Source organism: Antedon mediterranea, chromosome 4 (genome assembly GCF_964355755.1).
Source record: "Antedon mediterranea chromosome 4, ecAntMedi1.1, whole genome shotgun sequence".
In the NCBI taxonomy this organism is placed as follows: domain Eukaryota; kingdom Metazoa; phylum Echinodermata; class Crinoidea; order Comatulida; family Antedonidae; genus Antedon; species Antedon mediterranea.
Genome location: NC_092673.1, coordinates 32,536,203 through 32,680,381, shown reverse-complemented (window position 1 = coordinate 32,680,381; position 144,179 = coordinate 32,536,203). Strand labels below are relative to the sequence as shown.

Below are 144,179 nucleotides of genomic sequence, written 5' to 3'. Positions count from 1 at the left end.
TTCTTATGTTTGCTGACGATATTAAATTATTTAAGTCTATACAAACCTTAAATGATATGTTGTTGTTGTTACAAGAAGACGTTGACAGACTCATTCACTGGTGCGACACTTGGAATATGTCAGTCAATGCCTCTAAATGCAAATCAATGCCTTTTACCCATCTATTTTGACTTTTATATTAAGAATATTATACTTGAAAGAGTCTCTGTTCACAAAGACCTTGGTATTGTTTTAGATAGTTCATTAACCTTGTGTAAACATATTGATTTTATAGTCTCTAAATGCAATAGACTTTTGGGTTTTCTTTGGAGACATTGCAGACATATTAACGATAAAAAGGCATTAGTTATTTTATACAAATCTTTAGTTAGGTCGAATCTGCAGTGTTATTTTTAACTCTATTTCTATTGCCCAGTCTTCTAGATTACAAAGTGTACAGAACAAGTTTTGTCGATTTTATGTGCGTAAATTTGGTTCTATTAGCAAAGACGTTCTTATTAATTTAGCGGATAGGCGTAAGTTATTTGATTTAATTTTTCTTTTTAAGGCTGTGAACTCAATTTTTCATGGTAATTTTGAACTGTACTTTCCTATTTCTGTTCCACAATATCAATTGCGTAATCCTGCTTTATTTTCTATATCAAGAGGGAGGGTAAATATTACTAAAAATGGTTTTGTTAATCGTTTGCCTAAGTTATACCACTCACTATGTAAAATTGATGGATCTGTTGATATTTTTTTTGATTCACTTGCTTGTTTCCGTCACAAGTTTTTGTCTAATGTCAGTAATATTTAAATGTTGTCTTGTTATCTGTTGATTTTTGCTTGTATATAATATGTTATATTTTACGACTTTCAACCCTGTTAATGGTGGTGTTTGGTCACTGTAGGGTGGTGATGAAATTAAAAAAAATAAAAAAAAAAAAAAAAAATTGTATAATTGTGTTATTATAAATATGTGGATGGACGTTTATTAGATAGTTGGGTTGGGGGAAGGTGGGGGGAAGGGGGGGTTTATTATTCAAAGTGATGTTTTATTGGATAGGCGTTTATTCAAATGAATACCATCCTAATAATTATTTAATTTAATCATCTTTTGAAACTAACTGCCGTGACAGAGTGGGCCCAAGAAAGAAGACATTACGGCTTGCAACATGAGCAGACATCTCGGTCCTAACGGGACACAGGAAGATAGCCTACAGTTATTCCTGCAAGCTTACTCAATATACAGCTATCGGGATTTCACTCGAAAAATGTCTTATCATCAAATCTCCCTATGTAATTTTATAATACTATTCCCCACAATATATTCTGATTCTTTTAATATTTAATTTGATCTTTATTAATTTGCAGTATAATTTCTAATATTTAACTACTGTACCTTCACACACGCGCGGTATGTTTTAAAATAAACAAAAAACTGAAATGGCTATGACTAATGGCCAACTTAAGCTCCAATCCTACTATCTGATTTTTTTTCGTCTTCCAAAGGGACACTGTATTGATTGATGGAAAGTGCCTGTTTCCAGTCACCTTTAGGGTCAAATCTATTATTTTAACTGCTCCCTTGTGTATAAAAGAGAGAAAATATTTGAAACCAGGTTGTTGCAAGGTGAACTTATCTTAAACCCGGAAATTACTTTGACCGGGCTAATGTTATCAAATCTACGTTTCGCGGTACATCTCGGATAGATAAGGTAGGTATCCAAGGCGGAGATTTGTACCGAAGTTTTTGCATTGTGCTCGCCTATGTCAGAATTAACCATAATTTATATATAGACTAGATGGTACGCTCGCTTCGCTCGCGTACCATCTAGGTCGTGCCCACAGATGGTTCTCGAATACACAGTAATTTCAGCGTAACAAAACTGGCGATTTCAAATGTACGTACCGCAGGACTATAATACATTGTCGTTTACAGAAACGAATAAATAGACACGATGATTTATGTAGTCAACTAAAATTAGCACCCTGGGAATTACTTCCGAAGGAAAAACTTATCACAAAATGAGTCCAAATTTTTGAGTTGGACTCATTTAAAGAAACCCAATTTGTGTTTTGTATGTAACATTAGGGTTGAGGGATGGGAAAGCGGATAGGTACAAAGAGGAATAATTTTTAAATATATTCTTTATCCACTCAGTAACGAAATATTTTTTTCATGTTTTATAGGCCTATAAATAATATACCTCTAAATAAAGTAAAACATTTGCGATTTAATACTTTGTTAAAACTGTCACTGTCATAATCGATTGAAATATCAAAGTACATGTCACGATACACCACTACGACGTTTATATTATTGGTAATTATTAATTAATACAAACGTTGAGAAGGAACTCTCAGTATAAAGTTTATTTGTATATAATAATGTGTTTATATATCAGTAGAGCCTAACCACAATCTCAGTAATAAAGTTTATTTGTATATATTGTTATATTACATATAACAGTATGAACATTCTCAGTAAGAAATGTTCGATTCAAATGACGACCAAAAATAGTTAATAGGTATTTACAGTATTGTCAAAGTATTGCAAGTTTATTCTCAAAGGGCCCATATATTTACCTACCGTATGTGTTAAACCAAGGGCTCATAAATTTACCTACTTGTGTTAAACCAAACTCTGGGATGTTCCATTCATCGCAAATCAATACATTTGTATAATCGTATATTAAATCTATCAAAATAGTATTTTTTTAAGAAAATCGGCCTGTCTTCAACATTATGATGCTGTACTCTAGCTGTTCAGCCAGTTTTCAGCTATTAAAAACAATTATCGTAGGAGGAGATAGGAAAATGCGAAGCCTCCTCGCATTTTTGTGGCGGGTATTTTTCAAGATGAACATCCATTAGACAGTGTATACCACGATCGGAAAACACCCCTATTTGGGGCAAATCGTTGAACCTAAATTCGTTTTAATCGTCAATAACTAATTACCTAACTCAATTTAATTAGTAAACAGGGTTATGTCAGATGGTTAAAATCAGTACCAAAAGTATGAACCAACTTTATATACCATCGAGTAAAAATTCTATAAATTAACCGAGACTTATCGAATTTTGCCCTTACGTAAATTTATATATAGATATATACCCGATCAGCGTGGCTGTCGATACGTAGGTGGGATTTATAAATACATTTACTCAACACTGCGCGTGCGTATTCTCATGTGTAAGTCTTTAAAAAGGTATAATTTGGAACAATGGCTGTCAAGCTGGAATTTCCAGTAAAACTAAAAATAATAGAAAATTATAATACAATCAAATTACACATAATTTATCCAACTTTGAATGTTTTGTTATAGCAGGGATATAATCCTTATTATTATTGTTTATTATTTCGGTTTTACAACTACGTCTTTCCTATGCAAACATCTCTTGCATTTTCTTACTATACCCTATTCAATAGTAGGCCTACGCTAATGCATATGGTGTACCTTATAAAAAAAAACACATATACAGATTTCTACCTACATTTTTAGTCGCGTTCAGCGCGACTCTATAGCTCACTATGTCGGTCGGTCGGTTGGTCGGTCGGTAAACACTAACTCAAATTTGCGCACGCGACTACAGCCATGTATATGGTGTTGTTCTTTTAGCAGTAACACATATTTTTGTACAATTATAAAACTGAGATGGTAAAACTGATTAATACGAAATATCAGTGTGAAAACGAGAAAATTAAAGTTAAAGTTCCCGTAAATATAATTTTACCTATTTTCCTATAAATTGTTGTTAACTTAATGTATAACTAAACGCAACTCAATGTTAACTGAAAAAAAAACAACTTGTAAATAATAATAATGCACTCACTAATTTGTTATTCCTTTTAAAAGACAAAATAAAGTCAAATTTAGAATCTGAAAATACAAATAAAACTGTAGGCTATACATGGGAAGCCCAAAAACCATTTCAAAGTGTGACAGTCCAATTTTGGTTATACACATTTTGCATTTATCCTAACTTTGTGTTGGCCTATAGGCCTACTTTGACGTTTACACATATCTATGTAGAATAAAAAAAAATAAATAAGGAACACTATTTTATAGAAGACCTACTTGAAATGAATCGAAAATATTTAGAATCTTGTGTTGATTATGCTGTCTAAATATGGCACTTGAGCATTTAAAATATGATTTTAAAAGGGCACGTATTGTGTGTACAGAACTAACATGAAAACACTGTTTTGAAAAGCTTTCCTTCTCTACCAATTTTGTTTGCAGTCGATAGGTAGATAAATACAGATATTCCTATGTTTGCAAAGTAAGAAACCTAATGGCGGATTGAGGACAATGACTATCGATTATATTTATGCAATACATTTTTTTAATTTTTTGTTGTTGCTTAGTAACTCATTGAAATGTATGTGTAGAATAATCTAAATCAATATTTAAAGAAGTTTTTTTAAGAAAATGACTGTAGAATAATACTATCGATTACATTAATGCCACGAAAACATGTTTGTAGGTTGCTTAGCAACGGATGAAACCTTTAAGTGTATGTGACTTCAGACAGTAGAACTTTTTGGTTATGCAAATTATTAAAAATATCCTTTGTAGTATTAACCAATTGCTGCAAGGTGGAATTTGCCAACATTGAGATTAAACGAACAAACCAACCGTCATATTGCGATTATGTTTCGCTCAGACAACTGACGCATTTTTACGACTTCCGTAGTTGTGTAATTTCTGACAAAAATTAAAGGATCATTTATTAAACTACTATTTGAGAAATTTGCTCATCCTCAAATTGTCTGTCAGACAGTGGGGTTTTTGTGTTAAATTTAACCGTCTTTAAGCTAAATCATTTTTTTGTTCGTATTTTTCTATGGAAGTGAATAACTTTATTAAACTGCATAATGGCATAATTCATTGTCTAATTTTAGTAATCTTCATTTTGCATGGGTTTTTTTGGGAGGTGGGGGGGGGGGGGGAGGATACATCTTTATTCATTTCTTACATCAGCTCGATGGTGAATGTGACTAGAAGTATATTTTATTCAATCATATCCAATCACAATTCTTAGATGTACATGGGTGTGTCATTTATTTAAAATATAGGCCTATAAATACATTTATTTTACACTGCGAACGCGTGTTGTCATGTACAATAGAGCCAATGATTGTCTAGGCACAATTTGTCTAAACAGTGGAGCCGTTAAGCTGTCTATGGTCTATTTACTATACAACTACCAATCTAATAATACCTCGATGGGTCCTGTCTAATTTGAAAAGAATGCAACTTTTATCTTTAAGCTCTGTCTACACTATCTAAAAAATGCAATGTGCCCATATATGGACATGATGATGTCATATCACTACCATATTTGGCCATATCACTATAATTTGGGCACATCACACGTTTTAATCAAACTAGTTTGATAGTGTAGACAGAGCTTTAGGACTTTTCCGGAACAATTATACAAATTCAAATATAAAGATCAACATTCCAGATTTTAAAAATATTCTCAAATACTAACTAATGGTCGTCCGATTTTGATGAGGTCTTGATTTCATTAAGGTCTTGATTGTTATTTATCTTAACAATCTTTTACATAAGAACCTTGAATCATAGCGCTGATTATTATTTTTGAAGAATGCGATTTAAAGTAAATCTTTTTATAATAATATACCCGATCAGCATGGCTGTTGATACGTAGGTGGGATTTATAAATAAATGTATTCAATACTGCGCGTGCGTATTCTCATGTAGATCTAATAAAAAGGTATATAATTTGGACCAATGGCTGTCAAGCTGGAATTTCCAGTAAAACTAAAAATAATTGAAAATGTAAATGAGTATGTACATAAAATGTACAGTTACTAAAAAAATGTATGTGTTACTTACGTATCATGCAAAGCTATACTAATGGAATTCCGTCGTGACTGTGGATTTAGATGGTTATTCCACCATAATACAATCGTACTCCAATCAAAGTTACACACAATTTATCACACTTTGAATATTTTAATTTGTATTAATATATCAGGGTATAATCATTATAATCAAAGTTTTATCATTTCGGTTTTTATAACAACGCCCTTTCTATGTAAATACTTCTTGATTCACACCTGTAGTCGAGGAAACTATTTTGTTTGTTTGTTTGTTTTATCTTTATACTGGGTGACCTCTTCAGTCAAAGACTGATCTCCCAAAGGGCCCAGTTGGTGATCAGTGGCTGTGATGTACTAATACACCGGGGTAACCCCCTACTCGTCTCGAAAGATGTACTAGGTTCTTTAAAGTGCACACGAGCAAGTTGTGTACACTGGACCTACGGTTTATAGTCCTTATCCGAGAAGACTCGTTCTACCACCAGAACCATGGAGTGAGTGAGCCTCGAACCCCTGCCGATGTTATGGCTACGTGATTACGGTTCCACTGTCTTAACCGCTCGGCCACATTTCTCTATTCAATAGAGGCCTACGCTATGTGAACCATAAAATAAATATTCCTTTTTCTACAGCACACATTCACATTGAGACCTATTATTTTTAGTCGCGTGCAACGCGACTCTACAGCTCACTATGTCGGTCGGTCGGTTGGTTGGTTGGTTGGTCGTCGGTTGGTCTGTAAACACTAACTTGAGCACGCGACTGCAGCCATGTATAGGGCCTTGTTCTTTAACAGTAAGCTATATTTGTATTCATGATATTGCATACATTTTAGAATACTATTATAAACTGAGACGATAATACTGATGATGTTAAAAGAATACTAGGGAAAAATTATAGCGACAACAAAATTTATCCGCAGTATAAATCTTTTGCCTCTTTTCCTATAAATCGTTGTTAATGTATAGTTCGACGGAACTCAAGATTAGCTTTAAATAATACCTGTAATAATAATAATCAGGGGGTAGTTTTCCTAAAACCACTCCAAAGTTTGAGAGTTTTGTTTTGAAAATGTTGTATATTTCCTACGTTTTTGTAAGCCTATATTTTGACGAGTTTAATATTTTAGTTAGCAGCCTGTATTACTTTTAATTTCTTCATTTTTTTCAAAACTAAACTCCTAGATAAAAAAGTGTTTAACTTTTGTTATTATCGTTTAGTAAAACAATTTTTTTCGCGGACAAATCAATATTTATTGATAATAAGTTGTTGTTCAAAATGTTGTTTTGAAACTCACGACATTTGTTAGGTTAATGTTTCCGAGAAGAATCGAACATTAAAATCAATAACTTTGTTGTTATCAGTATTTGGAAGGTGATCTATATTCTACCTGGAGTTCGGTATTGATCAATGGCATTGTTTTGTTTTTTTGCATCTCCATCCACAGTTTTGTTACAATCGATGTGTAGCAGATGCATGCTGCTGCAGGTTACAAAGAACTTTTAATCCATGATGGTACTTTCTCACCAAATGGATGGTGAAACAAAAGTAATATCAAATTTATCTATAATGTTAAAGTTCAAATTGTGCTTGATATAGAAACCAAAAACCGCCAAATCCAAATTTTTAGTGGGATTTTTATTTTATATTTTCTGTGGAAGTTACTGGAATAATGAATCCAGAAAAACCTTAAATATTCTCGGAAGTTTAAAGAAATTGTTATCTAAGCCTAAAAAACACTAAGAAGACCTAGTTTAGGTCGTGTATCGATATAGTTACACACTCTTGTGTTGATTATGGTTTTCCAACATAGCATTTACGCATTCCTTTATATAAAGTAATATCATGGCTTAATATATTAAATACGTCCAATAAGAGCACGTATTGTGTGTACATACATACGTAGGCCTTACATGAAAACACTGCTGTTTTGAAAAGCCTTTCCTATAATTAGATAATTATGATTGCAGTCGCAGGCAGAGAAATACATACATTCCTATGTTTAATTCTTTTCTGTATACATTATACTTTTCCAGTAAAGTACACAAAAAATGAATGCCAGTTTGAAAGATATAAAAAGAATGCGATTAAGACTTTAAATTACTAGTATAGCAGTTAAATCAAGGGCAGCGCAAACCATAGCCACAAGGCTCTCATTGTATTGGTTCTAGTTACAAAGTCTTCTCGGACAAGGAAGTTAAAACTGGATGTCCAGTATACACGTGTACCTTTCGGAAGAGTAGGAATAATAATTATCATAATGAAATTATTTATTTTTCACTAATTTGCACTATAATTATCATATTTTATATTATTATAAAGAACAACGTATGTTTCTTGAGATGTTTAACACTAATCACTAGTATTTTGTATAATAATCTAAATTATAGGTTATACAATCAATATTTAAGAATTCAGGAAAATGACTGTAGAATAATACTATCGATTACATTCATGTCATGAAAACATTTTTTTTTTGGTTGCCATTGAAACATAAAGTGCATGTTACGTAGGACAGTACAATAAATGGTTATGCAAATTATTAAAAAATACCCTTTTGTTGTATTAACCAATTGCTGCAAAGTTAGAATTTCCCAAAATTAAACGAACAATAACGAACCGTCACATTGCGATACGTTTCGCTCAGACAACATGACGTACTTTTGTAGTTGTGTAAGTTCGGACAAAAATTAAAGGTTCGTATATTCATTAAACTTCTGTTTGCATACATACTTTTTAAAACGCAGTAGGCAATTTTGATAATGTAGACATACAGTTATAATAAGTTAGGTAGAATATCGATTTCAAATGTGCGAAGATTATGTTGGTAGTATCTAGACTGAAAGTATAACACCATAAATTATGTTAAAACACTTAAAGGGGGGTTCCGGGTTTAAAATGAATAGTAAAAAATGTAAAATATATTTGTTTGTCTCTTGAACGGTAAAAGTTTCAATTTATATAAGCGTCCAGTGAAGCATTACGAAGGCTGTGAAATGAGGCCAGATTACAAGTGCAGCTACGGCAAAATCACACTGTGGTTACAGAATACGAAATTCGTGAAATGGTCAATCTTCCGACGACTCGTTATCATTAACCATATCAATTACTTTTGTAAAATTATACTTATCTTATGTAATTTTAGTCGGTCTTCCCATTTATAAAATCAATTTTCTATGAAAATCCATCAAAACAGTGAAAAATTAGATAAGTTTGCACTTTACGTTTGCCGATTTTCGCACTGACTTAGGGAAAGCCTTCAAAATCAATGAAGCGTAACGTATACAATCCTGCACCACCTGCTGAGCGAGGAGAGCGAGACGACGATACACGTGCTCTCTCTGCCCATGCCTGGCATCGTCACGTGATAAGCAGATACAGTATACAATACCAAACTGGTCGGGTCGAGTATACCCCGTCTATATCACAACATGAACAACGATGTACAGTATTTGATTGAAGGTCGACTCAACCTACCGGAATGGTATAGATAATATAGCTCGAATGAGAGAGTTGGAATATTTGTAAACATAAGTACAGTATTGCTAATTTTAACAAGTGTAGCCTATAGTAAAAGGCCTGGTAGTATCAATTCGCATAGGGTCTACTACACTAGCTAGCTCAATTTTTAACTGGGCCGGATCGGCTAGGCTAGGCTAGCTAGGTCTCCTTCCTACTACCGGTCTACTTGCTTGATGCAGTATCCGCTTTTTTGGAGAGTAAACTAACTAGGCCTACTTATTAGACGTGCGGACGGCGATCGGACCTTGTTTTGCCTCAATATTTACAGCCGATTTTTGTAGAACGTTTTAGGTTTAGGCCTAGATTGTTTAGGAGTTTGGTTTTGATAGGATGGGTTTGGAATCCACTGAGTTTTGTTATTTATGGGCCAATCGTTTAGTAATAGGCTAGCTAGGCCCATGAATGATGGCCCCAATGCAATGTTTTAACGTAGCCATCGTGGCATCGAATCCCTAGTCAGAAATGGCTCTCACCCCGGCATGAATAAAATGATTTAGGCTAGGCCTAGCCTACTAGTACGTGAAGCCGATATACGATCTGTACTATTAATTCGAGGTATAAAAATAGTATAATTTATGACTCCGTAATCTGTACTAAATTTTGTATTTCATTAAATGTCAAATAAATATATGCTACTACTGTTATTATTACACTTTAGGCCTAGCTTAGCAAATCTACAAAAAAATGTATTTCACAATGATCGGGTGGTCATCGTTTGACAGAGGAGAGAGAACATAACGTACAAGCTTGACGTCGCGAGTTTGGAATCCACTGATGACGTGATTTTGTGAATATCTCATGAATATTAATGAGCTTCCCTAAGCTGCTGAAAAACAGACTTTCCATGAATTTACCCTAAAATGTATATGAAATTTAATTTTTTTAATTTCTCGTTATTACTTCTTCATTCTGACATGTCTATATTGTTATAATGTTTTTTATTTAATAAATAAACGATATTTAAAAGCAATTTTAAACCCAGAATCCCCCTTTAAGAAAATGTGTTAGATTAGCTCGAAATAACGGTGGGGCAAAATACTCTTGATGGAGAATGTGACTGAGAGTAGATTTTCTTCATCAATCACACTCACAATGCTTAGATATACATGGGTGTGTCATTTAATAAATATTTAAACATATAAATACATTTATTTCACACTGCGCATGCGTGTTGTCATGTACAATATGAGCCAATGGCTGTCTAGTTGAATTTTTTTTTATAAAACCAGAAATCGTTAGAAGTCATAATCACATTTGCATCGATTCTCTCTTAATAGTAGTTACAACAAAGATAGGCATTCTCTTCAATATACAAATAGCTATTCTCAAAACAGTACACATCCTTTTTTGACCTTTTTATATACACGCTAATGTAAAAAGGGACATGGCCATATTTCTTTCCCCGAAATATTATTTCTTTATTATGAAATAATAATTATTTTGCTCCCGCAAAATACTATATCGTTCCAGTATTTAGTTCCCTCAAACTTGTATTTCATTCCCTTGAAATATTGTTGTTTGCCATCAAAATATAATTTTGTTCCCTCGAAATATTATTTTGTTTACACAAGAGTAGTGTATTCCTTCAAAATAATATTTCGCAAATAAATAATAATATTTTTCTCGATTCAAATCATAGTCACACCACATCATGTGTATTATCTTGAGTTAACCTGTCCTATCGTATACATCTTATTAGGTTATTGAATATAAAATGAAGATGGAATTAGACCAGTAGAAATATGCGATTTCCTTGTAATTTTAAATAGGCTTTTGAATTTAGTATAAGGAAATACAACTAATTTGTCTAGTAAAATTTTCCTAAAGGCCAATTTACATAGACGAGCGGTAACGGTAAGCGGTAATTGTCAGCGGAAAACCGCGTGGCTTGTCCCATTTACACTGCGTGCGGAATTCGCGAGTGGCCCGTGGTGGACAGTAGGTGCTTGTAGGCCTCGAGGCTAATGCATGTTACAGTCACTGCTGGTCTGGACGTGACTGACTGGCAGTAGGCCTAGCTCACACAGGCCTAGGTTTTAGAGGGCCTAATAACGTCCTAAATGTATACTTTCTTTTCACTATCCTTATACAAACAATCAGTCACGTCCTAGTTTGTCGTCGTCGTTTGTTTGTATTTCGGAATAATAAGAAGTTCCAAAACTAGGCTAAAGGCCAATTTATACAGACGAGCGGTAACGGTAAGCGGTAAAGTTGAGCGGAAAACGCAAAAATAGAATCTATGTTATTTCTTAAGACCATTTACACAGAACGCGGAGTGGACGAGCGGTTGAGCGGAAATCCGCTCAGGATCGAAACAGATTCGATTTTGTGAAAATACCGCGCGGTAATTATGGATTCTTGCCAACCAGCGACATGATTGAAATGACGTCATCTATCAACAATTTTTGTTTGCGTCCGTCGAGTGAAAGACGACAATAAATACGAGTGCCGTTAGTAGGCCTATAGCCTATAGTTTCTTCTTCTTTTTATTCAGAAATAAAAACACCTACGACGTGACTAATGTTCGTATAAGGATAGTGAAAAGAAAATATACATTTTAGTACGTTATTAGGCAACAATTCCCTCTAAAACTTAGGCCTGTGTGTGCTAGGCCTACTGACAGTCAGTCACATCCAGGCCAGCAGTGACTGTAACATGCATTAGCCTCGAGGCCGCCTACACGCACCTACTTTCCACAACTCTGTTCGTGAACTCCGCGCGCTGTGTAAATGGAAAAAGCCACGCGGTTTTTCGCTTACAATTACCGCTTACCGTTACCGCTCGTCTGTGTAAATTGGCCTTAAGCCTACTACGGCACTCGTATTTATTGTCGTCTTTGACTCGACGGACTCAAGCAAAAAAGTTGTTGATAGATGACGTCATATCAATCATGTCGTTGGTTGGCCAGAATCCATAATTACTGCGCGTTATTTTTACAAAATTGAATCTGTTTCTATCCTGAGCGGATTTCCGCTCAACCGCTCGTCCTCTCCGCGTTCTGTGTAAATGGTCATAAGAAATAACATAGATTCTATTTTTGTATTTTCCGCTTACCTTTACCGCTTACCGTTACCGCTCCTGTATGTAAATTGGCCTTTAAAAATGTCATAAACTGATAATGGTCAAACAAATTCGAACCTTGTTCTTTTGAAAATAAATCTGTCTAACTGGATAACCCATCTATTCCTTTATTAAGCAAAACCGGATACTGAAGAGATGGAAACCACATATAAAAAGGAGCAAGAATCATCCGAACAGGTTGTAACAGAAACAGGTGAGTTACTGCAGTTATGTCAATTGTAGTGGAGTTGTACCGATCCAAAACATGATGATGTAACTAGCCCTGCCACACCTAACTAATTAACGTACCGCATGTACGTTATATCTGACGTCACAATCCGAATAAATACTAAACGTTAACAGACTTGTTTTTGGCGTTGCTGTTCTATTGTTAGTCAACTGACACTATTGTTAGTTGAAAGGCTGGTTACATAACCAGTACACTAAATTCGCATACACATGCTTGTAGTGAAATTAGCCTAAATCAAACACAGCATTAGACACACAGATATATATATATTCCCGCACCGGAGAAATCTTATGTAGGAGAATTTTACAGTAGGCGGAGGTATGCACTCTCAGAGTGGCTTTCTTGTTATTATATAGTTTCTTACGTATGTTGTCATAATGACTACAATTTCATAGAAAGTGAAGCTCATCTTCAACCTCACCGGTGTTACAAAGACGACAGAGTCGTGATTCCGATGGTGTCCAGGAAGAGGCATATCTGCCCTTTTCAATTTCATATCTGCCCTTTTCAATTTCAAATCTGCCCTTTTCAATTGTACATAAATAATACTATTATATTTATAAGAAAATAATTGAAATTTAACAATTAATGACAAACAAACAAGAACAAAACATGTTTTGCAACCGATTAAAGTAAATAAATTTACTGAATCGATTGAAATAATTTGGTCGGGTTATACTATAATGTTATCAAACCAATTCGCGAAATTACTGAGACAGCTAGTATAGTATATGAGACGGTTATTTTTTTTTTAATATTTGCATTTTGTCCGTCTAATTCAGAATTAAAATGATAATGATGGAGTTTTATATAGCACCACATTAGATGTAAATTACATTTACTGTACTGATGAAAGGTAAAATACTTACCGTAATGGGATACATAACTACTAAGAAAAATTCGAACATTACTTGTTCATCAGCAGGTAATGGCAATAGATATTCTGGCAGACCCTATGGCTACACATGTTTGCCAAATATTTATATCTATTTAATATCTATATATTAAACATTTTTATCTCTTCTTATATTATATTAAACAGATGAATCAAACCAAGCCAAACCAGATACTGAGGAGTTCGCAATCACATGTGAAAAGGAACAAGAATCACCCCAACAGATTGTAGCAGCAACAGGTGAGTTACTGCAATTAGTAAGTAAAATATGATGCACGAACGGTCTGCAGAGCAATTTATTAATATGAGCCATTTAATTTATTAAGATATTATTATATAGGCTTAACTACATAGAAATTAATTATATGAACATTCAAAACTAATAACCTAATAACAATAAATCTAACTGGAGGACCTCATGGATGCATAGTTTTGGCCAATGTTTAAATATATCTCTTGTTTAATATATTAAACAGATGAATTAAAGGAAGTAAAATCAGATAACGACAAAAAACATTCAAGCAGATCCCATGGTTGCACAGGTTTAGCAAATATATTATTTAATTTTTTGTAATTCTTTTATTTATTAAAAATTAAAGTATCTCTTGTTTTTATTATATTTAATACCAGATACTAAGGAGTTGGAAACCACATGTAAAGAGGAACAAGAATCAACCAAACAGGATGTAACAGAAACAGGTGAGTTACTGCAGTTAGTTAGTATACTGGGGCAGTTAGTATGTAAAATATGATACACGAACCGGTCTGCTGAGATTGTTTAACTAAAATGCAATTAAATTTTATCATTAAATTAATTAGAAATTGAACTGAGATTTCGAACCAACCATTTTTAATTAATCGAACCTACCTTATAGATACACAGGTTTGGCCAATATCTAAACATTTTATCTATTGTTGTTATTAAACAGATGAATTAAACCCTGACACAAAACCAGATAATGGTGAGTTGGCAATCATATGTGAAAAGGAACAAGAATCACCTCAACAGGTTGTAACAGAAATAGGTGAGTTACTGCAATATTAGTATGTGAGATATGATACACAAACGGTCTGCTGAGCATTTACAATTATTATTTGCCATTTAATGTAATTTTATTATCAAAATACAATTAATGGAACTACACAGAAGTTAATATGACATTTCGAACCAAATATGTTTTAATAAATCTATATAATAACAATAAATCTAACGGGAGGACTTTGATAAATATCTAAACATTTTTATATCATTTTTATTAAACAGATGAATTAACCCTTGACGCAAAACCAGATACTGAGAAGGTGGTTGCAACCACATGTGAAAATGAACAAAAATCACCTCAACAGGTTGTAACAGAAACAGGTGACTTAGTTTTTTTGAAATACGACACGCAAACAGTCTGCTAAGCAATTATAATTTTGGGGGTTTGGCAAATGTTTAATTGATTTTTATTGTCAAAAAATTGACTTTGGTTTAATGAAAATATGGTCGCGTAGCGTAACTACGCGCGATTTTCGCGAAATTCTTAATCAATTGAATATAAATTCCAAATATTTTAAAGCCAAAGGCTAGATCGCAAAAGATCAAAAAGTTATTTTTTATGGAGAAGGAACCAACACGATAATCGACCAATCAGATACGCCCTACGCAGTACGCACTAATAGACGCCTGTGCCAGAGAGGTGTAATAAGCCGAAGGCTAGAGGGCGTACTACAGACTGAAAAGTGATTCCAACAGGAACAACAAGATGACGGCAGTAAATGTGATCAAAAACATTATTTAATAAAAAAAAAAAATCTAATATAATACATTAGGACTACATACACTAAAGTGAAGTTATTTATAAAATTAAATACATTAATCCCAATCATCTTTTTGTATCATCAGCAACAGTTTGAAGATTGGAGATTTTTTCAAAATGTTTCAGGATATTTTTTATTTCACATTAAAAAAAATCGCGTTGCGCGCGAGCTTTTGCGCACTTAGCTCGTACTTAGCTTAGAAAGATAATTTTTGTACTTGATTGTTCTTTATACTTTTATGATATATTGTGAATGTAAAATAATGACACACGTGTACGTCAAACTTTAAAAATCGTGCGCCTGAAAATGGATAATTTCATGCAAATTTGTGTAAAAATAAATATGCCTATTTTGAATCGATTATAGCTCTCTCTCTATTGTTTAACTTAATATAAAAGCTAATGAGTTGTAGATATTAGTTTATGTAAAATTTAGACCGTAATGTTATAACGTCATCATATGGCCATCTGAATTTTAAAATTGGATTTTTATCTTTCTTTTCATTTCATTTCATTTCATTTTATTGCATATCAAAATCGCAGCCAATGGCTGAATTACATGATACTTACAAATATAAAAACATTTAAAACAGGCATAAAACAGTATATAAAGTTCAAATAGAAATCAAAGAATAAATAAAAGTGGAATCAAACATATTTGGGACAGTTCGTCACATTTAATAGAACGCATATCACGTAAACGTTATCAATTTTCAATATGTTATTACTCAAACAATTCTGCTTCAGACATATGAAAATTTTTTTTATAGCGGTGTAAAATAAAAACTAACCGTCAACTAAACCGTTTACGCCCACTGTAGACTAAGCCTAATACATAGCATGTGTTACATGCGTTGCGCGATAGCCTAATAACTCGTCACCGTGAAGAGTTAAAATTGTATTGTTTTTATTAAACAGATGAATTCAACCAACTTAAACCAGATAATGGTGAGTTCACATGTGAAAAGGAACAAGAATCACCCCAACAGGTTGTAACAGAAACAGGTGAGTTACTGCAATTAGTTTGTGAAATATGACACGCAAACAGTCTGCTAAACAATTTATAATAATTATTAAGTGCCATTCAATGTAATTGTATTACTAAGATACAATTAAATATTTTAATAAACCTACATAGAAATTGATATGACATATTTTGAACCAAGTATTTTTTTTTTATAAATTTTGTAAAAATAAATCTAATTGATTTGCTGGCCGGCTACACAGTTAGGCAATATCTAAACATTTTATCTCTTGGTATAAACAGATGAAATAAACAAACCAAAACCCGATACTGAGGAGTTGGAAAAAACATGTGAAAAGGAACAAGAATCACCCCAACAGGTTGTAACAGAAACAGGTGAGTTACTGCAGTTAGATTGTGAGATATGAAATTCACAAACGGTCTGCTGAGAAATGTATAATAATTATGTGCCATTCAATGTAATTGTATTGCTAAAATACATTCAATAGAATATTATCATAAACTACATAGAAATTAATGATAAGAACATTCGAACCAAGTATTTTAACAACAATAATAATATTAATACATTTTGTAAATAAGCCGAACGTTTTACAATTTTATAAGTAGTTTATCAGCTGTTGCTTTTACGGATTTGTTTTGAGAGCTTTTGCGACTTTCGTAAGTCCTTGATTGACACCGAAGTGTTTAAGGTGATGAATAATGTTGTCGAACTTCCGACAGCATAACAACATTAAACTTCAGTTTGATTAAAAAAAAACATTTGTGCATACATGTTTCGTTGTTACGCCGAACAACAACGGTCTTGTTAAATATACCTTTATACAGGTGAGAATTTAAATATTCAGGTGGATTTTGTAACAAGTTATGGTTACTCATGTTTGGCTAAATGTCTAAACAATTTATCTAATAAACATTGTATATAATGATTTTATTAAACAGACGAATTCAACGAAAATACTGAAGTGGTGGCAACCACGTGTGAAAAGGAACAAGAATCACCCCAGAAGGCTGTAACAGAAACAGGTGAGTCAATGCGTTAGTTAGTATACTGCAGATTTTAGTATGTAAAATATGATACACGAAGGGTCTGTTGGTGAGATTGTTTTAATAAAATACAATTAACTGTTATTTTAAAACTAATTAGAAATTAATGATAATCTTACAACAATAAATATAACTAGATGATCGATATTTAAAAATGTTATCTCTTGTTTTATTAAAAAGATGAATTAAACCAAGCAAAAACAGATACTGAGGAGTTGGAAATCCCATGTGAAAAGGAACAAGAATCACCCGAACAGGTTGTAACAGAAACAGGTGAGATACTTTTGTGAACAAACGGTTTGCTAAGCAATTTATAATTATTTTGTGCCATTTAATTAAATATTATATAAAATTGCATACAAATGTATATACAAATTTTAAACAAGTATTATTAATAAATCTAATAACAATACATCTAACTGGGGTTAAAGTAAAATATTACCGACCAATTATGCCGGCCAAAATACCTAAAAAATGAAGAAGAGGTTTGGAATATACCGACATTAAATACAATGTACTCTCGCTTCCAGTTACAATTATGTTGACAACTATGTTCTATATTTAACAATCATCATATATTTTGATTCCATTATTTAACATTAGAGCGGTTTCGCAATCTTACGAATACGATAACGAAAACTGATACGCCACGCACACGTATTCGTTTTTGTAAGCCATAAAAAAATCTGTTTCGCATGGCAACGAAATATTGAGGCGCGTCCAAAATATGACTGCGGTAAATTTTAGCGAAGCGCAGGTACGTGTTGCTTGGTGCTTTGCTGCCTAGGCATAGCGTAACATCAAAGCGAGTGAGGACTTTAAAAACTGCTATTTATCAAAATTGACTTGGCATTTTAGTAAATTACTTTAGTAAATTACTTTCAATAAATCTATAATTTTATTATAATCATGAATCATTCCTGATTCAAATGCAAAATGTGCAAAATAGATCAAAAACTATACTCGTTTTGTAGTTACGAATATGACTGGTGATATTCGTCAACACGAATACGCTTTACGAATATGAAATGGGGATCAGCTCAAAAGTTTCACAAATGTATGACGTATCCGTTTTCGTTATCGTATTCGTAAGGTTGTGAAACCTCCCTAATTATCTACTTTTTTTTTTATTAAACAGATGAATTAAACCAAGCAAAAACCGATACTGAAAAGAAACAGGGATCATCAGAACAAGTTGTAATACAAGGTAAGATAGTGACGTTATGTTAAATATTGTAGTGAGTTTTAGATTTAGAAGACCCTTTTTTATTGTTTATCTAGTGTTAGTTATTGCATTCATGTGATGCTATACCAATTAAAAATGCAACGATGGTAGGTGCACTATTTCCTGCCATAATCTATTTTACTTTTAATTATGGTATTGGTGCTGTGTGGGATTATACCAATTGTTATGATCGTTTGTATATACTCAAATTATGACTGCATGCTGATTAAACCCGATGTTCTGATATAGAATAGTATTAATAATATTGAAGATATAATATATTAAGAGATGCGTGGTCAGTTGCCATTATGACTACTGCTCATATCCGATATTTGTGATATGCAATATGAATAATATATAATACTATACTGGAAAGACAGATGACAGTTGTCAGAGTATGACGTCTGATCTTATCCAATATTGTAATATATAATAACTAGAGAGTACTCCGAGAGTACAAACCTCCGCCTACTGTAAAATTCCCCTACATAAAATGTCCCCGGAAAATATATATATTTTGTTTTATTTATTTTTTATTAGCTCTAAGTGTAAATAGGCGAACTGCATCCAGCATCTCACAGTTGATATCGCTGGTTCAATTCCCGCCGAGGTTTTTTTTTTTATTACATTTTTTTTTTTTTTGTGGACCTTGATCTTTGACCCTGACCCGTCAAAATTTAACCACAATTATATGATGAGTCATTGATCATTGTGGCTAAGTTTGGTGAGAATCGGATAAAAACTGTGGTCTCTAGGCATTAAAATATTTTTTTGTTAGTTTTTAAAACTGTGGCCTCCAGGATGTTCACAGACACACACACACACACACACACACACATACACACACACACACACCCACACACACACATCCCACAAGTCCAGGCTAACGATATTTTGCATGTCCTTTTTAGGCCTGTTGTTTCGGTAGAAACTAGCTAGGTCCTAGATTAGAACCAATGGCGAAACGAACTTTTCTTGCCGACGTGCCCTTATTAACATCATTTTTCTGTCGTATGTGGTACGGTAGTAGGCCTAGATGTTTATTTTATAAATAATATAGCTTTACGTAAGAGTTAAATTTTTAATTTTTAATCCTACATGTGAGAGATTTAGGCAGCGATAGAATGTAAACAAACCGACTCTCATCGGCCTTCCATAACTGTGTTGTGGGTATGGATGACGTGCTTTTTAAAAAGCGATTACCAGATAAGCGATTACCAGATAACCGATTAACGTCGGATAAAATTTTCAGTTGCAACGCGGTCAATTCTATGGTTTGTGGTACTTAGGAAATTATTTTAATTTTTTTAGCAGAAACAGACCCTTACTTGAAAAGTTAAAAATTAATTTTTTTTCATTTCCATCGGGTAATTTGTTATAAATACGGAGATTATGGAGATTGAAAGATTATCAGAATTAATGGTGGAATTAAAGAACTGTTAAACTATCTTAGAGATATAATGTCGTTAGGTAATTTCCCACATGATCGTAATAAAAAACGGTACTGGGTTTGGTCTACTATCGTTCCTGCTCCCAAATATTCATCCATTCATAGAAGCGTTCATGAAGTAAGCCTACCTGGTGGTGGCCATAGAACAGTCCCGAGATAACGACTATTATTATACTCAAATTTGAAACTTTTGTTTCTTTATTTACATTTGTATTGTATATTTTCTTTAGATAAGACGGACAGTACATTTGGAATGTACAAGCAGATAGTTAAACATCTAGGACTACAGAAATATTTTCCCAGAAAACTAACACGTGAGGTATTATTTTTAGTTTCTAAAAATGTAAATTTACCAGATGAACTCAATGATGATCCAAGCAAAATACCTTGGTACATGCTGCAAAATCTTATTATGTGTAACTACGAAGGAAGGTGTTTTGATTTAGAAGAAAGTCAATCTTCTCATGAAAATGCTTATTCACTTTCTTCTGCACTAGAAGAAAGTGAAGAATCAATAAATCACAGTACTGAAAACAGTAAAGTTAGTCCAATAGATGCACTGGTAGTTACTTTCTTATGTTGTGACAACTTTTTAAGGCAAATTGTGATCGAAAAATTGTCGATATGTCAATTAGCTATTCCTTTACTAATTCCAGTAACAGACGTAGAGGACAAAGAATGGGAAATGATTGTGTGGGGAATGAGCACAATCACAAAGAAATGGCAAACGATTTCAGGTTTGTCGTGTGAACGATCAATGGTGGTAGAGAGGTTACCGATTGTTTCTGCTTTGCGACTAGGTAAACCTAAAATATCCAAATCTAAAGTTGCTAACTATGTCATTATTGGGCAGAATCATGATATTTTTTTTCACTACGGGTGCAAAGGTGGAAATTTGGTACGAAAATTATCAGATGGCTTATTAGAAATGGCATGGTACCTTCCCATACAGGAACGTACGGATGCTTTTGCAGATGCACTCACATTTATAAATTTGCGAGGGAATGCATCAGATTTCCAAAAGCAGGCACAGTTTCTATCTGAGATATCACTGGTGTCTATTGTATTCGTGGCAGCTGATGATTTTAAGGAGTATGACACCAAGTTACTTGAATCATTTTACATGCAAAATGGCCACGTGATTTTCATCTTAGATAAACGTGCTTTGAAAGATTTAGGGAAGGCACTTCATACAATGGAAACAAGTATAAAGAATGTAAAGAAACAAGTACAATATATTATATCAACAGGCAAGAACGAGCTGACAATAAGCAAAGATATTTGGAAATCGCTTGGAAGAAATTTTAAAGGAGACCATCGGGATGTTGTATCTGATAGGAGTATTGAAGAGTGCATTGAATTAGCGCATACAGTGAATTATCACGTTGATGAAATGGAAAGTGATTGTTCAGAAGCAAAACAGAGTGCTAAGGAATTGTTAGAGTTTGTTAAATTAAAAGGAAAAGCAAACGAGCTACCTTTGCAGAAGATAACACTAAAAATTGCAGAGACAAAAAGAGAACAACATCGTCTAGAAAGAAAGGGAAACATGCAAATTCAAGAATACGTTGATAAACTACAAAAAGAGATGGCATGCCTACGTCAGCAACAGTTAGAAATTAACAAACAAAGACTAAACGTTTGTGCATATCAAATATTCAGAACCTCCTTCTCAAACACACTTATAAAAAGAAAATATTTCTTTGGTTTTGTGAAGATAATGACTGACCAATATAGCATCGACAAGCTACAACCAATACGTGACGAGTACATCTGCAAGTGGAATGAGTTATGTGACCAAAAAAAAGCACCAGAAACGACTAATGAGCAATTAGAAACCTTGAAATATCAACTTGATGAACTCGAACAACAACTGTCTTCTGCATCAGTGGGATTAGAACATTTCAATAGAGAAATTGGTCAAAATTACGAATTTTTACCAGATTTTAAATCACCAAAACTTGACTTTGATAATTTCCACTTAGCAGAAGTTGCTGCTGAAATGTTACTACATGGATATCCAATTGAGCTGATGGACGGTGATGCAGTCCATGTGCCTATCGCTTGGATTAGAGCCGTGCTCAAATCTCTTGCATACCAAATTGGCAATAAAAAGATGTTTGTGTTATCTGTACTAGGTATTCAAAGTAGTGGAAAATCAACTTTGTTGAATGCCATGTTTGGTTTACAATTTTCCGTTAGCGCCGGCAGATGTACGAAAGGTATTTTTGCCCAGCTAGTATCTTTAGATACAGGTTTAGGAGAAGACACAAAGTGTGATTACATCCTAGTGGTAGACACTGAGGGTTTGCGATCTTCTGAATCCGGAATTCAACATACTAATAATCGGGACAATGAATTAGCCACGTTTGTGATTGGTATGGGTGATCTTACCATAATAAACATTATGGGAGAAAATTCAACGGACATACAAGACACACTTCAAATTGCTGTGCACGCTTTTATGAAAATGGAAAATGTTCATCATATCAAGCCCAGCTGCTTATTTGTACACCAAAATGTCAACGATGTTACAGCATCTGACTTGAATACGGTGCAAAAACGAAGCATGCGAGAAATATTGGATAACATCACACAAATCGCAGCTGAAGCTGAAAATTGCGGTGAGAAATATAAATCGTTTTCTGATGTCATTCATTTTCAAGAAAACAAACATATAATGTACATTTCCGGCCTTTGGCAAGGAGATCCACCGATGGCGCCCCCTAATCCCGGTTACAGCAAATGCATTCTTCAAGTAAAGAAACAAGTCTTGGAAATTATGAAGAATTCAGAACCTAAACATATCGATGAGTTCACAATATTGCTGTCTGATCTTTGGAAAGCAATATTAGGTCAAGATTTTGTATTCAGTTTCAAAAATTCTCTTGAGATTCAAGCTTTTAATGCTTTGAATGTAGAATATGTGAAGCATGCCCGTACTTTCAGAAGAAATGCACTAGAATACAGCTACGGACTTCAAAATGAATGTAAAAAACTAACAGCTGAAAAGGTTAAAGAGGAACAAATCCTTGATGATTACTTAATGAAATTAGAGAAAGACATTCTGACTTTCCAATCAAGCATGGCGTCTTATTTTGAAAAAGAAAAAAAAGCATGCCAATGGAAATGTAAAATGGAACTTCAACTCGACGATCTTTGTAATGAAATTAAAAGAGACCTGAGGGATGTATATACATCTATTAAAAACAGAATAATTGGCAGAGCTGAAATTGATGCCACCATTAAAATGCATGAACAAACGATTTACCAAAAAGCTAAGAAACTTACCGAAGTGTATCGAAAGCGACAATTTTCTGAAGAAGTTCTTGAACGCGAGTTTGCTAAAAACTGGAATGAATGGGTTTCTGTAATTCCACGTGTTGATGATTACGTCAACATACACAAATCTTTTGAACGAATCACTGAGGGTTACTATACCGAAAACGACAAATTTACAGTTACTAGTGTATTGTTGTCTGACTGTTCCAAATGTACTGAAGTACTTGAAAAGGATTTGACATTTTTATCAAAGCCTGGATCCAGAAGTAACGTAACGTATGTGAATCAGGCCAATTCCACTAAACAAGATATTCTGGAAAAACTTCAAACAAAAATTTTAAATCATGCACAGAATGGAAGAAGTTATACAAAACAACTGGGATTTCAACTTTTCAGCTCACTGTCAAGTGAACTTGGAGAAATAAACATGGATGAGAAAGTTTGCATTCATAAAAAATCAAATATTCGACTAGCTGTGTCTAATTTCAAGGTTACATTAATACCAAGCTTGGAAAAAATGCAAGAACAATATAAACAGGAAAGTGACCCGAGATTGTACATGGAGTCTCAGAAAGAAAAATTGTGGCAAATGTTCAAAGAAGAATGTAAAGATCTGAACATACTTGTAAAAGTTGTATCGGCTATATCTCGGGAGTTTGCGAGTGCTATTAAAACATCGCTTCCAGAGAAATGCAAACTTGGAGTAATCGACAATCTAAGATACACTTCGGGTAAAGGGTTTTCTAGTAAGATGTCTCTCCATGCATGGATGCTGGTTGAAATGGCAGAGAAAGGTGATTTTAAATCCTTTGTGCAGTATTTATCTAATCCAATTCAGTCCATCAAAACGTTTACCTCTGAACAAATAGAGAAAATGTGTTTTCAGGAAAAAGACAATTCTGGTAGCTCTGTACATCGAGAAATATACAATTGTAAAGTTCGTGAAATATTAGCTAGATTAAAGCAGGCTATCATTAATGTAAATGCAAGCGGTATGATTTACTGTGACAGTATGACAATGAAATTATGGTGGTCAATCTTACTTGAATATATTGATAAAGAGTTATGCGTCAAAACAGATATGATGTTTTTTGATGAAGAGACAGAACTGGATGTGAAAGAACTTAGTGATAAATTAATATTGGAACTAGACAACGTCCAAGAAACCATAATAAACGCCTACGATAGTAGACTTTTCAGTGACATAAGCACATCCTTCTGTGACTTCTTTACAGCTGACCTACTAGCTTGTCAGAATGTGTGTCCATTTTGTAATGCACTATGCGAACTTCATGGCCCACATGATCACCATCGTACAGAGTGTCACATGCCACAAGGAATTGCTGGATACAAGCATACTTTTTCTGGAAAGCTCGTTACTGATGTGTGCACAACTTCAGTATTGTGTAATTATCCTTTTTTGAATGAACACACCAACCTCAAATTTATTAAATTTCGAGATTATAGGACTGTCAATGACTACTACGCATCATGGAAAATTGAACCACTTCCAGGCGAGGCAGAAACGTTCTGGAAATGGTTCATGGCAACATATAATACTGAACTTGCTGAATACTACCATGCTAACAAGGCTGATATCCCAGACGGATGGAATTCTATTACAATGGAAGACGCGAAGAGAGATATGAGAAAATGGTACGATATTTAAACAACAAATAGATCGATTGGTAAATTCTGTCTGTTCATCTATGGCTATTGGACGTGCACCTGTACGGTACCAACTTCATTATTTTGCATACATTTTTGTACGGTACAGTGGAATTTAATATTTCTGCTGCATTTTTTAATATTACACTGTTGTATAATAACAGGAATTGTGCTTGTTTTTCGATACAATACAATATCATACAGCTGTATTTTATTTTAGTGAAGTACTAAATACTTGGGTTAATGTTGAAACTTTTAATACATACACTATTACATAATCCTATTATTATGAATGTTTACTTATTACGAGGGTGGTCTATCCAACTGAAGCTGATCATTAGTGACCATCAGAACAATACAATTTATTAAGACAACGACAGTTAAGAACAATTAAATATAAAATGTAACGGTATATCCTTGCGTTTTAATTTGATCATTGTCATATCACAATTATATTTTCATTAAAACATTTTAATGAAACTAATTTAAGTATCTAATTCAGTGATGAATGTTTTCAATAATAATACTGTGCAAATTGTGTAGTATTAAGTAATGTTAGCATTATATATTCTTCTTCTCTATTGTATCAAACAAAAACAATTTCAATACAAAAGGTAGCCAAGGTATAGCCGAAGCTAATCAAGCTTGGTACCTTTTATCTTAACTAACTGAAGCTAAGAAATTAACAAATAAACAACAGAACTTAAAAGAAAATTACAATTTGATAACGTCAAAAACAAAACAAAAAATGTTGAATAATAAATAAATAACATAACATAACATTACATTGGAACATCGTCTATAGTAAACCTTTTTCGAATATAAAAAGAGAAATAGTTATTTTGCTGTTACCACTACTCAAATGGAAATGTATATTTTAATTATTTTCTATTATTGCACTTGAGTCAGTGGCCTACATATTATTGAATAAATGAATGAATGAATTTCATTTAATACAAATTGTAAATTTAGAATTAGATTTGCTTTATTAGGAAATAGTTACCTCAGCTTGAGTTAGAAGGATGTTTTCAAAATTATTGTTTCACATATAATTGTGTAATAATCATTCACTCACATTATTAAATCCCTCGTATATTACTATTATCCATACTCGTACGTTGTATCCACTCACAATTATATCCAATCACATTTATTGTATCAATTCGTACATCATTAGTATTAGTTAACTTGCCGTGGTGAATTAACAAAATATATTTCTTAATTTTGTTGTTACCTTTGATTAACATAATTAGATTTTATTTCGTTGTTTTTTCATATAATTTTCGTAATTAATATTTTTGTAATGGTGTAATGGTAATAATTGTATAGTTTTAGGCTAATATAGTTGCATTTCATTATGCTATTGTATTATTATTGTTAATTATTGTATAATAATTATTCTTTTCATTTAATGTGTTAATTTAGTATAATGTAATGTTTACAAGTTTGTAGTAGACTTATGCTTTTAATTCTCTGTTTAGAAATACTGTATTAATTTTAATGACTTTGAGAAAAATAAGTAACAATTTTTAACTATTTTTGATAAATGTTTGCAATTAGTTAAGCTTTACCAGTTTATTGACGAATTTATGAACAATAATGATATTATTAGGCTACATTGTATTACTGTTTCCTCGTGAGATCGCTTATAGTTGATCTTGCCAGTTATTGTTTGTTATTAATTTTTACGTAGCGCCATCAGCGGGAGTTTTTCTTTTAATATAGTATAGTTATGGCACGCCATATATGCCAAAATGGTTTTCTTTTTTATTAATATATTAAGCCGAATTACCGTACGTCTAGAACCTATACTAGAGATCGCTGTTTTACTTACTTACTGGTGTATCATCACAGCAGCCAGTATATTACTATATTCAAATTTGCTTTAATGATAAATGTATAACTAGCCTACCGTAATTAATCGAAATGCTGTAGTTTAGGTGATGTGTTGTTACTACGTGTACTGACCATAGGTTCAAATTAGTGGTAAGCCTATCACTTTAGTATTTTAAAATATATACTCAGAAACAATAATCTTATAAACTAAGTTGTTTGGTGATTTGGTTTGAAAAATAAATTGTGCTTTTAGAATTAGAATCACGTTCTATGTGTGTGTTTTATTGTGTTAGTATGAAGCAGTAAGTAGTGAGTAGAAAAAAAACCATGGAGAAAATTAAATGAATGCATTACTATAAATTTATATTTAGATTTGTATAAATACAAAGTAACAGGATTAAAGTTTTACCATGTTAATTATGACGACGGGAAAATGCAGACAAAATTGACAGATAAACCTTTAAAAAGATGAAAACACAATCCGACTGCATAAATAAGAACGAAAACAACGAAATGAGTTGACGAGTAACATATAACAACAATGATTGTCGGGATGGTTTTCGCTGTGTTGTAAACAAGTCACTGAAACTAAATTTGAACATGACGATAAATAGAACGCTATAGAAGAAAATAATGTTGAGGGAAAAGATGGTGGTGGGATGTTACAATTTTGTAAAGGCTAATGGATGTGGGAAGGAAGGGAGAGAAAACAAGAGTAAAAAAAAGAACATCTACCTATAACTTTTAAAGTTTAGTTAGATATGCCATGGGTAAACAGTGAACCACAACTTTCATAAGAGTTACACTGCGTGCCGGAGAAGGGTATGGTATCTCCCAGTCCCTATTGTTAAAGCAATCAAACCGTGGGAAGTTAAGTTATCAAACACTTTTTGGTAGTGGTTGCTGTATAGACCTATCCATACGTTTAAAGTGTACATTTGTGTGAAATTGTATGTATTTTGGGTTAAAATAGGGTGGCCAGCGATGGAAACTAGGTGACAGCACAAAATAATGCAAGACGATGCTAGACAAAATTATGCCTAATCTTCACCAAAGAAACCATAGACTTAGAGGCTTAGATTATATTTTAAAATATAAAATTATGATCATAAACAATAATCGTATAATAGCTAAAACAATTTGGTGATTTGATTTGAAAACTAAATTCTGCTTAGAATTAGAATCACGTTATGTGTATGTGTATTAGTATGTTAGTATGAAGCAGTAGGTAGTAGTAAAACCACGAAGGGAATTATTAAATGAATAAATAATTATCTATGCTTGAAAATATAATAATAATAATATAATATTTATTTGGAACAACACTATTTTTTTATTGAATTAAACAAAACAAAAAACTCTGCCTATCATTTTTGTAGTTATGATACGCCATGCGTAAACAGTAAACCAAACATTTTCATAAGAGTGCTGGATAAGGTTATATAACGGATCTAATGTCCACCATTGTTAAGTAATCATACCGTAGTACGATGGGAAAGGATGGGTCATCAAACATTTTGAAGTTTAAAGTGTAAATTTGTGTGAAATTGTATATTGTCTGTATTTTTAGGCCCGGTTTTTAGGTTAAAACAGGTTGGCCACCGATGAAATCTAGGCGGCAGCACAACATTATTCCAGACGATGCTATAGATAAAAATAATTATTGTTACCAAAATGATTATACTAGATTTTGGATTAAAATCAAAACGATATTTACATTATACACATTACATTCTCGAATGAATGCTCATTCACATGCTTTATTTCGCCAAAACTGAAATAAATCGTTACAGAAAATAGTTATTTTGATTACCGATGCCTTAAACATAGTCTAATTTGATTGGCTGCTTGGATGACGTGTATATTTGCTAACATTTGATTGAATCGTCTCATTCCAAATTACATTTCAAATATGTTTCATTATTTAAGTCTGGAAACCCAAAACCGATTAAGTTATTAGCAAATTGTATTGTATGTGCTGTCAAGAAAAGAACATTTTATTTGACACACTATGAAACTTTTATGTTTTAAGGCCACGTGGTCTATATATAGAATAAAGGAGAGGAGAGTTGAACTTGATAACTTATTATAATAATATGTTAGCTGCCCTGTTTCTAGACAACCAACAAGCCCGAATTCGCCAGAGTTGATCCATGGTCGGCGCGCGCGAAAGCTTTTTCGTCTATTTAAAATTTCTATTTATGTTGCCTTTAAAAATAAATCCTCACAAAATAGGGGAAAAGGTCACCTTTTAATAGTCTAGTATCTAAGTTTTCATATTTAAAATATCAATACATTTATAATAACGTGAGAGTGTCATTTCCGACCATAGGTGTCATAATTTTAAAATCGACGAAACTCGCCCTCAACCATGCTGAGTTGTTGTGGACTCTCTAACATTAATATCAGTCTGTATAATTCGAATCACACCACACACATTAATTTTTAAATTGAGGACGCCTTCTTTGTACCTTTAATCACCTTTAGTAACTTTATGCCTAAGTGTGGATTAAAACAAATCACGATGAAAAAGTTAAATGAATATTACGTGTCACAATAATATGATTTTATTTGCAGTCAATAATTTAGTTTAAATAACATTACCTGAAGGTACACAGTCAATTAGCTCCTGTTTTGTTAAAGGTGTATTGTCCCCCAAAAACATTAAAAATGAAGATTAATCAAATCAGACTTTAAATAGGAAATTTTGAAATTTTTCTGTAAAATAAGAAAACCAAAAACAATATTTATTTCACTTATAAAAAGACAAAGGAAACGGTTAATTTAAACCACAATCTGACAAAAGACAATTTAAGCATTTTTTTGACTGGTTTGGATGGCATAAATGTATTGCCTGTGGATGAGAGACCAGCAACTGTATGCAGTATGCCTTTGGTCTTTACTTGGTTGACGACGTATACTACTGCTTATTGGATTGGTTTTTTTGTAGAAAATGTGTGGAATCACAGAAGAGTGAGATATGAAATAATGTCTTGAGCCGATCTATTTTTTTTCGCTGCAAACAATTGTCCCTTATATTTAGTGTATGTCCGACATTATTAAAACATATTGACACATCATGTCATTAATTGAATGTTATTTTTTGTTTAATCAAAGCAAAAATCTGTTTCTTTGCTTACTCGAAAAAGCGTTATGTTTATATACTATCTATATTATAACTACAAAATAAGAAAATTTGAAGCTGAACAAATTGATACAATTTATAAACAGATTTGCGAAAATTGTGAACACTGTATGTCGTTCATATTTCAGTGCAAAGTACAATTTAACTATTTATGACCTATCCTTCGATTTTCTGATCTATAAAACGTTTTTCGGTGTCAAATCTAGAAAACTTGTTGAATCAGTGACATTACTGAGTAATGACCCAATTATGACCAGTTAATGATCTTCTATCAAATAAAACTTTTGAGTACGACAACCTGTAATCAGCGACAACCACCTGCAAAGATATATAGCAAATATTAACACAGATAATAATTATCACATACTATGAACAAACATTGCAACCACCATTGTTGCAAAGCATACAGAAGTTGCCCAAAACTAATTCAGTTCTAATCTAGTACCACGTACATTATATTGAGAATGCGTTCTTTGTATATTTGTAATCACTTTCAGTAACTAAATTGCGTTTTTACAAACATAATTACAACGCGAAACAGTCAAATTATGTTTTACGTGACACAAACTAATTTGGTCAACATCACATTTTAACGGTGTATGATGGAGGACTGCAAAACGATCAGAAGGTTCAAAACTATTATTGTAAGATTTTACAATTAAGTTAAGCTTTTGCAGTTTATTCAAGAATATGAAATTATATTCTAAAATATTATGCATTATACACTAATAATGCCTAATACTAATATTAAGGGCTATCACCCGTGAGAACGCTTAGACCTTTATACAAGTTTCTAGTTATTACTTCTTTTTACCTAGCGCCATCGGTGTGGACGTTTTTATTTTTTAAGTATAGTTATGACACTCCCCACTCCATAATGCCAAAATTATTGTCTTTTTACGAATAATTGTTTTTTTTTTAAATAAATGTAAAATTAGTTGATTAGTGTGTTAAATATGTCTGCTTGTATTGTGCGTAGACAGGATATGTTCAAATTATTTTAAATATATATTCTTGAACAATAGTATAATGATGATAAAGTGATGACGAAAACTACAATGCCGAAGTGTTTGAGTGGCGTCGTGGTTATTATGCTTGACAAAATACAATTCCACTTGTAATATGCAGAGCATTTTGTTTATATATTTGTCTTGTGAATGGGATTGCAACCTTTAAGAAGGATGTGAATGATTTCGCTTATGGTTATCCCTGGCAATTTGCCTAAATAGAAAAGAGAGAGTGGAGAGAGAGAAAGAGACAAAATGAAGAAATTTCCATTAAAACAAAATTGATTTTACTCACTAAAATTATTCTTGAATTTAAAAACACAGTTAGAATAACCGACTTATTTTGAAAGATTAAAACAGGATAATAATAATAATAAAAGAAAAAAAAAACAGGACATAAGAAAATCATAGAGCAGAATGTGATTTGAAAGATCACGTTACTATACGTAAGCCTACTAAAATACTCAATGGATAATCAATAAAAGATTATGCAACAGTAATACGTCACTTTTACATGTGGAAATGATCAAAAATTGTATAATCCGAGTCGTACCCGGGACGCAGAAATGTGGAAATATAGACCGGTGTAAACAACGTAAAAATGTATTCAGCGTAAAGTCAACCCGGGAGGAACGTGTGCACTTGCGTGTTCGCGTGTCCAGCGTATGTTTTCTCGGTTGGTTGCTATCTTCGCTCACTATAGTATATAATTTACATACAATTAAGATATTAAGACTGATTTGGTTTATTCGCATTGTGGAAGGTATAATGAGCAACCCGTTAATAGGGTGTCTCTTGTGTGTGCGATATTTATATAAAATCTATCTCTCTATTGAGACAAATAACTACTACGACGAAACATGAGATGAATATTACGTGTCACATTATAATTTTTGTTGTCAGTTCACCTGAAAGTGTATGCCTGTATTACTTGTTATTTGATTTGTTAGGCGTCCTCATAATTGAGAGCAGTATTAGGCTGTCAATGACTGGTTTCGGATGACACTGTGCATTGCCTTTCAGTGAGAAACCAGAAATTGTATTGCCCTTACTTGAATGGCGTACTACTGTAATTTTATTCAATTGCACATTTTTTTCACATTTAGAAACTTTGTTGAATCATCGAAGAGATAAAATTATTGTCCCGTCTCATTTTTCCTCTCTGAAAACCGCGCTTGTCTATAAACCCTACATTATAATATTGTTGAGCAAATATGCATACGGACGATGACAATATTATCGCATACATTGGAAACACTAATAACAAACTTTAATAAAAAAGCAATCTAAATTGCGCATTTTTTTTGTGGTAGCGTTTCATTTTTGCTTCGCTGAAAACCGTTGTCAATAATAAAGATGTCAAAATAATTTTTTTTTTATTTCTTTCAACATTATTATGTTTCTGCTATGTAACAACAAGTCTTTACAACTAAACTTTAGCATGACTAAAAAGAGAAAACAAGGTCACGAGAGGTAGGAAGATTTACAGTCGGTTTTATTATCCTTAAATAAGGTAGCAGAAATCAACGTGTCTGGTTTTTGTGATATATAATGTGCAAACAGTAGTAAAAGAATGCTGGAGACGGATCTTCATGAAGATCAATAATATTAAAATGAATGCATAGTTGGCCAAAATTAATGTGTTTCACAATGCTGAGCCAAGGCAGTAACTTCAAATATTTACGGTCGTTTATCGGACATTCACATTGGCCAAAGTGCTTCCCCATTATACGCACATATTTGTTGAAAATAGCACACACTTTCTTTTCGATTTTGGAGCACGCACTGATATTAGACAAATGAAAAATGCAAAAGTTAAAACAATGTTTAACCTCAATTTAAAAAAAATCATAATAGAACAAATGCCCCAAAGTTTATTTAAATCATTCGTAGTATTTCTCTAATGTAAGAACATTAAAGTATTTTTTTTTTAATATCTGATTCTCTATTGCTGTGCGTTTGGTAACTGTTTTGTGTTACATTATAACTAGTTTCGTGGTTTTAGTACAAGAAAGTAAAGTAATTAAATAAGTAAAATATGTCAATCTTAGTAATCAATCAGCGACAACCACCTACAAAGATTTTAAACAAATATTAACAAAGAAATGTAACGTATCACATACTTTGAAGACTAAGCAACCAACATTGTAACAAAGCATACAGACGTTGCCGAAAACAAATTCGTATCAGTTTGCTGCTCAGCTTCTAATTCCTCAGACAGAGTAAAATGAAACATCACATGACCGATATAATTTCAAAATCCTATCAACTTTATACACACTCAACACATTGACAGAGTTTTCACAGATTGATTTGTTGCCCTGTTGCTAACTAACCAAGACCATTACAAAACATGCAGAAGATGGCGAAAACTGATTTTGGTTTTCAGTCTTAAAAGTTCTAACCAGGGAGTTGAACTCCCTGTTCTAACCACATATCACGCACATTTGATTGAGATTGCCTTGTTTGTGCTTTATTCTCATTCAGTAACCACAGTGCGCTTTATTAGAAAAAAATTACCACAATGAATATTACCTGTCGCAATATAATTTCGTTTGCAGCTCAGTAAATAAATTGGTTCAGATTGGATTGCTTCAGCAAACACAATCATTTGTTACTTAGCAAAGTTTATGACGTCATTTTGAAACAACAATAAAAAATGGTCGATCAGTACAAAGCGAATGCACGCGTCTACATTTATCGTCCTTTTTTATGTTAGTCCCCCAGTCGGCGTTTTGATTTTTGTCGTTTATTGTCCTGATGCAAAAGCTCCCTAGTATCAGTCCGTCAATGACTGGTTTCGGATGGCATATGTATTGCCTTTGAGTGAGAGACCTGCAATTTTATTACTTTTACTTGAATGACATGTACTGTTATATGTGTACGGGACAGTGGCATGTAGGATTTCCATGGCATTCTGAAATATTACACTGTTGTATAATAACAGGAATTTGCAAGTTTTTGGAAGATTGTCTAAAAACAATACAAATTGCCATTTATATAGTATCATCATACATTGAATTTTATAGCTGTATTTTATTGTAGTAAAGTACTAAATACTTGGATTAATGTTGAAGCTTAAAATATAACATTATTTAAATGTATATTCCACACTATGCATAATCCTATTAACATAGGTATTAAATCAATGTTTACTTATTATGCAATAGGGTGGTCCATCCAGCTGAAGCTGATCATGGGGACCATCGGAACAATACAATTTAATAAGACGACACTTGTAACAGTTGAGAACAATTCAATATAAAATGTGACGGCATATCTATACGTTTTAATTTGATCATTGTCAATTGTCAATTATATTTTTCATTAAAACATAATAATAAACCTACTCTGTAATATTGGTGTCATCATTATCTAATTAGGTGATCATTTAGAATAAAATGATCACCTATTGTTATTGTATGAAATCTTTACTATTATTATTTTTTTTCTTTTTATTGTTTCTGTACACTATTTTGTGTAACAATTATCTCAAAAAGTTTAATGTCAATGATTACCAAAATTTCAGAATATCTTTCAAATAATATAACTTAATCCTAATTAGCTTTCCATCGTGATCACTCATCCGTGACGTCATTTATACGCCATTTTGTGAAATCACATTATCAATCATATCTCCATAATTCATTATGACATATTAATGAAATTCACTACAGGTAAACTTCAGGTCAAGGGTAAAAATATTAGCAATTAAAAAGTTGCGCGTTTCAAGGTCATGCACGTGAAATCGCGCGTTAAAAATTTAAAACGCGCAAAATTAGGTTTTGATCAATTTAGAGCATGAATTAGGCCATTTGCGCGTTTCAAAAAATTACTGCGCAAAAATGCGTTTTTGTGCGCACGATTCTTAAAATGCGTAAAAAATAAAATTTGATGTATAAATCACCTTCTACTCACAATCCTTAGTACATTCACCAATTTTGAGTCCATTCCGACTTAAAATAACGCTATACGAGCACGTTAAAAATGACAAAATGCGCACACGAATTGTACAAAAGTGCTAAAAATGGTAAAAAATAAGGACTTTTTAAAATGAATATAACTCTTCAGAATGGCAGATGACTCCCAATTTTTATTATGGAAGCCAATAAGTTGTAGATACAAATGTATATACACATTAGACGTACAAAATGGTATGACGTCATCAAATAGCCACTTGAATTTAAAAATTAGGAATTTTTATCTTTTTGTGTGGTTTATCACATTCAATAGAGCGCATCTCCGTTATTTGAGCCCGATTTTTGCACAACTTTTAGTATGTGCTTGCTCAATTAATTATTCTTCTAATGAGTTGTCAACATTTTTATTTTGATGACGTCATCACGCGTAAAAACCTGAATAACCTAGGTCGTGTAATTTCAGCTACACCATACATTTTAATATCTTATAGCTCTTCAGAATTAAAGGTGACCTTGAAGATTGTAACTTATTATGAAAGCTAATAAAATTTAGATATGAATTCATATTAAAATTAAGCCTATCGGATGTTGTGATGTTATCATATGGCCAGTTGAAGTTAAAAAGTAGTTTTTAAATTTCTTTAGTCAAAGTTATACACATTTCAAAGACCGCGCATTGCGCTTCTACGTGTCAAATTTTCTTCCAATCCTTATATTTATTTGCTCAATTCATTATCTTTCGAAATTGTCATCTTCGAGTTTATTTTGAAAATTCCATCATACCAAAAAATTAGAACACGATATGAGTCCCGTAATTTCACCTATGCTACACTGTATATAGATATACAGTACTGTACATATTGTATGACACATAATAGGTAGAACACAGCACTATAAGTGTATATGCATCATGTCATAGGATGGCGTACATCAACTTTTAACGATCGTATGTTAACGTACATGCATGTTTAAAAAATGTTAATTTTATTAAAATGATAAAATGATCACCTATAATTCGTCAAAGTGACGAATTAAATTCTAGTTCAGTGATGAATGTTTTCAATAATATTACTGTGCAAATTGTGCGGTATTAAGTAATGTTAGCCTTATATATAACATTAAAACATCGTCTATAGTTAGTAAACCCTTTTCGCATATAAAAAAAAAATAGTTATTTTGCTGTTACCACTACTCAATGTAATGTATATTTTAATTATTTTCTATTATTGTACTTGGGCCAGTGGCCTACATATTATTGAATAAATTAATGAATGAATGTATGAATATTTTTTTTAATACAAATTGTAAATTTAGAGTTAGATTTGCTTTATTAGGAAATAGTTACCTTAACTTGAGATAGAAGAATATTTTCAAAATTATTGTTTCACATATAATTGTGTAATAATCATTATTATATCACTCGTATATTACTATTATCCACACTCGTACGTTGTATCCCTCGTATATTACTATTATCCACACTCGTACGTTGTATCCCTCGTATATTACTATTATCCACACTCGTACGTTGTATCCCTCGTATATTACTATTATCCACACTCGTACGTTGTATCCCTCGTATATTACTATTATCCACACTCGTGCGTTATATATCCCTCGTATATTACTATTATCCACACTCGTACGTTGTATCCCTCGTATATTACTATTATCCACACTCGTACGTTGTATCCCTCGTATATTACTATTATCCACACTCGTACGTTGTATCCCTCGTATATTACTATTATCCACACTCGTACGTTATATCCCTCGTATATTACTATTATCCACACTCGTACGTTATATCCCTCGTATATTACTATTATCCACACTCGTACGTTGTATCCCTCGTATATTACTATTATCCACACTCGTACGTTGTATCCCTCGTATATTACTATTATCCACACTCGTACGTTGTATCCCTCGTATATTACTATTATCCACACTCGTACGTTGTATCCCTCGTATATTACTATTATCCACACTCGTACGTTGTATCCAGTCGTATATTACTATTATCCACACTCGTACGTTGTATCCCTCGTATATTACTATTATCCACACTCGTACGTTGTATCCCTCGTATATTACTATTATCCACACTCGTACGTTGTATCCCTCGTATATTACTATTATCCACACTCGTACGTTGTATCCAGTCGTATATTACTATTATCCACACTCGTACGTTGTATCCCTCGTATATTACTATTATCCACACTCGTACGTTGTATCCCTCGTATATTACTATTATCCACACTCGTACGTTGTATCCCTCGTATATTACTATTATCCACACTCGTACGTTGTATCCAGTCGTATATTACTATTATCCACACTCGTACGTTGTATCCCTCGTATATTACTATTATCCACACTCGTACGTTGTATCCAGTCGTATATTACTATTATCCACACTCGTACGTTGTATCCCTCGTATATTACTATTATCCACACTCGTACGTTGTATCCACTCGCAATTATCCATTCACATTTATTGTATCAATTCGTATATCATTAGTATTAGTTAACTTGCCGTGGTGAATTAACAAAATATTTTTAAATTTTGTTTTTACCTTTGATTAACATAAATATATTTTATTTTGTTGTTTTTTCGTATAATTTTCGTAATTAATATGTTTGTAATGGTGTAATGGTAATATTGTATAGTTTTAGGCTAATATAGTTGCATTTCATTATGCTATTGTATTCTTATTGTTAATGTATACCTATATAATGTAGATTACCTATATTATTGTATAATAATTATTCTTTTCATTTAATGTGTTAATTTAGTAGTGTTGTGTAATGTTTACAAGTTTGTAGTAGACCTATACGTTTAATTCTCTGTTTTGAAATATTAATTTAAATGATTTTGAGAAAAATAAGTAACAATTTTAAACTATTTTTGAGAAATGTTTGCAATTAGTTAAGCTTTACCAGTTTATTGAAGAATTTATGAACAATAATGATATTACATTATATTACTGTTTCCGCGTGAGATCGCTTATAGTCTTGATTGTTTCGTTATTTTACGTAGCGCCATCAGCGGGCAATTTGTTTTGTTTCTTTTACCTAGTATAGTTATGGCACGCCATATATGCCAAAATTGTTTTCTTTTTTATCAATATATTAAGCCGAATTGCCGTACGTCTAGAACCTAGACTAGAGGTCGCTGTTTTGCTTGTCCTCTGGTCTATCATTACAGCAGCCAGTAAATTACTATATTCAACTTTGCTTTAATGATAAATATATAACTACCGTAGTTAATCGAAATATTGTAGTTTAGGTGATATGTTAATGTTACTGCATGTAATGCTCATATGCTCAAATTAGTGGTAAACCTATTACTTTAGTATTTTAAATATATAAATATATATTAGTGATATATTAGTGATATATATATTAGGGATAAGCCTATTACTTTAGTATTTTAAAATATATAAAATATATACTCATAAATAATAATCGTATAAACTAAGTAAATTTGTTTGGTGATTTGGTTTTAAAAATAAATTGTGCTTTTAGAATTAGAATCACGTTCTGTGTGTGTGCTTTATTGTGTTAGTATGAAGCAGTAAGTAGTAAGTAGAACAAAAAAACGATGAAGATAAATAAATTACTATAAATTTATATTTGTATAAATACAAAGTATAAATACAAAGTAACAGGTTTAAAGTGTTAATTATGACGACGGGAACAATGCAAAAAAAAATGACAGATAAACCTTTAAAAAGATGAAAACACAATCCGACTGCAAAAATTAAAAAAACGAAAACAACAAATAAAAATGAGTTGACGAGTAACATATAACAAATATGATGATCGGGATGGTTTCCGCTGTGTTATAAACAAGTCACTGAAACTAAATTTGAACATGACGATAAATAGAACGCTATAGAAGATAATAATGTTGAGGGAAAAGACGGTGGTGGCATGTTACAATTTGTTAAAGGCTAACGGAAGTGGGAAGGATAAGAGAGAGAAAACCAGAGTAAAACAAATTACATTTACCTATCACTTTTTAATTTAGTTACATACGCCATGGGTAAAACAGTGAACCACAACTTTCATAAGAGTACACTGCGTGCCGGAGAAGGGTACGGTATCTCCCAGCCACCATCAAATCAAACCGCGGGAAAGGATGTTATCAAACACCTTTTGGTAGTGATTGCTGTATAGGCTTATCCATACGTTTAAAATTTACATTTGTGTTAAATTGTATGTATTTTGGGTTAAAGTTGTATTGTCCCCCAAAACATGAAAAATAAAGATGAAAAAAATCAAATTTTGAATAGACCATTTTGTAGTTATAATAAAGTTATTCACTTTCGCCGAAAAAAAAATCCGGAAAAAATATTGATTTCGCTTATAAAAAATCAAAATAAGTTTACCATTTTTTCGAACTCATAAGTTCAGAAATTCCAAAATAACGATGGTTAACTAACAGCTCATAAATATGCATGATATGTTAATGAGTATCCAAACAGGGGAGATCCGATCTGTTCACCACGTAAACAAACATGTGCGAAGAACAGAAAAAAGTGTTGGGGTTTCCCTGATCGTATGATGTAAAAAGCTCTGCCGTTAATTTGCTGGTAAGTAGAATTCTATTTTAGATGAATGACACATCCTCCTATAATAGTTTTTGGCGTATAGTTATAGGCTTAGCTATCTAGGCTAGGGCTATAATATAAGCCTACTTCTACTATCTAGTAGGGCCTAGGCCTAGTTAGTACTGTAGTTTACTACTGTGTAGTGTAGTGTAGCAGCAGCTGTAGGCAGGCAGATAATCGGGTCAGAAAAGTAGGCGGGAACCCACTTTGAGGCCTAGCTAGGTCCTATATATCGTACTCACCTAGCTAAGCCATCACTCCACAACTAGCTACAGGAAATAGGCCTACTATGTTGATGTACCACTGATACTTTTCTATTTGACTTTTGTATTTATACATCATTGTTTTTCAATTTATAGACTTAAGCTAATGAAGACTGGAACAGAAGTTACACCCATACAGCATTTTAAAGGCAACTGGCAGTAGACTCGGTAGTGGAACACAAGATAAATATTGGATGACTATCATAAAGCATTAGGCAAATGTGTTGGTTGTTTTCCAGCTTTTAAAATGTTGTATAGTTTTCATAATTCGAGCAATAACATTTGTATACAGCATTAAATAAATAAAAAATACTACTACAGTACATGAGATAAAATCACCATAATTTTAATGTGTGAAGATTTACAGTACAGTACAGTAAAAAATGAGTTAATTACTAGTATATTTCATTGAATTTCTGCATTATTGTTGACAATTTATTTTCAACTATTAATTGATGTGTTGATTGTGGCATTACAGCAATAGCTTGTCTTCTGTGGTTGTTCATCCATTTTAAAGTGTCATAGTAAGAAACGTTCAAATAAATATTGTGAATGTTGCTACCACATTTTGTGTTGATTTCTTCACCATTTTCCACTACTTGCTCATATTGTTCATTCAAGTGTGTTAATACCTATTAAAAGAAAGACATTATTTATTAAAATATGTACATAAAAAGTTTAATTGTGTGAATGTTGGTTTGAACGTTATTGCGTTGGAAGAATTTTCAACATAACGGTACTAAGTACTGTAAAGTACACATTCCAAAAAATATTTAACTTAGATTATTTGGTCATTTTCTCTAAAATAATTACATTATTGGATGTACAGTATAGGCCTAGTTACAATTTTCACAAATTTATATTAGCATTAAAATCTAATTAATCATGAAGGAAAAACCAAGCACCATAATCTCTCCTGGCCCTGGTGGTGACCTTATTTTCTATTTTTGGCAGCCATTCACAAGTTTTCGCTTTTTGAGTTTCGCTGCTCTTATGTATAATTTTTTTAAATCACAAACTCTACATAGAAAAGAAAATTAAATGTTTTAAAATGAATGAAGTGATATGAATAATGATAAATTAAAAACTATTATTAATATTATAGTATTATACTAAAAATAAGACGAGTTGGTGGTGTCGAAATTCACACAAGTCACAATAAAACCATGGAGGTATAAAATATTTTATTTTTATACCTCCATGCTAAAACCTTATTCCTTACTCCACGCTCACAGATGAATGTTATAGGCCTAATCCTATTTAAAGCTAGGTTGGCAATAGCTATTAATAAGGCTTACAAGTTGTATCTATTAGTATTAGCTAGGCCTGCTACTCACTCAGGGTGAACCCTCACTCAGGCCTACAACTAGGCCTAGTACTACTACTACTACTAGACTAGCTACTACTCTAGGCCTAGCCAATAGATAGGGGATAGTACACTAGATAGCCAGTACAGCTGTAATGGGCTAGCTAGGCTTTCTATACTAACTAACAAAGCTGCACCATAGAAACTACAGTTCTTACTTACCAATCTGCTAGGGCCTAGCCATAGTCTTTTCTTCAATTAGGAGTTGTTTTTGTTGTTGTTAAACTACAGAACTTTCCCACATCGTCGTCTCGCCATATCACGTCGTTTTTTTTTCTGATGACCTAGAGGTCACATACACGCACAAGAATCATACAATATGCATAATTCATAAGCTAATTCAGGTCAAGGGTTAAATTAAACTGGAAGCCAGCTGGCTGCCAGCCAACCGACTTCCGGTTGACTATTTTTTACTTTAAATTACGATTTTCTAAGGTAAATAATTTTTTTTTTGATCCAATTTTTTTTCAAAGTGAATAACTTTTATGTATCATTAAAATGGCCTTTAAAAAAAAAAAAAATTTTGTTCAGGGGAACAATACATCTTTAAAACTGGATGGCCAGCGATGGAAAATAGGCGGCAGCACAAAATTATGCAAGACGATGCCTAACAAAATTATGCCTAATCTTCACCAAAGAAACCATAGAAAATAATGGAAATATGCTTGGCAAAATGGATCTATGTCAGATTATGCTAGAAAAATTATGTCTAGAATTAATGCTAGATGCTAGATGGATCAAAATTATGCTAGATAACATAATTATGCTAGATTTGCTCACTATAGTTTAAAATCAAAACGATATTTGTTTATATTTTATTATCACATGAATGCATATACACATGCTTACTTTACCCAAATTGAAATAATTCGGTACAAGAAATAATTCTCCTGATGAGGCATACTAATTCCTTAAACCTAGTATCATTTGATTGGCTGTTTGAATAATGTGTATATTTGCTATACATTTGATTGGTGCCTCTTCTATCCTCTAATATATCTATAAACGTTACTGTCTGCTGACTTTACACTGCAATAACCTAAGTATGACCTGTGTAATGATCTTCTATCTAATAAAACTTTTGGGGGATTTTCGTGATGATAATATATGTCAATCTGAGTGTAATCAGCGACAACCATATCATTTTAACCGCTTTTAACACAGAAATTCAACGTTATCAACAAATCAAACAACGCAACCAGCATTGTTACAAAGTCTGCAGAAGTTGACAAAAGTTTGTCAGTTTGTTGTTCAGATTCTAATCAGCCAGAGTAAAAGCAAAAATGTATCACACGCGATATAATTTCCATACATTTATACATTACATACTTTATACAGACATAATTTGCAGAGTTTTCGCCGATAGTCTGTTTTCTTCTTGTTCTAATCAACCAACATCATTACAAAACATTCCAAAGACGGCCAAAACAAATTCATATTCTTTTATTCACAATATTGTAGGCCTACGATAGGCTTATATATTTTTAAATATATGATCATAACAATAATCGTATACTAACTAAAAGTGTTTGGTGATTATGTTTTAAAAATAAATTGTGCTTTTAGAATTCGAATCACGTCAGATAATGGCACTATGTTGTGGACGTTTCACAACTGATTGCAGCTGATTGACTATGCTTGCCAATACCCTAAAAGAATGAACTTTATAGTATATCCTTTACTTTTATCAACTTCATGAATATTCGAAAAATGTTTCATCTGGTTTTTATATTAACTATCTTTTCAACAAATCTTCATCTGGCAAGCCGAAAACATCGGCAAAAAGCAGACTCTAGGTTACGAATAATGGGGCGCTGCTCTACAACTAGCAAATCTAACAGTACTCCTTGCAACCACTAAAATCTAGTCATTGCCAGATAAAGCTTTGTTAAAAACAAGTCGAAACGTCGCACACGTATACGTATACGTATATATATAGTTCATGAATATTTATGTTTAAATTTTTTAATTGGTGCGCATTATTATGTAACTTTCAATGAGTATTTTCGGTTCAGAACTGAAAGTGAATTCCAATGCTTATATGAATTATCATACTTATTCACAGTAAAATTAACAATAAAAAAGAGGGTGCAATATCGTTGATCATGTAGTTCTACTTAAATTCGCTTCATTTTCTGGTAGAGTCATATTAAACCATGAGTTTGGTTTTTTTTGGCAACTATTATATCACATATCAAGTATTGTTTATTTAAAATAATTCGTTTACAGTAATATCACCGTGATAACACATGCCCAGTCATTCTGAAAAATGTTTCCAGGTCTATATTCCTAAAAGATTTTTCGACCCTGGGATCTATGTGATCAAGTCAAGAAATAAACCTTATAATAACACCATTATTTTTGCAAACAATTACGTGTTTGAAACAGATCTATGCCGATGGTAATACTTAGTGTCATGGTTGGTGCCAGTGTTTAAAAGTTAAAGTTACCATGTAGTAATGTGTTCATTTGCTTATTCATGGTCTAGAGTATGATCAGCTACCAAAAAAAATGTAAAATTAAATGTAATTAAAATTGTGATATCTAGAATGGTTAGCTTGCACAATGAATGCAACCCTGTATGGAAAATAAAATATTATACTGTAATATAAAACATTGGGATTATAATAGATTCTGTGGTCAAAATGGATGACGCAAGCTTTTACTAAACGAAATCTAAAAAGTATTCATGGGTCTCACAACTTATACTTGGCGAAAATAAGGTGGCACGTTTGGAAATGATATAGGCCTATGGCATTGTTTGGTCATTTATTATTGATTTTAACATCTTTTTTTGGTTGGTAAAATTGTTTCACTAAACTGAGCACGGCCTTTTTGCCTTTTAAGTAAATGTTTGTGAGAGGGCTGGATTACAGTTATATTTTAATTTAAGATACACACAGCATACTAATGAGAAAGAATGGTTTCCCTTTTTACATAATTACTGTAGTGATGAAGTTGGATCACCAATGCAGAACTTAATATCTTATTAGTGCATCTTTTTCATTTTGAAGGTTCGCTAAATAGGTCCAGATATAGTATTTTTAAATATCTCTTATAGTATTGGGTGAAACATGAATAGAAAGTATTGTTTCTACATCAGTTGCCATTGTTTTCGTGTTTCTAGGATGTACGGTTTACTATTTCTGAGGTATCGGACATTATCTGAAGTCAAAAGTAAAATTTAAATTATCTTAAAATCTTAAAAGAATTTCCGATACGAGTTTGCCATACCAAATATCATGCTTCTAACCCAATTTGAAGTATTGGCCAATTTTAAAGGAACCACGCTATATTGTTATTTCTGTCTGGCAATTCATAAGCGAAGAGCATCTACTATATAAGTTTAATTAAAATTATTCAACTTTTGTTATTTGGATAAATAATTTTTATTCGGCTTACATGTTCCAACTAGGAAAGATTGAAATTTCACTCTTCCCTCGATCCAACATACATATAAATTAAGCACTATGACTTTACGTTCGGTCATGCTTCATTGTACAGAGATATTCAAACATTGCAACACAATCTCCATATGTGTGACTTTACACTGCAATGTCATTATGACCTTGTAGTTTTTAAACCTATGAGTTTTTTTTTATGATAGTACATGTCAATACTAACTGTAATCAAAGTTATCCAGAAGTTACCGACAAAAAGATTATATCAACTGTGTTGCTCAGATACTAAAGAATCGAGGTAAACATTTGACTAGCAACTTATAAAACAAAATAATAAAATTGTCGCCGAATGATAAGCAATCAGTTCGATGCCCTGGTTATGCAGTAATCACATACAATACGATCAAAACAAACATGTCATCAAGTAGGCGTGGCCGTTTATATGCCTACAATGATTGCCAGCAAACATTACAGACGATGGCAGTATCAGGAAAATTCAACAAACAGAGCAATTACATTTGTTATCCAGAAGAAATTCATACAGTATCAGTTTGTTGCTCAGGTAAAGAATCAAAGCAAACATTTACTACCAACTTTATACAAACAAAACAATCATATGTCTACATAGGAAGTGTCGATTACTCTGCTTCTAATCACCTAAATTGGGACCAAATCAAACATTTACGAATACAACTTCGTCATTTGATACTTAGGCTTCGGTCCAAGTACATGGATCCGACTCTCTATGGGCTTAACTAGAGCACTGAACTCTCTACGGGATTGGCTAGATGCACTGAACTCTCTACGGGCTTGGCTAGATGCACTGAAGTGTTCTCAATGAATTGGAAATTTTGAAGACTTGCAAGAATACTACACATGGTGAGTACAATTTAATCATAAACCACAATAAGTGGACATCCACCAATAATTTCTGTCAAAATGCATACAGTTTTGGGATCTGCTCCTAAAATTACCTTAATATAAGTATACAGATGGGTATAAAAAACTATAGTCTGAATATACACCACTGTAGGAAATATACACCACTGTAGGAAATATACACCACTGTAGGAAATAAGTGATGTAAAATTCGGTTCATTATTATACATCCAAATCATGAAGATAAATTGTTTCACTACACGTGATCCGCATACTCTGCTTTAGCCCTCTTCACCCAATAAGCTGACATTTTTATATCTTTTTTTCGATCATTATTCAAAATATGAATGTTAGATTTTCCTAATTTTTATATTATATAATAGTATTAGTTTTATATATAGTTCATTTGTTTTCTTATTTAATTTTAATCCAGAAACCTCTCCAAACTTTTCAATAATGCTTATGCTGTTATCTATACTATTTATATCCTTTAGAAAAAGTACAGTGTCATGCTAGCTGTGTAATCTTACTATCTTTAAATATACCATTGCCTGCAGGAACAATCAGGCTTTTGACCATATCACATGTTCCTATTTTCGTAGCTAGGACTTCAGCTACTAAAATAAACAGCAGAGTCGACAAGGGACATCCATCCTTTTTCATTTTCTTTATTGCTTGCTCACATTTGAAGAGAGAGAGAGAGAGAGAGAGAGAGAGAGCTGACCCTCACATATCGCATTTCTCTCATAATTTTCAAAAAACTCTTGAAAACCCATCTTTTCCCGAAATAATTATGTTCACCAGATGATCGGTCATTGTAAAGCGCTTTGATCCTTGTAAAGGCGCTATATAAATTGAAATGTTAATGTTAATGTTTATATAATCTGCATTATCTAAATGAGAATTGTTTTTTTTTACCATATTTAATAAGGGTGATCCGTCAAGCAATTGCTGATCATTAGGGACCCTCAATGGGTTCACAAAACCAACATACACACAGGCCTATAAATATACAGATGCTCTATATAAACAAAGTCTAATTAACAGGTTTTGGGAGTGGAGTTGTAATTTTGTCCTTAATTTTAATCCTGACATGTGACAGGACTTGAACACAGGACCCTTTGAGCGGTAGCCAAGCATCATAACCACCAAGCCACAACTCTACTAATCATTTTCCATAATCCCGGGCCTCTTTCGTCATTAGTCAAACTTATTTTTAAGGATATGGCTTGGTGATCAGACATGATTGACGGCCTGATATAAAATGTGTTAACATATTCACATAAGTCGTTAGATATATAAAAAATAGTCCATCTTTCTGAAAGTTTGGGTTGATTTCCTTCGCCATGTGAATTGACATGTAACCGGGTTATGTTTTCTTCAAATATTATTAAGATTAGGGTTTTTTTTATTGTAAAAACAGAATTATCTACTTTATAGACACTACCTTTTGGTCAAATTTTCTGTCTAGAGCACAATTAATATCACCACCTATAATTATTTTATCATTATTGCTTTCTTTGAAGTCAATAATTGTTTTATGTAAAGTCCTAAAATAAGAACATCTATCTTTTGCATAATTTGGGCATATGAATTAACAAGAATGAAACAGCTTTCATCTATTTCAATTCTTAGAAGTAAAAATCTACCATTAATATCTTTGTATTGTTTTGTTACCCTGTGTTGAATTTACCATCTCAATAAATGTGGATATTCCTCTACAGTGTGATGATCCGAAGCATTGGTAGGAATCACCTTGTCATATATCATCGAGCGACTGGGTTTTATCATTTGTCAAATGTGATTCTTGAATGAAGATGACATCAGCTTTGTTGTCATTGACCCATTTAGATATAATAATTTGTTTTTGTTTTTCCCCAGTTCCTCTAACATTTAACGATAAAAGGTGTATATTTGGTGTCATATGATTATCAAATATAAAACACTACTTTTCCTTTATAAACCTTATAATTTATCTTAAATAAAAGTAATAAATTATAATAATAATTATAAGTCATATTGCACAGTAGTTCTGATAATTATTTCCAAATTAATAAATAAATAAATAATAAATAAATTAAATCCAAATGGTATTCCATTTGCGAATATAATCCTTTCCTTATGTTATCTGAGATAATCTCAGCGCCAAAACTAACCTAGACCTATAAGGTAGCATACATACTGACGAATATGAATAGGACTATAGTGAATTAAACTTGCATTTCTACCTTTTAAAAAACAAGGCCAACAGCCATAAGTCGCGTGCTCTCAGAAAAAAATGAACTTTCAAAAAGTACTTTAAAGCTCAGGTACAGGCATGAATTTTAAATATAATATCTGGTTAATTGTACATAAATCAAATATTTGTAACAGAAATCAAGACGAAAAAACATGAATTTCTCTTAATACGGTCAAATACAAAATTTGGCAAAATTCTGCCATAAAAACCAGAAAGACTTTTTTTCAGTAGTTAGGTAGTATAACCTAATGTAATAACATGTCTGGTGACTCCCTACAAAGTGAAAAAAGATGGTGGATATACGGTGGATAATTTTAGCTATAGCATGAAAATAAAAATCTGAAGTTGAATAAAAATACCAGAAATGTAAAATTCAAGTTATATTACCTATATTTAGTCATCTGATAACATTTTTTACCACACCGTTTATTTTTCATAGGTTTTTAAAATGCCTCTCTATTTACAAAATGTGTGTTCAAAAGAATAGAGATTTTACTGTGTAATTTGAACTATCCCCCCACTGATAAGAAAGTGCTTATTTTCAATAAGCTCATGTAACACAAATAAAATCCCAAAAAAATTATGAAACATAGGGGAAACTATAGATCGATAATTATTGGAATGTATGATCAATAGAAATGTTTTGCCCGCACCTGGCCTTTAAAACTTTTCTGTACATCAAAACAGTTCAAAAAGTACAGAAAAACGCAAAGTGATACCCGACAGACCGACCGACCGACCGACAGACCGACCGACATAGTTAAAACTTGTCTGTACATCAAAACAGTTAAAAAAAGTACAGAAAAGCGATAAAACGCATAGTGATACCGGACCGACAGACCGACAGACCGACCAACATAGTGAACTATTGAGTCGCGTCCACGCGACTAATTGTCTGTACATCAAAACAATTTAAAAAGTACAGAAAAGCGATAAAACGCATAGTGATACCGGACCGACAGACAGCCCGACAGACCGACCGACATAGTGAACTATTGAGTCGCGTCCACCCACGCGACTAATTGTCTGTACATCAAAACAGTTCAAAAAGTACAGAAAAGCGATAAAACGCATAGTGATACCGGACCGACAGACAGACCGACAGACCGACAGACATAGTGAACTATAGAGTCGCGTCCACCCACGTGACTAATTGTCTCTACATCAAAACAGTTAAAAAAGTACAGAAAAGCGATAAAACGCATAGCAATACCGGACCGACAGACAGACCGACCGACATAGTGAACTATAGAGTCGCGTCCACGCGACTAATTGTCTGTACATTAAAACAGTTTAAAAAGTACAGAAAAGCGATAAAACGCATAGTGATACCGGACCGACAGACAGACCGACAGACCGACCGACATAGTGAACTATTGAGTCGCGTCCACCCACGCGACTAATTGTCTGTACATCAAAACAGTTCAAAAAGTACAGAAAAGCGATAAAACGCATAGTGATACCGGACCGACAGACAGACCGACAGACATAGTGAACTATAGAGTCGCGTCCACCCACGCGACTAATTGTCTCTACATCAAAACAGTTCAAAAAGTACAGAAAAGCGATAAAACGCATAGTAATACCGGACCGACAGACAGACCGACAGACCTACCGACATAGTGAACTATAGAGTCGCGTTCACCCACGCGACTAATTGTCTGTACATCAAAACAGTTCAAAAAATATAGAAAAGCGATAAAACGCATAGTGATACCGGACCGACAGACAGACCGACAGACCGACAGACATAGTGAACTATAGAGTCGCGTCCACCCACGCGACTAATTGTCTCTACATCAAAACAGTTCAAAAAGTACAGAAAAGCGATAAAACGCATAGCAATACCGGACCGACAGACAGACCGACCGACATAGTGAACTATAGAGTCGCGTTCACCCACGCGACTAATTGTCTGTACATCAAAACAGTTCAAAAAATATAGAAAGGCGATAAAACGCATAGTGATACCGGACCGACAGACAGACCAACAGACCGACCGACATTGTGAACTATAGAGTCGCGTCCACGCGACTAAAAACAATTTAACACTATATAAATATAAATTCAATTAAAGCTAATAAAAATGTGCACAATACAATATTTATTCATATCTTATTCTCTCACTCTTCCCGATGAATAAAGAATATAACTACTGTACTACCAAACTAAATAAACTAAAATACTTCAGGGCATTATTACAAATTATCATTTCAGGTAATGATCAAACAATGGCGCTTCTTCCTGACTATGAAAAGTGTAGTTTATTAAAATTACTGGAACTACATGACTTGTTTCCAAAAAAAATTACAAGACAGAGAGCACTGAAACTTACAGAAAATGTTATTAAACATTCAGATATCGAACATCCGCGACAACTTCCTTGGTTTATGCTACAAAATATTATCGCATGCAACTACGAAGGATTGTCGTTCAAACTTAATCGACCAACGCACACAGTAAAGAGTACTACCTCACTGTCTCTTTTTCTGGATGATGATTCCCTGGAGCCAAATGGTGATGATACAGATGATGAAATACAGGTACATCCCTTAGACGTACTGACGTCACTATTTTTATGTAGTGATGACTTCCTCAGACAAATATTGGTAGAAAAGTTGGCACAGTGTCAGTTAGGCATTCCGTTGATATTACCAGGTATAGACGCCCCGTCAAGAACACCCAACATTGAAATGCTTTCTTGGGCAATGAGTACACTACGAAAGCTATGCAAGACCTGTTCAGAGCCATCTCGTGAACGATCACTGGCAATGTATCCATTACCAATAGTATCTGCTCTGCGTGTAGGAAGACCTACGCTATCAAAATCAGAGCTGCTCAATCAAGCCATTAACTCGAAACATAATCATTTTGTAAATTATAAAAGTAAGGGTGGAAATGTTAAAAAAGTAATGGCCAATGGAGTACTAGAGATAATGTGGTATCTTCCAATGGGAAATGATGGAGATAGCTTTTCAACTGCTTTTGGGATGATGAACCTACGTGGTAATGTTTACAATCACCCAGTACAAAAGGAGTTCATAATGAAGACATCATCAATAAGTATTCTTTTCTGCCAAAGTGACATGTCGGACGTGGAAGAGATGAAGTTGATTACATCTTGGAATGACCAACCAAGCCATCTTGTTCTTGTGTTTGATAAAAAACCAAATCATGAATGGAAACCATTCCTTACATCTATAAATTCAGCTTTTATCGGTGCAAATAAAATGGTTCATCTAATTGTCAGGGATGAAACCAAAGATGTATCCATATCGCTTGAAGACGCACTGAAACAGTGTTTGTCTAATCCAACAACCCGTTCTAAAAATCTGGAGGATTTGGAAGATATCGCAATTTCGACCAATATTCGAATCGATTACAAAACTAATGGTAACATCGCTGATTGTAAGTTGAAGTCAAAAAAATTACTGAAAAACTTGCATGAAAATAAAGAAAAACTTATGCATTTTCCATTGCAGTTTCTATCATTAAACATTGCTACCAAAAGTAGAGAACTATTACAGGTAAAACAAAATGAAGATATACAAGGGGAGGAAGATCTCGAAACGCTTTCATCAGATTTAAACAGTTTACGAGTGACACAGTTGGAGCAATGGAAAAATAAATCTAAAATGGTTATGGTTAAACAATTTATAGCGTCTGCTTTTTCAGATTCTATCGAAAGGTTATACTTTTATAACTGGACAAGTGCTCTGTTAGAAAGGTACTCTGGTGACTGGTTACAAAACATACGAGAAGAATACAACAATGCTTATCAAAACGAACGTGGACATGACAGATCCTTTGTTAAAAACTTTCAAAGTAAACTTTTTAACGAAAGTATTGGCTTAGAACATGTCATCAGAGAATGTGCTCAAATATATGAGATGGCATCAGAAGTGTCAACAATTGAGAAAATCGAGAACAAAGGAGATATCGAGAAATTACCGGAAATAGCTGCAGAAATGTTAATCGATGGACAGCCACTTGAAATTATGGATGGTGACGCAACGTATGTTCCTATAGCTTGGCTGAATGCTGTTTTTACCTGTCTTAAAGCAAAGATTGGAGATAAGAAGATGTTTGTTTTGTCAGTACTTGGTGTGCAAGCAAGTGGGAAATCAACCATGCTTAACTTCTTATTTGGTTTAAAGTTTGCAGTCGGTGCTGGCAGGTGTACCAAGGGTGCGTTTGCACAGTTAGTCCCTCTTGATGAAGAACTGAAAAAGAAATCTAAAAGTGACTACATCTTGGTGGTTGACACAGAGGGCTTACGCGCTCCCGAGTTATCGAATGTTACGTTAAATAATCGTGATAATGAAATGGCGACGTTTATAATTGGTTTGGCAGATGCCACAGTTATAAACATCATGGGTGAAAACCATTCTGATATTCAAGATATTCTACAGATCGTCGTGTATGCTCTGATGACGATAGAAATAGCAAATCTAAAACCTAGCTGTATTTTTGTTCATCAGAATATAACTGATAGAGAGGCTTCACTGAAAACCACGACGCAAAAAATAAAGTTGAGAAATCTACTCGAAGAGACTACAAAAATAGCTGCAGATTTACAAGGAAAACCCGATATTTCATTTACAGATGTTATCAGTTTTGAGCATAGGGAACATGTAGTTTTAATGTCAAACCTATGGGAAGGAGCCCCACCAATGGCACCTCCAAATCCTGAGTACGCCCGCGGTGTTTTTGATCTTAGAAGAATTATTTGTAAACATATTATGGACAAACGTGGAAACACTCTTGATGAATTTAGACACAAAATCAGTGCTCTGTGGAAGGCTGTTCTCTGTGAAGGCTTTATCTTTTCCTTCAAAAATACTTTGGAAATACAAGCTTATACTGCCTTAGAAAACGAGTATATTGAGGTTTCACGGGATTTTAGACAAGCATGCAGGACTAATTGCAATGATCTTATCAGGATATGCAGAAACATTCCAACAGAAACATTTCAAACAGAGGGAAAGAAACAATTCGAAGAACAGAAAGGTAAATTAATGGAAAACTATGAAATCTTCTCCACTAAAATGGAAGAGTATATTAAGAGCAGTCCAAGGGTGATACATTGGAAACAGCACATACAACAAAGAATGAGTTGGTTACATACCGAAATGCAAAGTATACTTGAAGACGAGTATAAACTTGTCAAACAAGCCGTCTCATGGAGGTCTAAAGTCCACAAAGACATGGAGAAGTACCAGCTGGAAATTAATAAAAAATCACGTACCCTCGCAGACCAACTCAGAACGACCGGTATAAAAGATCCAGAATTAGAAAAACGGTTTAACACAGAATGGGATAAATGGATCAAAGACACACCAGAACTTTCTAACGAGATAGATATTGAGCAAACACTTCACCGTGTACTTTGTGCGAGATGTGAACAAGTTAAACATGTTGTTCAAGATATACTGAAGGATAATGGAGTAAGTATACACACAGTTAAGTATGAACCCGGTGATATTAAAAAAGAAATAAAACTTAAAATCCTTAAATCAGAGTCATACCTAAAGAGGTTCGCCCAAATTAAAATTGAGGATGCTCAAAGAAAGGCAACTATTGCCATTTATGAATGCAAACGTCGGGGAAATAATTGCAATGAACCTTTCTTACATAAAACCGTCAGTGAAGTATATGAAACACTGGAAAAGCCGCCAATCACTACTACATTTACTACCGGTAAATTTACACTAAAAGCAATAGCTAAACATACCGTGTGTATTGTCTGGAAATTAATACCAGAATTGCAATCACTCAAGGCCGCTTATAAGGAACAACATGATCCAAGAGTATACATGATGTCTCAAAAGAAAAAAATATGGGAAATGTTCAAGAACGAATGCGTTCTGGTGGAACAATCATTGACAGCAGCTAACAAACTTTCCAGAAAATTAAAAAATGCTATTGGCGAAGCAGTTAAACAACATTTTGTTAGAGATGTTATAAATCATTTCAGAACCTCAGTTGATCATAAATGTACGTTTATCAATAAGAAAACCTTTCATGCGAAAATGCTCATTGATCTTGCTGAAAAGGACTCATGTGATTCATTATTAGGTTATTTGGTATCTCCCTCACATATTATGCGGTGTTGGTTGCTAGAATACATTTTAAGAGGATTGAAATTAACAATAAACGGCCTAACGATCTTACAAAGCATCTACTATCAACGCGTAAATAGTGTAATCAAAGAAGAAATTGAAGCAATCACCAAATCTTGTGATAAAACTGGACCTACTTGCAAAATAAACGGTTTGATGCAAGAAATAAATTCCACGTCTAAAACAACGGCAATGACGGAACTCGCAACTGATCTTCTTGATGGAAATAATGAAATTAAAAGTGAAGATTTTCTTCGTCAAATTTCGTCCGAACTAAAAGCAGAAGAAAAAGAATTAGTAGCCAAATGCCATTCTGATTTAGATAACGAATTAAAGAGTGAGATTGGAGAAGTTGTTATTTTTTTTGAGGACGATCTTATTGGCTGTGAAGAGGCATGTCCGTTTTGTGAAGCCCCATGTGATAACATTGCAGGATGTAAAATACATCGAACCGAGTGTCATCGGCCTCAGGGAGTGGGTGGTCAGAAATGGAGCTCAGATTTTGGTAAACGAGAACGTAAAGATAAACTAGTCACAGACCTATGTACAACGGTAGTTAAATCTGACTCTAAACTAATGTTTAAAAAACAAAATATTGATAAAAAATGGCACAAATTTAAAAACTATCGTGAGGTCAATGAACGTTACAATTCATGGGAAATCAACCCAAGTCTGGATCCAAAAACACAATTGTACTGGAAATGGTTTATGACAAAGTATAACAAAGAGTTAGCCGAATTTTATGGATGCAGGGAAGCTGACATACCAGCTGGATGGAGAGAAATCACACGGGAAGCAGCAAAGAAGGATATGATTGATTTGTACAACCTATAATACTAAGGTAATGATTTATTTTAATTATTTTAATATCAATACCAATCAGGAGCTTATCCGGACACTCTTCTCTTCTCATCTTCCCTTTAAAGGACATACTACTCGTTTTCTTCACTCTACTCTACCTCATTCCCTCTCACTCGCTCAATATTTTTATCTTAACGTGTCTTCCTCTTCTGTGCTTGAAATTAAAACTGCCCTTAAGATGTAACCTATAATTTATTACTCTTTTATTAATTATTATAATAACAATAACAATAATCACAATAACAATAATTACAATAGGCCTAATTAAAAAAAAAACAACCACTACAGTAGTAATGACTATGTGTTTAAATTTTAAATGTAAATATGTATAATTATGTTTGTATGATGTAGTATGTTTAAGCGGATATTAGCCATTGATGGCATTTGCAGAAATAAAGAAATTGAATTGAATTGAATTGAATATGTCAAAAACAGATAATATTGATGTTCTGACACCCTCTATATATAACGGTAATTGATATGCGGCGTGACATGGAACGATAGTAATAGCAACGTAAACAGTGACTACTCTATTGCTTAAAAACTTTAATAACCTTAATAAAATGTCACAAAACAAACAAAAATGGCATAGAAATGAACGGGAATATGATCAGCACATAACATTATAAATTAATGTTGTATGCATGACAATGAAAATGAGTATAATTATTATTTAACATTTTAAACTTTATTTTCAACAGGCTCTGTTAATTACAGCGTTGAATTGAAGCATTAACTCTACGAAGTTCGAGACAACTGAGAATGGAAGACAACCATTGTGTTCATGACAGTGACAGGCTGCAAAACAATGACTTTTCTATTGCTGATGTGCTTTACACACAGTCTGATCTAAATCATTGATATGAATGCATTGCTAAATTGCTTAATTTTATTTAAAAAGATCATTTAAAATTACGCTGTATATTGGCTTATGGTGGTTTTTAACTTTCACTTTCAAGTAATATTGACATTTAGAGAACAAACAATTATTACTGTAGTAGTAATACATGCAGGTACAGCCCCCGTAGAGGGCGCTTGAGGGGATGACATTAGTTAATCCTATTATAATTAATACAATGGTAAACAATGGTAAGGAAGTAAAACAACAATGGAGATGTTATTTAATTTGAAAAAGACAATGGTTAACGATGGTAAGGAAGTAAGACAATAGAGTTGTTTGGTTTTGGAAGTTAATCAATGACAACAATAAAAAGACAAGAATGTAATGAAGTGATATTATAAGTATGTCTTGATTGAACTATACCGACATGTAGTACTTAATTTCTTCCGGAAATTTTAACGATTTATTATTGAAATAAACGTTTAATTTTAATATATTTTGTCAATAAAAATGCTGTAAAATTTTACTGCTAATAATTTGTTTTGCAACCAACCCTAGGCCTAAGAGTAATACTAAGACTAAGAGGAATATTATTTAGATCAGATATACCCCTACAGTAGGCCCTACATGTAATATGATGATGAATTTGTCGATTTTCATTCCTAAAAAATCCTGCAAAAACCATGTACAGTATCAACATTAATATTTTTGTTGCATTAACATTGACAAAATATGATAAAATTGAACGTAATTTTTACCAATAAATGCATTAAATATACGAAATTTACTGAGTTTTTAGCCCTCTATTATGATTGCTCTTTTGGCGCTCCATAGAAACAACAACATTGAACATGGAGTATGCGAAATTCACGAACCGATGTGCGAGAAACACGTCTGTAAATTCATCAATTTAAAGGATTTGTTTTTTACTTTTTGTGTGATCTCCTTCGTAAAAGTATTTTTGAGGCCTAATTCTAAGGTGTGGTACTCACGATAAAGTTACTTAACCAATGTTGAGTCGAAATAAACGACAGGTGCGAAACGGAACTATAGCGCCCACCATTCATCCTAATTCTTCAACGGTCTCGTGACATTTATTCTATTTTTTTTTTAATCCAGTACATTTGCGATAAAATTAAAAATTATGACGAACTAAAATAATTTACGAAACAACATGACTTCGAATTCCCGAGTTCAGCTTCATTTGAAAAAAAAAATAGGTGACTGTTGTCGGGTTGTTGTCATATCAAATCTAATTTCATTTTGATAATAATTATGAAATCACAACTTGAGACACTTTAGTAGCTACGATTTAAGCCAGAGAGGGTTTACGATGAAAAACGTTTCATTTTTTATTTATGACCAAACAAAAACGACGAATTAATGTGAGGACGAACTTTAACACAATGACGAAACATGACGAAAGAAATAAAAAGATTACGAAACCAACAGCAACATGACTAAATAACACCGAATCTTGAGTCCAGCATAGTAGAACATTATTAGTGCAGAGATTTGTCAACAAATTGATGACTAAGGTTAGGCCGATGACGAAACAAATATGTTGACGTAATGTAAACAACTTAAAGGGGGATTCTGGGTTTAAAATTGCTTTTAAATATCGTTTATTTATTAAATAAAAAATATTATAACAATATAGACATGTCAGAATGAAGAAGTAATAACGAGAAATTAAAAAAATTAAATTTCATATACATTTTAGGGTAAATTCATGGAAAGTCTGTTTTTCAGCAGCTTAGGGAAGCTCATTAATATTCATGAGATATTCACAAAATCACGTCACCAGTGGATTCCAAACTCACGACGTCATGTACGTTGTGTTTGTCAACTAATTTACATCTCTCTCCCCTGTCAAACGACGACCACCCGATCATTGTGAAATACATTTTTTGTAGATTTTCTAAGCTAGGCCTAAAGTGTAATAATAACAGTAGTAGCATAATTATATTTATTTGACATTTAATGAAATACAAAATTTAGTACAGATACGGAGTCATAAATTATACTATTTTTATAACTCTATAGTACAGATCGTATTATCGGCTTCACGTACAATACTACTCTAGGCCTAGCCTAATAATAATATGGGCGAGAGCCATTCTGACTAGGGATTCCATGCCACGATGGCTACGTTAAAACAATGGGGCCCATGGGCCTAGCTAGCCTACTACTAGACGATTGGCCCATGAATAACAAAACCCATCCTATCAACCAAACTCCTAAACAATCTAAACCTAAAACGTTCTACAAAATCGGCTGTAAATATTGAAGCAAAACAAGGTCCGATCGCCGTCCACACGTATGGTGTCCCGATCGTCCATGGAGGTATATATACCTCCATGGATCGTCTAAGTAGGCCTAAAATAAAATAGGCTTAGTTTACTCTCCAAAAAAGCGGATACTCATGCATCAAGCAAGTAGACCAGGTAGTAGGAAGGAGACCTAGCCGATCCGGCCCAGTTAAAAATTGAGCTAGCTAGTGTAGTAGAAGACCCTATGCGAATTGATACTACCAGGCCTTTTACTATAGGCTGCACTACACAAATATTCCAACTCTCTCATTCGAGCTATATTATCTATACCATTCCGGTAGGTCAAGTCGACCTTCAATCAAATACTGTACATCGTTCATGTTGTGATTATAGACGGGGTATACTCGACCCGACCAGTTTGGTATTGTTGTATCTGCTTATCACGTGACGATGCCAGGCATGGGCAGCAGAGACAGAGCACGTGTATCGTCGTCTCGCTCGATCCTCAGCAGGAATGTACAGTATACGTTACGCTTCATTGATTTTGATTTTTCCCTAAGTCGGTGCGAAAATCGGCAAACGTAAAGTGCAAACATATCAAATTTTTCACTGTTTTGATAAATTTTCATAAAAAATTGACTTTATAAATGGGAAGACCGACTAAAATTACATCAGATAAGTATAATTTTACAAAAGTAATTGATATGGTTTATGATAACGAGTCGTCGGAAGATGGACCATTTCACGAATTTCCTATTTTGTAACCACAGTGTGATTTTGCCGTAGCTGCACTTGTAATCTGGCCTGAGTTCACAGCCTTCGTTCTGCTTCACTGGGCGCTTATATAAATTGAAACTTTTACCGTTCAAGAGACAAACAAATATATTTTACATTTTTTACTATTCATTTTAAACCCGGAACCCCCCTTTAACGTAAGTGATTTGACCAAAACGATAGCGATAGATTATTGGAACTGTCGCTTGCCATTGGTCAACTCGCAACATTATCTTCAAATAAACGTCTGGAATCTGATCATCCAGCCAGGTTCTGTGATACGCTCATGTTACATTATAAAGTGAGAATGTATTCTTAATAAGAAGTGATAATCATGAAGAGGGCGCAGTCAACAAAATATAGCTTGTAAGTGGCAAGTTCTATGATAATAATAAAATCATTATTATACAAAAATACAAGGGGAAATCAGGACGGGTTACAAAAATGACAACAGCGGTATTTGTGTTCTAATTGGGAGAGTAATTTGAGATTATATAAAGTTTAAGGTTAGTGGACGGTTGTTTGTAAATAATAATAACAATATATTAATGAAAAAACAACAATGATAGACTTGATTTGGACTATTTATTTTTTTTAAATAAAAATGTAATATTAAATAGTTTTAATCCTAATAGTAATAGATAATCAGGTAATTTAATTGGACATTATTAAAAAAAAATACAAAGTAAAAAAATATTTATATATAAAACTAGGATAGAAATAATTCTCTACCGATTATGAAGACCATTAGAAAGCTGTTACCGTTATTAAGTGGTTTGTATAAATATTAAAATTGTATCTACAGAGTAAAGTACTGTTATTAAAGAATAAATAAACTATAAAAACTTAAAGTACAATTATTAAATTCACATTTGTTATTCAAAGATGCAATTATGGAAATACAAATCAACAAAATGATTCAAAATTCTGACAATTGGGGTAATTGCGAAAGCTATCACAGCACAGAATGGTCTGTAAGCATGTGCAAATTATGTCATAACTACAACCATAAAATAATCAATACTCCTACAAAGTTTAATACAAAAATCTATTTTTTTTTCAGTTTTTCCATGCAAACTCAGTAGTCATTAAATAACAAAAGTTATATATAAATAAAATTGAAGGTAAAATCTATTCAGTTCATACCAACCTAGAATGAAAATAACTCAAATAATATTAGAAGATTTATCATGCAGTCTCATTTTCATATCTTATCAGTATAACAAAAATAAAACAAATAATATATGTATTTTATGCTTCAACTGATTGGATATTTTCTTGATCGTGTGCTTTTAGTTCATTCACATTTGTAGTAGCTCCATCGACACCTATTGGTGATTCCGAGTCTACTTCAGCTATAGTCTCTAGCCCATGAGGATTTGAATTAAATTGAGATATATTTGGTGAAACTACTAAATTCTCAACACCGTCTTTTGAAGACGGTTCACTATTTAAAGTAACATTCCCTAAATTGTCATCAATTTTTATACTGCTTTGTTGACCATTGGATAGTGATAGAGCAGTCTTTAGCGTTGGGCTGATTGGATGAGAATCTATTTCTTTTGATTGGCTGGTAGGTTGATGTTCCATCTCTTTTGATTGGCTGATTGGTTGTCGTTCTATCTCTTTTGATTGGCTGTTTTGTTGACGTTCCATCTCTTTCTCTGCCTCATCAATAAACTCATTCATGTTTTCGACATTTAACTTTTCCATAAGTTCTGCCAATTTGTTCGCTTTTCTGTTTTCGTTTTCTTGAATTATTGTGTAAAGGTGTTCGGTTAACGCTTCTTTATGTTCTGTCACTTTATGCAGATGAAGTTTAGCGGCAACAAATTCATTCTCAGCTTTTTCGTACCGTTTCCTGTCAAGAAACAAACATAATAATTGTTATAAAAAAAATTATTTCTAATAATGTATCGGTGGGTATAGTGTCCTTGGAATCTTGGTGTCTGCAACATAGTTAACTTAGAAAAATGTGATGGCCTTCAACACATTCTGTAGAAGATGACTTATAGTCATGCATGATAGTTATGAGTTTATTAGACAGTTAACTTTTGGGCTGAATTCATTTTTGGACCACCTCCACTAATAAAATGGCAATGTTCATGCATTACATTCATTTTCAAAGGATTTTATGGGTTTGACTTTTGAGCTGATCTAGATAAATTTTTTTTACCCCTTAAAATGTCCCTCCAACCAATTAAACCACACCCACTTAACATTGATATGTACATATATAATTGTTACATGCATTTAAAATTGTGGGCTCCTGGTCTCTTATCCTTTTGTTTGATCGAGTGAGTCAAATGGCTGAGCGGTTAAGTCATGGGCGCCATTTTACCTAAAGAGTCAACAATATCGGCATCGTGGGTTCAAGGCCGACTCGCTCCTAGTCTTCTCGAATAAGGACTTATAAACCGTAGGTCCAGTGTACACATAACCCGTGTGCACTTTAAAGAACCCAGTTCATCATTCGAGAGTAGGGGGTTACCACGGTGAATTGGTTCACAAAATAGCACCAGTACCAGGGGGATTACCGCCTATTTGATAGGACAATGATTAATTTACTATTGGCAATCCTTAGCCACATGTGCCTAAAGACATAAAATAAAAAAATAGCAAATAGACCTGCAAATCTAGTTCTCTGCTGGGTAGTTATGGATGATATTGGCAGGATTTATACATACCTTGCAGCATTATATTCAAAACTACTTGTTTCTATCTTCTCTCTCAATATCTTAACATCCGCTGAAAGTAAGGACTCTAACTTTCCTAATTCTCTTTGAATGAATGCAAGTTGTTTTGTTTCTGCTTGCGTTCTCTTCTTCCTAGTGAAAAATGAAAACAAATATTTTTTTTTATTATTTTATTCAACACCATAAACAGAAAAAATAACTCACCATGAACAAAATCCATGTTTTCTATACCAAGTTTCATATGAGGCTTACTGTAGGTAGTGACGCTGTTTTTTATTATAAGGAATCAATCAATAAATCAATCAAAGTAACATTTATTTCTTTTCTTCTCTTTCATAGAATATAAAAATTAACAGTAAATGATTAAAATAAGAGGGGCAACATTCCAAAAAAAGCGAAGCTTGTATAAGGCAGGAAGATCCTGTGACTGGGACAGGATTGAACCAAAGACAAGCAATCAACCACAAAACAATTCCACTAAAAGATCCACATGATAAATTCAAAGACTTTAAATAAAAGTAGGCCTATAATTAAACAAGTATTATTTTAACAGCAACATTAATAAATGTATATGGACTTCTATTTTGTATTTATTATGCTGTACACTCACCTTTCATTTATTGCTTTCGTCAATGCTAGTTTCTTTTTTCTGTTTTCCTCTTCCATTTCCATCTGTTTTTTCTGAATCTGTTCCAGTTGGGTAAGCTCTCGACTGCAAACACAACAAAAGGACAGTAAATCAAAATTGATAATTCAAAGAATGACGCTTTCAAATGGTATAATATATTTATATGACATTTATATATTACATTATTATAACATATGGTTTGTAACGAAAGTTAGATAATCAATGTGGATTAAGAAAAACAACAAATGAAGGCAGACACAACCTTCCACATATATATTAAAACATTATTCAGACCCTGAGAAACAAGACAACGTCTACAACGCAGTAAAGCATAGTGACATCACCAACACTGAGGTGACATCAAGCCAGACTGTAATTAGCAATAACATCAAGTGTTTGTGAAATGTTGCAGTGAGTACTTTTATGTAATTAATTTACAGTATTCGATCAACTAAATCATATACTGTTTATCCTCAGTTCTCGATGGCAAACACAACAAATAAAACAGTTATTTTGATAATGATTGAGCCTAAACTTTAATTTTGGTTTGTATTACCTTTTACCCTCAGCCTCATCTATTTCATTAACCTCTACAGTCTTTACTTCATCCTCTTTATTTTCTACTTCATCTTTCACCTCTTCTTTATCTTTTTTACCACTTTCTTTATCAACTGAGCTCTTTTCCTGACCTTTAACCTTCTCCTTAGTCACGGGAGCTTCATTACCAGTTTGTAACTCTGAATTTCTTTGCCTTTGTTTGTGGTTGTTAGGTTTTGTTTTACGTTCACTCGGAACTGATAACATTTGATTAATGTCTAATGGTGGGCTTGAATCTTCATTAGTCGCTTGTTGTCTCTGGTGTGATGTCTCCCTCGCTCGATTTCTATTCGTGGCCGGATTTCTTCTTGGATCTTTTCTTCTTTGTGTTGGCTTCTGTGTATCTGATTTAAAAAGACATACAAGTTAATTGGGGTGAGTATTTAACTTTTTTACAGTTTACAAACATATTTTATCTATATATAATTTATCATAGGGCAGAGTTTCTATGAAATAATATAAAGTAGTTACTCTTACAGAACTGACATATAATTAAATAATGGAATATTATTAATAATAATTTAATGTTATTATAATTAACTTGTCGTAAACTGGTATTGTTGGTAGACCGACTAAAGTTTCTTTCGAATTGTTCTTTTATCACTAAAAAAGGGATTTTAAGCTTATCCCTTAAATGGTACAATTGCTTCAATGAATTATCAGTATCACAAGAGAAGTTTTACAATGACTGATGGAATGATAACAATGAAATAGTGATTTCACTTCTCCAGGATAGTTTGATCATTTATGGTGTGAACTCATCTCTAAAGCTATGTCTAAACTACTAAACTTTGTGAGGTGGCCATATATAGACATGATGATGTCACCACTGTACTACTATATTTGGGCACATCACACTTGGTTTGTCAAACTATTTTGATAGTGTAGACAAAACTGAACTGCATACAAACAATATAACAGAACAAGACAGCTTTTTCTTTACAACTTGAAAAATAACGAGACTGTATTAATGTTAAAAGTACATGCTTGACATACTACAATCATCTTGGCCTTTCAACCGTTGCAGCTGTTCATCTGTGAAGCCTGACCAACCCTCCATTGTTTGTCATTGACAGTCAAACACGACATAGAATAACTTGCATTACTATAATTTAAATCAAATAGAAAAAAAAATTGTAATTAAATTTATGTAAATATTAATTGTCTAGTCAGAGATGTAGAAACGGTAGTACTGAAAGAAGGGCCTACCTACCTGTACTGTAGGACCTACTCTGTTAATTTTCATAACATACGCCTTTCTATTCTAGACTAGCCTAGAAAAGAAACATCAAATACTCATTATGAATTATGAAGCCTATTCAATTCCTAGCCTACAATACAATGCAACTAAAGAAAGGTTGTGCAAAAAATGTAGGCCTAATTAGAGGTACCGTAGCCTATGTAGGCCAGGAGAACCAGCCTAGCTAGGCAGGGTTTTAGCATCATATAAGGCAGGGGGACACAGTCAGACTGAGTGAGTCTTCACACACTGACACTGTGACAGGCGGCTAGCTAGGCAGGAGGCTAGCCCTACCTACAAGTTACCCTACAATCACATCATCGTTGGGCCTACACACAGTCAAGCAATTACAAATATATATTTTACTGTGTCTTAGCTACTGATGTAGAAATATTAAACTGTTTTATTTACTGTAAAACAACGTCAAAATCCCAAACCTAGGGAATGTTTACAACAACTACACAAGAAGAGCGAGCACCATGTTTTTATTTTTTGTTGACGTGTAACTCGCCGATGGTGGCGGTGCATAATATGGGACGCCAAATTCGTCAAAAGCTAAAACAGCACAATTTGTACCATCTTGACTGTTGAAAATGAATTTGATCGTATTGAAACGATAAAAACTGTTTTTTTGTATTACATGCACTGTACTTGTACATCACTGTGAATATAAAGAAAGTTTATAATTTTTGACAAAGGATAATTGTATAAAATTTCGTTTAACATTAAACATAATTTTGTTTCAACATCAAACTACAAGTACAACGATATGTTTTGTAAATTAAAATATTGTATGTATGTCTACTAAAATTAATTATTCTTTACCTTTCGTTTTGCTTGCATTGTCAAGAACGTTTATGATTATGCCTATATTGTTTATTTCATCAATTCTGTTTGTATTTTAAAACTAACTAATTTATCAAACCAGTACTGTGGATCGTATGGAATGGATTTGGACTGGACTTAATGGAATGGACTTAATACTAAGTTAAGATGAAATTAAGATGATTTTATAAAATCAAAACGTTATAATGGCATAATGCTGCTGCTGGACCTTATTTTGGCGCATTTTTTTTGTGGGAAATACAGGAAAGGTGCGTCAAGATTTGCGCGCCCGAAGATAGCACGCATTGCGCGTACATAGAAACACGTATCCCCGTGAAACAATTCACCACAACAAATAATCATACTTACGAATTCGCTTAGTTGAGACGTACACGTACTTACAAACTACGCTATTAAATTGCCTGTTTTTCTTATCTTAAAGCACGGTTTGTCAACCAAACATTGGTAAGCAATACATATAAGTTTTTTTTAAATCATCGTAGCCAATTTTGTTTTTTATTCATTTTGAATTGTGGTAAAATTAGAATATTAGCCTTAGGTTCATCATCTAGGTTTCAAAAGGTTTATCTACCTAGATGTCGTGTTAAAATTTGTATAGGCCTAGTAGTAGCCTAATGGCTATGTATTAGCCTACGTAGTAGAAGTTTAGTTAGTATTTAAATTTGTTTAATTATTTTTTTTTATAAATTAGCCTATGTCGTACTTTTATATTTGTATTTTTTGTTTGTACTTATACTTATTAGCACAGAATAGCTTCAGTGGCAAGCTTGTGAGAGAGTACGTCATAGGTTTATTGAACACAATAGAATAGTTATAATAGTACAGTTATTCAACATACACTATGCACAACCAATTTTTTGCATAGGAAATTATTTTCCTGATTGACATATCTACAAACACATCTACAATATTGTGTTGATTTTCTTTTTATTTTTTTTAAAGGCAATTCAATAAAATTGCAATGAATTTGAAGTCAAATAAATTTAAAATTGTTTTGTTTATTTTTCCATCATTGAGATTTCAATTGTTGTATTGTTTATTTAATTCTATCATATATGTTTTCAGCTTTCTTTTTCACCAAGGATGGGTAGAAAACAGAAAAATAAAGTTCACCCTGACGCCAAAAAGGCCGCAGCCTGCTGACACAAGCCTCTCGATAATTTGGCAGTTTCTACCAAACTTTGAACACGTCATTCAACATTATACAGTACATGTCAAAATTATTCTACTGCAGTTACTGCAGTAACTATATATTTCATGATGTAACAAATGATTTTAGTTTGCTTCAAAGTGTACGAGACAGTCACTACAATAAATAGTTTGATTACACCTCACCCAAGCACCTCACACGAAGATGCTTTTTAAAAATAATTGCATAAACAGTTAAAAAGTGAAGTGTAGATACTGCAGCAACTTCACCAATGAACAACGGATTATGCCAAGTCAATGATGCAAGTACCATGACCTCTATGTTGTGTCAATGTGGTGACGCACTCCTGCCTCCTGCCAAGAACCAAGGTGTAACTGCAGCAGAAGCTACATCATCTGTATCTAGCTGCTCTAGTAGATCATCCATTCAACCAGATAGTGAATCTGAAAATGAAGAAGACATCAGTAAATACATGACTCTGATCCGAAAAGTTGCCCAGTGGAAACAGGGGGTAAATTACAGACTGAAGGACCTAGAAGCACTGCTATAATTTGACCTTCCGACTTTTACTGATATCATCAAACCTGTCTTATGCAAAAGTAAAGAAATAATTATTGGAAATGGAACATCTGAAAATTTCAGAAAGTGGTTCAGCAAAAATGATTGCAGTGAAGTCCATCGATCCGACATCTGTCCTGGAGAAAAACCCAATGTTATTTATGAAAAGAATTATTACATTAGGAAAGGTTTTATTGAGGCCAAAATACTGTCAAAATTATCAGATTGTGTACTCTTCCCAAAGATTTATGGCATACATTATGTCGTGAGGTGGTTTCCAGAATGATCGTAAAATGAAAACGGTACTGGGTATGACCAACTAGCGTTATTGTCACCAACTAGTCATCCATTCATAGAAGTACTTATGTAATAGCCTATACGGTGACCATAGAATGTGACCCGAGACATGAGTAACTACGACTTTTAGATGATAGAAGATTGAAAACATGTTAAGAAGAGTTGTACTGTATGTGGATGTTTATTGAAATTATGTCAATAATGTTAACACACTAGGCATATAAATTTATATGGAACTCTTCTTTCATAATGCTTCACTTCAGGAGTACCTTCAAGAATGCAAAGGCATCAAGAATGAACATTCTCTACTACTATGGCTTCTCATTGCTTATGACATCACAGCTGGAATCCAGGTCTTGCAAAATCACGGATATCTGCACAACAACATTGCATCGCGCAACATTGTTTTGACAAATACGAAAGAACGACTGTGTGGAAGAATCATCGATCTTGGTTCCGTATCACTTGCATCTACACAACAACCAAGACTTTACCAAGAAGACTTGGAGGAGAAGGAAAGAGAAAGATTTTCTACTATTTGGCCGGAAGTTGCTCCAGAATTCATAACTGGCGACTTGGTCGAGACAACGGCTACTGACATCTACGCCCTGGGAGTTTTGTTTAAAGAGCTATATGACCACATTCTTTTACCAGAACTTCAGATTTTGAGCCGCGATATGACAGCAGAGGATCCTAGCCAACGCCCATCCGTTGAAGATGTTTTAAATAAACTTCATAAGTATGTTTGTACAGAGAAGGCAGCACTTGGATTTGGAGATGTCAAATTTGATTAAAGGCCAGGTACGTGCAAAAAATTTCTATTGATCATACATTCCAATAATTATCGATCTATAGTTTCCCCTATGTTTCATAATTTTTGGGATTTTATTTGTGTTACACGAGCTTGTTGAAAATAAGCACTTTCTTATCAGTGGGGGGATAGTTCAAATTACACAGTAAAATCTCTATTCTTTTGTACACAAATTTTGTAAATAGAGAGGCATTTTAAAAAGCTATGAAAAATAAATGGTGTGGTAAAAAATGTTATCAGATGACTAAATATAGGTAATATAACTTGAATATTATATTTCTGATATTTTTATTCAACTTCAGATTTTTATTTTCATGCTATAGCAAAAATTATCCACCGTATATCCACCATCTTTTTTCACCGTCTAGGGAGTCACCAGACATGTTATTACATTAGGTTAACTACCTAACTACTGAAAAAAAGTCTTCCTGGTTTTTATGGAAGAATTTTGCCAAATTTTGTATTTGACCATATTAAGGGAAATTCATGTTTTTTCGTCTCGATTTCTGTTACAAATATTTGATTTATGTACAATTAACCAAATATTATATTTAAAATTCATGCCTGTACCTGAGCTTTAAAGCTCATTCAATATTCACTGTTAAAAAATCAATCATCTCAGAAAATTAATTAATTTATTATATATATGGCTGTTCACTAATAATTTGTATTCATCACCTGGAATAAAGTTGATTTTAAGGAAATAAATCCATAACTAATTTAATACTTTGTATTCAGTTTTTCTTCACGTCGTAATGGATAAAAATATGATTACTTATTACGCCAATGATTACCATAGCACTATACTGCATCCATCCCAGATCATTGACGAAGGCTAGGCCAGAAAGCTAGGCTATTCAAAAAGGCAGTGCTCTAAATTTGGACACAGAGTAGAACAGTTATAAATGACGCACAATGTATGTTGATTTTCGAACGCGAAATCAGTCAAACACCAAGTATGGCAACAATTATCAAAATGTTCAAAAAAAGCTGAACATGCATTAGAACCAATTAATTTATCATTTAGGTATCTCTTCCCTGGTATAACTAATAACAAATGGCATGCGATGCGTAATTAACCAATCAAATTGCAAGAACACAATCAGGTGTGTTATAAACAAACCTATTATAGCACTTTGGTAAGGTCATCTGTTCTCCACTGCGCTGACCATTTTTCACTTATCTCTATTTCTTCTTTGTACAGTTTTTCTTCCCTATGTAGAATATCTTGCTCTAATTCTTCGTGACTTGGATGCCATAATCCAGCTATTATACGTTCCATATTGATGCTGTATATAGTATGCGATGGTAGCATTTTCTTATATGTCTAATAAGAAACATAAATGTATTAAAAAACCAAAATATTACATTATTTACACAAAAAAAACACATTACACAAAATTACATAAATATGACCAAATTGGACATACTTGGGTTCATGGCTTCAACTTGGAAAAATTTAATATTATAAAAGCATAGACAAAGAATAAAGGGTGATATAAACAAGTATTTAAAATTAACCATAGAGTGAACTTTTTAGAAAATCCTAACAATTGTGTATGCAACCACCAGCTTTCCATGTGAAAAAATGGAAAAGATTCTATTCCATGGAATTCTTTAGAGTTGACAGTGTATGGGCGAAAATACGGAAAATATACAGTTTAGAACCAACATCTTTAAGTCTCATCCGAAAAGTATCGAAAGGCATACACACTTTAGGCTACCTTAAGTGTATCTTGCAGATCATATAGTGACATGGGTTTACGTGGTGGTTGGATGCCTCCTATTGCTGCTTGCATCACAGCCTGAGCCTCAGCTTCTTCTACCGAGGGCTGCTTGCCTGCGATCTGCCCATGAAGTGAATCCACTGTAGTCGGCATCCTAAAAACAAATAAATTACAAAGGTTATTATTAAACTCTTAATAGAAAATGTGATTTTATTAGACATCACATGAACAAAAAAATCATTTTCAGCTGAGTGATATCTGGGATGACTTTAAAGGGTTCCAAAGTGTGTATGTTACAGGCAGTGTCGTAAGGTAGAGAGAGACCTGAGACCCATGGTATAGGAACCCTAAGTGGCCATCCAACGTCAAAGGCAATGGGCGTTTTTAGCCTGTTTTTTCCTCTGGGCACTGCTCAGGGGCAGTAATAAACTCTGGGTCCCTGGGTTTAGCCAGTGAGTGCTCATAGCCATTACACAACAAATTACAGGATTTCATAGCCCTTTATATTATAGTGCCACTCATGCTGCAAAGCAAATCAAAATCTTGTTCAGGATTGTATTTGCCCTTTATATTTTCAACAGAGCCTCCCTTACTTGACAATGGCCACAATATCAATGGAAACATTTTTCATATTTATTAATATTTGTTATATAAAAAAATGAATGAATATTAAATTGTTTTTATTTCTGATCGATTATATTATGCTTTAATTTTGTAGTTAAGTCACAAATCTGGAGCTCATGGGAGACCAGTACTTATGTATTGAATGAGTTTTCAAGAATAAAGAAAGATATGAAATGAAATTAGTAAATAAAATATAGTAATTAATTACTTACGTTGAAGTCCAGTTGCTTTGATCTCGCTGTCTTGTTCTCATTGATGGCACGTGTGTGTGAGTGCCTATTGCATGGCGGAAGTTTCCGTGCCGGACCTGATAACCACTTCTCAAGCAGAAGGCACGTGTTAAAATATCTTTTAATATTTGCTAAAAAAATTAATTATTAATTTACTTTACTATAATGATAAAAACAGTGTAAAAATGTCATGATACTGTATGGGTGAAGTGAGTATATTGTATATTGTATATTGTATGTTTAATGAACAACAAAGGTTCACAAATGAAAAGCAATGAACTCAATTAAAAGTTTACAGAATCAACAGACTTGACAATGACATAAAGGCTGCAGTGAGTCTATGTATGCATGGATACATACACATCTATGACATAATCTTATTTCAGATTGCAATGAGACTGTTTCTATTAATTTTGCATGTCAATTAGTTAACCTCATGGTCAGGACGACTCAGGAGAACCACTAAATACAAACCACCTCTTTGGGAGGACCACTTAAATAGAAACAACTCTTTGGGAGGACCACTTAATTGCAAAATACCTCTTTAAGAGGACCACATCTACTAACCTCTGATGCATGTACCATCATTGAGACGGTATCATCCTCAATCTGGTCTAGACCAAACTCCCAGGCTGTCACAAACATCCTACCATGCAACATGCTAGGGTCTGGTAGAAGCCTGCTACCTGCACAGAAACTCAACTGCTCACTATCCTGTAGGAGCCTAGGTTCAATTGATGTTGTCTCCGGCAGTGGCTCTATAGGTATAAACCGATGCTACAAAAATAAGAGAAAATTTTAAACATTATTATTTAAAATAAAAATAACAGTAATGTAGAATTAACAGATCAATTGGAGAATGAGAAAATAAAGGTTGGTTGCCACTTGGATACATGAAAGAAGCGTGACATAAGTAATTTGAACAATCACGTAACGATGGATCATCCACACTGCCACTTGTGATTGGTCAACTCACTTGTGCCTATGTTTTTGAATTGCGTTGAAGCTTTAAATGATACTGTACGTACATCTAACGACAACTTGACTGATTGTCGCCGCTTCTTGACTGGTTTTGCCTCTTTTTCTTTCTTTATCACCTTACTTGGCGGTGGGTGAACTGGTGTACTTGCTTCAACTTTGACTTGTTCTTTAAAAAAAATTAATTAATTGCATTGTATAGAAAAAAAGTGTTGATTGATACTGATTAGCTTTTTCAAATTTGAACTTTGAACTTACCTGTGGCATGGGTCAGGCTTTCACACTTTGCTAAAATTGCCACTAGGAACTCATTATGTAATTGAACTGAAAGAAAGAGATCAATAATTTGAACTATGGCACACAAACATTATACAAATTATTTCGTATTACTGTACTTTACTAAAGCTCTGTCTATTTGGGCATATCGCTACCATGTTTGGGCATATCACTACCATATTTGGGCACATCACACTTTTTTTGTCAAAATAGGTTGATAGTGTAGACAGGGCTTTTAGTTATACAGTATATGTATGTGAAATTATTTTACAGAAGTGAAATGCTTTTTGAGGCAGAAACAAGACTGCCAAGAATAAGATCAGATCGATTTTATGTTAGGAAATCTTTCAAAGATAAAAAAATATATAAAAAAAAGTGTATTTAATGTACAAACCATTTTTATCTTTAAGTAGCCTTCTTGCTTCATTGTCAAATTCTTCTTTTGTTACCTTTTTAAAAATAAGAATTATTAATTGTGTATACTTTTATAGATAAAATTTAAACATAAGTATTAGTACACATCTAAATAAATAAATATGTTGAAAATTGAAAAATCATTATACTTTGTACATAAAATTAAAGCCCCATTCCCTACGTTTTTTTAGATCTAATTTAAGATCACAAACTATATTTAATGTAAAAATAATACTATATGGTCCTATTGCGATAACTTTTTTCGTCTTTAAACGGTTAAAAATGTGAAAAATAAGTCGATTCTAATAATTATAGCGGCCCGCTATAAATCCCAAAATGCATTGCGCGCGGATTGATATTTTTGTTTTTCACCTGTAATTCGCCCACTTTTTGATCGATCGTGAGGCCAAAACAAATGGAAGACTCCTAACTTTTAAGCGAAAATACCGGGTTTTCCCCAATTTGTATCAACGGAGTCTGGCAAAAATAGAAAGACAATTAATGCAGCAACTATACAACGTCAGGCTAGGTATATAGGTAGCGTACGATGTTCGTACGTTACCGATGTTTACCAGCTAGGCCTACAAAACTAAGCCTAGCTAGGCTAGGCCTAAGACCGTCCACGAGAGGTCGATCGCCGCGAGCTACTTAGGTAGTGCATTGTTTCTCACTTTTTATCATAATTTACCATAAAACGTACATTTAAGACAAGGAATGACATGGTTTAATGTGATATATATGTATTATTTTCCAAAAAACGTCCAAAATTGCAGGGAAGGGGTCTTTAAATAATACATATACGGTACTAGGCCTATTATAGCCTATCTATAGAGTATAGGCCCTAGCTAGCTAGCTAGTTAGGCCTAGCCTAGGCTATACAGTTAGTATATAAAATTATAAAAACTACCTTTTGTCGAAACCATAGCTTCATGTTGGTCCAATATCTACATAAAACAGAAAAATGTGTACATCAAATAGACCCCGGCGGTAAGCTTAGAAAATTACGGTAATAGTCTAGGCTTAGCTCTCTCCTTCCCCACCATCATTTGTGGATATTCATCTGCTGACTGAGTAAGCTTGAGCCGGTAGCTACACACCTAACAGATAGCTAGGCCTAGCTTAGATAAATGTCTTGTTTTTACTTAATATATTAAACAAACAAGTAAATAATAAATAAATGCATTTACTTACTGCTTGATGTCATCTCCAAGAACACTGGATAGTTGCTTTCGAGCTTTTTCTAGCTCCGAAACCCCAGCCATTTTTGTTTTTTATTTATTATGTCATGACCCTAAAATAAGCTGTATGAAACGGCATATGTGCCAAAAATTATATTAAATAATGGATGCACTTCTAACAGATACTTCTATGCTGTGTGTGCTGCATGCTGTGCATTAACTTATGATAACCTGCTCATGCATACATATCTATATTGATACAAAAAAAAACATGAAAAATGAAGACTAATAAAATCAGACTTTAAATAGGCCATTTTGCAGTTTTAATAAAGTTATTCACCTGTAAAAAAAAAACAAAAAATAATCATTTCAAAAACGACAAAATGAAACGGTTAAACCAAAACGTATTTAATGGGTTTTTTTTCGATCCAGTTTTTGGTCAAAGTGAATAGATATTAACTGACATTAAAATGGCATATTAAAAAAAAAAATGTTCACTTATGCAAACTGTTACATGACGTTGGATTATGTGTTTCAAATTGTTTTCATTAATTAATTAAGAAATGCACGGAGCCATTGTGTTTTTTAACGCCACTAAAAAATAAAAGAAGCTTGAATATTTCGATTGTGTGTGATCAGAGATACTTTTTAAATGCGCTTTCTGCCTTCCATAACCTTAGTCCAACAATATCGTTGAGGGCGTTATCATATTTACAAACACAACATGTGCTCATTTCATTTTTAAGAGAGCAGACGGCCTAGCAAGTTGAAACTGTAAATTATGGACAGTAATTCGGGTATAACACTCAATCTTTCAACAGAAAGTAGGCCAAAACCTGATTCGAAAAATGTGAGAACTGACAGAATATATAATCTTAAATAAAAAATACAGGCTACCTATAGTATTAATAATAAAGCTAGTAAAAAATTAGGCTAAGAAAGAAAGTATAGGCCTAGTAGGCCTAGCTAGGCCTAGTTAAATTGTATATGAATTTGTAGGCCTATCTTGATAGACGGTACCCGGCCCAGCCACGTATGCACGGCGTCTACGAGTATTTCTTGTCTGGCCTAGCTGATCGAGATGTCTGTAGTAGCAGTGGAGCTGCAGCCTATTAAATGCAATTAAAACCCAAAATATTTATTAGAATAAGTCTTTTTAGTAATAATAATATAATAACATTCAATCAATCATTCATTGAGTCTTACTGTAACTTTTAAGTAAAGTGTAATTGCAGTCATCAGTCTGTAATTGTTGTTTGCTTTTTTGTTTATTTAGTTTAACAGATTTCAGAATGTTCCAGCCAAGAGGGAAAAATGGCAGAAAACATCCGGGAAGTCTCCGCCTAAAAACTCTATGAAACGCTTAACAACCGATTTAAAAACAAAGAATAACTCAAACCAATCAATGTTACCACCAGCGAAGAAATTGAAAACAAAAAATTCTAGTGAGCAGCCGTCAGTTTCTAATAACTTTAAACATGATACAACTCAAGGAGTTGTATCATCATTGTTTAAAAATAATCCAGAAATTCCAGTCATAAAAAAGTATGTATCTAAATAAAAAAAATGTAATCAGTAAAAAAGTATGTTTACAGTGGTTTTACATAAATGCTATGATTCTAATTTTCAAAGAACAATGTATTTTATTATCACGTAATATTCATGTGCATACATTTAATATAAACCTGGTTTAATTAGGTTATATGCATTAATGCATATAACCTCTTGATTCTGTCAAAATCTTTATTTATTTATTTATTTATTTATTCTTTCCTTAGCACTATTTTGTCCGTGATTTATCTTGGCATCAGTTTCATCTAGCTAAGTCAAGTTTTCAGAGTATATTCCTTATGGCCAGGAATCGATGTGGTTATATTTTCACGATGCGCAATCAAAAATTACGCGGTCTACGCGCGATTTTACGAAATCACGTTTGTAATCATATCTTCACAAGCATGAATCACAATTAAACAAAATTTGGTACTCATAAATTTCAGGTCATATTTCATCATATGGCAATACAATTACGTGCGTAGCGCATATAACGCTTGCGTACGCGCGCTTAAAATGTTCAAAATTTATTTTCGATGAAATTAGAGTACGTTTCAGGCAATTTTAAGCGTTTAAAAAATTGCCATGAGTGCGCCGATTTTTGCACGCGCACTGCGCGTTAAACGTTAATGCGCACTCTTTTTGCCCGATTTCTGTTTTACAATCTTTCTTTAATAATATCATCATATTTGATTCACGTTTCAACTCGAAATTGCGTTATACGAGTACGTCAAAAGTGACTGGCTACGCACGTATAAGTTAACAAAATGGTGAAAATATGCTAAATTTTAAAATTAATATATATCGTCAGAATGTAGGGGAACACCTATTTTTTATTTCATTTTCTTGAAGTGTATGTATCATATGTATGATTTATTATCAAATTAAGAGAACAAAAGTTGATGAAGTCATCATTAATTGCATATTAAATTTAAAAAAAATAATTTCGACAATCAAACAAATTATGACATTTTCTTAGGCCAAAATAACAAACTTAACATTAACTTTCTTCCTTCCAAAGTTCATATATTAAAGTTAAAAGTATATAGTTTGACAGTGCATCATTTGTTTACATTTTTAAGATGTCATCATAGTAAAAAATTATAATTCATTGCGGTATGTAATAATCTATTTGCACCAAACTGGTTACTGCATAGTAAATACACGGAGGAATTTTTCTGCAACTTTTAGTCAGTTGTGTATGGCTCGATGGTCTGTGCTCGTGTCTATGGCATTCAAGGTACCGAGATCGAGTCTCACCTTGGGAAACGAAATAAGATTTTTTTTTATTATCCGTATTGTTTGTTCAAATTTATTTCTTAGTGTATAGATTATACACATGATTTATAATGAAATCTAGATAAAAATTAACTTATGTCTTTATTATTATGTAACAACAAATGTGGTTTATGACATTATACGCATATGGATCTTTGATCGGATTGTGATACCGGCTATGGTGTTCGCGTTAGCAAGGTCCTATCATATATTATAAATAATTAAAGATTCTGAGAAAATCAATCAATCAATATATCTTTTAAAAATCAATTATCTTTATTTAAATCAATGCATATAACCTATAATTCGTCATAGATTCGTAATCTAGTTAAATTATTATTATTATTTATATTGCTATAAATTAATAAATTGTTGTTCAAATACTACTAATTTTGCACAATTACTAATAGTGATATATATATATATTTTTTTAATTTTAGGAACAATGTAAAACAACACAAGGAAGGTTTATTTTCAGACTCTAGCTTCCAGAACCTAAGCCTACATCCCTTTATGGTAGTGTATTACTTATTTTCAATTGGTGTTTTCAAAAGTGTTTCCCTCCTTCCTGTCTTCAAGCAGAATTTAAAAAAATTATGTATATAATGTTAAAGTACATTAACTATATTTTTCTAGATTTCAAATTTGGAGGAAAGATTAAAGTTAACACAAGTAACGCACGTTCAAAAGGAAGCTATCCCAGCAATCATCAGTGGTCAAGATGTTCTAATCAAATCACAAACAGGAACTGGTAATTGTCCTTGTATTCTGGTTGACCATATAGTATTGAGTGATACCACCATTAACACTATAACTAACTGACCAATAACATCACTATCAACACTAAACATCAATACTAACATCGACCACCTTACACTGCCAATGCTACCTAACATCAATAATATCAGCACCACAGAACTAAAAGTCAAAACTTTGACGTGACGTGCAGGGGAATACTACAGTATATTTCCATCAGCCACTAAAACATTACTAGAGTATTGCTACCAACACAATCAGTAACTACCATTTCACAATAACTACCATGCAGAGAATTCACATTTTGTTTAAACAACCTAACACTTTCTTTGTCAATTATACTATTTTCCATATGATGATATTCTAACTCCAATAGCACCAATTTCCAAACGTCTTTTTAAAATTGTAGATGTGCTACAAATTGCACTCCTCAATACATTCAGGGGTGCTGTTTGTATTTTGGTGTGTAGAAGTTTACCAAATTTAAGCGTATTGTAAATCACACTCCTTAAGGGCAGTTTAGGAGTGTGTTAGGTGAGTGATTGCACTCGCTCACCTCAAATGAAAAGGCTTGACACAATACTATAATATTGTCTTGAAGTTTGTTTTGTTCCTTGCATTGTATTTAACTTCATTCATGCAATATATTTTCTAATTTACTACTACAGGCAAAACCTTAGCCTATGCTGTACCCATTGTGCAAAGCTTACAAGCAATGCAACCACCAGTTGCAAGGTCACATGGTGTCTATGCATTGGTTTTGGTACCAACAAGGGAGGTTAGTATTCAGGCTTTAACATTTTTTTCTATCTAATTTTTTAAAATTGGCTTAATATACTATGAATTTTATATTTATATCTATTTTCTTAAAATGGTAAATATTGGCTGCATACTGTATACTATGAATTTTATATCTGTTTGTGATTTTTTTCAATGTCACTGGGTTTCAATAGCTCACTAAACTTTAATCAGTAAAGTTGTGTTATGTTGTCATCTAAAACTTTTTTTGTGGTAGACCATCACATCTTGTGTAAAAACAATATTTATTGAACGAGTTGTGAATAAATATAGTTTATAAACATATTCATCTTTCATAAATACATGTAGTAACAATAACTGAAAAGATCTGTTTCTCTCCCTTCCTGAGGACGATCAAACTATATTGATCGAAATTTCAGATAACCCAACAGTTCTTATCAGAACTAAATATAAAAGGTCACATGTACACAAACTTTATATCAACATATTGATTTTGCCATGAAAACCTTCAAACAATAATAAACTGTATTTTCTTTACAATAGTTGGCTTTGCAAAGTTTTGAAACCTTCAGAAAACTAGTATATGTAAGTTGAATTACATTTTTTTTGCACAAAAAATATTATTTATAGGTGAAGAATAAGAAATAAATAATTCATGTAACTAACCAGAATTAAGAAATTTATTCAACATGATATTATGGCCTATGATTTCGATCCATTTTTTTTTGGTTATTCAGACAAATATGTATTTTTAATTGTATGGATTTGTGCTAAATGGCCACTCGTATCTGTGCAGTACATGCTTACAAACAAGTTGTGAGCAACTTGGAAATTGGAGTCATTTCATAAGCCATCACAGCTATCATAGTTTGTAAACATGCCCAGATGTTCATCCATAATTTTGGTTATTCAGAGAAATATTTATTTTATTTAATATTTTTAATTGTATGGAAAGGGCCACATGTGTCTGTACTCGAAAATTAGAGTCATTTATCAGCCCAGATTAATGTGTATGTTGTGACATTGTGCAGGAAAACCAAAAGTATCTTCATGAAATATGTTTATTTTTAGCCTTTCCAGTGGATTGTTCCTGGAAGCATAATGGGAGGAGAGAAGAAGAAGGCTGAGAAAGCTAGGATTCGTAAGGGAATCAACATCCTGATAGCTACCCCAGGTAGGATGGTGGATCATGTACAGAACACCAGATCACTGGACCTTAGTGGACTCAAATGGTTTGTGCTGGATGAAGCTGACAGGTTAGTGTCTTTAATTGGCCTAGCTCAAAGTGTTCTCATTCCACAATAGTACTTTTCAATTCACCTAGCGAAACTCTGGCGTATACACTCATACCGGGGTATCAATATCGGAAAGGTTTTAGCACAGAGACGGCTTTGGTTAAGTTAACCAATGACGTACTCTGGAATATGGAGCTGCAAAGGGTGTCTGCGCTGGTATGTATAGACTTGTCAGCCGCCTTCGACACAGTGAACCATGAAGTACTCCTCGACGTTTTGCAGAACAAATTCGGAGTGGCCAATGCGGCATTGAACTGGTTTGATACTTACCTTCGTCCTCGATTTGCCAACGTAACAATCGGCGAAACTAACTCGGAGACAGCCAATTTGTCCTTTTCTGTACCTCAGGGTAGTATATGCGGTCCAGTTCTATACACCATATATGCCAGCACTTTACAAGATCATATCAGTAAGTTTGATATTTCTGTGATGGGATATGCCGATGATCACTCAGTGTATGATTCATTTAATCCAAATTCTAGTTCTAGTATGGAAAATACAATCACCAAATTACAAGAGTGCCTCATATCTATCAACGACTGGATGAAGTCCAACAGACTAAAAATGAACAGTGAAAAAACAGAGTTCATACTATTGGGAAGCAGAGCTCAACTCCTGAAATGCGAGAAAGATCATATCATCGTATGTCAGGACAGAATACCACGTGGTTCATCTGTAAAATACCTTGGTGTTAATATCGACGACCAGCTATCTTTCAAGAACCACATACGTGATAAATGCAGAACGATAGCTGTTAATTTATACTATATTCGTCAAATCCGCAAATTTCTCTCCAAGGACCTTTGCCAACAACTAGTTCAATCGCTCGTGCTGTCACATATTGATTACGCCAATGCATTGTATTATGGTTTACCTGCTAATACCCTTGCTCCAATGAAGAGGTTACTGCACCAAGCTGCGAAAATGAACGATTGGTATATATTATCGCCCACCATCGGCACCAAAATCTCAAATCGATCGTCTCTGTGAATCTATAAACAATGTGCAATATGAATTTCAGGGTTTCAATCATGACGTTATGTTATTAGGAGATTTTAATCTACCTGAGATAAAATGGCGTTTGAATAGTTATAATAAGTGCAATATTGTAGAATGTGAAGCTCCCGACAACTCCAATGGCAAATTTTTTATAGATAATATTTTACAGGGTAATAATTTTAATCAATTTGTATATTTTCCGACATGTGCCGATCACACTCTTGATCTTGTCTTGTGCAATACTATATGCCATGAAGTTTCATTCGGTGAAGATATTTTCACTTCTGATCACTGTGCAATAAATTTTAAATATCCTATAGAGTTTAACAAACACCTTATCAATAATGACGATCGATTGTTATATAATTTTAAAAAACTTAACAAATTAGATTTTATACAAACACTTTCTCATATTCCTTGGAATTTACTTGATCTTGCCGTTGACATTGATGAGGCAGTTAATTTATTTTATGATTTTATTTTTGCTACTATCAAAGATCTCGTCCCTGTTTTCAGACCTAAGAGAAAACTCCCACCATGGTTTGATAATGAGCTCTACACTGCTTTGAAATCTAAAGAATCATATTTTAGAGAAAAAAAACGTAATCCAAATAGGTTAAATATTGAAAATTTTCGATTTGCTAGGTCAAATTTTAAACGACTTTGTAGATTTAAGTATCGTACCTATGTTAATTCATTATGTTGTAATTTAAGTTGTAATCCGAAACGTTTTTGGTCTTGGATAAAATCCTCAAGAAAAAATAATAATAACATTCCTTCGGAACTACATTTTAATAATCAGTCAGCTTACACTGTAAAAGACAAAGCAAACTTACTTAACCAATTTTTTTATTCTGTTTTTAGTCCTGTTAACAACGATTTGGATGTTCCTAATCTTCCTGAATATCCCATCGATTGCTTATCTAAACTTGAGTTTAATCAGGAGGTTATAGAAAAGCACATTAATGAAATTGATTCTCATAAGGCTTCAGGTAATGATGGTCTAAGTAATATTGTTTTGTCTTTAGCTGCCAAACCTCTTTCTTTCCCTTGTAAAATTTTATTTGAAAGATGCATTTCTGAGAAACGTTTTCCGATAAAATGGAAGCAAGCTAACGTGTGCCCTATCTTTAAAGCTGGTTCTAAATCTGATGTACGCAATTATAGACCGGTTTCATTGTTGCCAACTATTTCTAAAGTTTTTGAAAAAATTGTTCACGACCAAATTTTTAAACATATATCACCAGTTATTAGTGACCATCAACACGGATTTTACCCAGGAAGGTCTTGTGAAACAAATTTGTCTGTTCTGTTGTCACATGCGTATGACGCAATAAATGCAAAAGGGCAATGCGAAGTTGTATATACAGACATGGCTAAAGCCTTTGACAGGGTCTCCCATAAGTTGCTCTTGTTTAAACTTCAACAATTTGGTCTAAATCACGATTTAATTTTATTTTTTACAAGTTATTTATCGGACAGGTTTCAGAGAGTCACTTTTGATGGTAACGCGTCTGAATGGCTTCCAGTTTTATCTGGCGTGCCTCAGGGGTCTATTTTGGGGCCTCTTTTTTTCATTATGTTTATTAACGATTTTTCCTTTGTTCCTCGTCATTCTAATGTTCTTATGTTTGCTGACGATATTAAATTATTTAAGTCTATACAAACTTCAAATGATATGTTGTTGTTACAAGAAGACGTTGACAGACTCATTCACTGGTGCGACACTTGGAATATGTCAGTCAATGCCTCTAAATGCAAATCAATGTCTTTTACTCTTAAGAAAAAACCCATCTATTTTGACTTTTATATTAAGAATATTATACTTGAAAGAGTCTCTGTTCACAAAGACCTTGGTGTTTTTTTAGATAGTTCATTAACCTTCTGTAAACATATTGATTTTATAGTCTCTAAATGCAATAGACTTTTGGGTTTTCTTTGGAGACATTGCAGACATATCAACGATAAAAAGGCATTAGTTATTTTATACAAATCTTTAGTTAGGTCGAATCTTGAATTCTGCAGTGTTATTTTTAACTCTATTTCTCTTGCCCAGTCTTCTAGATTTCAAAGTGTACAGAACAAGTTTTGTCGATTTTATGTGCGTAAATTTGGTTCTATTAGCAAAGACGTTCTTATTAATTTAGCGGGTAGGCGTAAGTTATTTGATTTAATTTTTCTTTTTAAGGCTGTGAACTCAATTTTTCATGGTAATTTTGAAGTGTACTTTCCTATTTCTGTTCCACAATATCAATTGCGTTATCCTGCTTTATTTTCTATATCAAGAGGGAGGGTAAATATTACTAAAAATGGTTTTGTTAATCGTTTGCCTAAGTTATACCACTCACTATGTAAAATTGATGGATCTGTTGATATTTTTTTTGATTCCCTTGCTTGTTTCCGTCACAAGGTTTTGTCTAATGTCAGTAATATTTAAATGTTGTCTTGTTATCTGTTGATTTTTGCTTGTATATTATATGTTATATTTTACGACTTTCAGCCCTGTTAATGGTGACGTTTGGTCACTGTAGGGTGATGATGAAATAAAATAAAAATAAAAAAAAAAAAATAAATAATTGTCAGGAAAGGTCAGTATGACAGTGCAACTAACGCCATGCGATCCTTGCACTGGCTTCCGATGTCTCATAGATGTCAATTCAAAATAGCGTGTCTTGTATGGCGTTCGCTTAAAGGTTCCGCTCCAAGTTACCTGAGAGATATTCTTACTGTGCGGAATGTTTCTCGCAGTACTCGTTCAAGCACCAGCAATTATAACCTGACAATCCCACGAACTAAACGAAAGACATTTGCTGACCGTTCGTTCGCCGTAGCAGGACCTAAAATTTGGAACAGATTACCAAGTCACATTAAGCACTTAGACGACTATAATCAGTTTAAAAAACATTTAAAAGCACTATATTTCAAAGAATGTTACGATACTAATTGATGTGAAGCGCCGCTGATTATAATTAAATGTTGTATAAATGTGCGCTATACAGTACAAGTAATAATAATAATAAATAATAATAATATCAACACCATCATTTGGTATGGTGTGTGTCATGATGTGCACCTTGGTGTGTGCGTGAACTGCAGTTTTGTTAGGCTAGACGGAAAAGGAGTATTTGTCACTCGAAAAGTGAAAACAACTTTAAAACTTGTGAAAGTGTTTCAAAAAGTCTTTCGTAATCTTATGAATAGTTTCAAATGTTTTTTTTTGTTTACAGATTGTTAGACATAGGTTTTGAAAAGGATGTTGCAATGATAATGAATGCCGTAAATGAACAAAGTAAATCACGACAGAACATACTACTGTCGGCAACATTAACAGAAGGTAACACAAGCCTGGATACAAAAGAAAATGTGTTTAGTTGATGTGTGCTGTGTCTCAATTTTGGTCCCTATGCATTCGAGTATATTATATAATTTTTGAAGATATTAGATATAGCGTATTGACAAGTTTTGAGTTAAATTTATATGTTGTATTTATTATACCAACCTTGTTAGATGATGTTGAAATTGGTAAAAAAATGATTGAACTTCTTTGACTCATGTCCTGTATTTCTTCAAAGCGCATATCGTCTTCAAAGATACAAAATATGGTTTTGTGATTCACGTAAAAATCATATTTCGGAGAGGCTGCAGCGCTTTGTAAAAGCATCATTGTAATGAAACAAAAAATAAAAAAAACAAGAAACAAAATGTAAAAATATAATCTGATATTGTGAGGCGCTTTGTAAAAAGAATAACTGTAATGAAATACTATTGAAAATAAGGTTATATTAGTATTATTTTAACATGAGTAATGTTAACTTAATCTTGTACTATAAAGGCGGCTGTGATGCCAAAGTTTAATAGTAGCATTTAGGGACGTATATAGTGTATAGCCAATTTTCTTTTCAACATTTTTATTCTTATCTATAAAGCCGACAATTTCCAGCTTATGTCTCTAGCTAATGTACACTCACAATAACCTATGAAGTGAATTTTACAAGCTTTTTAAAGTTGTTTTTTGTGTGATTTTCATTATATTTTATTGTGTTTCTATATTTGAAACAATAAATCTGTAACATAAAATTTTGTATGTATTTTCATGTACGGTAATGACATACAAAACAATAATTTTTTTTTTCACGTTTTATAAATTGTTTTTAGGTGTAGAACGACTTGCTGGCATATCTCTACACGACCCCCTTCACATTGACATCGCAAAGGATCAAGAATCTGTAGCACTGGTGCAGAATGACGCATCAAAGGAGATGAGTAAAGAGGCAGATAAATATTACAGCACACCAAACCAGTTAAAGCAGTATTTCTTGATGGTTCCCAGTAAACTGAGATTAGTCACACTAACTGCTTTTTTACTGTGGCGTTGCAAGGTACATTTAATTTTAGAGGATTTTCATTGTTTTTCATTAAACTTTGTTTAATGAGGTGACTCAAAATAGCGGAGACCGAAAAGCCCTCAACACTTAAAAACGAGAACGATACAAATATGCTACAGTGTCTAATACTAAGCAAACATGAACAAAAGCTATCATAACTCTGATCATCCTTGAATAAATGCCCCATAGAACATCATTCTATTTCCTCGAATAAACGCCCTGCCACATATATACAATGTTGTATTACAACACATTTCTATTTGTAGTAGAATTCATTGATTAATTACCAAGCATTTTGATACCATTTTCAGTGTAATTTATCACTTCTCAATATAGTAATTATGTTGTATTTCTACACATCTAGGGGTATTTATTTGCTTGTACATGTTACCACATTACACCTAATAAAATAAATGCCACACCTAATAAAATAAATGCCACACCTAATAAAATAAATGCCACACCTAATAAAATAAATGCCACACCTAATAAAATAAATGCCACACCCAATAAAATAAATGCCACACCTAATAAAATAAATGCCACACCTAATAAAATAAATGCCACACCTAATAAAATAAATGCCACACCCAATAAAATAAATGCCACACCTAATAAAATAAATGCCACACCTAATAAAATAAATGCCACACCCAATAAAATAAATGCCACACCCAATAAAATAAATGCCACACCCAATAAAATAAATGCCACACCTAATAAAATAAATGCCACACCCAATAAAATAAATGCCTCCTCCGAATAAACGCCTCCATCCAATTAACGCCCCTAAAACCCTCCTAAACAATAAACGCCCCAGGGAGTTATGTTTGATGGATTTGTGTAGTGCATTAGTTACTGTGCAATTAATACCAGTCACTATTGGGCTGGTCAAAAATATCTAGTTGTATTCTAAATATAAGGAAAGAATATGGTTTTTGGTATTTCGGGTGGGAGATACAGTAATAAAAAAGAAGATTTTTTTTTTTTTTTTTATTCAGTCAAAACCAACAGCGATAAATACCGCCACTAACAGGTTTGAAACATAAAACAATACAACATCAAAAACGGTTAACAATAAAATACAGATAAAAAAAAATTGAAGATTAAAATGAAGTAATTTTATTGCTGACTATTTATTTATTTATTTATTTATTTATTACCATATTTACTGAGGGTAGCCTATCCAGTTCCTAATAGAACTGATCATTCAGGGCCCTCGATAAAACATACATACAGTACAACACATAAAATATTAAATATTCAAATGACATAAAATATCAATATCAATGATACAGTAATTAATCAATGGTCAATTAAATTATTATTATTATTATTATTATTAAATTAGTTCAATTAATCAATAAATGTAAACTTTCCATTATAAAATGTTCTAGATTTATTTTATCATTTACAGTTTTAAATAAGATAGGTATAAAAAATAAGTACCACAAATTCTAAAAAGTTTACTTCATTTTATAGGACAGAATATGTTTTTTAACCATATCAATCCAACATTCAATGTCTAAACTTTGATATGTAATAATGAGACTGTACAACTATTATTCAGGCTCAGGTTTTGTTTCTCAAAGTTTCTGTCTCAGTTTGGTGATCAAGTTTAATCGTTAATTCTTGTTATATCCGGACATAAAAGAATTCTCACTCATTCGTTTTTTAAAGGCCATGAAAATCTTTGTTTTTACCTCTTGCCCTACTTTATCCAACAACGACTATGTATGAACGGACAATGCGTAATTTGAACTGTGACAAAATAATGAAAGCATTGTAAAACAGCTCTCGTAGGAGCCAGCTAACATCACCCTTAACTTGAAGTACCACTCTTGGCTCTACTAAACTATAAGAAACAAACCGTTCTTGTTAATCTTAGAGAAAACAAATTTAAAGAATTTATTTTTCCTCAATAATATAAAAAGATTCTCCATAGTGATAAATGATAATATTTTTGATAGAAAGAAAAAAAATTTTTTTTTAAATCCATAAGTTTTGTTATGTATCTTAGTATCAATTTTTTTTATAATTCATATTTTCATGAGAAATGTGTGTTAATAAATACCGCACTTGAAACAAATTTAAATCATTATATTAATTTTCTTTAAGTATGACTACTTCTTGTAAAATAATTATAATAATAGTTTATATAAATTTAATTATTTTAAAACATCAATTTGCGATTAAAGTATCCAAGGTACAACAATGTAGTATTCAATATAATGTAAACAAATTTATAAAAATTAATTTAACATTTTCGTAAAATTGTTATTTAATGAGTTTGGCGCCCTCTCTGTTATCTTTTTTTTAATTTTTTTAATCTTATGCAATTTACCATTTTGCCAAAATAATCTTATGATCATCTATTTAGATATAATTGTAAATTAAAAGTATCCAAAAAGAGGGAAAAATAGAAAGAATAATATATATATTTTTTTATTCTGTTTTTTGCAAACTTGTGTGTCAGAAACAACAATTTTTAAATTGTTAATAATTGTTAGCAGAAAATTGTCAATTGTCTGTGTTTATTGCGTTATGGCTGTTGGCTTATTTTCAAATAATATGTCTCTATTATCTAACTAATTTTACAGTTTATTGAACTTTAAACAATAGATAGTTGATTCAATTCCAATTTTTTTATTAAAAAAACAACCACAATTTTGCTAAAAGTTCTATTAATTTCATTTTATTCTACCAATATTAGAAACTAACTAGTTTCATTTTTTCAATGAAAAATTGTTAACATTACAGTTTTTTTTTTGTTTTTTTTTCAAAAACTTTTATTTTCTCCTTTTATCAAAAACATTACACTCAACAGAACGAAACAAAAAGAAAAACCAAAGACGTTTGAGGACGTCACATTATCTCAATCGTCATTCTCTTTTTTCATTATCTCTTTCAATGTTTGATATACCACAAATACCTCATCATAATCATTTCTTAAGTTAAACCAGGCTATAATAACCCTTTGTCAATAATGATTACCAAGTTTTGCATTTTCAACTCTTATTCCTTAATTTAGTTTACAATACGTTTTTGATATGGACTTATTTCTATTTTTTGTTTTTTAAGTTAAGAGGACTTTTATAAATCTTGCATTTACATTATAGTTTCTAGTTCTGTCATAATATACTTTATTCTTTTATTTCGTTTTGTTTTTATTTTTCTTCAAAATGTAGGTTTCTCAGAAATCAAAAGTTGTAGTTTTTTTATCAAGTCGAGATTCGGTTGAATTTCATCATGCTCTTTTGGATTGCATCCTCAATAAACGAGAAGAGAAAACAGAAATCGATGAAGTCAATGAAATATTAGGAGAAACGAGGGAAGAAGAAGATGATGATGACAAGATAACTTTCTATAAACTTCACGGAAACATGTCGCAAGAGGTGATATTTTTGTTTTATTATGAAATATTAATGTTTTTAAAGTAAAGAGAAGTAACTCTAAAGTGACTGAAATAATAAATAATACAATTTCGTCCCCACTTTCCTTGTACAGTACTCCGTTTCCCCATCCCCACTTAACCATTTTTATTTTACTCCACTTTCCCATGTCCCCACTTTCGGATTCATATTTTTTCCCTTTCCAATTTCTATTATCCCCTGTCCCAGACTTTCATTCATAATTTTCCTCATCTCCACTTTCCCATTCTTGTTTTCCCTGTCCCAGACTTCCCATTCAGAATTTTCCTTGTCCCCACTTTCCTATTCCTGTTTTCCCTGTCCCGGACATCCCATTCATAATTTTCCCCATCCCCACTTTTCCATTCCTGTTTTTTCTATCCCCAATTTGAAAATCCTAGATCATCCAATTTCAAACAACAACCTACAGTCAAACTTAAACTTTTCTGCTAGATACACTGATAGTGTAATGTATAAATTTGATTGGATGATAATTCTTTCTACCTGGAACATCATATAGTGGAAGAGCCCTAGTTTTCAATTTTGCATTCTTCTTCATAATGTGTTTATTGTGTCTCATGATAAAAGAAACATTTTCAACCAAAAACTCATGATAAATTGTGATAGACGTTTTTGTTAATGCCTCACTGATGTGATAAAACATTGTCGCCAGATTATAATAAAGCGCCTGGAAGCATTTCAAAACGGACATGATCAACTTTGTTTTATATTTTGCAAAACAACAATGCTTCAATTTATTACTTTCAAAATGTTATAAATTCTTTTTTTTTAAATTAATAATTTGGACACCATAACATTTTATCAGAACACACAAGTAAATAATTTCATCAGGATTGCTAATAGATTAAATGTAAATATTTTTAAAGATGTCACTCAATGAAATGATAATTCTCATATTTTAAGTTATTACGTTTCGAAAAATAAAACAAAACATTTTGTCAAAAACTGAGCCATTTTTTAAGAATTTGAATTCATAATAGATTAATTGGTAATTAAATTTTTTATGTATAACTTATTTTGTTTCTGGGTATAAGCAAATAAAACTTTATTTGAAAACTTGTATACTATACTATTACATTTATTATACTTATAAACAATGTTTTTCAATATTTAGGAAAGCCAGAAATTATAATATGATTATATAATTTTGTGTTTTTTAAAAATATTATATTTAAAGTTGTAGATAAATTGTTCATGGTTCGTTACAACATCCTTAATTAAACATGAAATGAGTTGCAACGCCTCTTCTGTCGTTTTTCTTAATAAGTTGACGACACAAATATTTAGCCTGAAGGAACAGGATCTATGGTCTGTTATTTCATTTAAAACTGGGCCAAGGGTTACTGTTACCAAATTGTAAACAATATGATGTTTACACAGAAAAGAAAGACTATAATTATATAATGATATTGGCATTATTATGGAGTATTATTAGAGCTTAGATACATTATATACACATAATTGCGTTTCTGTATGTAGGCCTTGTCAGTCATCTACAGTAATGGGGATTGGTGTATCAAGCATTATTACTAATCAGTCTAAAATGTCTATGTGCTGTATAAAGTGTACTATTAGTCTCACACCATATACTATATAGGCCCTCTCCCCATGTACTATACCTTCTCTCCCCCCACCCAATACCTTAAATAAGTCTGACCTAGTGCCAGGGTTGTAACTCACAACTCTTTCAACTCCACTCCCTAAGCCTCAAATGAGATATAGTTTTATAAGCACGATAAATTATTAAATAGTTGTTAGATGCGTGTGAAATAAAATAAATAAAAATATCATACTATCTACAGTATAGGCCTACATTTCCTATCATGTAGTTAATATGATTATCTAAAGCATATATGTTTTTGGTTTTCCAGGAAAGAACAAGCATTTACCAAGAATTCTGCTTAGTACAATCTGGTGTTCTATTATGCACAGTAAGTCTTGTTAATACTTTTTGGTCAAATTTCCTAAAAATCAAACTGCCTTGAAATGCAAATTACCTACCGACCTGATTAGGTGTAAACTTTCAAACAGGTATAGTGGAACAGCTATATTTAATTTATGTATTTATGCACATGTAGCCAAGGAGTACCAATAATACATAATTAATGAACAGGGACAATTTTGTGAAGCAATTCTCCAACCCCATACTCGTAATAATAATTAACTGGGTTCTTTAAAGTGCATCTGATTATCTGAGAAGACCACCAAAACTATAAGCAACACGGCCTCTAAGCCATGCCGATATTGTTGGCTTTTTAGGTACAGTAAATGGCGCCCCTACCTTAACCGCTCAGCTACTTGACTCGCTCACATCCTATCTCTGATGAAATGCTACTATAACTTTTAATAGATTCAATTTTATAGGTAATAAATGTTTGTATTTTTGTATTTGTAGGATGTAGCTGCAAGGGGGCTTGATCTGCCTCAAGTTAACTGGATAGTGCAATATAATACTCCAGAGACACCAGAAGTGTACATTCACCGTGTTGGTAGAACCGCTAGAATCGGCAAAGAAGGCCAATCCATTCTCTTCTTAACACCAGCCGAAGCGGGATACGTTGAAATCTTATCAAAGCAGAAAATAAGGTTAGCAGATATTTGGAAATTATTGAGTCAACAAGCTATAAAAACCTTAACTTACTGAAATGCTGCTCCTGCCAGCCTAGGGACATAAGTGGCAGGTGCTTCTTGCCCTTAGCTTGCTCTTCTTACTGTAGTTATTCATTTATAAACCCATTTATTTGATTCGTTTACAAATTTATCATTGTTTACTTTACTCCCTGGCCATATTTGTAAAATCTCAACTTTATAAAATGTTTTTACAATTTGTTTTTTCTTTAGTTTAAAGGAGATGGCTGTAAAAGATATACTAAATACTCTATTAAGCTATGACTTTTCAAGCAAGCAGCGCAAAAGGGTGCATCATACGTGGGAAGAAGCTGCGTCATCGTTGCAATTACATATGGAGAATTATGTACTGAAGAAGAATGATAATCAGCAACTTGCTAAGACAGGTTGGTCTTTTTTTTTCCTTTCAGGATATGTTATTTCAGTTATTGTGCTATGCATCTTCAAATAATTTATTCATTCATTTAATTATACTTCATGTTCATAAAAATATGCATTAAACCATAAATAATTCAATGCATTCATTTTTGGTATTTCCTTCATCAACCTATTCATTCATTTCATTCATCTCTTTATTCATCTATCAATCAATCCATCTCTTTCTTTCATCCAGGTCTATCTCCTATTTTTCACTTCCTCCTCTTTCCTCTTCCCATGGCTCATTCTCTCCTCCCCTTGCTCACTTCCTCCTTTAATTTATTTCATCTATGTAATATATTTACTCTTATTAATTTTACTAATCACAAATCAACATATTTGTAATAATAAATTATACCAATAATTTGTTTTTAATTTCCAGCGTACCAATCCTTCATACGTGCCTATGCCACGTATCCATCTTATTTAAAACACATATTCCATGTGAAAAATCTCCACTTGGGTCACGTAGCAAAAAGCTTTGGCCTTCGAGTTACACCGACCACCATTGGTAGCAATATACAGAAACAGAGACATAAACAAGCCACGGAGTTAAAGAAAAAAAAGTGAGTATTTATTTTGTTAAAAGTAAGTATTTATTTTATTTCTACTATCATGAATGTATTTTTTACTTCATTTCAGTGTCCTACCTTTCATGTACTTAGTTTGCACTCTAGTTCCAATGTAACAAGGCATTGGCAAAATAAATGTTCAACATAAAATACCATTTTCACACGCGCCGCCGCATGTACATTAGAGTAACAATGATCATTGTTACTACAAAGCAGCATTGGTCAGCGAGTTAAGTTGATCAGTCTGTCTTTCCAACTTCTTGGTATGTTCTATTATAGGTACAACTTGTACGGTAAAAATGTACAAAATATATATATATAGGGACATTATGTTTATAAGGTGATTAATTGTAAACAAAATGTCATGTCCTGTCTTTTTTAGCCAAATATTGTTGAAATGTGTATTTTGTTTGATATACTAAATGAGAAAAATTTCCCATTCTCTATTCGACAACTCGCATGGAGATATCCATTGTAGAGTAAGCGAGTTACTGCACAGCGAAACGTCTTGCTTTATTTTTTGAAAGTTTTACTGCATGTCATAGGATAGCACAAAGAAACAAAATAATTATAATATCTGATTTTAAACATGAAATGGTACACAGGAACACATATATATTGTATTAGCACATTTTAATTAAATCCATTGTGCGGATTGAAAGCCATGAAAATGTATGACATGTTGAGCATATAAGTTTTATTGCTGAACCACACATAAACGCAATTTTCATGTCACCTTTGTTGTACACAAATTTGTGTTTCACAATGTAAATGCAAGAAAATTTTGAATCATTTTTTAAGCAAGAAAAATATATAAAGCATAGATTGATGTGGAAAAGTCATTGTAGCAAGAAACAAGTTTCAAAAAAAGCATCAAAGTGTCAGACAAGTATTAATCCAAACCAACCCACCCTTTCCATTTACCTACTGTACCTACATAAAACTATAATAATAATAATTCAATATTTATTAGTTTCTATCAATGGTAAAGCAATACAATAAAAAGAGTGGTAATTATAATGAAACAAAACAAAAATACCATTAATAGAGGATCTTGCAAGAAGAGATTTCTTGTCACGCAAGACCTATAAACAAAAAGAAACAAATTTGTATAATTGCATAAATGGATTCATGTGTAAATATGTTTTTCAACATGATTGTTTACAAAATAGGTTTCAACCATGCATTTTCTTTTCTGTTTTATCATTAAATTTGAAATCAAATCAGTATTTTTGTGATGTTCAAATACCTATTGCCCTTTGAATATTTGTGATTTGTACTCCACATCCAAGGTCCTACTAATTGCATATATTGCATTTTTTCAAAATCTTTTCACTCTAAGATAGAAAATACAGTATCCATCCTAGAGTGAGAAGATTTCGAAAAAAAAACACAAAAGGCATTTTTTGTATCGTATGAAAATTGTTATGCAAAGCAAGTAGATACTCTAAAACAATGAATGTCAATAAATTTTTCTGCATTTTATTTCATTTAAAACTACTTTCAAAAAAATTGTTTTAAATCACTTTAAATAAGAACAGATTACTTTCTAAAGAAACAAAACACATTTTGAGGTTTCAACTGTCAGTCGATCAATTTTCAAGAATCCGATCATATTTTTATTTTCCACTATGTGATAATTCAATTACTTTGTATAATAATATCGATGTTGGAAAGAAATAAAACAAAGACTTTAATCATAGATATGTTTATTGTATACCTGAACATAATCATATACGTTTCCTCTTGTGTGTGTTATATATTTTATTATGTAATAAAATTATTGTATAATACTGTAAATCATACTGAACATAATAGCTAGTGTACGTTCCCATTTTGTTTAAGATTTCTGATCAATCCTCCTTCCAATTCCCAAGGATTCTTAAACAAACGCTTATTTAATAACTTCCGTTAACGATTCGGATACGTCGTTTCTTGTTTGCAATTTGTGGCGCCAACATTTCCTTTCATTAACGTAAATTAAATAACCGCGCGATGTACACCCAAGCAGGTTGAGTTTTTTAACTTATTCCGCAACGCTATTTATTAGAAATTAGGGTTTTTCGAAGATCAAAAACCCAGGCAATTTGCCAATTATAGAACCAAGCCAAGAACACTTTCATTACGCTAATGTCTCATTACCGAGTCGAATGCGTTAATTACGGTAGATAAGTGTGTTCATTTGGACGTCGGGCGTGTATGGCGCAGCGCTCTTTATACACGATTACGTACTTGAGTAAGCTATTGTAATGAATAAGTCATTCAAATATGCACCCATTCAAACACAGTCTCCATTTAAGCTCCTGGGGCTGATGATTATCTCTTAATACTTTATTCATACTCTCCCATACAATATGTCCGTAATAACGCTGCTCTGTTATTCCTTGTCATTTTGATAACTCATCTGATGATAATCAAATCCATTATTCTAATTTGTTTTCTGGACACAATAGAAAAGCTTATAATGTGATGTTTTACTTGCCAATTCTACTAATTTGATAACACTAGTAAATCTAAAGCTCCCTGGGGACATAATGCATTTCATGCTCTGTGTCGTATTGTACTGTAAAATGTCATTCCAACCACTACTTAAAACCATTTCGCAAATTACTTGAGGGTATCTACAAATTACTAGTTTGTAATCATTTAATTATATTACCTTATTAGATAAAAGGAAAAAATAAAGTAAGAAAAAGGCTGCAGTTAAGGTTAATTATCGAGCGTTACATGCGTCCCACGGCGAACAAGCCGTCACAATGATGACAGTAGTAGCTACAAGTTGTATTATTTATTCATTGTTCTTTTATTGTTATCTCGCTTCTAATAAGTGTACATCGCTATTTGATTAACTACTGTTATCGTTACGTTTGGCGCCTACAGGATCTCTTAAATACACAGAGGAATTTTTTTCGGAGATATTCTCCTGTCTAATAGATATAATGTGATTAATGATTCGTACCAATGATTTAGAAGTTACAGTTTCTTTCCTTCAGACTGTTTTAATGCAGTTATAATAATTTAAAAAAGTTGTTTATAGTTTTGAAAAAGAATGAATTATAAATATTATGATGTAGAACTTACAATTAAGAATGTTACAAGAATAGTTTGTTTTATTTGAATTTGCAAACGTAAAGAATGTACATCTTGGAATGCCAGTATATTTTATTACTTGGTTTTAATAAAAAATAGTTTACTAGTTTCAAGAATTACCAATCAATGTACTTTGACCCTATTTTGTCCTATATAAGGGCAGAAAGAAACCTAACATTAACAAATGGTATGAGTTTTAGGTATAATAGAATAGAAGTGTGCATACGGTATGCTGTGCAGTATAATGCTCTGTTTGTGCCCATAATGACAACAAAGCAAGCAATCATAATGTTAGACAGTAGACAATTCAGATGAAACCTAGTTACCTAGTTAATAGAGTTTCTCTTTATAATAGTAGGATACACAATATGACATAAATATACAATAAATAGGATAAAAAGTGCATAATTAGAAGTAATTTGACAAAAAATGTATGTCGTATGGATTTCTAACTTCTTGTGAAAGTTCCATTTAAATTATTTCATAGACTTATCATTTTTAGATCGATACAATACTAATCTTAAAAAAAAAAAAATAAGTATGAATATATAAAGAATTTAAAAGTACGTAACATTAACAAATGAAAACATGTTCCATTTCTGTCCTGAAAGAAGTCTGAAACTAATATAGCCATTAGGCACGCCTGATTGGTCAGATTTTTACCCTTCACTACCCAATCAAAATGCGGTTTCCATTCTAATAAGTTTGTTCACTAAACCAGCATTCAGAAACTTATCATGGTCTGATTGTCTGCAAAATTGAGCCAAATGTTGTTGAAAAGATAATTTCCTTTCTCGTTTGTTCTTATTGAAAAGAAGTCAAATTATTTTTTGGTGTACCCCTGTTGTGTTTTTGTCCCAGATGCTTTACAGATGGTTTTAAGTCGTTTTCTGAGCTAGTGAGCCATGTTGATTACTTGCAAAAACAACTATTCTTTAATATTTTTTACTTGTTTTGTCTCTAGTTGGTGGTAAATTAGAATAACTTCTATATAGTTAAATCGATTCAGATTCTTTAATTAAATGTAAGCGTCTGTAATTCATCAAGAAAATGGTATTTCAGTATTTCACACTTTCTGGAATTTTTGTCTTCACTCGGAAATTACTGCAAATTGTCAACATTTGAAATTGTTTATTTTATCGGCAGGAAGTAAAGTCAACAAAAGTCCTAAAAAATATAAGAAGTTTAAACTACAGTACCTTTAGTTCAATAGCCTGGTATTTGAATGTTAAACCTCTCTCTATACCTCCTAAACCCAATCTTTCTTCATAACACCCTCGTTCCCACCCTCTAGACAAACAGACTTTGATTTAAAATGTTTAGAATAGTAGTAAATGCTTATGGGTTCCCTTTGAAGGCACTCTCTGCATTGCATAGCTGCTGTTTTCTGAGTTTTTTTCTAATGCTTGTGCTACATACTGTTTCTTATCTCCCATTGAAGGCACTCTCTGTATCACATAGCTGCTCTTTTCTTAGTAGTTTCTAATGTTTGTGCTACATACTGTTTCTTATCTCCCATTGAAGGCACTCTCTGTATCACATAGCTGCTCTTTTCTTAGTAGTTTCTAATGTTTGTGCTACATACTGTTTCTTATCTCCCATTGAAGGCACTCTCTGTATCACATAGCTGCTCTTTTCTTAGTAGTTTCTAATGCTTGTGCTACATACTGTTTCTTATCTCCCATTGAAGGCACTCTCTGTATCACATAGCTGCTCTTTTCTTAGTAGTTTCTAATGTTTGTGCTACATACTGTTTCTTATCTCCCATTGAAGGCACTCTCTGTATCACATAGCTGCTCTTTTCTTAGTAGTTTCTAATGTTTGTGCTACATACTGTTTCTTATCTCCCATTGAAGGCACTCTCTGTATCACATAGCTGCTCTTTTCTGAGTAGTTTCTAATGCTTGTGCTACATACTATTTCTTACCTCCTCTCTTATTTTACATCATGTCCATATATGAACACATCACATTTTTTTGTTCACATAAAGTTTGATACTAATAGTCAGAGAGAGCTTTAGCAACCTCCAAAAAAATCTGAATAAGCTCTTCCAAGAGTTAAATCCTCTTTATTTTAAATTTCTTTTTAGGGTTCATTTTCTTATAAGAAATTATTAGATATTTTGTTATCATTTTCTAATAAAATAAAGGAATTAGTTTGTGACTAATCACTTTTATATTTCAATTTTGCATTTTGTGGAGACGTAGGTTGGTGGATTATTGCTTTGCAAGGTCCTTGGTTCAACTCTGACATGCCATGGTTGTAACTACCAAAATGTAAAACTCCTATTTCCTAACCATCACACAAAACTTGTTTTAGTTTATCAATCCTGTGATTGTAGAATTAAATATTATTTTGTATCAATTGGGATCCAACCACTGATACCCATCTTTGTTGTTTTTTCTTTAATAAATTCAGTCTTTGAATCTGTATAAACGTTGTTATTGTCAAGTATTTAAAAATTGTTGCTTTCTGTTTTATAGTTTACTTTATTAGTCATAAACAACTTGGTGTCAATCATTTTCCTTTCCAATTTTCAGTAACAAAGTAGTTTTGTCAACCACAAAATTTACATTCAATTATTTTAGATTAGGTCATACAAAACAATTGTTCAGTTTTAAATTAAGCAGAAGTACATTATGTCTTCAAGTTTGACTTTGTTGATTGTGTTCCTTTGTTTTATTTTAGTACAGTATGGCCTGATTTGGTACTCAGTAGTCTTGTTACTGTCTTTTCTTTGTATCCGGTTGCCTATACAGTAGTTTTCTGGCTGCGTATCTAATGTTTCTACTGCAGTTCCTGCATTTTAGGCAGTTGGCTATCAAAGATGATCAATTTCATCTAACCTCTAGTATGGTCCAGTTGATGCGCAGCGCTCTGCGATTTCGTTCTATTAAGGCCAATAAGGCACGATTTACAAATAGTTTCTTTCCAGGAGCTATTAGAGCCTTAAACATCATCATCACTTTTTGTAATGTTTTCGTTTAGAGTTCGTGTTGTGTCCGTTGAATATTGTGCTCCGCCAACAGAGCAAACAGAATTTCTATGTTTTTTTCTTTAAACAAATGAAAATAAATGATACTTGACTTGACTTGATATTAGTTTGATTCAATGTTTATACAGCAGCGCAATAGGTGTGCATGTTTAAGCCTTTTCAAAACAAGCTTGGATATAGGCAAATATAAATGTTTTCAAACATTTTCAGCAATTTCGATAGGTTGGTTGGTCAGTCGGTAAACACTAACTATATTTGCATAAAACAAGTTTAAAGAGTAAACAAATTGTAGTAACTGAATAGAGTAGTTTTTAAATGGTCCCTTAATAGAAACACTAACTACAGATAAGTTATACCATGTAAAGGTAGTATATACTTCCATGGCTATACTTTATTTTCAATATTTTGCTCAGAGGCTCCTCACAAGTCCATATGAATTGTTTTTTTAATAAACCTTACTTTATTACCTATTATTATTTAAAGCTAAATGTTGGTCTCATCATGTAATGAACTAAAATTAATCTTGGAATGCTATGTCATTGTCAATAATCTACCACTAATATGATATAGCATGATGTGGATAATAGAATAAAATGTATATTGACAAATAGAGTCTGTTCTTCAACTTTACCTGTAGTCTTTACTTATGTAATTACCGTTTATATACAGTATAGCATTTTGTACAGAAATGTATTAAAGACATTCTCAACATTACTTTTATGAATCGCATTGTGTACCACAAACCCACAGTACTTGTATTTCTTTTCCTTTTGTAGTACAGTATAGGTAATATTGTCATGAAATGATATCATCAATGCCCATAATTATATGGGTATAATATAATTTATTAAGCTTTAAAAGGAATCATATTTCCCATAATTAACTCTTATCCTTGTTGATTTCTGACGATTGTATTTAATTTATCTTGAAGGTTTTTTCTAGCGTGTTGTAAATATCTAATTGCAAACTTTCATTAATTAAAGCTTTTAGAACGCTGTACAATGGATGAATACATTTTAATGCACACACTGGAATTAAGATTGTATCAGTAATAATAGATTTTAAGCCTATCTATCAATCTAATATACCACATCGTCTCTTAATAGACTCAATTTTCACAACCTAATCTTAATTGTGCAAGTGAGTGGTATCTTGGTAATGATATATTAGCCATTATATACTTTAGATTAAAAGCATGATAAAGGAGAGGTATATTATTGTTTGATAACCTCACAACTGATGTACTTATCATCAAATATAATAATTAGTAGGCTAATAATACAACATACTTTTGAATTTATCACTTGGCATTTTAATTATTTTTATTATATCAACATGCTTGGATATTGTTCAACAAACTCGATGAGTTTACAACTCGGTGTAATTATAATCATGTTATGGATGTTTTTATTCACTATTGAAATGCATCCAGTGCTAATTGGTAGTTATCCGTTATATTGGGTTAAAATCATGTTCTGGTCGCATAATTTTTTTTTCCCAAAGATTTTCTCTGAAAAATACATGAAACATTGCCTAACTAAATATAACTAAACCTAACCCTCTAAATAATCTCTTTCAATATGAAGTAAAAAGAAGTTAGTCGACATGCAAAATCCACAGGCTGTATGATTGGTTGATTGTCAAATAATCTAATATCTTTTAATGAGTTTAACTAACTAATTCTTAACTTTAAAAACTCAATTTATTTTTGTATAATCTTACCTAATTTGCTCACTTAATATTTCAACTCTTTGATAGTTTTTACATCTAATTCAAAACTAGAATGCTTATCACATCTCCTGGAAATTGCAATATTTTTAAATTGTTTTTTTGTTCATTATCTGTGTTACAATTTGTTAGTATAATTATAAACCCTTAGTCTATTTTTTAAAGTATTTTATCCAATTAGATGTATTAGAAAATCTAATTGGATTGTGTGTATAACCTGTACTACGTCCTAAAGGCATATCCAAAGTAGTGGTTAATGAATAGTGAACATCATCAAGCTATTAACTCAATTTATTTTCATACGTAATGCAATTTAAACCATATTATTTCAGTACATGAAACTTGTTGATCATTCTGTCCAATTTTCTTTCTTTTTTTGGTCATAAATTGGCTTTTATAATGTAATGGGTTATTTGAATAGGCTTTGTATATTTATGAAATTACTAAATATAAAATTTATTTTAAACTTACTGGGAAAATTTACTTTTTAAATGTCTTCTGAAATAAATTGGCTTTAATTTTATTAGGTTGTTGTTTGAATTTAGAAATGAAATTCATTTTGCCTGTTGTATACTCAATAAATAAGTGGGAACATTTATTTCATATACTGAATTAAATTAGCTTTAATTATACTAGGTTGTTTGAAGAGTAAAATATTACCCAATTCATTTTTTACTATTGTATACTCACAATTTCAAAACACATTATTTAAAGATAACTGAGATTTATTTATTTTTTAAATGTCTCTTGATTTCTTTTTAAAAAAACCATAAAAATAACATTTACTTTAAGTATTGAAGTATTTTCATTTATTCATTTTATTTCAAATAAAGAAAAACATATTTAACTTAATGAAATTATAAAATATATCATCCCACTCCTATTTATAGCAAAGCCTCTCCCAAATCCTGCCATCTTTGGTGTTTCTTGTCTATGCTGGTTTTCTATCTTGTCTTTCCATTCTCTATCTCTTCATCTAGCCATAGTGCCATTCTATTGTTGTAGTCCTTTCCATCTGTCATCCGTCCTCGTAAGATGACCAAACAGTCCATTTAGTTCTTTGATATGATTATTACATCTTTTACCATTATCGGATTGCTCCGCATCCAATATATTTGACACATTATAGTGATATTCAAATTTCTCCTACTCTTTTATTAATTTGTCATGTTTTAAACCTCTCACAAGATAAAATATATAAAACATCGACATGGCTGTAAATAATAATAATGCACATTTTATCTGGTATTTTATGTTCACTTAGTTTGACAAAAAAAATGCCAAAATATTGTGGTGATATGCCTAAATATGGTAGTGATATGCCTAAATATGGTAGTGATATGACATCAAGTTCATATATGGGGACATCACATAAAGTTTGATAGTGTAGACAGAGCTAAAGAATCCTTCATTGTTTTAAACAATCATATAATGTTGTGCATTTAAATATACCTTGTCTGTTCCCCAGTCTTCCCTCCCCCACTTCACCCTAATAATATATATCGTTTTATCAATTCATTAGCATTCATTCGCCAAGCTTTAAGTGTAAATGAAATGTTGTATATTGTGCAAGTTGATGTTTGTTTCAGCAATAAATATTACATTTTTGCATGTTTTTAAAGGATTGAAATGAGCATTAACATATGTTACATACATATATTTTTAAAACGAATAAAAATTCATTTAGAGCATGAAATGATTGTTTACAATGATTACATTCTTCCTTATTAAACATGTGTTATTGCTTTGATACAAATTCTAGACCATCTAACTACATGAAGATGAACATAAGACAAATGCTAGTTTCGGAACATGCGAGTGGAATTACTGATTTGTCTTCCGTTGTTGCGGAGAAACGGGGTAAAATGACTAAAAGAAGGAAAATGCGTAAAAAGAAGATTCCCTGAACTTGCTCCAAAAACATTGTTGAGAAATTGAGAAAACACAAATGAAATTGTGACTGATGTTACTGTATTTGGTATTTGAGTGTGTTTGAATTTTGAAACATATTCTGACCAAATACAGCATTACAAATAAACTGAGAGTTGCAGGTTTGGTTGCAGAATGTATGTTGGGCTGTAACCGGCCGAATGGCAGGAGCTGCAAAGGCAATGTGGCAGGCCAAGTGGTTGCAGGCCAGGTGGTTGAAACTGAAGGATGTACATAGAATTCTATAAGATGGCTAACAATATGAATAATATCAGATATTTCAAACATTGCCACATGGAGGATACAGATATGTTTAAAACTGAGAATAACACTTCTAAATTTGACAGTAAAAAGGCGATTTATATTTTAAATTAGATTTTGTATTTTAATCAAAAAAGATACAACAGAACTTTAACTCTTAAGTTTGATACAACATGCAATATTGTAACAGAGAATAATAATAAGAAAAATGTTCGTAGACTCTTCAACGATTACGTTACCATTTTAAAGTATATTTCTACTAATTGCATTTTCATTATAACTCGTCACAAATCACTTGATTATTAGTGTAATTATCCAGTATTACCTTATAATATAATCTAAATAAATTAATTAAAACACCATCAAAGGTAATTTCAAATTAAAAATATAAGATCTAAAAAGGTCTTAAACAGGATAAGGTCAGAATTAATTCGCCTTTTCTGTATGCAATTATATATTATTAAATAGTGACTCAATAAACTGAAACAATATCTAATACGTATAAACAATAACATAACAGTTTAATTATACACAAAGAAGCCTTCTAGCATTATAGTACAAGCCACTTTTAATTAAAGATGTATTGTCCCCCAAAAACATGAACAATAAAGATTAATCAGATTTTGAATAGGCCATTTTGCAGTTTTAATAAAGTTATTCACTTCTGTTGAAAAAAAAAAATCGACAAAATAATTATTTCACTTAGGCCTATACTAAAAGACAAAAGAAACGGTTAATTTTAACCAAAAACCATTGCCTGACAGACAATTTAGGTATTGTTTTCTTTTAAATACGTTTTTTACAGGAAAATATTTGTTTTTAATTTTTTTTTTGTCAAAGTGAATAACTATGTGACATTAAAATGGCATATTCAACAACAAAATTTTAAAAAAATATTTGTATGGGGAACAATATATCTTTAAATACAAGTTTAATACAAAAAATACATATTGTTACACGATTGTAATTAAATGTTTTTTTAAAAGTTCTTTTATAATATCAAATATTTTCTTGACTTTTTCTTTTGTAGTTTTAAGATTTGTAATTTTGTAGGGTTTTCTTAACGTTATCAGAAATGCATACTTATTATTCCCGGAGAGTGATTCGGTTCGCTTTACAAGAAAGAATCGTGTCTCTGCTGTGTATTTTATATGTCTACGTGTCGCTGTATGGACTATTCACCTACGTATACAAATTGAGACACAATAGAATATAGAAACTGATGAAATAAACACGGACTCGACGCGTTCGCTGACAGACGTACCCAACCTACCTTTTGGTGTCGAATATCATCAATGAAATTAAATATATATCGCAAATGAATAACATGTTTTGTAATAGCTCCTAGAGTGTCGTTTTGAGAGAAGTTTAATAGCGTTATTAACTCGAATCTTGAGATATCAAAAACGATAAGGTTTATGGAGTCAACGTATTTATACATTCCGAATGTCCCAGTTTGCTAAGAAAACAATACATTATTTGAAAAATGAGAACAAAGGTAGTATGCGCTATAACAAAATATGTGGAGACTTATTAAGTTAGACGCGCAATTTATTGCCCCAGTTTTCTTATAGAATTAACAAAAACTCGAAACTTGCATAACAATATATATTTATTATGGCTTTTGGAAGTCCTAGTACCAAACAAAGGAGGGAAACAGTAAATTACACAATTAGTTTAAACAAAATTAATACAACAGATAAAAAATAATACCGCAATTAAATATATAACGATCATGTGTATTGAAATTAAAAGGAAATAAGACTACGAAATACTTTTTTTTTAACCTTAATTCCCGATTTACAAAAGCGCCAATACTGATTCGGAAATAAAAGCATAAAAGTTGTCTATTTAATATAAAAAAATAAATAAAAAAACAAAATAGGATTACTTTTGAATGTTTTATTTGAAAAGGAAACAATACTAAAAACGACGCACGCGATTACATAAATGTGTTGATGTTATGAATAATGTTATATTTCAGAATTGTTAAAAGAACTACTGTATATAAATGCGAGTTTTGATTTGAAATAACGATTTATCCAATACATTTTGATACGTGTATTTAGCATACCCTTTTACATCAACAACATGTGCCCGAGATTTTGGGTATAACCACCATCATGGTTAGGTTTAGGATTAGGATTTAACGAAAAATAAAACCCCTGTCCCGAAAACGGTCGCTAATTAGAAGGATATACTAATTACAAATGATTTTGTAATTTAAACACTTAAGTGGATTCGTGAAGATGCGCTTATTGTGTATAAATCATGTGTTCTTGATCATCATACCTATATCACAGGTCCCAACGGCGCGTGCTGCAGACACACTGCCTAGTTAAAAATCATCATAAAAGCTCTCTTAGGATGAAAGCAGTGAAATACCACTGACATTTACTATTTATTGTGTGTAATCGTATCACATTGATAATGAAAGTGACCACGAAAAAACAATTATTGCATCTACAACGGTTGCAAAATGCCGCGTCTCACAGGACTTTTTTACTAGTAAATACACATCGAAGAAGAGTAACACCCACTAAAGTATCCTATTAAATCGTAATATGTGCCATATTCAGAAGATGGATTCACCTTTTTATATTAGGCCTAGATATTAAGTATTTTAATATACCGTATATAATATTTCCTATATTATTTTGTATACATGTTTTTTCTTTATTAACTGGACACCTGAATTATAGTATGTAGGCCAGTTATGTGACTCCACTTGGAAAATCGATGATGCCGAATCAAAGTTTGTTAAAATTCAAATAGTCTCTGGTCATTCAGCTAGTATGTAATTTTAAAAATCATCATGCAAACTCGTTGTACTTTTAAACGGTACGTCGTCATTGAAATCCAAATTAAGCGTTCCATACTTTTTATTTTATTCATTTATATTGTTTTATGAGTTTGTGTTTTTAATATGTTGTAGTAAGTTCGTCAGTTTGTCTATTTTCTAGGTTTGCTTGTTAGCTAGTAGTTTTAATTTTCTTCCCCATTCTTAGCCGATTCCAAACAATTTTCTCTTAGGCCATCGCTTCCTTTTTTACATCCAATCAAACTAACTAAATCGATTCCCAATCAAATTTTGTGAAATTCATAATAATTATAGTGTCTGGTGCCTTATATTAGTATCATCTTGTGGCTTGTTTTTTTAATTATATACACTTGTGTAGTGAGCTTTTTTACTGCATGTTTTTTTTTGCGTTTAATATATTGTAAATTGAAATTAAACGAATTTTAAAACAAATAACAATAGATTCTTGTTATTTTCTTTATTGGAAATAATGTTAATTGATTCGGTTTATGAAAGAATTTAAACACCTAAATATTTTGTTATTTTTGTGTGGAATTCCGTGTTTTTGTCGATTATACTCCATGATATCCTTTTTCAGTATACTGTCTTGAGTTGAAAATAGTGTCTGCTGCCACCTATAGTTCTTTTATACTTCACAATCGTGTGGAGGAATGAAATAAATCGTAGGCCTATTACGTTTTTGTAGGAATTGTAATTTATTTAAAACTAGATGGTACGCTCGCTTCGCTCGCGTACCATCTAGGTCGTGCCCACAGATGGTTCTCGAATACACAGTAATTTCAGCGTAACAAAACTGGCGATTTCAAATGTACGTACCGCAGGACTATAGGCCTATACATTGTCGTTTACAGAAACGAATAAATAGACACGATGATTTATGTAGTCAACTAAAATTAGCACCCTGGGAAATACTTCCGAAGGAGAAACTTATCACAAAATGAGTCCAAGTTTTTGATTTGAACTCATTTAAAGAAACCCAATTTGTGTTTTGTATGTAACATTAGGGTTGAGGGATGGGAAAGCGGATAGGTACAAAGAGGAACAATTTTTAAATATATTCTTTATCCACTCAGTAACGAAATATTTTTTTCATGTTTTATAGGCCTATAAATAATATACCTCTAAATACAGTAAAACATTTGCGATTTAATACTTTTTTTATTTTATTTATTTATTTATTTATTTTAAATATTCATTGTACACTAATTTTCCCCGTGTATGGCAAGAGATTCCTAATTATATTAGAGAACATTCTTTATTTAGTTTAGTTAAAACTGTCACTGTCATAATCGATTGAAATATTAAAGTACCATGTCACGATACACCACTACGACGTTTATATTTGGTAATTATTAATTAATACAAACGTTGAGAAAGAACTGTCAGTATAAAGTGTATTTGTATATAATAATGTGTTTATATATCTAACAGTAGGGCCTATCCACAATCTCGCAAGTTTATTCTCAAAGGGCCCATATATTTACCTACCGTATGTGTTAAACCAAGGGCTCATAAATTTACCTACAGTATTGTGTTAAACCAAACTCTGGCAGACTGAGAGATTGGGATGTTCCATTCATCGCAAATCAATAGATTTGTATAATCGTATATTAAATCTATCAAAATAGTATTTTTTAAAGAAAATCGGCCTGTCTTCAACATTATGATGGTGTACTCTAGCTGTTCAACCGGTTTTCAGCTATTAAAAACAATTATCGTAGGAGGAGATAGGAAAATGCGAAGCCTCCTCGCATTTTTGTGGCGGGTATTTTTCAAGACGGACATCCATTATACAGTGTATACCACGGTCGGAAAACACCCCTATTTGGGGCAAATCTTGGAACCTAAATTCGTTTTAACCGTCAATAACTTATTATCTAACTTAATTTAATTAGTAAACAGGGTTACATCAGGTGGTTAAAATCAGTACCGAAAGTACGAACCAACTTTATATACCATCGAGTAAAAATTCTAGAAGTAAGGCGCGATTTACCGAATTTTGCCCTTACGTAAATTTATATATAGATTAAACTCAACTCAAATTGTACCAACTGCGTTTTATTGTAATGATCGTTTTTTTTTAATATATCAAACGTTGTCATTTCACTGGAGATAAAGTTTATGACACTGTACAGTACACCCGATTCTAAATTTTAAAACGGGAGATAATTTTATAAAAACAATATATTTAATTAACTAAATTAATACGGTTTTATGACAATCGAAATTAATATTCAGTAAAAGACTTCACAAGGCTGCATTCGTTCACAAAAGTTAATAGATTACCCAACAAAAATAAAACATTTAATGGATTTTATTTTGGGTAAAATAAAAGAAATCCTTGATCTTCGCGTTTGTTTTGCATGTTATGTTCTAAATTGTATTTTAAATGATAATAAATTTGTTTTACAAAAGATTATTGCAAATTTTCGTTTTGTTTGTGATAATAAAATATTTTTTTTAAAGAAAGAATTTAGTATTCTCTTAAACAACAGATTAACCAGAAAACATTACTTTGTATATCTTCGATTGTCTAATTTTTTTTATGTCAATATTTGTCCTTGTAGGCCTACAACAAGCTATCTATTACACAATAAATACATTGTTGTCACCAAGAAGTAGACGTGCGCGTGTAAAAGGCGTTCCATTATTATCAACATTTGGTCTTGTTTGACTTTTTACGAATTGTTCTATTACGGTATTATTATATGTAGCAATAAATATTATTCTGTAGAAATTAATAGATTATTATTGTTTGATTGCAACGCGTAGATAGTAGGCCTAAGCCCTTTGAAAACAAGTCACGCGAAGTAGACTACCTTTACCCAACTTCAAACTCGTTATATTATTATTAGCTTTGTATTTTTAATACACGGTATCATTAAAAACCTTGAACTCCAAATTAGGCGTTCCATACTTTTTATTTTCTTTATTTATATCGTTTTGCCTATTTATGAGTTTGTGATGTATGTGGTATTTGGTAGTAAGGTTGTCAGTTTGTCTATTTTCTAGGTTTGCTTGTTAGCTAGTAGTTTTACGTTTCTCCTTTCTTAGCCGATTCCACACATTTTCTCATAGTACCTGACCAAGCCATCGCTTCCTTTTACATCCAATCATTAACTAACATTAGGCGTCGATATCGCTAACCTTAGGCGTCGATATCGCTAATCCTAGGCGTCTATATCGCCAATCCTAGGCGTCTATATCGCTAACCTAGGCGTCTATATCGCTAACCTTAGGCGTCGATATCGCAACATAAACGTCGATATCGCAACATAAACATCTAAATCGCTAAACCTTAGGTGTTGATATCGCTTACATTTCGTCGATATCGATAACCTCAGGCGGCGATTCGCTAACCTTAGTTGTCGATATCGCTAACCTTAGGCGTCGATATCGATAACCTCAGGCGGTGATATCGATAACCTTAGACGTCGATATTCAATTCAATTCAATTCAATTCAATTCAAAAAATTGAATTGAATTGACGTCAGAGGTGCGCAACATGACTTAAAAAAAAATTTTTGTTGTTGAAAATGTTTTTTCGATGCCTGCACATAGTAGTGTTATTCACGTTGTCCAAAAATTGGATCGATACAAATTATTTACCTGAAAAAAAATTATTGAAAGCATAAAATAGTTAGATTTACTGTGAGTCAATGGGGTTTTGTTGAATTTAACCGTTTATTTTGTCTTCTCATAAGACGGAATTTATTAACTTCATTAAAACTTAGGCCTATTCAAAGTCGTGCAACTTTTATTATTATGCCTATACTAAGCAGTGATAGTAAGGCAGTGTTCGTGACGTCATGGTGAAGCCTACATGACATAAAAGGGAACTAATTCGAATCTCGGATAATTTTTTTTTCACACACAGTCATTGAAACATTTCAAATTAATCGAATTCATTAGCTTTCAAATTATCTTTAAAAACGATATGCAGCTAAAATAAATTAATTGTAGTCCTACAAAATTAAAATGTCACACTCAGACGCCGCACGCGAAGCATATACCAACTGGGAGACTTCTTTGACTTCACCTCTGCGTTGCCGAGTCTATTTTACACCAATTGATGAGTTGGTCGTTTTTTGAATGATATTTTAACGTCTTCGGCGTTAATGTAATTAAAATTTAAGTTGCTGCTAAGAAATTATAAAGTACACACGTCGTGAGAATTAAACAGCTTTTCTTTGACGAGCGTATTATTACAAGAATAATTATTACGTTTATAGGATTAATTGATTACCCACTCAAAGACGATCGTGTCATAATATAAGATAAATGGATCTCTTCTAACAGTGATAAGGTGTTCAATACGCAGACTATAAACTACTTGTGTTCGTAAAACGTGCATTTTAACCAAATTAAACTCTCTTTTCCGTTGGCTTCCCGCTTATTTTATATTGACGTTTTCCCGCGTAGACAGATCTGATATTTGTGTTTGTTCGACGCGCTATAATTCATACAATTGTTAATAAAAAACTAGTACAAAAATACAGATACGCTAACGACGCCTTGCGTTAATTAATCTTACAAGTTATCACTCTGTCATTTCGTATTGATATAATGACTTGTTTATTACTGCACTCGTATCAACTTCGATTCGTTCGATACAAGTACTTAAATATTTATCAATACATTATTGACTTGTCTTCAAGTAGCTTAGGCCTAGCATATCAAGTAGTAGACTTCACCTTAAGGACTATTTACCATCTCTTGTAAGCGGTAACAATTGTTTTATATTGTAACAAATTACGGTGATCAACAGCTTGTAATTGGTAGTAGTTGATGTGTAAAGTCACACCCGCATGTCGCTATTGACTGGTGGTCTCAAATCGATCAGATACAACTTTCTAACGCGATCTTATTACAGACAAAATTAATTTTGATGATGATGGTATCTCGACAGATGTATGGTGTGTCAAAATGTGTTTCATTTGTTAACGTTTTGTATATTGATTGTGAAACTAATCATTCACTTATCATAAAGATTACTGTATTTATTACACTATTTTATCGGTAATTTGAAACCTTACCGCACGCGCAAGTGGCGCCCAAAAATAAGAACGGTGTCAAATTAAAGGGTTATAATTAGACACAAAAGAGCCGCGTGTTGAGAATATTAAGTTTATAAGAATTTAAAATGATACTTTCTTTTGTACATTCTATAAATGGTTGGATGAACAAGATTGTTTTACCGACATATTTCAAAAAGTATTATTACCAAATGTTATAGATTATATCGAAAAGATAAAAATAGATCGTAAATTGTAGGCCTAATGGATAAAATGAACAAATACATTTTTTTCTTCGCTTCGATTTTTAAGTTAAAGATGAAAAATAATTTGTACAATTCTTTCTGTTGAATATGCTATTTTAATGTCCCATAATAGTTATCTACTTTGACCAAAAATTGGATCTAAACAAAATTTATTTACCTGAAAAAACTGTAATTTAAAGCAAAAAATTGGCTGCCAGCCAATGGATTTTTGGTTGAAGTTAACAATTTATTATGTTATTTTATGAATAAAAACATAATTTTTGCTAAGGAAGTGATTAACTTCATTAAAACTACAAAATAACCTATGCAAAGGCTGATTTAATTAGGCATAATCTTCATTTTGTTCATGTTTTTGGGAGACATCTTAAATACAAACAAAACTTAATCGTATTGTTAAAAAGACAATTTAATTTTAATAGTGAAACAAAATAGTAATTTTCTTTTCCAGTTTTCATTTGTTGTGGGGTGTTTTTTGTTTGTTTTTTTCAAATCAATTTCCGGTACAGCAAGAACTGCAACTTTTGTTCCTTTTATGCTGTTATCATTTCTGTTAAATTCCATTGATTGATATTTATTTATTTTTTTAATTTAAAACATATTTATACAGGATAAAAACATATCAGGTAATAGATGTAGCACCTGTTTTGCATGATCCTGTATATCATAGTAACTCCTATTCTTTTTGCATTTTAAAAAGCATTCTGTGGTTTCAACTTTGTGATGTGATCTTCACATTCGCTACTTTACAAAACATTAATATTAAATGATGACAAATCATATTAATAGATTATTCGTCATGTCATTTATATGGGTGTATTATGGTAATCATATTCTAATAATTATGAAATTAAGTGCAAACTAGGTCGACTTCTTAGGTAGGTAATATTTATAATGCATGATGTATTAAATTCTTGTCATTCAGAAATGTAGGCTCATAGCCAGACATTTTACGCGCGCGTTCAAATTGGGTTGATAATTCATTTGTACGCGCGTTTTCAAATGTTGATTTAAATAATGATATTTGTACGTGAGCGTAGATTAACGATTTTTATAATAGATAATGTTGTTAATTGAATGGATAAATAAATTAATCTGTCGGTCGGTAGGTTGTCGATATACTAATCTATTATTAATTTTCTAGTTTTTACATACGAGTCTGGTCAGATTGTACAAAACAATCTTGAGAGATTTTTAAACTTTTAAAAATTAAATTTAAAGACAACAATAATTATCAACTTTTATCAGAAAAAAAAAGAATTCAAAATAAAAATTGTCTTTTTTATGTTCGTGTTTTTCAATAAATTTGTCTATTGTGTATTCTTGTATGTATTATTCATCTACAGCAGCATGCGAACTAATATTGCATATTATATACAATACTTATAAATATGTATATGTAATTATATAAGTAAACATAAATGTTACGAGGAAAACAATAGAGGGGTTTTATAGTCTATTTTATGAACGTTTTATTCTTTATATCGAACACGCTAACGGGAATTATTGCATAATTGATAGCTGTGTTTAGATTCTTAGAACGTCTATTACAAATTCTTATTGCTAAACAATATCATACATCACAATAAAATTATTATCTGAAGGTCTGTTGTAACGATTTAACAGATACGCTGACTGGTTAAGAACGTGCAAATGAATTAAGTATGTTGTTCAAAAGACTGTAAATTAAAACTCTTAAGTCCATATTAACGCTACTTAATGTTTATACAACGTAGACATTAATATCAATTTACACTTTGTAATTATGTAACGGTTTCTTATTAATTTTTATAAGTAGAGACAATAAGAGATGGTATTCATGTTATTGATTATTAGAATAAATGGCATAATATAATTAGAAATTTAATTATGTATTCAAAATAATCGGCGCCGCATCGCACATAAATGAATAAGATAACGTTGGGTAATAAACGTCTTTGTTGTAATGGAGCGATATTTGTTTAGCACAATAAGCAAACTATACTACTAGCTTTTGTTAGTGGGGTCGACATCCCTATTTAGGAGGGTTGGGCAGTGGCTTAACGGCTATGAACGCTCGCTGGCTAACTCAGGGGCCTTAGAGCCTATGGGGGTCCATGAGCAGTGCCAGAAGAAAAAGGAGGAATTAAAATATGTCGAAAAGGTCTCACACCTGGTTTCAGTGGGGCTTGCGCACATGTGATCCGCGAGAAAATTATAACGAATGTTAAGCTATGTTTACACTATCAAACTAGTTTGACAAAAAAGTTTGTTATCAAAAACAGTTTTTGAAAATCTGAGTTTGTCGTATCTCAGTTAGTAACAACTTTAGTTCGGATCTCATTTAGGGACAATTTGAGGTTAAGTCTCGTTTAGTGACAATTAGTTCGATTCTCGGTTGTGACACGTTTCGTTCGAGTCTTGGTGTAACAATTTGAGTTCGAATCTCGGTAGTGACAAGTGGAATTTGATTCTCAGTCTCGGTTGTAAGGAACATTTTAGTTCGATTCTCGGTTAGTGACAATTTTTAAGTTCGAATCTCTTGTTCGAAAATTAGTTTTCACTCTCAATATTGTCGCTTGTTAGTGTAGTGTTTCTTCCCTCTGTTTAATTTTTCAGTAAAGTTTGGGTCTAATATATAGAAATATATACATTTTGACTGTATTTTATCAAGTGCAGTGTATTGATATTCAAAATAATACAAGAAAACATATGATATTGCGTTTACCAACAAAATGACATTAAGATTTAAGAAGAAACAGTCGACTACTATTATAGATTATTGTGTAATTTTCTAGACACATTAGTAAATTTATATCACATAATAATGTATCGTTTGACTTGTTCGCCAAAGAAAGTGATACGGCCTGACAGCTGCGCGGGTCGGCTCAACACGGTTTTTATCCGAAGCCGACTAGAAAAACTTGACAAAACTACTTCATAATAATATAATCGGTAATGCGATTTTAATTATATGATATGAATGCTCTCATTTTATACAGAATACTGCGATGAACAAGGTTAAGTCATTCGCGCGGAAACTAAAGCCGACGCGCGCGTGCAAAAAAGGATGTACGAATGTATAATGTTTGGTGTACGCGTGTATCTAATGGTGTATACTCTTTACGTAATATTCATTCAACGTATCGTCGTTTGTTTGGAACGCAATTTTCGCCAAGATGGAAACACTGCTTTAGTGTTTGACAACGTAAACATGACAACTCTACTTTAGTGTGAACGTTGTGCACCAGCGAAAAGCTTAGCAATGATTGACGTAAATGCGTAGACACAGCTTGATGACGCAATCATGTAAGCCGCTAATGTGAACAAGCTCGAAGTTTTATTGGTCAACTGAAACGCGTAAATAACCGCAGTGTGAACGAGCTCACACGGATCAAAAGGCGCGCGTTTGATATCGCCTGTAATTTGACACAACACGTCGGCTAAGAAACAATTGGAATTAACAACAGTGATCAGTCGATTCATCACAGAAAATGATCATATTGCAGTTGGATGCCTTAAAGGTGTTAGTGTAACACGACTGCAAAGCTACCTCGCTAAATTAATCAACAATGCGGATAGTTATCCGTGAATTATTAATTACATGAACATTATATGCATGTCGAGTTTATTCAGTCCGCGCAATCTAAAACCTGTCCAGTTTTGTAGTATATTTGTAAGATTAGAATATCATGATGAAGGAATTAGTTTCTAATTATGTGTTTTTCATTATCGTTGTAATACTTTTATTAACATCAACAACAAAAAACGTTTCTTTTATAAATAATGTATAAGTATTTTTGTCATTCATATTAAAATATTTTGGTATCTTCTACCTAACTAAATAAACTGATGACGTTGCAAATACAATACTGTTTTGTTTTTACTCCATACCAACTTTCAATGAACTTCTTTTTCAGTTTCAGACTGCCTCTGACAAGCTTTACTTTTTTGTCATTTTGCCCCTCTTAGTTTAATCAAATTATTGTAATTTATTATTGTTAACTTAAAGAGAAATAAACGTTAATTTTGACTTGACTTTTAATCTGAAATTTTCTTGTTCAACTTCTCAATTTACACTATACTTTTTACAATTAACAAGTTTCTAACGTAATTCATTATAGGGCAAAGCGTTTTTTTGAAACCGTGTATTATAATAATTAAATAGGCTATTATGCCATGTTCACATGAATTTATGAAATATAATTTATGTGGAATTTTCTTATTATATAAAATATTTGTTAAATTATGGGTAATTAAACATGTGTTTAGCGCGCGCTATGCAGTAAAAGCAGTATCCATCATTAAGTAAAAAGTTTTTTGAAAACAACAAAATAATTAAAATTGAAATAATAATATTAATAATAATATTAAATTGAAATACCAGTAGACCTTATCGAGTGGATTTAAAAAAAACATTCAGTTTAAAGATAGTTCAGGTGACACTTTTTACTGTATAAAAACAGTATACATTGTTTGTTATACAAAATGTACATAAAATAAAAGCCTATTTTCTAAAGCTTTGTCTACACTATCAAACTTTATGTGACAAAAATGGACATGATGATGTCACTACCATATTTGGGCACATCACACTTTTTTGTCAAACTAGTTTAGCTTAACATTCGTATACATGAGTATTCTGTCGCATTATTAGTATCATCATATTCATCATCATCATATTAGTATCAAGTTTATCCCGCTGGTCATTTCTTCATAAACAAAACCCAAACATTCTGTAAGATAGTTCACGCGACATTGCTGTCACAAAACAATAGTCTGTATTAAGTGATTACAAGTATACATTTTTATACAAAATGTCTGTTTTTATGTATCAAAAATAAAATGTTATATATAGCTAGGCCTAAAAAATAAAAGCCTATCTTAACATTCGTGTACAATCTGCCGCGTGTATTGTTTTTTGTCGCATTAGTATCATACGTTTTATATCAGTGGTCATTTCTTATTAATGTGCTGTGATACTATTCCGAATTCTGAATAATATTGATGATAGTGTGATATCAGTGTAAGAAACATGAGCTGTGTAGGCAGCAATATTTCGCTATCCCACAGGGCCGCCTCATGATTGGTTATTATTAGGCCTACTGAAAGAATATTTCGTAGTTTTAACGACAAACAAGTCACATTGCAGAGAAAAATTCCATAGTGTTGATAACAACAGTGTGATTGTGGTACGCGCGCGTCTACTTTTTGTATCCAAAAAGGACTTATTAGCATTTAACATGTGCGTTCAAATACTGATGACACATTTAGTACGCGCGCGTCAACATTGAGACAGTTTGGTGTCATAATGGATGTTGCAATTTCATCTTTTATTTAGCAACTTGTAAAACGAAACTGTTACTGATTTTTCTCGTCATTTTTGTCGAAATCGATATAGTTTGACCCGCCTTCCTTTAGTCTTCTGTTATTCTTTACTTATTACTAAAATGTTGTTTTGTTAGATGCCATTTATAGGAATTACAGTACTTTATAATATTATTAATTTTAGTAATGTCTTTTCTGTGGATATTTTTTTATTTAGATTCAAAACAATTGTTTAAACATTTAAACTCGGCAATGCACTCCGTGCAAATCTGCGGTTTTTCTATGTTCTAGGCTAACAAAGGCGTTCTGTTCAAATTAAGTTAAATAACGCCCTCTTCGTTGCTACAACCATTTGACTTGAGGCTTGGTGAAACTTCAATATTATTTTCTTATAAAATTCAATTGTGACATTTGGTATCTCTTCTTCCTATTGCTTTACTTGTCCACAAACATGCTCGCAGCCTTTTTTCTGTACATTGTCTAAACGTACGTGGCTTATGTACCGGATCTTCCCCCTTTTATTTTCTGTATATTAAACCACTGTCCACACTACGTGACTGATTTACTGGATCTCACTCCCTTCAGTTTCTGTATACTAAACCATTGTCCACACGTACGTGACTCATGTACCGGATCTTCCCCCTTTATTGCCTGTATATTAAACCACTGTCCACACTACGTGACTAATTTACTGGGTCTCACTCCCTTCAGTTTCTGTATATTATTGTCCCCACTATGGTGGCTCATGTACTGGATCTCACCCCGTTCACAGTTTATGTTATATATTAAACCACTGTCCACACTACATGACGCATGCTGCATCTCACTTCCTTCAAAGTTTCTATATTATATATTAAACCACTGTCCACACTACGTGACCCATGTACTACTGCATCTCACCCCGTTCACAGTTTATGTTGTCCGCACACGTGGCTCGTGTACCCATGGATAAATGCTATTTAATCCTATCGCCTATGTATCTGTTTGCCACACTATGTCTCATTCACTCACCCCAACTTCGGTTTCTGAGGCGTTAATACATTAAAAAGAAACGGACAATACTTTTATAATTTGTTTGATAATGTTTTATTAAAATCTGTGAAATATTTTATAAATAATTAAACATTATCACCATCAATTAACGACAAAAACAATTCTATAAAAACAAATAATCTTTCGCGTTTATAATAATAATAATTCATAATATATTTACACGCTATATAACAAGGACACATATACTATTTATATATAACATCAGAGTTCAAATCAAGAGTGATACAATACTGCAATTGTTTCTATTCATTGTGTTGACAAACATGTTTGTTCCTTACAACACTTATTTAGTTGAAATTAATATAGTTTGTCACTATTTTGGTTAAAATAAAATGATATATTTTTAAATATATTGCAACATATCAAATCTCTAATCATAAAAGTGGTCGATGTTTGCATTTTTTAAAGATGAACTAATGTATTCGACTCAGTTCGCCCAGTCAATTATAAAGATGATTTTAACACCCATATTACAGTGTCTAATAAACACTATGTATTTATTCATATTAATTTCGCATCGAGAGTTGCTAAAATCGATCCGAATTGAATTAGAATTTAAATATAGTGAATTCTTTACTAACAGTTAATTGTTTTTAGATGGTTAAAGTTGTATTCAACTTATGTAACTGGGACGGTATTTAACGCAATCCGGGTCATCGAAACGATAGACACCCAGTTTTAGGTAATTTACAGAAATTCGAAATTGAAAATATGGTGAATATAGCAGATTAAAAATATAGGTTATGCATATTTATCGACTGAAACGACCTGATTAACAAATTTAAATCCGTTTAAAATGTTTGCCTATGTTAAATACCCAATATTGTTAAAAAGTTTTATTAACGTGTGTTCACACTATATTCATTTTAACGCGTTTACATCGAGTAGGTACAGAATGTGTTAAAAGTTGTAATGGGAACGTACGCTAACAAGTCTTGACATTTTGAGTATTGCCAAAATAATTTTTTAACTTGATATCAGTAAATTTTAACTCTGAAATCTGAACTTTAAACTCTGTGTTCTATTGGAAAAATATCCCAAGGAATGATTTACGTAATTTCTATCTGTACACTTTTTACAAACAAAATATTTCAGGCTTTGATTTAATTCAGCGAACGGCTGAAGCAAAATAAAATAAAACAAGATAAATTAATTATAATACTTGTGACATAAATATGTAAATGATACGCATGAATGTTCACGTGACCTTTACATTGATGTGCTATTGATAGGTCATTGATATACAATATTATAAACAATATGAAACATAAATAACCTATTTATAATTATTAATTATTTTTAGAGGACTATTTTTCTGAAAGTTTGTGAAAATGTTTAGTAGATAACTCTACTTTCGTTAGGTCCCAGTTCAAAATTAAGTTTGTTGACACACAATTTGACATGCGCGTACAAATGCTGAGGAAATTGATACAGTTTTTGTACGCGCGCGTCTATTTTTGTCTCTTCGAATGATCAATACATCATTATCGTCATCAAGACACTCTTCATCAATCAACTCGAATCTTATTTATAATTTCGATCACGTTAACTTCACAGCTACTTAAATTAGCCAAGATCAGATTGCCATTGAGTAATTAGTAAGCTAGGATTCAAACGGTTGTAGATACCTAAAACAAATTAAACTAAAGCTTATAATCGAATAGTAATCAACTGGACACTAGTAATTAGGAAAAAAATTATCTTATTTATATATCAAATTAAGTTTGTTGCACACTGTTTGATTTACGCGTGTTGCGTCGAGCGCATGTACAATAAATGCTGACGTGTATGGCACGCCGCGGATGTGTTTTAGCAGCACTTTATGGAATGTGCTGCTCAACGCAACACAATTATTTCAATATGCAACAATACATGGTGGAAACGCGTTCGTGGTATTTTAAATTGGAATTTAAACGTTTATAAAAGCCAATTTTAATTCAAATAATAAATTTTAAAAAAAGTTAAAAACTATTTAGACTGTCTCTAATGAGATGAGTGCGGGTGGATTGCTTTCGGTGTTAGTGGTAGGTGGTTAACGTGTTGTTGTAGTCCGTGTAAGAATACTCTGGGAAAAACTGGTCTCTGTCCGTGATGGATGCTGTATAAGCCGTCCATGTTTGAGATGATGCCTTGCGTTGGGTGGTAGTAGAATGGTGGTGCAAACAGACGGTGCATTGACGAGTAGTTACCGGCTTCTGCTAGAAGTTCGAGACCGACTTGTGTTTGTCGTTTCCATTTTGTCCTGCAAGAATAAATAGCAACATTTGTTAAAATTTATGGTGACAAATTTAAACACGAATAATTTGACCTACTGTCGTCTTAAAGTTTACATCAAAATTCGTTGACCCCACAACGAAATATACGCGCGCGTACAAACGCTGATAATAGCAGTACACATTTTGTACGCGCGCGTAAATCGTTCGTCGTATACTCAATATTATAATCAAATGTATTGATTTAATAACTAAACAATACCAATCGCGATTATCTCTCTGAGAAGTTTGAACTTTAACTCGCTTCTAATTCTAAATTCAATCACTCAGTTTATGTATAAGATGTTCGTGGCGATAGATAATGATTTGTCATTCATGACACTATCTTTATCATTATTCCTTTTAACACCTCATTATTTATCTTCTGTGTTTGTCGATATAACTGATATCCAGTGTGCTGCTTTAGGTCATAACGAATTAAGGATTACTTTAAGATTATTAATATAATTACTGTGACCATTAAGTACTACAATACTGTATTATTGCGAGACAATCCAAGCGTGTTGAGAGTGGATTCACATTTACAAACGTATCGGCCTAGACAATGTTTATAACATTTCCGTGTAATAAAATTCAAAATGTTAATGTGTTTTTTTTATTAAAATGGTTTACGTTATGGTATATGTCTCCTCCACTGTAGGCCTACCTATCCCCTTGAAAAATATGGACAAATTATATATATTTGATTATGTACACGACTGTAATAATTTTCCATTTTGGCAATGTGTTTTTGTAGTGTATATTCTGTGTTTTGACTTATTTACAATATAAAATTCTACTTTATATGTACTCAGTTATTCCTTGTATAAAACTTGTTATAACTAAGCCGCCCTGTTTATAGTGTAACACCTGTGAACACTATAATTTGCTTCAGGGAACTAAAGAAGAAAAGAAACATTTTGCTCATTCTAAAGGTACGATTTACTACCTATTGTTGAAGGATTTACTCAAGTTGTACATGTCTCTAGGCTTGTTGGTGTGTATCATTTTTCACTGAGAATATATGGGATTTACAGGTCGCAAGGGATCTATTGGAAACATTTAGTCCATAATAGAGCGATAAATACTTTAAACCCAAACTTAGGTCTAAATAAACAGTACAGCCTATAATATCTATTTGTTCGAGGCCAATAAAAATATAACGATATTTTGTTTACGTGTACAGGTATGAGTACTATTAAACTTACGGTTTAACATCGGAAACGATACCAATTTGTTTTCCCAAGGCAATTTGTTCGCGTCTATAGAACTTTTATTACAACTAATATGTCTGAACTCGCAGGGGAATAACGTGTGGTATATTTTTACAAGGGTTGGACGTAAAATACTTCATGATACTGTTCATATTTGAGCTTATTGCTTTTCAACCGTTTGCATAATATAGAGTTACATTTATGATAGCCCATGTTAATGTTTGTTCATGCTATTTTAGAACCTTCAATTTTTGTTGAAGTATTTTACAAGAATAACACAATTTTTAGGTGAGAATTTTTTACATCGTAATTTTGAAAACAGAAGAGATACAAATTGGTCGCGCGCGTTAATTTATTATCAAACTTTGAACGCGCGCGTATCAAACTGTGTAACGCGGTGACGATTTTAGAAAAAAAAATTCATTGTACCATCTTAACGAAATAATTATTGGACTGAACAAGTGTAGGAAAATATTATCATTGTTAGAATGCATAATGATTAAACATATTTTTTCATTCATGTTAATACGTTTCAAGAAACATTTTCATTACAAAAAATTAGATTAGGGATAGGAAAATGTTTGCTTAGTTAGGCCTATATATGTTGACTGTACATATAACTGAGGCTGGTATTAATTAAAATATAATTAAAAATTATCCTGGGTATCCTATTTTGTTCAAATTCAAACGAAACAGATTAGATTCAATATTAATTAGGCCTAGAGAACTACTAATCAAACAAACAAAAACAATTAAATTACCTTCTATTTTGATACCACGTTTTAACTTGTGTATCAGTTAGGCCCAGGCTTGCTGCTAGTTCCATTCGATCCTGTACCGACAGGTATTTCTGCCGTTCAAAGCTGCGTTCAAGTGTGTTGAGTTGGTGGTCTGTGAAAGCTGTTCGGGCTTTGCGTGGTTTCTTCGATTTTGATGATGTTCCGTCGCTTGATGAAATTTCGTTATCTTTAACTATTAATAAAGTGAAATAAATTCAGTTAATTTTCTTAAAATAAATAACTATAAAGTTAGTATAATAACTTAAATTACCGTGTGCCCTTGAATTAGATTAAGCGAGTGATAATTCTAACATTTTCTTATAAGAACAAGTTATTGATCATTTTTGGCACATATTATTTTATTTGTTGTATTTATAGGCTGTTATAAAAACACTTAATCTCCCCACATTATATCAATTGTAGGCGTTCACAATCCACACATTTAAAGTGTTTAAAAGTCACAATTAAAGTCTAATTATTCAGGTGTGAATTAAGTATATAATAATATTCTTAAAACTTAATTAGATATGAACAATGCTTTTATTATTTTTTATCCTGTCCAAAGAAAATAAACAGACTATAAAAAATGAGGCATACGATGTTGTTGCAGCCGTGTTACCCCCGAAGCAGTGCTAAGCTCATCACGACTTACGCGCTCTAACTGTACGGTACTTTACACATGCGGCGGTTCGAACAAGTTAAGCCTGTACGACATTACAACGTATAAGATACACTATGCCGTATTAACGAATAACGAATTTACATTAATACATTTAATTATTTTGCGAACGAATAATATACTAAAGCAATTAAATGCTAATATGTTTTATTTTATTTAAACAAATTATTATGATGTTTTAACATCTGGCAACATGACAACATGTTTTATATTATTTTGTTTGCAGCACTGTATTGAAATAAAAATATTTAAATTACGAAACAAAACAAAATACATCAAAATGTGTAGCTTTCGTTTTCATCAATTAATTACAATAATTATGTTTTAAAGATTAAGTTTGATGACATATGGTAAGTTTTGTTTAGTTAACCTGTTGTAAACTAGTAACAGCAAACACTACTCTTGTTAAACATTAAATTTATACAGCAATTAAATAATTATTTTAATTTAGATGCATAACGTAATTGTATTGCCAAATTTCAATTTAAATGTTGCATTTAATATATGTCTATGCCGCGCGCGCTTAAGTGAAAACCCTTGTTATATCTCTCCAATGTTAAATACAGGCCTAAAGAACAATATTAAAGAATAGTTATATCTTGTTACACTATCTTAAAGCTTATTATTAAAAGAATTATATGGATGCCTACTGCTATCATTATATCATTTTAAATAAAACTAAATTACATTTTAATTTATCAAATTCCTTTTTAAAAAAATAGACAAAACCAAATATGTGTAGGCCTATACTGTTAAAATATAGTTATACATTTTAAATGCTAATTAACACTTAGATTATCAAGATGATTGAATGAAATTAATGTTAGGCCTACCTCCTGAGTCGGAATCATCGTCTTCGCTGTCGTCCTCGCCCTCATCATCCTCGTCGTCTTCCATATCTGAATACCGTCGCTTCGTACACCTTACATGAGCGTCTTCAGTTTCGTTACCAATGTCTTTACAGTGTTTTACAAATGATGAGTTTTTTGATACGAATAAGTCCCTATTTACTTCACGTTTTCGTTCAACATCACCCAAAATGTCTCTAATAAGGAATGAGGAAACTTGTGTAGTTGCTTTTTGTGGTTCTGCAGGACTCGATGGCTGTACTCTGTTTTCCACTTTTTCTTCAATAATTGTTGATTGTTTATTGTGATGTGAACATTTTTCAACATCAATTTGAACACTGTCCTCGGGTACGTTCATGTTTTGATCTCTTTCTGTAGTGACTTCCTCAACCCTTGGGCTGTCTGATATTAAAGGCTTCATGCTGAATATGTATAACGATTACTTGATATTTTGTGTCCTAGTAGTGTTATGATCCGTCATCAACCGCGAGTAAAAACTGATGTTACTCGATGTCGGTCCGTTAACAAACGCTGTGAGTAAAGAGAAAAAAATATCATTAATGGAACCGTTTTGCTTCATTACCTGAATAAAACGTAGGTGTCAGATGACTCACAAGTTCTAATCACTTTTACTTTAAAAAAAATTGAAAACATCAACTCCACATATTTGCAAAAGTTATTTTACAAACGAATGTCTTTAACAATTTTTGTTTAAACAAAATTAAAACATTACGTTACAGCTAAATATTTTTAAAACATTACTAATTAAACAATTATTACTGGTTAAAGAAAATATAAATATTGTTAATTTGGTTATTAATAGTATTAGAATTGTCTTTAATCTTACCTAAATAAACCTGAAACGAATATACTTTAGTTTGCACTGTCTTGAGTGATAATAACCGGCTTTTGAGTTTTGAAGAGAAAACAAGTGGTGTCTCAACAAACGTTGCACACTTTGTGATGTTGAAGAGTGTTTCACTGTGTTTTAGAGGTAAACCAATAGATTGAAAAGCATTGTTAAATCTATAGAATCGAGTGACTATCCATTGGTTCGAACCACCTAAGTTTGAGTAATTCTGAACACGTGGTATACAGACAACAGCGAATGAGAGCAAGCGAAATGCACGCTTAATGAGTTTTACACCAGGCGCTGATTGGTCACTGTCACGCTTCAATGCTCTTTTATCAAGAACATCGTTTTTGTGTTGACAAAAGGCTTAAAATTCAATAAACCGAACAAATTGACAAATGATAGAGGCGAAGTGCTATTCAAAAGGCAATTGCAATGAAATTATATCAGATGCTTCAGTACAACAAAGCCGCTTTTGTCTTGGCCTCGTGGCAGACACGAACAAACAAATAAACAAACGCAGGAACATGCGCGTTCCATTCACACGTACCTCGTATAATAATTTACGCTTATCAGCTATCATCACGTTCCAGCAATTTTGTATTCTTGATAATTTGAAATTAACTATCGGTTAATGAGTTATAAAGTTTATTAACAGAAATTATCACCGTCGAACAAACTAGATACAATTTATATTTCCTCACAGTCAATAATAAAACGAAGACGTTTTTGTTAAGGTTTTCTTAACATGGACAGTATAGGCCTATAAGACGCGACAATTAAAACTAGTTAAATAATATAAAACTTTTATTCAATCAAAACATCTGTCGATAACTTGCAATTGTAAATAATATTGCTATAATAAACGGTATTTTTTTTGACATTTTATTCTGGCTCTCCTAAACAAATAATAACACGACAAAAGAAAAAATGAAATTAAGGTTGTTAACAAAGTTACATCTGTTTGATAGCTTTCTCGTTGTTTCTAGGCATAAAATAGTTATTGAAATTTAAATACAAATAATACAAAAAGAACAATTCGATGCACATGACCATTGTTTCAAGATTCTGTACTGAAATGTTAACGTGTAGCCTATATTTTGTGAATCATTGAACTCTAAGTTATTATTCGTTCGTATCTTAACCACTGATTTTTGTGATTAGATGAAACCTACTGGTTGTTTTCGACATTTTAAAAATGTATGGGTAGGCCTATATGCCTAACTCATAGGGATTACGATTTGATACAATTTATAGGAACCAGGACTTTATGTACCTTTTACATTACTGTACATTATTTGTATACTATACAATTCAATTTATTTTCATAAGATACATCATAGTGAAAAAACATGACAGTTTTTTTAAAATTAGAATGCACTTATTCTGGAGAAACATAAGCTTTCAAGTATATATGAAAAATGTTTCAAAAGTAGTCAATAAATGAATAAATAAAAAATGTTCGTGACCACCAATAAAAAGTTGAAATGATTATTATGAATTAATGGCTTACCTCAACATGTTCGTAGTTTGTTTTATATTACTATACATACATACAGATTTTATAGGCTTATCAAATGTAGTAGTTAGGCCTATAGAATATGGAATAACAATTATTATGCCCATAAATGAAACGAAAGGTAATTTTTACTTTCTTTATAATATTTTCTTTTAATATTCATCTGATTAATGATTCCAAGTAAAAGGTGTTACAAAAAATCTATTTCCAATCATTATATAATTATATCTTAGTAATAGCCTAAAGGATATTATTTCACGACGTTTGCGACTTACCGGTAATTCTTCATTTGTATCTAGGCAAATTGTGTGAAAATACGTCATATGTTTTTCACATGTGACTCCATATTATTTAATAATAGACATATTAACCCCTTACTTTGCTTGAAGTTGCTCGCTCTTGTTTCTTATCTCCATAATTTCTCTCGTGCTTAAATCTACACCTTGTATTATGATAAATGAAAGCAATGTAATACAGAAATGAGATGGATTACTCGTTAGATAATCATATTTATACGTGTTCGTTGACACCTATCACATGTAGGATAACTGACTATTTTGTCTAGCTAACGTATATCTATTATTCAATTTATATCGTGTAGCGATAATAAGGTCAATAATATGTTGAATTATCATCACCCCTTATTGCGCATGTGTAGTAATAATAGTTTATCGTTTCGCGTTGTCGCCTCCACTAATATCATGAAGACTATTTCTTATAATATTAATGTGCAAAGCATCGTTTTTAACCGACTAGTGAATTGAAATTATACGTGTTACCGTGATATTATAGTGGCTTAATATTATTATTTGTCCCGTTATAATCAGCCTATAAACGTAGCACTTAATTGAGAAATCAAATTATTAAGTAATATTTAATGCTAAAGAAATAATAGTATACAAAAATAAAAGTAAAGATTATTCTCTTCGTCATTGGAACCCTAGAGTGGTTATTTATTGGTTGACGTGAAGTTTTCTGTATAGCCATGGTTTTTGCAAGGACCTGCGCGCGGCAAGTACCGTACTGGACCATTCGCGCCACAAGTACTGGATTATTCGCGCCACAAGTACTGGACCATTCGCGCCACAAGTACTGGATTATTCGCGCCACAAGTACTGGATTATTCGCGCCACAAGTACTGGACCATTCGCGCCACAAGTACTGGACCATTCGCGCCACAAGTACTGGATTATTCGCGCCACAAGTACTGGACCATTCGCGCCGCAAGTACTGGCTCATTCGCGCCGCAAGTACTGTACTGCCTACACCATTCGACGCGATGGATCACCCAATGAGATTGGTAAACTCACTTGCGTTGTGCCTACGTCGTTGCGTAGCGTGGAAGTGAAAACCGAACATATTTTTCTATAGGTTGATCGACGATACACGTCTCAAAATATCGATTTTAATGATCGAATTATAATTTAATAATCGTTAGGAGCTTAAAGTGTATTTAATTACTATTAATGGCCTGTAATATTGATCCAACAGTGAGTTTGGTCAAAAGTAAATTAATTCAATCATAATTGGCGAGTAGCCTGAGGGAAACCAATACCGCCTGTTCAGTTTAGCGTATCGCGTAATTTGCACGCATGGGCTTTACACACTAGCAAGAATATAAAAAACCATAAGATTTGCTCAAATAAGGCGTGAAAAGTTCTGTTTTTCAACGTTAATTTTATAGTATTACAAAAACAACACTGCTATGACTACAGCTATAGGTTAATAAACACAAAGCGAAAAATTGCCTTAAGCAACGCATACCGCAAAATAAAAAAACATTTTACAAAGTCAAAACTGGGAGCTAATTGCAGACAATAGTGGATAATAGAGTCGTGGAATGGTGATTTTCTAGATGAGTGAATTACAAGAGAATTTAGTATTTAGCAGTTCCGCTTATAATTTCTTTAGGCGTCTAGGCCCATAATACCGGTGTTTAGTACACCGACCAGTTTAACTTATTAACATAATTATACCCATTCGTCCGAAATAATATTGCAATTTTGGTAATTTCGTTTAGATCTTTTGCCTGATTGCTTTCTTTTTGATATTTTAATCGCGTAATCTTAGCTCACCTGAGGTTAGTAGAATAATATCACCATCAAAACAACTTGTTTATTGTCATTGAACGAATAACTTGTGATTTTTAACTGATATAATGTGTTTTATAACACATTTTCTTGCGTATTTTATAGTTGTTCTTATCTTAATCACGTACTGTGGGTTATTGATTTGAATCTATGTAAAGTTTGGTAGGCGTTTGTAGGTGTAAATGTGAACAGCGAAATAAATCATAATCGCATAAAATTAACTTTAATGTAGTCAAAGTGATACAAAATTGACAAGCGCGTACTAAAAGCGTTGATGGGCGCGTACAAACCGTTGACGGACGCGTACTAAAACTATTGACAAGCGCGTATACTAAAACCGTTGAGGGGCGCGTAATAAAACTGTTGAAATGCGTACTAAAACCGTTGATGAGCGCCTACTAAAACCGTTGGCGGGCGCGTACTAAAACCGTTGACGGGCGCATGCTAAATCTGTTGACGGGCGCGTACTAAAACTATTGACGGGCGCGTACTAAACTGTTGACAAGCGCGTATACTAAATCCGTTGAAGGGCGCATATTAAAACCGTTGACGTGCGTACTAAAACCGTTGATGAGCGCCTACAAAAAATGTTGACGACCGCCTACTAAACCGTTGACCCCGCACTGAAGTTGATACATTTTCATTTCAATATTTCCCAAATAAACAACTTATTCAAATAGCTCTTCATTGAACGTTATCTTTGTGTAAAGTTCTTTTCACATGAATGTTTCTCATAATGGTTGTGAAAGCATTTTAAACCACATGCGAATTGAAATGAAAGTACCCATCTTCTTCTGACCGATCTTGTAAATTAATACTTGATGTCATCATCCATTCGATTCACGGTTGTCACTAAAATACCTCCACAACGTATTATGCTAGAATATCGCAATTATTAAAAGTTTTCTAACATAACAACACATGTATTGTATAGTTTCCACGGTATCTAAACAGCAGTTTACATTGCGATGCTCATTTCGTGGCTATAGATAACATTTAAAATGCCGAAACGAAATATACACCATTTAATTACCTTGTTAATTATCTTATTCATTATTTCTAACTCTAGACTGAAAGGGGAAAACGTTGTACGCGATTGTCGGTTAGGTCTGTGATGATGAGACTTACCCGAAATGCTTTGTTTGGCTGCAAAACTATCATTACAAACTCACAGTTAGAAAAGAAAACAGTTTGTCATTTTCAATGCTCATTTGTCACCTTTTTTGACTTGAATTAATAAGATTAAATACACTGATCTACTGAAAAAGAGCAACGAAATGGGATCAAAGAGTTTTACCGATAAAGACAAATGTTTTTGCTAATCCGGCGCACCATAGACAGACGTTTTAATCGCTTCCCATAATAACCAATGAAATAACATTTAACTGTTGCACTTGTATCTAAAACGAATGCAAAGAAAATGTAATCACAAAACGAATTTAAGTTATTTGGTCGGTAAATTAAAAGATTCGTGTTTGAAATAGATTTATCCTTGATTAAGTGTTTCTATTGTTCAATGTAAAATAGACAGCCAAAAGGCTACGTTCGCAGACGGTCTGTTCTGTTGACCTACCGTAACTTTCTCGCCCTTTGACCACCGAAGCAAACACTGATGAGAGAGAATGTCCATCCAAGAACCTATCAAACTTATATATAAAATAATTATATACAAATAAATGTGTATATGACGTCATTTACAATAAAATAATACCGTACATTTTGCTCTCATTACGCCAATCCATTGTTTTTACATTTTTAACATATTTGTTTACATATACAGTTTTTTTTTGGTCTTGTAAGACTGTTTAAAGTTGTTATTTTATTTTATGTTTTTATCCGTGTCTATTTTAATTGTTAATTTATATAAATTTGCCAGAATATCATAAGCCAGAATTGGCTGGTCTTGTAATTTAAACAAAAGTGTGATTAAATAAAAAAATACATAAAAAATATATTTAAAGATTGTTAAAATTTAGAATTTCTTCGTAAAACAAAAATTTAAGATTACTGAAATCTAAGAATTTTGAAATGGAACCCGGATTTAAAAAACAATTATATAATCTTGATCAACAAATCATTCGTTACATCTTAAAGAAATGTTACGTGCTGTTGTTTTCCTAATTATACAGTTTGCATCGTTTATTCCAACGGGATGCCATGATTTATACATGTTTAATCATTAAATACTGAACATTGCATTTCACACCAAACCAATTATTGGAGGCAACTCCCACAGCCTCCCATATTTTTATCTCCTATAATTTTCAAATTATTTTCTATTTATTACACATAAAATGTATTCGTTACCAAGTGTTGCCGATAAAAATATTGATTAAAACGAAATTAAAACTTCCGTTTTGATATAATACTGATATTAAAAAGTTATTTACTACGGTTGCATGGGTGTTTTGTTTTTTGTTTTTTTATATATATTTAGGCAAAGTGCCAATGATAAGCATAAGCAAATTCATTCACTGCAATCCTATTCACATGACAAACATACACAAGATGCTCTGGGTTGTAAATGGTGGTGGAGTATTTTTTTAAATTATTATTTTAATTAAAATTACAGTGCTCTGTATATTCTATGTTGTTCATTGACGAATAGAGGTGTCCCCTGAATAGAGGTGTCCCCTAAATAGAGGTGTCTCCTGTATAGAGGAGTCCCTTGAATAGAGGTGTCTCCTGAATAGAGATGTTCCCTGAATAGAGGTGTTTCCTGAAGAGAGGTGTCCCCCTGTAAATTACAGTGCTCTGTATATTCCAAATTCTCTCTCTGGTTCATTAACGAATTAAATACATTTATCAGTATCTCATTATGCATATAATTACCTGTCGGCAAAGAACAAACGATAATCGGACACCAATACGTAACGCGTAAGTTAATTAAGTTTTACCTAATAATGGACAAAGGCGTAGTTAAAGACCTGTCAAGCTGACGATCTTTAGAATGCTGGTTAACATCAAAGGTAGAGAATGAATACATTTATCATGACCATCAAAAACCAAACGCAATCATTACGGCAAATCCGAGACGACATTACTGCGGTAGATTCCCAGTGTGTTAGAGCTACCGCGATGTAATCATTAATTAACAGTTTGAATTAAATTTAATTGAATAATTTTAGAGACCGATAATAGTCACTACAGGTGTGGTAGTTACTTTTTTTTTAATCTAACCGTTGACCTATTGTAAATCAACTGGTAGGCCCTACTAAAATACGGTGGAATTTCATTTCATTTCATTTATTTTTTTCGACCAACAAAACATGTATACAATGTACAAAGATGAAAGGGTCTATACATTGACCACATTGTACATGCAGTTGTTATACAGAGTTCAAAGGCGTTTCAAAATAAGCTAATATATAAACTAAACTATAAATACGATTCAAAGAACCACCAGTGAACAATATCGCGATGTAAAATTTATATTTACAAAAACTATATAAACATTAAAACAAAACAACTTTTCGTACTAATGTTGTAGAAAAAAAGTTTTTTTTCCCGTAAACTTTACAAACGTTGTTCAAGTCTGTATAACTTGAAGCAACCAATCAGCAAGTGCGATACAAATGATGCTAATCTAGCAGACAATCCGAAGGGCCAATCAGCAAACGCAATACAAACAAACATTAAACTAGCAGACGATCAGAAAGGAACCAATCATCATCTTGTCAACTCACACAATTGTAATTACTAAAACAAATCATTCAAATGAGGATTTTATATAGATTTTATAAATTAATGTAAAATTGATTGTAAACCGTTGGTTTCCATTGATGTTAATTATTTTATGGTCCCTCTAGGTTACAAACACACTATTTCTTTTTCATAATAAATTGCTTTTCATCCAGGTTTTAATAAAAGATAACTAGTACTGAGGAGAAATAAAATGCTAGGTAATAAATTGTAGACGATGATATGAATGCTTTTGTAATGTATCCATTCAAATCATATTTATCTATAACTTTCCAAATTATAAAACACATTCTGAATTTTAAAATCCATTAGATTTGGGAATTTGATTGGTGTGCCATTTATAACGATTCTTTAACGTCAACGTTGAAAATAAATGTTTTATAAATCGTATTCAATTTAGAATTCAAATAAATTGTCTTAAATGATATCGCTTCGTTAAAAATAAATAATCATCGTATTTTTAGATGATTTATTTGATAACTATACATCATTTTACATACTGACGTCACAGACGTATTCAAACTCTTGTTTTTGCAAACATCATTCTTTAAAAACAATCGTATACTAAATATCCCGTCCCGGGGAAGGAAGAAATTTCGTCCTAAACGAAATGATGATGGTCGGGTCATTTCTTCTGCCTTGGCAATCGTTTGGAATGATTTGAGATTTCAATTGTAATGAATAGGCCTAGCTTTAAATAAATTATCAAGCTCGCCCTTTTCTTTTTCATGTTGTTGTACTAAATGTCATTCTGCGTTTAAAGTCAATGCGTTCTCATGGGCGGAGCGCTAACATATTAATAGTCTGTCAGAATTAGATATAAAAAATAGTTCCCCCACCCCACCAATTCCACCCTGGTTCCAACAGGTAGAAAAGGGTATGTTGTTCACTTTTTGTTTCACCGCAGGCTTCTCAGTCATGGCCTAAGCTATAGTTTGTGTTTGTGAGCTTACAAACAAGGTTAAAGTTGATTTGTGCAGTTAAGGTTCCTTATATTATTCATGAAGACTGTATTTAACAACGCTAAATAAACGTTTATCAAATTATTACAAATCCTTGATTATCTCCTATATAACCTTTATCCGGAATATCAGTATAAAAGCACGTGTGGGTACGTTTGACATTTTGTTCTTTCTTGAGATGGTTTTAATTTTTAATGCCATCCTTTTGAGTATATCAATTAGCTTAAAAGGTCTGAATAATCATTAAGCTTAATGATTTGTTCAAATATTTAAAGTTATGTAGCAAAATCAATGATGCAATAATAGTCATAGTCTGTCCTCCGATGATTGGCGTATCAAATTCTATATTATACCCAAAATGCTTTGCGTGATAGCTAATTCCTATGTCATTTTCCTTTTTGTAAAAATGTGAAAAGGCATTTCAAAGACATTGTCCTAATTCAATTTTTACAATAAGAAACTACTTAGGCCTAGATAAAAATAGGATTATAAGTATAAGACAGACCGATGGTCAATGCTTAATAGATTGAGAAGTTCAATATTGATTTAATAGTTGGGATTAAAGACGTTTAGGTGTATCGATTAGATAGTTGCTCTTTATGCCAGATACAGAGAGTTTTAGTGAAAAGACCAATACGTTGAGAAAGAATTACTCCCGTGGTTGAATAAGACTTAGGCCTACTGTTCATTCATTGTAATTTATAAAAATAACAAAATAGTTTTGTAAATTGTATATGTGTTCAGGTCAGGTGGTTGCCCAAGATCTCACTACCTTAAGTTGAGGTCAAAATCTTCTTCAATAATAATAAATGTTCTCAGAACATTTTGTTTTATTTGGCAGTCTTCCTAATGCAATTTTTCTTTAATTTCTGTTCAAAAGTAAAACTGAATAAACTTTATTAAACTGTTTTTATATGCATTTTTATTTTCCATTTTTTTTTTGGGGAAAATACCGTCCCGGTACATCTATACGGTATACCTTTAATTTCTTACCAGCAAAATTATTATACGATATTTTCAGTACCGATTAACAAAAATGAATGTTTGTATTTGCTTTGATAGGCTTGCACTTTCCTTTGTTATAATGAAAGCTTAATTAAAAAATAATTAATGACTTCCAATTTAAGATGTCGAGAGAACACTTGCAGGAGAAATAAAGTTTGCCAAATGCTACGGTAACTTGTACGAAAATTGATTGCATTCTCTTATAATACAAAGACCGTAATTAGACCGTAATCTGTTGACGTTATAGAAAAATACCAAATAGGCCTATAGGCCTGAACGAAACAGCGAGAATTACACGCGGTAGAAAAAATACCAAATATATATAAACAAAACAGCGAGAGTATACACGCGGTTATTTGGTTAAATTTTCTAATTGGACGTGATCATTTTGAGTGTTCGTACAAACGGTTCCGGACGTAAACGTGGCGGTTATTTCACGATGAGGCTTAATAGGAAACTAATGATGTAAGCACGGTAAGATTGATGGGCCAATATCACAGCTTGTAACCCAAATATTTACAACGATTGTGGCGTTTTGTAACACGTTCTCGTATTAGTTAGCTCGTTAGTTATTGCAAATGCAGTGTACAAATCAACACATGATCAATCTCTTTGAGAAGTTCTTTCAGACAAAAATAATCTTAATGGCTAGAAATTTAAAAGTTAAGTGTGTTTGAGAGTCCTTGATTAGATAGTGATAATAAAATGTGATACTTGTGTTGGATTGTAATGGTCGTAATTTTGATTTTGTTTTACGAAGTTTATCGTTCGTCGAGAATCATCATCAACTTCTGTCTCCATTTAGAAAGGTTTTGTTTCTTTGAAAATTGACCTACCGATATATCTTAGAACTAATTGAATTCAATGTCATCTCCCTTTCACTCTCTCTTTTGTAGGTAGCGCCTACCTTTATTATTCTCATTTCTATTTTATACACATAGGCCTATGGTAATTATCTTGCTTTTTAATTTTTTTTGTAGACTAAAAATGTTAAAGTAATCTGGAGTCTCTATCACACAAACCTCCTGGTTTCTTGTGACCCCATTTCATCATTGTCTTGAATTATTGTACTTATTATTATTTTATTTGTGATTTGATGAATAAATGTATTTGTATTTAAATTATATTGCATATGTCATACTTTTTATTTTTGTTGTGTATGCTAAACGTACTAGCAATTCCTTCTTCTGTACTTCTTGTTCCTTTGTAATCAAAACTTTGGCTCGTGGTGAAACTAGATTTTTTTAAACCGTCATAAATAAATATAAAATAAATTTGTAAAATAATTGATTCATGCGTTGACCAAACATTCCACTCTTCATTTGACAAACCAACAAATTTAAATTAACGGAGTTGTTTTTACTTTCTCTTTGTATGTTTTCTAAAGAAGTTTTCAAATTGTTTGAGTGTATGTAAATAATGCAAACCGAAAGTTTTGTCTGTTATAATCATCATGGCTTTATTTCGGCTTGACTGATTTTTTTTTTTCGTTGACTGCTTTTTATTGCCGACAAATTTTAACGATATCAATCAAAATTGTAAAATGTAAGTTCTTTTTGTCAGTCATCTGTTAAAATATCGCTTAACCACACAATACCAAAATAAACTTACTTAAATTACCTTTTGTTAGTTATTGTTGATTGTAATATAATTTCCTTTATGATGTTCGTAAAGTAATTTTGCATCGTGGTTATCACACTAGCTTATCGTTGCTTTTCACTCAAACCTCTTGAAATTATTGAGTTATTGTACCCAAATAATGGTGACATTTTTAGAGCAAAAGCCAATCAGAAATCACAGAATTGTGTGGTTTTTTTGGAACTTTCAGAAGTAATTTTGCATCATATTGATATCAAAGATTACACGATTCTATAGCTTTTCGTTGTTATTCATTCAAAACCTCCATCCCTATCTTGAAATGGATGTATTGTACTCATATTAGAGCAATAGCCAATCAGAAAATTGTGAGATTTTTTCGGAACTTTCAGAAATTAGGCCTATGTTTTTGAAGTTTAAAACTACTATTTTTTTGTTTATTTTGTTATTGAATATGTAGGCCTATTACCACTTTATATTTCTTATTAGTAACCGTTATTAAATAAATTGAACATATTCAACCACCCAGTGATATTCTGAATATTTTAGAAACGATGAAGATGGGGGAAACCTGAAGAATCTAGATTCATTATACAGTACATTCTTTTGTCTTTATCAGTGCATTATCAACTCAATATCGGCAACGGGTGAAATACAACAAATAGATGCGAGAGTGACATAAAACGAATCTAATTTGAATTTAGTATACAATAAACCTTGTATTTAACAAGGTGTTAATAAAAGCAAATTGCTTCCTGAATGAGAGGACTCGACTTAGTTAGATTGATTTATGTTTCTTAATGAATACAAATTGAGAAATGGCAAACAATGAGTCGCTTGTCGGAAACAGCCACTGTCTTGTTGAATCTTAAAAGTAAATATGTTATGATTGAAGAGATATATATTTTTATTTAATATATAGAAGTACTTATAAATAATTAAACACCCGTCCAAGTATAATAATAATTTCTTTTAAAAGATTCAAGTAATTTGTTTGGTAATTATAGTGTTTGCGTACAAATAAATAAAACAGCCATTAAGTCGCGTGCTACAATGCATAGTGATACCGGACCGACAGACAGACAGACAGACCGACCGACCGACATAGTGAACTATAGAGTCGCGTCCACGCGACTAAAAATTAATAACTCAATAAAACAGTACATATGTTTATTTAATAAGTAGGATATATAATGAAATCCCAGTCAAAATACAAACAAATATATTTATCTTGAAAACTTTAAATTGAATACAGAGTATTAAGTAGTAATCCTGCTGCCGTTTGTATTATAATTTATCCAATGATATGCTGTGTATCTTATAATATAATCATAGACCGATACATAGTGGGTCCATGGTATAGTATAATAACTTGATAATTTGGACCAAGAAGCCTAGGTGGGTTTGGTTGGTGGTAGAACCACCGTTACCTCTTTATATCATCAGTGGTTGGCCTACGGTACTATATTGGTGCAGATAGACGGAGCTTTGATGGTTCTCTGGGTGCAGATGATTTAAAATTATTTGGGCTTAGAGTAGACCTATCAAAATTTGTTTCTGACTTTCTTTATTTATCTCTTTTAAATAATCGTTTACATTGCATCCTATCCGCCTACGGGTAAATATTGCAATAAGCCAATTATCGGTATTCCATTCGCCGTTATTACATGATTAGTTCCTAACAAAATTATTATTAATTCTTAATGTGTCGTTCCGTAATTCAAATGAAATCTACGGCATTGTTAAGATGTGTTTTGCGACCCATTACACTGTATCCTTGGGGTTATCAGTAACTATATTGAAAAGCAATCAAACGCGAGCTAATTGAGGAGAATGAGGTAGACACGTGCGCGCTAATAGCTGCTCTATTGAAGCGCATCGGAAGCCAAATGCCGCATAGTTAGTTGGTATACTCAGACCGTATTATACTTCAATATAAATATACCGGCGTTTGTTCGCAGATCATTGGGCAGTGAGTGATCCTATATATAGACAAAATGGAAACATTAAGGCACTTTTACGCTATTCTAGCTTTGTTTTTATTTGTGTTTATTCATGATCATTAAAGGGGTCGATTTATTAGAGTGTTTACTTAATTTAAGTAAGTATGTTTGGTTGTCACGTGCTGCTGCTGAGTTGTTGGTAAATTTCATTTGAATGTTCAACGAATTATCTCACGTTTTTGCATCTTTGTAAAAAGTAGCAAAACCAAGTAATTTTAAAATAAAACATCTGCATTATCACACATAAGCTATCTACAGTCTTCGTGTGTATTCAATTATACAATTAGAAATACAATTTAAATTGTTCGTTTATAAGGCGGTTTCATTTGCCGGCATGAAGTGCCATCAATATCGCTAAACAAAAGTGATTATTCCTACAACGAATACAAAAATATATCAATTGTTTGGTACAATACTATTTGCATGACATTAACAATGATTGTATGATCATCATTATTAATACAGTTAAAATTAATTTCTCGAGCCTTAGGGGAAAATATTGATCGACCCGAACGACCAAATTTGACCCTGTTCCGAGTGCGACAGTCCCTCGGATTGATACCCAGGCAATGAATCTATCGCACACAAGGGACATCCACGGAGCAAACGCCTTTTAAACCATTCATAAACGAGAACATGCCGTATTTAATCATGTTTTAATCGTATTTTACTTCACTGGAATAAACAGCTGTAGGCCTTGTGCAAGCTGCGCTTAAATGTATTCCGACTTCGAAGCTAGCTAGGCCTAACGCAGAGTAACAGTTGTGTTTTCGACGCATGACCAACCAGGCCTGTCACACACGCGGAGAGTTTATCTAGATGCATGCTAGCAATCATAAGTGGGCACTCTCAAACAAATCATAATTTTCTACTAAAACTCGAGTGGCATTGAGTAGCAATTACGACGCTATCCAACTACAATATCGTGTCCCAGGCGGGTCTATGTTGATATTACAAGAACCGCTTAAGATCATTCTTACTTATTGCTCACACACTTGCCGGAGTAAAGTTTCTTATCGCACCTGTTCTTTGTGCTCTTCTTAATACATTAAATAGAATTACAGAGTTTATTTTGTATTTAAATCTCGTTTATTATCCACTTAGTGTATTTAAATCGTACTAATTATGAAGAAAAAGCTTCAATGGATTTTACACATTTTAAATTGTAATTTAGAATTTTTGTGTAATAATTACTTATGTTGTACAGATGCTATTTACGGTATTATTTAATATTATATAGAACAATAAAATGTAAATCTATTTTAAATTTCACTTTAAAGACAACAATATATACAAGATATGTTATGCAATGCAATTCCAATAGAATTTCAACTTTACATGTAAAATCTACGGCATTCATAATATAAATACCTTATATAGGTTAATTATTATCATAAATAGTTCATAAAACATAAATTTTACTGCACTTTTAGGCATTTTAATTGGGTTTATTTTTAGTTTTTAGCTTATTATTATAATATTCGTATTTATTGGTCTTTGTGCTTAAACAAAAATATGTTTATGACGTTTATAGTATTCCGGGAACAACAGTTTACGGGAAAGTTATTTATTTTTGTTCTCGTTTTGGAGGTAATAATATATTATTATCCTCTATTGGTTCAATTTTATAAACAAGCAGTACAACTACGCGTCGCAACTATAGTGCGCGGTGTACAAAAGTTATTTTGGCAAACCACGTGATTATCTACATGCGCACTGTGACGTGTTGTACCAACGTTGCGTTTATACTATAGGCCTACATACGTCGGAAAGAAATAGAACGAAATCACAAAGACAACAATGACCCGAATTTGTGTACGCGCGCGTTAAAACATTGATAATGTTACGCCTTTGGTACGCGTGCGTTCAAATATTGTCATGTATTTTGTACGCGCACAGTTCGAATAATGCTAAGGTATTAATACCCGCGTTCAAATATTGATAATATCACGGCTTTGGTAATCTTTGTTGTGGTACTGGCGATTTATATACAGGTAAACATAATACAATTAGTTCTATTCTATTTCAATTCTATTTAAATATTTCTTCTTTTGTTTCCTTGATAAACAATTATAATTTAGTTACATTAGGATAGAAAAAGAGAAAATTGTGTTACTAAAAAATACATACTTTTAGATCATAATGAAATTAAATGTATTCTACGTTCGTTAACTCGTGAGTTGGGTGGTACTGGACGTCAAATACATTTCCAACCATTAGTATGGCCATTTAAAACGATGTTCATCCTTTTAATGGCAAATTCATCTTGCATATCAACTCATAAACTGTATAAACAAGTGCTTTGGACGGTAAGTTAACGAATTCATTCACGTCAGTGACGCATTTAGCCTGTCATCTATCTTGAAAAATAATAAAAACCGGCGGGCCTAAAATGCTATTGCCAGAACTTACCATGCGTGAAAGGACGCAATTAAAAGACAGAGACGAGAGAGAGCGAAACGTTAAACGGCTCACAAAGGTCTGACGACGCGGTAATTATCGTGAACATGGGGAAACTAGAAAGAATCAATGAGGCCTAGAAACTGGCTCAGGAAAAGACATTTTACACTTCATCATTTTTGTCGATTTGAAAAAATAATAATCACCCTCGGATTATCGTCTGTTTAATGGTTCGTTTAGGTCTCGCTTCATTGAGTGTGTTGCAATTACGGTCGTTATTGCAATTGCGTTTGGACATACATGACTGAGAATATAAGTAGAGAAAATAGTCATTTTGCAACAAGGTTTTCCTTTCTTTACACTATCATCGTTTGTACCCAAAACAAGACTCATCGCTAATCATTTTATGCACGTTAAGCATTCGTCGTTTGAAAAAGATTGGTGCTACTTAACGATATACGCGGTATTTTTCAAAGCTTGCGACAAATGACTCGTAATTTGCGCTAAACGTGTTTTCAATGAGTCAGTTAGTTCATAAATTTTGATATTGCTTTTTTTGTATTATTAAACAGGAATGACTCTTACATATTTCTGTTTACTTTGTTTTTGTTATTTAACACTTAATATATTCCTGATGTACGTATGAGCGTACACTTTTGCTTTCTAATATTATTCTAGTCTTTTTAAAACTTGGTTGAGTTCGATTCCGAAAGCTTTTCAGTGAATTGAATATGTTAACATTCTGTTTTCCTTGTTGATCATCCAGAAACGTTTTTGACTTTGCGCCTTCCATACTTTGCGTCATTGCCGCACAAGTGTTCGTAGAATAGGTATGATGTTGATATATCACATTATGGACATATTCATCAATTATGTGAAATATTTTAAATAAATACTAGGTATAATTAGTCAAGTCAATTTCCATTTATACATACTAAAGAATTTTTAAATTGCATTGGTTGTTCCAATGGGGATGATCGTATAGTAAAACATAGGCGTAGTTTTCTAATAATACTATATGTATATATTTTTGACATGGTTTTTTGTAAACACTTCTGTCATTTCGCTTAATGTGAAATTGAGCGTATAAATAAGCCAGTAACTCAGTAATCGCCGACCAATAACATGGTCATCTTCATAAAATAACTTTGAAAGATGGATATGTGTATCAATCATATCATCAACTATGTTCTTTATTAAAGGGGAAAACTGATATAAATATATTTTATCAGTATAAACTAAAAATAGACAAGGCGAACTTTTCGACCTATGACCTACCGGTATAGTGTATATATGACGGGTAAACTTATAGTGCGCATGCGTTTGAGTTTGGTTTGCAAATTGATGTCAAGTCGGACTCAATTTGGCAATTCTGGTCCAGGTGACGAAATTAGATTCTGTTATCACATGCATGCGCATTTGAAACTTTTTTGGGTGTACGAAGGTTACGATTTCTCTATTATCATACGTGGCGTTCAAAGGTAATTGTACTCGTTACCGTACGGGCGCGTCTACGTTGAGCGTCTTGTTTATGTAAGCCTATTTGAAGTGGAACTTATTTTGCAGTGGTATTTATTCGATAATTAATATCGCTTATTTGGTGATTTACCGTGTTACCGATGAAGCTCGACATGGCGCTCGGCACTCGCGCTTATTTGACAGCAACATTTTTTTTCTCTCGATCGTGATAAATTACTGTAAACCTTTCATTGTGCTTTCCAATAATAAGTGTATTGATGATTTAACTTAGAAGGAGAATTAGCGTAAACAACAAGCGCGGTAAGCAATATGTTATTTTATTGAAAAATCTATAATCTAGGTGACAAAACAAGGCATGTGTAAAAATTAACTTTTTTTGACAAAGAAACCATCAGTAAGACGATACATTATTATATATTAAACTTGATCAATATGCAATAACTGTTTACACAATAAAGTGATCAATATTTTACACCTATTGTGATAATGGGTTATTGTCCCTCTTTAGAAACTTAATCAATTTACCATTTTGTTGTGAGTATTGGAGATTATACGAATATCAATTTAATTCTATTATACGACCACATGGATACCTTAAACTCTGATGCGTTAATAAGCGAAATAAATTATTAAAACAAGAAGGTCTTACTGCAGCAATTTTAGAAAAATATATTAATATCTCGTCAGTAGATTGAGACATATCGTTGGAGGCGTTCAAAGGCGTCTGATAATGAAATATTCTACGCGCACGTCTACGCTGTGCGTCTTTTCGTGTATTTTTATGTTATGAGCTGCAAACGAATAAACGCACCAAACCTAAAAAAAAAAAGAGACGAAACAAAATAAAATGTTCGCGTTTATCTAAAATTTAGCAGGCCTGTCATTCTGCGAATGTGCAGTCTCACAAATATTGTGCGTCGACAAATTAAGGAATTTAGGAATTGAATCATCAAAGATGGCGGATGTTGACGATAAACAACTTTGCTTTTCACTCACGGTCATGTATTATATAAATGTACAATCATTATTCAGATTTTAAATAGCGCCACTTTCATTGTTAGGCCTAATATTAGGTGATTTAGGAGCTAGCTATCGAATCAAGTTAGAACAATACCATAAAAGCCACAGTGGTTTAATGGTTAGGGCATCTGCATATCAAACAGAAGGTTCCGGGTTCGAATCTCGGTTGGGGCTACTTTTTCTCATTCTCACAGATTTCCTCATATTTATCGTTTCAAATTAATTTAATTTCAGTATATCACCAGAATTTCAGAATTTATTGTGTGCCTGTGATGTTTATATATAAGTGATTGTTATGAATATGTCATTGTGGACATTAGGCCCCTTTTTACTTGAAATTTACGAACTTTGTTTTAAAAGTTGTTTAAGGATTAGATATTACTTAGATATTTAATTTAGCTTTATATTGTGTAAAGTTGGCACATGTGTGAACATGCCCTTTCTTCGTTGCACCTATGTATAGTTCCCAATCGTCCAGAGTTAAGCACATGGCGATTTACTTCCCCCTAAAGGGAAAATTATGACTTAAAACTGGTCAATTTGTTTTTAATGAGGAGAGAAACAGTTGTTTATCGATCTGAGTTTCTAGACGAATAAGTAGAAATTAGGAGAAGTTAGTCGTGTTCACTTACGCGATGAATTGTTTATCTAACATACATAATTTCTAAATTGGGTGAAATCTTTCATTAAGAAATGTCTTGAAGCGTTCCTAATCGCATCTACTTACCAGTGTTTAGTCTCCAATTCAATGAGAAATTACAGACTCGTTTCATGAATAATTTTACTTATTGATTTCGATTGTATTGGCGTTACTGTCATATCAATAGTTAAAAAGCCTGTAGGTAGAATCGTTAGTGAATTGACACTTCGTATTGACACCTTTGGTTTGCTCGCTTATTGACGATATTTTTCTGTCGATGAACGGTTCGTATATGTGTGCAAAACGAACTGATAAAAATTGCATGAGTTTGCTAAATGTATATTTAAAAAAACACAAGCAAACGGAAAAGGTTACGAACCAGTTAAGTTATTATAACTGTTAAAACTTGACAGCGTATCACGTGCAAACCAATTGACCAATAACAACTTATTTGGTAAGATTATACTTGCGTTACGCGTACGTCTTCAGCGCGTTGACTAGTAGGCAACTTTCATTGTAATTATTAACTATACGATACGATCTTAAGATAAAATAATGTACACTATCATATAATAATTTATGATTGCATTAATTTCTGCAACATTGACCTAGGTCAAAGGCTACACTGATTAATAACATTTTGCCCTATTGATTTTCTGTAGTTCCATTCGATCGCATAAATGTCATAAATTGACCTATGTCAAAGGTTATAAATCAATGATCATTAATAACCTTCTTGACCTTTGATTTTCTGCAGTTGAATTTGATCGAATAAATGTCGGCAACATTGGCCTATGTCAAAGGTTATAAATCAATGATGATTAATAACCCTTTTGACCTATTGATTCTCTTTCGATGTTATTGATCGATGGATATGAATGATTGAATTGCTTTAAATTAATTTCAGTACAGTAACACCTTGCTACAAATTGGTCAACAATCAAATTCTATAGATCACGTGTCATCCTTTTAATTTCATAAATCATCTAACGCCATCATTAAACGCCGTGTTCTTTGTTTAGCGTAATACTTTTCCTGGACCGACAAGCCGGAACGAAGGATTTTCGGATAAGTAGAGTAGTAGTAAAAATCCTAGTCAATGAACTTTACAAATACCACCATTCAATCCAGTTGATTTAAGGCGAGTCTTATTAAATCTAAATACAGATAGAAAACCACGACAGGAGACGTATCTGACGAGAGCCACCGTCGATAATTTCCCTAGTGATTAGATCATCTATATAAAGCTAGGGCGTAGTTAACAAAATATCACGAGTGGCCTAGCCACAGTAGTCACGATTGGCCTATAACACCGAAATACGAGTTTCACGTTTGTTGGGTGCTACATTCTTAACAAAATTATTCCTTCTTTTAATACCTTGCCATAGAAATGTTCATATTTATTTTACTGTAAAAGAACAAATAGTATATAGTTTACGTGTTCCGCTGAAAACTCCCTAAACTTCCATAATGACGTAGTGAGTAGTCGGCCAATCGCAAGCGACAGTTCGGGTGATCCATCGCGTCGTGATTGGTCAAATTACCTGCGGTGCTCCTACGTCCTTGCGTTGTACATGTCACCCTGCGCAATTTTCTTTTTTTAAGTTCTGTCTCCATTATCAAACTAGTTTGACAAAGATTGTGCCCAAATATGGTAGTGATATGCCCAAATATGGTAGTAATATGACATCATCATATCTATTATATTATGTCCACATGACATCACAAAAAACTGTGATAGTGTAGACAGAGCTTTAAGTATACGTACTAACAACCCATACAGACGCATACTGCTATGCTGATTACTTTGACGCCATAGAAAATTATCACGTTTAAAGTGATTCGCCGTCATTAACTTTTAAATATAACGTTACATGAAATAATGTGGATTACCGACTCCTTGTATTTTAACACAACGGAAATATGTGTACAAATGCAGGTTGACGATCTGTCGGATTGTATGATGCTTGTAACCGTTCACTTGACCGGACACGGTAATATTATCTAACCTGCATTACGTTTTTACTGCCGACATTTTTTTAGTGTTTCCGTTTACATGAACCATAATTTTTATGTACACAATAACGTGCATGTAGACCTATATATCGTAGGATTCACTTTGAACTTGTGAGTGTGTAAAACTTCAGATATATGGCCGTGTTTCCGCTGCAGCCAAAACAAAATTATCAGTTAATTTTTTAACCAATAAAGTGCGTATGATCAGTCATTACCAACCAACCAGATGCCCAATCACATTGCAACAATGTTTTCCTTCAGGTCAAAGGTTAACAATTATCGCATTTATCCGATAATTATCTGATTTGAATGAGATAATTATCGGTTAATTTTTAAACTCCGTTTCCACTGGCAAATTATCGGTTAAATTTTATCGTTTAATTATCGGGTAATTTTGGCTGTGGAAACACGGCCTATGTTTTTTACTTTTAATAATAAGATATAAATATTATTTGCCTTACGGCTTTGTTATACTAGGACTACAGTAAGTTCATACTATGGATATGGCAGTGACGATAGATAGGCCTAAATAAACATTTTCTACAGAAAACTAAATTAAATATACAGTAACTGTCTTCGATGATTGTCTCCCAATCAAGTGTCGTCATGTTTTTATTGATCATCGTAATGATTGGACAGTAAATGATTATCCTATTTTAAATCTATAATATGAAAACTTTTAATTTCATCCTAAAGTCAACTCTAATTTTGATTGGGGGAATCATCGTTCGTGATAATACGTCAAACCAATCGGTTCACGAAATATGTCTAGTTGTTTGTCTCGTCCTCCGAATGAGACGTTGAGCTTCGTCTTACAATTTAATTCTTTTAGTGAGTGATGCATGTATATCGCCCGAAACAAAGCAAGAACGAGAGGCATATATTTCGGTGCAATTGCATGTTATATAAACTTTATTTTCGGTGCAATGGCTTTATAAAACTTTATTTTTGTTGCAATGGCATTATATTATAGACTTTATTTTCGGTGCAATGGCTTTATAAAACTTTATTTTCGGTGCAATAGCGTTAAATAAACATTATTTTCGGTGCAATGGCATTATAAAATCTAAACTTTACTTTCGGTCCAATAGCATTGTATTAATCTAAACTTGACTTTTGCTGCAATGGCATTATCCAACCGATTCTGCTACTGTCCCTAGGTGATATCTGTATAACTATAGAAAGTTATCCACGTTGCAGCATACACTTGCTGATAGTTATACAGATACATACCTATTGACAGTAGCAGAATCGGGTGCATTATATAGACTTAATTTCGGTGCAATGGCATTATATTAATCTAAACTTTACTTTCGGTACAATGGCATTATATATACTTACTTTCGGTGCAATGTCATAATAAACGTTTCACAAACCATAACACGCCTTTACTACAAAACATTGTTTTATAAAACCTCGTCAAAACAAATACTGACCTGTAATAAAAATGGAGTTATAGTGATATAACCACACATGTTAGTTCTCATTAAAATCGGTTTTAGTGCTTTTTTTGTGTAAAACCTCACAAAAATGTACGAATTTATCTTAAACCAAAAAGTCTCAATAACAGTAACAAGCTTTTAAGTATGAGATTTTCGACCGCGTAACACCAGAATTTTACAGAGGTTATGTTCAGATTCAGATTGTTTCTTATCTAACGCAAAGCGGTAATCCATTTTGTTAAAATTAACGTTTTCACACACAACGATAAAAAATAGTCCATGCAATTAATTCCTCCAAAATCGAGGTTAGTCGGCGGAGTGTTAAT

General features: G+C 32.5%; 6 protein-coding genes and 2 long non-coding RNA genes across 9 annotated transcripts; 3 read left to right on the top strand and 5 right to left on the bottom strand.

The window, feature by feature from the left end:
• The first annotated feature begins 14,311 nt into the window (after nucleotides 1-14,311).
• On the top strand, nucleotides 14,312-25,023 carry LOC140047803 (interferon-induced very large GTPase 1-like). Its single transcript, XM_072092836.1, has 9 exons — nucleotides 14,312-14,330; nucleotides 14,493-14,588; nucleotides 14,828-14,926; nucleotides 16,284-16,370; nucleotides 16,633-16,746; nucleotides 17,293-17,376; nucleotides 17,578-17,670; nucleotides 18,536-18,604; nucleotides 20,303-25,023. The coding sequence occupies exons 1-9, from the start codon at nucleotides 14,312-14,314 to the stop codon at nucleotides 25,021-25,023; spliced, it is 5,382 nt and encodes a 1,793-aa protein (XP_071948937.1).
• Nucleotides 25,024-40,136: 15,113 nt separating this feature from the next.
• On the bottom strand, nucleotides 40,137-41,462 carry LOC140046406 (uncharacterized). Its single transcript, XR_011844777.1, has 3 exons — nucleotides 41,344-41,462; nucleotides 40,721-40,835; nucleotides 40,137-40,447 (listed from the first exon to the last, which is right to left on the bottom strand). It is a non-coding gene; the product is annotated as an uncharacterized lncRNA (long non-coding RNA).
• Nucleotides 41,463-49,931: 8,469 nt separating this feature from the next.
• LOC140047802 (interferon-induced very large GTPase 1-like) lies at nucleotides 49,932-54,656 on the top strand. The gene is made up of 2 exons (XM_072092835.1): nucleotides 49,932-54,374; nucleotides 54,456-54,656. Exons 1-2 carry the CDS (start codon nucleotides 49,932-49,934, stop codon nucleotides 54,654-54,656), a joined length of 4,644 nt encoding a protein of 1,547 aa, XP_071948936.1.
• A 4,580-nt stretch (nucleotides 54,657-59,236) lies between these two features.
• On the bottom strand, nucleotides 59,237-64,361 carry LOC140046404 (uncharacterized). 2 transcript variants are annotated; one of them, XM_072091052.1, is made up of 6 exons: nucleotides 64,144-64,361; nucleotides 63,489-63,597; nucleotides 62,452-62,836; nucleotides 61,878-61,979; nucleotides 61,259-61,399; nucleotides 59,237-60,432 (listed from the first exon to the last, which is right to left on the bottom strand). In XM_072091052.1, the coding sequence occupies exons 2-6, from the start codon at nucleotides 63,550-63,552 to the stop codon at nucleotides 59,823-59,825; spliced, it is 1,302 nt and encodes a 433-aa protein (XP_071947153.1). In that variant the 5' UTR covers nucleotides 63,553-63,597; nucleotides 64,144-64,361; the 3' UTR covers nucleotides 59,237-59,822. The 2 variants fall into 2 exon arrangements, with proteins under 2 accessions (XP_071947153.1, XP_071947154.1); XM_072091053.1 differs by lacking the exon at nucleotides 64,144-64,361 and adding an exon at nucleotides 63,706-64,062.
• An 896-nt stretch (nucleotides 64,362-65,257) lies between these two features.
• LOC140046402 (transcriptional adapter 1-like) lies at nucleotides 65,258-72,929 on the bottom strand. The gene is made up of 10 exons (XM_072091051.1): nucleotides 72,835-72,929; nucleotides 72,551-72,587; nucleotides 71,624-71,678; nucleotides 71,212-71,277; nucleotides 71,004-71,122; nucleotides 70,543-70,752; nucleotides 69,958-70,106; nucleotides 69,119-69,275; nucleotides 68,518-68,721; nucleotides 65,258-66,171 (listed from the first exon to the last, which is right to left on the bottom strand). Exons 1-9 carry the CDS (start codon nucleotides 72,903-72,905, stop codon nucleotides 68,521-68,523), a joined length of 1,065 nt encoding a protein of 354 aa, XP_071947152.1. The 5' UTR covers nucleotides 72,906-72,929; the 3' UTR covers nucleotides 65,258-66,171; nucleotides 68,518-68,520.
• Nucleotides 72,930-73,579: 650 nt separating this feature from the next.
• LOC140047343 (ATP-dependent DNA helicase DDX31-like) lies at nucleotides 73,580-101,797 on the top strand. The gene is made up of 15 exons (XM_072092299.1): nucleotides 73,580-73,671; nucleotides 74,098-74,366; nucleotides 76,091-76,166; nucleotides 76,287-76,401; nucleotides 77,075-77,184; nucleotides 77,709-77,750; nucleotides 78,237-78,421; nucleotides 82,687-82,793; nucleotides 83,615-83,838; nucleotides 87,033-87,239; nucleotides 89,147-89,206; nucleotides 89,671-89,861; nucleotides 90,117-90,289; nucleotides 90,703-90,886; nucleotides 100,468-101,797. Exons 1-15 carry the CDS (start codon nucleotides 73,603-73,605, stop codon nucleotides 100,610-100,612), a joined length of 2,157 nt encoding a protein of 718 aa, XP_071948400.1. The 5' UTR covers nucleotides 73,580-73,602; the 3' UTR covers nucleotides 100,613-101,797.
• On the bottom strand, nucleotides 82,047-123,920 carry LOC140047345 (uncharacterized). The gene is made up of 4 exons (XR_011844931.1): nucleotides 123,877-123,920; nucleotides 91,932-91,977; nucleotides 82,959-83,041; nucleotides 82,047-82,296 (listed from the first exon to the last, which is right to left on the bottom strand). It is a non-coding gene; the product is annotated as an uncharacterized lncRNA (long non-coding RNA).
• Nucleotides 115,386-122,075, bottom strand: LOC140047344 (barH-like 1 homeobox protein). The gene is made up of 4 exons (XM_072092300.1): nucleotides 121,974-122,075; nucleotides 121,112-121,657; nucleotides 119,582-119,792; nucleotides 115,386-117,596 (listed from the first exon to the last, which is right to left on the bottom strand). Exons 2-4 carry the CDS (start codon nucleotides 121,545-121,547, stop codon nucleotides 117,338-117,340), a joined length of 906 nt encoding a protein of 301 aa, XP_071948401.1. The 5' UTR covers nucleotides 121,548-121,657; nucleotides 121,974-122,075; the 3' UTR covers nucleotides 115,386-117,337.
• Nucleotides 123,921-144,179: the final 20,259 nt, after the last annotated feature.

Bases quoted from the DNA above. Each gene is read 5' to 3' on its own strand.
- LOC140047803 (XM_072092836.1), top strand. The intron at 16,371-16,632 runs GTGAGTTACTGC...TGGTATAAACAG, and splicing joins ACAGGTTGTAACAGAAACAG to ATGAAATAAACAAACCAAAA. The intron at 18,605-20,302 runs GTAAGATAGTGA...TATTTTCTTTAG, and splicing joins AGAACAAGTTGTAATACAAG to ATAAGACGGACAGTACATTT.
- LOC140047802 (XM_072092835.1), top strand. From the start codon at position 49,932: ATGGCGCTTCTTCCTGACTATGAAAAGTGTAGTTTATTAAAATTACTG. The intron at 54,375-54,455 runs GTAGTTAAATCT...AACTATCGTGAG, and splicing joins TCACAGACCTATGTACAACG to GTCAATGAACGTTACAATTC.
- LOC140046404 (XM_072091052.1), bottom strand. From the start codon at position 63,552: ATGGAGGGTTGGTCAGGCTTCACAGATGAACAGCTGCAACGGTTGAAA. The intron at 62,837-63,488 runs GTATGTCAAGCA...TTTTTAAATCAG, and splicing joins GAAAGGCCAAGATGATTGTA to ATACACAGAAGCCAACACAA. The intron at 61,980-62,451 runs GTAATACAAACC...TTGTGTTTGCAG, and splicing joins GATGAGGCTGAGGGTAAAAG to TCGAGAGCTTACCCAACTGG.
- LOC140046402 (XM_072091051.1), bottom strand. From the start codon at position 72,905: ATGGCTGGGGTTTCGGAGCTAGAAAAAGCTCGAAAGCAACTATCCAGT. The intron at 70,753-71,003 runs GTACGTACAGTA...TTATTTTTGTAG, and splicing joins CAGTCAAGTTGTCGTTAGAT to CATCGGTTTATACCTATAGA. The intron at 69,276-69,957 runs GTAAGTAATTAA...ATTTGTTTTTAG, and splicing joins CAAAGCAACTGGACTTCAAC to GATGCCGACTACAGTGGATT.
- LOC140047343 (XM_072092299.1), top strand. From the start codon at position 73,603: ATGGACAGTAATTCGGGTATAACACTCAATCTTTCAACAGAAAGTAGG. The intron at 73,672-74,097 runs GTGAGAACTGAC...TTGTTTATTTAG, and splicing joins CAAAACCTGATTCGAAAAAT to TTTAACAGATTTCAGAATGT. The intron at 83,839-87,032 runs GTACATTTAATT...TTCAAAATGTAG, and splicing joins TTTTACTGTGGCGTTGCAAG to GTTTCTCAGAAATCAAAAGT.
- LOC140047344 (XM_072092300.1), bottom strand. From the start codon at position 121,547: ATGAAGCCTTTAATATCAGACAGCCCAAGGGTTGAGGAAGTCACTACA. The intron at 119,793-121,111 runs GTAGGCCTAACA...CTTTATTAATAG, and splicing joins CGATGATTCCGACTCAGGAG to TTAAAGATAACGAAATTTCA. The intron at 117,597-119,581 runs GTAATTTAATTG...TTATTCTTGCAG, and splicing joins ACGTGGTATCAAAATAGAAG to GACAAAATGGAAACGACAAA.